Source organism: Musca domestica, unplaced genomic scaffold (genome assembly GCF_030504385.1).
Source record: "Musca domestica strain aabys unplaced genomic scaffold, Musca_domestica.polishedcontigs.V.1.1 5, whole genome shotgun sequence".
NCBI classification, from domain to species: domain Eukaryota; kingdom Metazoa; phylum Arthropoda; class Insecta; order Diptera; family Muscidae; genus Musca; species Musca domestica.
In genome coordinates this window covers 25,570,575-25,714,753 of record NW_026712346.1, presented here as the reverse complement: position 1 = coordinate 25,714,753, position 144,179 = coordinate 25,570,575, and the positions used below count along the sequence as shown (strand labels likewise).

The window sequence follows — 144,179 nt, the reverse complement described above, 5'->3', positions numbered from 1 at the left end:
CGTCACTCGTTGGAACGAGGGCGGTTTTCTCCGAGCTGGTTGTGTGGGTAGGGCAATCGCCGTAGGACAGCACGAAAATCCTGCGGTTTGGACAGAATATCCGATACCGACTTAAAAAATGCGGGAGAGGTTATTTTCGCGTTCTTGGCAGTTTTATTTAATCACTGTCTGAACCTGGGTTACTTTCCCAGGCCATGGAAGAAGCTATGTTGGTTCCAATATATAAGAGGGGCTCTCCCTCGGGACAATGTAGCAGCTTTAGGCCGATATCACTTTTATCGGCCTTCAGTAAACTCTTCGAGTCTTTAATGTTGAAAAGATTAAATAAACTCGTAGAGGATAAAATGGTGTTGAAGAACAACCAGTTCAGGTTTAGGGCAGGCCTATCCACTATCCATGCCTTAACTGCTCTCTCATCATATGTGGGTTCAGGTCTTAACAATAGGCATGGCACTATTGCAGATGTAATTGATTTTTCTAAGGCGTCAGTATGGCATCAAGGATTATTGTTTGAAATCGACGGTTTGGATTTGATCACCAAACTGTGAGATTAGTATGTAGTTTTCTCTCTGATAGGTATTTTAGAGTTAGAATAGTCGAGCGACTTTCTAATCGCAGACCTATACTGACAGGCGTGCCCCAGGGCTCCCTCCTAGAGACGATGTTGTTTAACATCTATGTAAGTGACATGCCTGCACCTCCACGTGGAGGGTTATCATTATCATATGCCGACGATGTGCTTGTGGCGTATACGGCCCCGCTGCCTCGTACAGCGGAAGCACGTCTGAACATTTATCTTGAGGTCTAATATAGGTTCTTCACCGTATGGGGCTTCAAGCTAAATGGAGACAAATGCTCGGCAAATATTTTTAACGGGAAAACACAATATATTCGTCCAATTTTTACAAGGTACCACCCGGTCGTGAAAGTTGGACCTTATATTGTGGAAATTAAGGACAAAATAAAATACCTTGGGGTCATTTTTTAAAAGAATTTTTACTTCAATGGATATATGGATTTTATTCTGGACGGAGCGAGGAAGGTCTTCTTTAGTTATCAAGGGCTGATGAAGATGCGGGGTGATTTAACTCCCAAAGTTAGGTTGCTGCTATATCGGAAAATAATGCGACCTATTGCTGCCTACGATTTTCCGGTCTGGTCTGGCATATCGTCCAGCCAGATGGAAAGGCTTAGGAAGTGGGAACACAGTGTCCTGGCTTCATGCTTAGGCATGAGAGGACCAACATTTAGTCAGGATGGAACTGTAATAAGGTCCTCTAATAGGGCCATATATGACAGGGCAGATTGAGAAAGTATTGACAGGGTCGTGGTCTCAGGAGCACTTGAATTCTTAGATAAGATGGACGGACTGAACAACAATATGGTGGAAAACGCTGCGGACTACGGACTGCAGGAAACCTACCCCTGGGTTCCTTAAAATGGCTGCTTGAGGAAGGGTTGTTGTACGTCGATGGTGAGCTATGTTTCTACCATCGACGTTACAAAACCGTTGATGTTGAGAATACTGTGTACACAGTAATTGTATATGTTGTATGTAGTAGTTAGTAGAAATAGTTTTAAAACTAAGATTTAAGTTATAATTTTAAGACATATAATTAGTTGATTTCGCCCATTTTTAATTTTTGGAGTTTTTTGGTGCATTTATGTAAATTTTGATTTAAATTTAATTTAAATAAGTAGTATGTAGCGAATAGCTATAGTTATGTTTAAGTCTTTAGCACAGTAAGTCACCACTGTTCGCATGTAAGATGATGTTCCAAATAAATGTGACCTTTGTCAAAATGAAATGAAAATGATAAATGTTGCTAAAACTAAGCAAAGAAAACGAAAAAAAGGAAAGTAGTAGCTCGGGCAATGGACTTGAATTGTTAAATTTAAATGCCTACACGTCAAACCCGAATAAAAGAACATAAAGATGAAATAATTAAAAATCAAGTTGGCATCTAATGCCAACAATTAATAATAAGAGTTCACCAAATAGTGACACAAAAGTCTGAAGTCCAGCTACTAAAGCAAGCAGTGGCTTCGGTACGGCGCTAGTCAAACCTATAAAGAAAGCCAAACACAATGTGACTGTGTGACTTAAAAATGACAATGAAGAAGAAGAAATGGAACCTGCAATATTGAAGAATCAACAAACCTATATAAGGAAAGAAAACTAAGATCAGCCCACCCCTTTTCTACATTTATAACGTAAAAATTAAAGAAATTAGCAACAAGATTATTCGACTCTTAGGCCACGACAATTTTACCATTGAAAAAACATGATGAAACTTAAAGTTATTAAAAACGAAGACCATGCTAAAGTAAATAATTTTCTGAAAGAGATAAATTATAAGTTATTCACTCAAAAGTGAAAAACTCATAACCTTAACAATCACAAAATTGTCTTCCACATATGATCAGGAAGGTACCCTCAATTTTTATAAAGAAAAGGACATGAAAATAAAAAAAATAAAATTATAAAACTGCATAATGATAGGTGGATATTTCAATAATCTAATGATTCAGACATCAAAGTTTTTAAATATATATTACGTAGCAGAGTCTGCATAGAAAACAACAAGAAAGAAGGGATGATAGGATGCTTAAATTGTCAGCGTCATGGGCATGCAGCAACAAATTGTAACACGCCCAAAAGATGTGTATAATGCAACAAATGACACAAATGGGGAAAATGTTCACCAAAAAAATAAAGAACATATTACAACTGACCCAATAATAGGCAAAGTTATTAAAACAATAGGCCTTCCTATACACTGCGTCAAATGTCGTACAGAGGATACGTTTAGATGAAAGAATAACACAAAAGAAACAAGTTAGATTTCAAGTCCCGTTGTTTTATACAGAAAACCCGATACCGCCTTAAAAAAATGCCCTAACTGCCCTCTCATCATATTTGGACTTGATCACCAAACTATGAGATTAGCAGGTAGTTTTCTCTCTGATGGGTATTTTAGAGTTAGAGTAGGTGAGCGACTATCTAGTCACAGACCTGTACTGACTGGCGTGCCCCAGGGCTCCCTACTAGGATCGATGTTGTTTAACATCTATGTCAGTGACATGCCTGCACCTCCACGTGGACGGTTAGCATTAGCGGAAGCACGTCTGAACATTTATTTTGAGGTCTTATATAGGTTCTTTTCCGTATGGGGCCTCAAGCTAAATGGTAAAAATAATTGCCGAGCATTTGTCCCCATTTAGCTTGAGGCCCCATACGGTAAAGAACCTATATAAGACCTCAAGCTAAATGGGGACAAATGCTCGGCAATTATTTTTACCGGGAAAACACAATATGTTCGTCCAATTTTGACAAGGTACCATCCGGTCGTGAAAGTTGGACATCATACTGTGGAAATAAAGGACAGGATAAAATACCTTGGGTTTATTTTTCAAAAGAATTTTGACTTCAATGGACATATAGATTTTATTCTGTACAGAGCGAGGAAGGTCTTCTTTAGTTATCAAGGGCTTATGAAGATGTGGGGTGGTCTAACTCCCGAAGTTAGGTTGGTGCTATATCGGCAAATAATGCGACCTATTGTTGGCTACGCTTTTCCTGTCTAGTCTGGCATATCGTCCAGCCAGATGGAAAGGCTTAGGAAGTGGGAACGCAGTGTCCTGGCTTCATACTTAGGCATGAGAGGACTAACATTTGGTCAGAATGGAACTGTCAGGAGGCCCTCTAATAGGGCTATACATGACAGGCAGGTGGGGAAAGAATTGACAGGGTCCTCGTTTCAGGAGCACTGAAATTCTTAGACAAGGCGGACGGACTGAACAACAGTATGGCGGAGAACGTTCTGCTATGCAGCCTGGACGTGGATGTACTACGGACTGCAAGGTACCTACCCCGGGTTCCTTAAAATGGCTGCTTGAGGAAGGGTTGTTGTACGTCGATGGTGAGCTACGTTTCTACCATCGACGTTATTACACCCTTGATGAGGAGAATACTGTGTAGTAGTACATAGTTTTAAGCCTTAGATTTAATTTTTAGTTTTAAAATATAAAACTAGTTTATTTCGACCATTTTAATTTTTGGATTTTTTTGGGGCATTTATGTAAATTGATAGTGTGTTGATGGCTTGGCCACAGCAATTGTTAGCTATAGTTATGATTAAGTCTCTAGCACAGTAAGTCACCACTGTTAGCATGTAAGATGAATATCCAAATAAACGTGACCTTTGTCAAAATGAAATGAAAATGATAAATGTTGCTAAAAATAAGCAAAGAAAGCGAAAACAAATAAAAAAGCTGTAAGTTCGGCAGGGCCGAACTTTGAATACCCTGCACCATTTGGAATGAATTTGACGGTTCTCAAAAACAATAAAATCCGTTAAAATCTTAGAAATACCGAATGTAGCCGTTATATTAGGGTCAATACGACGACATGGACCAGCATAGGTAATTTTTTCATAAGCCATTACAATATTCAAATGCGAAACTTAGAAAAAAATCGGTGAATAATGTCGCTAAAATCTGCAAAATACTGAATATCGGGAGGTATAGTTATATGGGGGCTATATGATAACGTGGACCTACATGGCCCATTTACGAACTTAACCTGCCTACTGTCAAAAAATACATGCATTTTATTTTAGCCTTCTATCGCAATTCGTTCGATAGATAGCGTGATTACAACAGACACACAGACGGATATGGCTAAATCGTCTTAGAATTTTACGCTGATCAAGAATATATATACTTTGTTTGGTCGGACATGAGTATTTCGAGGAGTTACAAACGGAATGACAAAATTAATATACCCTCCATAGTATGGTGGAGGGTATAAAAAGAAAATAGCCAAAGTAGTAGCTCGGACAATGAACTTGAAAATAATTAAAAATCAAATTGGCATCTAATGCCAATAACCAAAAATAAGTGTTCAGCAAATATTGACACAAATTCTGAATTTCAGCTACTGAAGCAAACAGGGGCTTCGGTACGGCGCTAGCCAAACTTATAAAGAAAGCGAAACGCAATGTGACTGTGCGACTTAAAAACGACAATGAAGAGAAGAAACAGAACTAACACGAACACCGGCAGTATTGAAGAATCAACAAACCTAAATGAGGAACAATTTGAAAATAAAACTAAGATCAGCCTACCCCCTTTCTATATTTATAACGTAAAAATTAAATAAATTAGCAACAAGATTATTCGACTCTTAGGCCACGACAATTTTACCATTGAAAAAACATGATGAAACTTAAAGTTATTAAATACGAAGACCATGCTAATGTAAATAATTTTCTCAAAGAGCTAAATTATAAGTTATTCACTCAAAAGTGAAAAACCCATAACTTTAACAATCACAAAATTGTCTTCCACATATGATCAGGAAGTTATCCTCAATTTTTATAAAGAAAAGGACATGAAAACAAAAAAAAAAATAAAATTATAAAACTGCATAATGATAGGTGGATATTTCAATAATCTAATGATTCAGACATCAAAGTTTTTAAATATATATTACGTAGCAGAGTCTGCATAGGAAACAACAAGAGAGAAGGGATGATAAGATGCCTGAATTGTCAGTATCATGGACCTGCAGCAAAAAAGTGTAACACGCCTAAAAGATGTGTATAATGCAAGGAATTACACAAATGAGGAAAATGTTCAATTCCACCAAAAAAAATATTCAATAATGTAAACTCAAAAGTTTCTCGCCAAAGAAAGCACTTAAATCTATTCATAAAAGTGCATAATACAGATGTGTTATTTATAATATAACACAAATTATAACACAGGAATAAATTAGAAATAAAAAAGTATATAACATATAGACAAGATAGGATGGGTGGTCGAGGTGGAGGAAAATTTAGGAGAAACAATGACATGGTCATCATGTCACCGTATAAAAGACCACAAGAAAATATGAAAGATTCTAATGTCACAAGTTTATATAATATAATAGATAATAGCGAGGCTGTCATAGGTGCAGATCTCAATGCCTAGCACCTACAATGGGGAGGAAATACTACAAATACGAGCGGAAGAGTATTAGGTGGGTGGCTAGACACCACACAAAATATTATTATAAGGCCTACAAATAAACCAACGAGATACTCCTTTAATAGCCAATCTTATAAAGACAAATTTATAACAACTTCAAATGTAAGTAGGTATAATGTCTTCTAACCCAAGAAGATGTGTTAAAACATTACATTATGACTCCGATCATAAGGCAATTATGATTGAAGTTGTAATAAATAGACTTGAACGCAGAATTTTCGAAAATATTTGATTTTAAAAGTCTTATTAAGGCGTTTAATAATTTTATTGATGAGCAGAAACACAGACTTACACTGCCAGTAAACGGAAATTCTTCTATTCAAGAAATTGATAAAGAAGTTGAAACGCTCAATCATATAATACATAATACCATGGAAAATAGCATGAAAAATTCAAAGCTTGAAATATTGTTGGGTTTGTCACTAGATATTATAAAAATAATAATAAGAAGAATGCGGCTTAGAATAACAAATTTAAATGACTATAACACTTCAGCATCCATTATCAAAATAGCTGATAAAATAATACAGGAAAAATTAGGATTTTCGAAGAAAACTATTATGAAAATAAACTAACAAAAATAAGACCGACCCAATAGTGATATGTACAAAGAAATAAAACATTTTGTGGTTCCGTGAATATAAAATAGTTGACCTTAAAAATGAACAAGGTAATTTTGTATCAAGCAATAATGAGAAAGCGGAATTGATTGCTGGAGTTTATTGGAAAATACAAGCCAATCTTTCAGGCTTAACATGTAGAATTGAAGTTTATGCATCAATTCACATTTTTTCAAACGAAACTCTAGCTGATGGAACAAGCAACATAAAAATTAAATAAAAAAAAGGAGTGGGGAGACGGTATATAGAACTTTATACTTAAGAAAATTGATAATAGCCATTGGAGATGTATAGCAATATTTCCAAACCAATGCCTTAATATTGAGTACTTACCAAAATATGGAAAATTGCCAAAAAAATATATCCGTCTTAAAACCAAGCAAAGACCCTACTGCGGCAATAAGTTATAGACCGATATCATTGGTTTCCAATCTAGGCAATCTTTTTAAAATATTTATTTTAGAAAAAAAAATACAAACATATTGAGAATAGCAAGATTTTAAAAGATTTTGAATGTATTTATAAATATTTATTTTTGGTATTCTGTGATAATGATAATGAATACCTTGAAATTCTTCACAATTATTCTACTGTCTGAAAACTTAAGCTCAATATAGACAAGTGTAAAGCCATAATTATAAGAGGAAAAAGGCTAAATTATACAAAAATTGTAGGATTTTAAGCCGAAAATTAGAATTGACAACAAAACTGAACCAGTCACTGAACTGAAATATCTTGGTATCCTATAACAAGACAACTTCTTCTTTTCTAGTCATATAGATTATGTTATTAGAAAATCCGGATTAAAAAAAAAAAATAATTCAAGTATTGATGAAAAAAGGGGATTGAGCACACATATTAAGATGTGTATTTATAAACAGTTACAGTTATGTATTTCCCATTTGGTATAACATAACTTCCCACCAAATGGAGAAAATTTATATATTTGAAAGAAAAATTTTAACATATTGCCTCAATATGACAGCTAAAAAGACAGAAGACTGTAGATATACATACATCACCATCTGGATCCCTTCTCCATAACAGAGCCAAAATCAAAAGAATTTACAACTTTGTGATAGACTCTGCGTTAAAACTATGGGTTCATGCAATGATCATGAAAATTCTATAATCCGAGATGGTATAATTATGGCCACTTATGATGTGCCTTTTACATCTAAATAACTATGGAATGTTGTTTGATGAAAATCACAAAATTTTATTCTACAATGAGAGATATGGTTCCTATAATTTAGATTACCTAGTTTACATTAGCGAGCAATATTAATTTTCAAAAATTTATATAGTGCAAATAGTAAATTGTAAGTTTAGTTTAGTTATAAGATTACAAAAAAATACAAAAGCGTTTTCTGTGATTTACCTTGTAAATTTTTAATTGATTAAAAAAAAGTTTCCCATCTAGGTTTTGTGTACATACAATGTATTTATGAATATTCATTTTGACAGTGAAAAGTTGGTATGATTATGAAAAAAAAAAACAGTAAAGAAAGTCCTAAAGTCGGGCGGCGCCGACTTTTTGATACCCTACACCACTTTGCTAATTTAGTAGAGCTCCACGTAACTATTAAAAGTTTTTATGAGAGAATTCAATCATACACGCTATGGTTATAATTATAATTTAAAGTTCAAAGGACTAAATATGCCGAAGCATTTGTATCTTTTAAATTCGGACTTGTTTTACCATTTGGTGCAAAATTAATTTGAAATCAGATAAAGATATATATAGGAGCTATAGCTATATCTGAACCGATCTTCACCAATTTTGACATACTAGGTTCTGGACTCAATTTGGTCGTAAGTGCCAAATTACATCGAATTTGGGCAAGTATTAGACGCTTGGTGCACAATAAAAGCTAAATCAGACGAAGTTATATATGGGAGCTATATCCAAATCTGAACCGATCTCGATAAAAATTAGCAAACGTATTTCTGAGCTGTATTTGATAGATTTCCCCAAATATTGTTGTTACAGAGTGCATATTACGGCAAAAATAACAAATCGGATGAACAATATATATGGGAGCTACAGCTATATCTAAACCGATTTCGATCAAATTTGGCATACTTATTTTCAGGCCTAATTTTATGTGCAAAATTCCATACTATTCGGGCTGATATTACACGTTTGGTGTACAATAAAAGGCAAATCGGATGAAGATATATATGGGAGCTATATCTAATTTTAACCGGTTATCTCCAATTTCAATAGGGTTTGTCCTTGGGCCAAACGAATGATTTGTGTAAAATTTCGTCTCAATCGGATAATAAATACGACCTGCATTTTGTTCACAAGAATACATGGACAGACGGACTGACATGCATAAATCAAAGTGATTCTATGCAGATCATCAAAAGGAACTATGGGTCTATCTCGCTTCCTTCTCCATATTACAAACAAATGCACAAAGATATAATACCCTTACCACTATGTGGCGTAGGGTATAATAAAATAAACACACGGATGCACGGGCTAACCTTCTTAGGCATACCCTGAAAAAATCTAGATAAAATAGAAAATGATAACTTTATCCGTGGTAGAGGAATATAGGTAGACGCATCGACACAGCTACTGAGGCAATGAACTGTCAACAAATTTTGAAATTGAAAACGTTGAATGAAAAATTATTTAAATTTTTAAAAGTTATTATAACCTCCGAGAGGCATCGTATCGGAAATCTACTTATATTTGAAAAAAACATTTCAATTTTTTGACATATCAATGTTTCCAAGCGTTGATGCATCTACCTGTATTTTTTTTACCATGTTTTCATCAAAACATAATAGCCTATTTAGACAGTCATTTTAAATCGAGTCAAATCAAATTTTCAAATTATACTTGTTTAGATTAGTTTAATGTTGCCTATTTTTACGTATGCACGCGCCCTTTTTTGTTTACTTACGAATTTGCCAAAATAGTTATTGGAAAATTTACAATTAAAAAAAAACAGTTCGGCCGGTCCGAACTTTTATAACCATCCAACATTTGAAAAGAACTTGAAAATTTTTAAAAAAACAAATCCATCGGAATGTACCGCTCATATAAAAACTGTTATTCATGGGCTAAAAATACTGCATATCGTGAGGTATCGTCATATGGGGTTTATACGAATACGTGGACTTACATATGCAATTATGTGTCATAGGTTGTAGTACCCATTACAAACTTTAAATACGAAATTTGAAATAATTCTGGTAATGTCGCCAAAATCATTATAATATATATTTGGAGGTACCGTTATATAGGGGCTATACATAAACGTGGACCGATATTTGAGTTAATTTAATTAACTTAATTTGTATTGTAAATTTTGAATGATAAGGAAATCAATATACTACCCTTAATCATCGCGGCTATAGTCTCAATGAGCTTTAAGGCTTGAACGAGTTGTTAACTCTGGCAGAAGATACAATCACTGAAGTTCAACTAGATGGCACAGAATGTTGACAATGGATTTTAAGGGGATCCCAGATCCCGTTGAAGCTAATGCCTTAGCTTATGTAATAGAGTATTCGATCGATTAATAGTTTTTCGATTAATCGGAGAATTTTTTCGAATAATTTTTTTGATCAAGGAAAATTAGTAAATTTCGAATAATGAATAATCGATTGGTTTAAACTAATTAATAGATCTAAGATATTTTAAAAAAATTCTTATTTTTTATATAAACGTAATACCGTGGCTGATCAGTCTGGTCTAGTCGATGGCGGCTTTTGTTTTCTTATAAGTTTATGGTTAACTTTCATAACGAATATTCATTTGAAGAAAATTGTTAAGGAAAACATCACATAAGTTTACAAATATGTATGTTCCTCCACTTCAACGCTTATTTATAATTTGGGTCAAATGAATAATACTACTATAGATGGAGAACCAATAACATCTGATAAAGTCACAACTGGTTCTATAACTAAATATAAAAATTGCATATTATTTTAAAAGATCTGATTAGAAACATTTTAAATAAAAACAAGTAAAAAAACATTAAGTTCGGCCGGGCCAAACTTTTAATACCCCCCACCTTAGGGTAAAGGAAACATTAGATGAAATGTGGCTAAAACCATTAAAATGGCGAATATTGGAAGGTACCGTTATATGGGGACTATACCAAAACGTGGACCTATACATACAATGTTTCGCCACACGAACTAGGACCCATTATACCTATTTTTAGACAAATCAGTGAAAAAATGTGGAAAAACCATCAAAATACCTAATATCGGGAGGTACCGTTATATGGGGCCTATACCAAATCGTGAACCCATACATGTAATGTTTCGCTACCGGAGCTGGAACCCATTATGACCAACAAATTCCAAGTTTTAGACAAATCCGTGAAAAAATTTGGAAAAAAAAATAAAATACCGAACATCGGTAGGTACATTTATATGGGGGCTAAACCAAAACGTGGACCTATACATGCAATGTTTTGCCACACGTACAGGGACCCGTTATGACCTACAAATACCAATTTTCAGACAAATCCGTGAAAAATGTGGCATAAATCATCAAATAACCGAATATCAGGAGGTACCGTTATATGCGGACTATACCAGAACGTGGACCGATATATCTCATTTTCAATACCAACCATCCTAGACATAATACAAATAGCTCTGCCAAATTTTGGCTCTACGTCAAATAATGTGGGCTGTATCGTGATTTCAACAGACAGACAGACGGATATCGTTATATATAACGATATCATTTTGTGTGTACCTAATTATTTGTATTAAACATTGTTGAATTCACATGAATTATTATTTTTTTTGTTTTTGGTTGCAATGTAATTTTGATGTTTTTTTGTAAATAAATTGTCACGCCAACATTAAACTTGTTATTTTTTCACCTATGGTATACAGCAATTATTCGACTTATTCAATAAATCGAATTATTCGAGCAATTTAATACTCTTAATCGGAAAAACTAAAAACCCCCAAAATCGATTAATATTTTAATCGAACAACACTCAAACCCGATTAATTTGATACTCTAGTATGTAATCACCTTCCGCCTGTGGCTTTATAAAAAAAAATTATTCTACCTTGTATTTTTATACCCATTCCGTCATTCCGTTTGTAACTCATTGAAATAATAATTTTAGACCTAATAATATACTAAGACGACTTAGTCATGTACGTTCGTCTGACCGTCTATTGTAATCAAGCTAGAGTCAAAACGAATTAAGATAGGAAGCTAAAATTTTTCACAGATCAATCTTTTGTCTGCATTTAAGTTCGAAGATGGGCTACATCGGTCCAATATATCGTATATCCCCATATAACGATACGTCCTAATATTAGGAATTTGATAATTTTAAAAACATTATTTACTCGAATTATTTCACATTTCATGTTTGAAGCGCGGAATGGGTACTACAAGGTATGACGGAAAATTGTGTATGTAGGTCCACGTCTTCATACAGCCCACATATAATGGTATTCCTTTGAGTGGTATTTTTCGACGGAATTTTTCGGAAATTTTTTAAGTTCCTTCAAAATATTGGAGGGTATTAGTAAATAAGTCAACATCAGAAGATGCAAAAGACAAACTAATTTTGTAATAATACAGAAAATAGTCTAAAACTATAGTTCCGTTCCAGAACCAGCAGGAATTTACTAATTTTGCAGTTTTTTCGATATCATAAATGGAAAATCGGCTATCGAAGTAAAAAATTTCACATTCTTATAGTTCTTGTGCTTTAGAATATTTTATTGAAAACGTTGAGACTTTGAAAGAGGTTTTGAAAAACGCACTGTGAATATTAAAACTTAACACAGAAGAGCAAGTCTATGAATTACTATCTGAACTATATTTACGCGGTTATTTGACATACGTCCTGAAGCGATATATGTAAAATTTCTAACAATGTGCGATTTATCAAATTTTTTGTACCCAGTATTGATAATTATGCAGAACTATAACTTTTCTATTACTGCATGACAACTTCTAATCTAAATCCATTTTTGTTGAAATATATACGCATACCATCATGTAGTCGAAAGTCGAATAAATTATGAATTTGAAACAGAAAGGACCAAAGTTATGTGAGTTAGAGCAAAATGTATGAAAAATATGAAAGAAATATGGGGACTATATCCAAACCTGAACATTATGCACAGATCAGCAGCTGTCACTGAAACTAAAATAATCTGGATATGAAAGGTGTTTGAGCAAACCGGCACGAGTCATAGCTTGCTGAAACTTTTCTAAATTTGGACAACATTTGCAATAATGGGAACATAAATCCTTCCATTTGTGAACCTGTTATGGATTTGAGAGAGGTTTTTCCAAAATTGTCCAATTTATAGCAAAATCAGTTATATACTTGTTTGAGCTTTCTGGATTTAGTATTCGAGCAAGTTTCAGTGTAGAGAATATGTCTAGGGCCATGAAAATATCCTATGGTAACGTCCACAATTAATACTACCTAATGGGTTCTTATTGAATAGAATACAATCGGTTTTGGATTGTCAGTGAGTTTGCCATTGTTCAGAGTATAAAAATAACTTATCGCGTTCAATCAAATTAAATGTAAATTCGATGAACTCGTTTCTACACGTGAATTCTTGATAATTCTGTAGTTTACATTTATGGAAAATGGACAATTCCTGAAAGCATTTTTGTAAACACCACTACTATAAAAGTGTGCGAGTTTTTTCAACTTACAGAACTCTTTGAATTCTTAGTAACAAATGTTCTGGTGGTTTTGCAATATTAGTTATTATAAGAAATACAAGAAATGAGTGTGATTCTCAGTACTTGAAAATGTTCGAGACTTAAAAGATGAAATTATGATATTGGTAGCAATCAGCCAATGTTACAAAGCTGTTAGTTTCATTTTGAAAAACATTACGCTTAGTAATAGAGAGTAAGATAAAGTTAAGTCAATAGGAGACTAAAGCAATCAAAAACTACTTAATATATATTTTAAGCGCTTTTATAAAAGTCTTATAGTAAGCATAATATACATTTTAAAGGAAAAATCAACTTATAATATTAAAAATTTAAAAAAAAAATAGAATAAATTCCTAGAATTTGTAGAATACATCGTCTGATTCTGCTTAAATTATTCCATTATCGAACAGTATGTTACAAAAATTCAGCAACTGCATAGACATATGTGCATTTGGTATCTATCTCTCTCTAAGTTAGGTTAAGTCATATTATTATAAGTAGTTCTAAAGAAATATTTTTATACGCTCCACCATACATAGTATGGAGGGTATATTAAGTTCGTCATTTCGTTTGTAACTCATCGAAATAATCATTTTAGACATAACAAAGTATATATATTCTTGATCAGCGTGATATTCTAAGACGATATAGCGTCCGTCCGTTTGTTGTAATCAGTGTGACCGCTGGAAAAAAGTATCAAAAAGTATCACAAAACGTATCATTTCTTGAAAAAAGTGGCACATATCATTTTAAATGGTGGCACAGAAAGTGGCACAATTTATTTCACATTTTATTTAAAAAAATAACAATTTAGAACAAAACAACAAATTCATCTATATTTAATACTATATAGTAATAATATAATAATATTCGGCCAAGCCGAACTTCGAATACCCTCCACCATATGGTACAAATTTGGCAATTTTCATAAAATTAAAATCCATTAAAAATTCTGTTAAAATCTTAAAAATACCGAATGTAGCCGTATATTAGGGTCTATACGACGACGTGGACCTGCATACGCAACTTTTGTCATAAGCCTGCGCAAGCAATTTTCTGGCATAGGATGTAGTATCCATTACGAACTTCAAATACAAAATTTGAAACTATTCCGGTGAATAATGTCGCTAAAATCATCAAAATACCTAATATGGGGAGGTACCGTTATATGGGGGCTATTCCAAAACGTGGACCTACATGGCCCATTTACTATACCAAAACTCCTGCAGACATAACAAACATTTGAGCAAAATTTTATCAATCTACTTCAATTCGTTTAGAGCTAGAGTGATTTCCACAGAAGGATAGTCGAACAGATGGACGGACATTGTTAAATCAACATAGAATTTTATGGTAATCAAGAACATATATATATATATATATATATATATATATATATATATATATATATATATATGTATATATATATATATATATATATATATATACATATATATATATATATATATATATATACATATATCAATTCTCGACAATATTTGATCACATACATATTGATAAAATTTAAGTAAATTGCCTTTAATTAGAGAAACATTTTCTTCTGTTATATTTTCAGAAGAAATTAATGTTTGAGCATCATAATCTATATATTTGGGTTACATCCTTGATGTGAAAACAATTTTTATAATCAATGGTCCAAATTTCAAGACGATTTATGAATTCCTTTTTTACAAAGTTTCTGAAAAGTTGAAGTAAAATGTCTTTTGTCATAGAACAAAGGTATATTATATGTGAAGAAGACTCGCTTTGAAAAGAGGTGTTTAGAGTGTTAATTATTTTAAGAACATAAACTAAAAAATTTTAATTAATCTTGTTTACTATTGATAACTCATTTTGAATGAATATATATATTTTTTCAATTTCTTTCCACATTTTGTCTTAAATTGTTCTCTTATAAAATAGTGTTGCAGTACCCGTCTGGAAACAGATTCGAAAGAATCTGATTGCCTCCTTGCACTTTTGAAGTAATTTAAAATGTCTCTTAACAGCTGTTCCATGTTCTTTCACAATAACAATAGAGTCTTCTAGAAATAAACAAACACAACAATGTTGACAACTTTGAGCATGCGAAAACCACTTAAAACACCTAATATAAAAGCGTTCGCTCTGAAATTTGCTATCGCTAATTGGAAATGGCAGCGTACGACGCTTTTCATTATTTCATTTCATTGTTTTAAATACACGCTGTATTTAGATTTAAATATATGTAGTTCAAAGAAACGTGGCACAATGTATAAAAAAGTGGCACAAAAATTCAAAAAATTGGCTCATTTAGAATCAAAATAAAAATGTGGCACAAAGGTATCATAGCCCAAAAAATGTGGCAAAATTGATACTTTAGTGGCACAACGGTCACACTGGTTGTAATCACGCTAGAGTCAAAAATAAAAATAGGAAGCTAACATTTTGCACAGATCAGTCTTTTGTCTGCTGGCAGGTCAAGTTCGAAAATCGGTCCACGATATCACCTGATATTCGGTATTTCGATAATTTTAGCCACATTTTCTAATGGAATTGTCCTAAAACCCACACAAGGAGTTCTTTTTGAGTAATTTACCCTCTGGAAGAGAATTATTTAAAAAGGTCCGCATTATCGAATAGCCCCCATACAACGGTAACCCCCGATATTCGGTATTTTGATGATTGTAGCCACACACAAGGAGTTCATTCTGAGTACATTATCCTCGGAAGAAAACATGTATGGGAAATATATCCTAATCTAAACGATTTCGAAAAATAAAATTTCGCCGAAGTAATTTCCAGCTGTATCTGAAATCTGGTGTCAAATATCATTGTTGTGGAGTGCATATTAAGGATATGATTTTCGCTTCTAGGCTGACTTTGATGGTATGTGTCAAAATCCATCCAATTCGGTGCACCATAAACGTGTATTCGATTAAAAATATGTATGGTTACTATAGGTATATATAAGCTATGTTTAATATCTCCTACCGAAAACCATAGTTATAAACTTCAAAAAATTATACTCAAGCATAAAATCGGATGAAATAAATTAATATAGACCCATAACAAAGACATAGAAGTAGATATAAGTGTAGAGATAGGACAAGACAGAGTCAAAATATGGCAACTCTGGGAAAATACCTATGATATTATGATATTATAACAACATATTTATTAATGTTATTTGATTTAAACCGCTAAGGCAGTATGCAAATTTTTGGAATCGTCTATGGAATAGAATTCAGATCTAGCACTTATACATATGTTCGCCCGATTTCAGGTTTACCCTGAAACAAAAGGCGTAATATTTGGCAAAATTTGATAAATTTTAGCACATAGGTCGAATTTGATTCAAATCGGTTCAGAAATAGCTATAGCTCCCATATAAGTTTCATTCTATTTCATAATTAGTCTTCCACATCCCTAATATACCCTCAATAACAATGGTATTGAGTACAAGATATCAAATATAGCCGAGAAATATCCTTGATAATTTTGGACGATATCAGATTTGGATATAGCTCCCATATACATCTTCATTCGATTTCAAGTATAACGTTCACCAAATGTGAAGTATTAGCCCAAATGGGCTTAATTTTGGCAGAAACTACTTAACCTACAATAAAGTATGTCATATTTGATGAAAATCGGATAAGGTCCCATATATATATAATTCATCCGATTTTATATCTCTGTCCCCCCAAATCCGTATTATACACTCCATTACAAGGATTTCCGGTATGATATTTTGGTACATTCTAAAAATACCTTTGCCAAGTTTTGCCGAAATCGTTTCAGATTTGGATATATCTCCCATATTACCCTCTAATTTGATGTAATGTAAATCAAAGACGCTGCATTTGTCCAAATAAGTTACTTTATTCCGATTTTATCCTTAGCGATGATATTTGGTTCGAGAGGTCACATACAAAAATAAAAATATCTCAGCCAAATTGAGTGGCTAGTTCATCCGATCAACAGGTAACTTTTCTAAATATTTATAGAGGTGTTGTTGGTCATAAAGTCGGGACCGCTCGATTTTTGCCAGTCCGCGTTGCCGGCCCGTAGTTTTAGTCTTTAATGCATAGTTTTTAAAGCATAATAATTCACAAATCTGGCTCACATAAGTGGCACAATTTTTTGTGTAAATGATGACTCGATTAAATAGAAATAAATACGACTTTCAATAAGAGGTTTTAGGTTTTAGTTTGAGAGTTAAAAACCTAAATAATATAACCTAAATAATAAATGTACTAGCTGGCCCGGTCCGCGTTGCCGGCCCGTAATTTTAGTCATTAATGCTTTGGAAAGGAGGGTATATTAACTTTTTCATTCCATTTATAACATCCATTAATGTTCGTCATAGACCCCATACAATATACATAGGTTAGGTTAAGTTAGGTTAGGTTGAAAAAGAGGGGCGAAACAATTTCGCCGCAAGCCCTGTTGGGCATGCACTTAAGCCAGTATAGGCCTGTTGTGCGCTCTAGTCAGAGGGGTTTTACCGAGGAAGACGTGCAGTTAACAGTCAGTTATAATTGAAATTCTGTTGCCTTTATGAAATTCTTTATCATTTACCATGATCCGACTAAGGTCTGGTATAATGTCACTCCCTAAGAATTGGGATCTGATATTAGCAAACGCTGGGCATATACAGAGAAAATGTTCCAAAGTTTCGTCGTCTTCCCTGCACGCCCTGCATATGCTGTTATCTGTGCAACCTATCTTGTATAGATGAGCTTGTAGGCCCAGGTGCCCCGTAAGGATACCTGTCACCTCACTGATCTCCTTCTTGCCTAGCAATAAAAGATTCTTCGTTTTTATCTCATTTGGGTCACCCCACAGGATTTTGGTGGTTTTCCCTACGCCCTCTTCGTTCCATAAGGATATATCAGCGTTTTTTGCCCATGTCTTTAACGCTTTTAGCGGCAGTGGATTGTCTATGTTTACTGCTGCTAATTCCCTGCCTGTTCTAGCGAGAGAATTTGATATCTCGTTACCTCTAACTCCGTTATGGCCTGGTACCCATATTATGTTGAGAGCAGTTGTTGATTGAGTTTATACATTTCAATACAGTTCTTGAAGTTACTGTTTTGGATGTTATAGCGTTAATGGCTATCTTACTGTCCGTTAGGACGTTTACGATAGCCGGTCTCGTGTTAGCATTTAACCAGTTCAGACACTCTGTAATCGCCCGGACCTCCGCTTGTAGGATCGTATTGTGATCGGTCAGGCGGAAAGAGATTTTGGTATTCGTTTCTTCGATAAAAAGACCCAGTCCTACTCTCTTCCCCAACACTGAACCATCTGTGTAACAACAGTTACCAGTCGGCATCTGTGATGGGAATCCATCGATCCTCGAGTGTCTGTTTGGGATTAATGTTTCACAAGAGGCAGCTACAATAGATTCAGATATCCGGTCCGATACAAAGTTTTCTGTTGATTCTCCCGTTGTTACCTGTAAGATTCTTTGATGCTATGTAGCGTGGCCTTTGATTAACCACTCGTCCGTCGCCCTAAACCTTAAGGCCGCGACGGTTGCTTCATACCGAATCTGAATGTCTATCGGATGAAGAAATAGTAATGTCTCTAGTGCCCTAGTTGGTGTTGTCCTCATTGCCCCGCAGATGCTCAAGAAGCACATTCGTTGGACTTTCTGTAGTATTTTAATATTACACTTTCTATCCATGGCTGTCCACAGGACTATTGACACGTAAGTTAGAACAGGTCTAATCACGCTTTTGTATAGCCAGTGTATCATGTTTGGATTGAAACTCCATCCTATAGCTCTTTTACACGTTGCCCAACATCTATGAGCTTTGTTTGCTCTTTCCTGGATGTGGTACCTCTAATTAAGTTTCCTATCTAGAATCACACCCAGATATTATATATAGATATATGATTGTCCTGTTCAGGAAAACCGGTTCCTCGAAAAGACCCAGTTTCCTTTTCCTGGTAAATAGACATATTTCAGTTTTTTTCCGGGTTGACGTTGAGACCTCTCGGTCTAGCCCAGTTGTAAGCAAGTTTCAGAGCCGACTCGGCCCTTCTGCACAGTAAGTTAGGGTTCTTTCCCCTCAGAAGTATTATAACATCGTCTGCATAGCAGACTGGTTCAAAACCTTCGTTGGTTAAAGTCCTTAGGAGACTATTTATGATAGTAACCCATTGGAGAAGTGATAATATCCCTCCCTGTGGAGTTCCTTGACCAACTTTGTCCCTTATGATGACGTCATATAGCCCACAATTTATCCATCTATTCCTTAGCATATGGTTTATCCAGTCCCTTAGGGTCCTGTTGACCTGAAAGCTATCTAAGGATTGGATTAGTGTATCCGTGCTGACGTTGTTGAAAACGCCTTCGATGTCAATGCATACTGCTAATGTGTACATCTTTTTATCGAAGGTGCTCTCGATGTGGTGTACCACCTCATGTGGAGCGGTTTCCACTGAACGCCCTTTAACGTATGCGTGTTGTTTATATTTAAGCATGTCGTTTGCAGTCCTGCTCTTGATCATGGTATCGATTATGCGTTCCAAGGTTTTGAGTAAGAACGATGTTAGACTTATCGGTCGATAAGACTTGGGTATTGCGTAGCTTGCCTTCCCAGGTGCGGGTATAAAAACTACCCTAGATTCCTGCCAGGCTTTTGGAGTGTACGCAAACTTTAGGCACGCGTTGAAAATTCCGGCTAAGTTGGACGAAATAACGTCCACTTCCTTTTGGAGCAGAGCCGGGAAGACCATATAGGGTCCCGCTGCCTTTAACGGTTTGAAACTTTTGATGGCTTTTTTACCATCGATTCGTCAATTTTTGGTGCTTCCTCCGTCACATTCCTTCTATCTTCCGATGTATCCACGTTTGTCGTGGCGCTCGGTGGGAAGTGTGTTTTCATCAGTAGCCCTAGGATTTCTTCTATTGTTTCCATCTTGTTACCCATATCATCCACCATTGTCTCGGCTTGTGTATTCACGTTTTCAACCTGTTCACAGAAAAGCTTCCAGGAATTTCGTTTAGCTGTTCTGACTACTTTGTTGTATTCTTTAAGTTTATTATGGTAGCTGTCCCAGAATACTGCCAAATTTTTACGTCGAGCTCTGTTGTAAAGCCTACGGACCTCCTTTCCTTTGTTACGAATATCCCCTGTCATCCAGGGTTTTTCATAGGCGGATTTCCTCGAAAGACTTTACTAGGGTCTCAGTTAAGCTATTAACATCTCTGTCTATGTCATCTATGCTTAGGCATTCATTGTTACTCTGCCCTAGCCTTTGTCTAACTAGTCTCCCATACTTCATCCAGTCAGTCTTGGATTTGTTCCGGAAGCGTATTGGGTTAGGCGGCGGTCGTGTTAGTTCAAATCTTATATACCTGTGATCCGAGAAAGAGTGCTCTTCCGAGACTATCCAATTCTGGATCTCGTTTATAAGATTCTCTGAACAAAAAGTGATGTCTAAAACCTCCTCCCTAATTTTGTTTACGAAGGTCGCTTCATTCCCAATGTTAAGAATTGTTAGGTCATTAGTATTTAGATAATTTAGTAGGGACTGGCCCCTTTTGTTAGTGTTAGTACCACCCCACGCAATGTGATGTGAGTTAGCATCGCTACCTACTAGTACTTCGTTACCTGTTTGTTTTGTTTTGCTCACCAGCCGCTGCAGTTCCGACGTGGGTGGTAATGTCGGCGCGTCGAACGGAAGGTATACCGACGCCAGGTATATGTTGCCATTCCCCTGTCTCAGTACCGTTACGTCCGATGATGACAACTCTGGGGAAAAAAGAAAGCATTCATTTTTGTGACATATTATACAAGTTCTCGGTCGAGACCCTGTGTTAGCATAAAACAGTTGATAGTTAATATGGTTTAGTCCAGAGACCTTGTTCTGAACTGTCCAGGGTTCCTGAATTAAACAAATGTGTATCTTACTTGTATTTATTAATTTCATCATAGCTATTGTTGCCGCCTCGCTCCGATGAAGTTTGATCTGGATGACCTCAATCATTCGTCCTCCAGTAGGCGGGCTTCCTGAGAGTCGGCGATTTTATCGTCAGCTCCCTGTGTTGTGTTGCTAGGGGGGTTTTCTTTCTCCTCCTCGCTGTCTCCCTTGGGTCCTTCGTCTCAGATGCTGACCTTGTTGTTTTTGAATCGGACCGCGTTCGAGATGAAGAAAGCTATGCCCTTGGTCTTTGTCAAACTAGCCATGGAGAGATCGTCAATCCCTATCACAAGGAGAGTGCCATCCTCCTTCTCCCTGTGAAAGACTTCCCATCTCTTCACGTCCAAAGTCTTATTTTGGTTACCAAAGATCTCGAGCATGCGTTCCGTCCCGAGTCTGCTGCCGTATTCCCTGACGTACACCGTCGTTTTAGTTAGGCAAGGGATCTCGCTCCACCTCACCAACTTAAGGCTGCCATTTTCCCAAGGGGGTTTTATCTTTTCGATAATCCCCTCTAAGGCGGCGGTGTTAGCAGCGAGATTAAAGAACATTTTATTGTTCTTAATCCCACTGCTCATGATAGGGATTGGATCTCCACCTTCCAAGATGTGATCCAGAATTTTGCTGTTGACCATTTCCTCTATCTCTTCTAAATGGTCTTTTGATAGGTTGCCTGAGCCTTTGTTGGTGTCGATTAATGCGTGTTGCATTTCGTCCCTGTTGTGTTTCCTGGCGACTTTTGCATACGAAGGCGGCTTCGTATTCGTTTCCCCAGCCCGTTTTCTTTTCTGATGAGCGAGGGATTTCTTTTCAGAAACCCCAGGCTTGGTTGCCGATTTCACGGTCGGGCTCACCTTTACAGTGCTGGGGCTGGCCTTGTCACCCTCGGGCAAAGGATTCCTGTTACAGTCTCCCTTGTGGGTTCCTTGCCTTGATTTACCCGACGCATCCGTAGGTGGGAAGCTCTTTTTCTTCTTCGCCGGCTTCGCAGTATTCTGTTCCTCAGGGGACCTGATCCTCTTCCCTTCTTCCAACGGAGTGGGGGGAGTATTTTTGGTTCCCTTCGGAGCGTCCTGCGTCTTTGCGTTTTTACTGTTCCGTTGCCGTTGCCCAGACAGCCTTTTCGCCTTAGGTGTGAGCTTCGCTAGGCTGTCGCTCACTTCTTCTATCGTTCCGTGCGCCTCCTCCTCATTAGGGATTCGCCGAACGGTAGTATTGTTGCTGCTGTTGTCGGACTCAGAGTCTGAGGCGCTATCTGTCGTTGAAGGTTGGGTCGAGCGTACGCTTCCCCTGAGTTCCTCAGCCTCTTCGTCTATCTTGTTGCCCGAGGGTTGTGTGCTTGTAGCAGTACCTTCGACCGTCGACGCCAAGGCAGCCACATCTACGGGAGAGTTTTGCTCACGATCTTTGGATGACGACAGGGTGTGACTCGTGGCTGGATCACAAACACCCGCCGGTACTGGGTTATTTAGACCCTGCACCGTAACTTTTTCTTCTTTTAAAACTTCCTCCATGTTTGTTTTTTGTTTAAGGGGAACATCCCCGTAGTCAGTGCTTTGTCCGCGGGAAAAAAAATTCCTGGGACGGGTGATCGCACTGCTCCGCTCCAAACCATTTCGCCATATAGGTTACGAGCAAAACAGTGCGATCATACACCCCCCCCCCCCCCTATCCGCCAATGGGGACGCGCCTGGTAGGTGAACTGACAAACACCCGCAGGAAAATATACATATATATATTCATAATCAGCATAAAATTCTAAGTCGATTTGTCCGTCTGTATGTCTGTTTGTTTAAATTACGATACAGTCTACATTACTAGACGTAGAGCATCAAAATTTAGCAGAACAATTTGTATTGTGTATAGGATGGTTGGTATTGAAAATGAAATCTATGGGTCCACGTTTTGGTATAGTCCACATATAACGGTATCTCTCGAAATTCGGTATTTTGATGATTTTTGCCACATTTCTCCTCGGATTTGTCTAACACATATACCGATACCTACCGATGTCGGGTATGTTGATAACCCTAGTCTCATTTAGGCACCCAATTGTTTCAAATTTGGTATTTTAGAAGGTTTGATAGATGACAATCCCTGAAGTATACTATTGTCCACAGAGGTTCCCGTTTTGGTATGGCCCCATATAACGGCCTCATTTACTTTATGGTTTTTTGATAAGTTAACTGCATTATCCAAACCGTCTTTCTGGTATATGAAGTTTAAAGTGAAACACGCTTGAATTCAGATACTTTTACATAAAAATGATTCCTTTACCCTAAGGTGGATGATAATAATAGTTCTGCCCGGCCGAACTTAATTTTTATACCCTACACCACATAGTGGTAAGGGTATTATGTCTTTGTGCATTTGTTTGTAACATGGAGAAGGAAACGAGATAGAGAACCTTCATAGAATCACTTTCTGAGTCGATTTATGCATGTCAGTCCGTCTGTCCGTCCGTCCGTCTGTCCATGTATTCTTGTGAACAAAATGCAGGACGCATTTATTATCCGATTGAGATGAAATTTTCCAAACAATATTTTTTTGGCCCAAGGACGAACCCTATTGAAATTGGTGAGAATCGGATCAAATTTAGATATAGTTCCCATATATATCTTCATCCGATTTCGGGTTAAATGTGCACCAAATGTCCACTATCAGTCCAAATTACCTGAATTTTGGCACACCCAACCGAGTTTGGCCTAGAAGCAAGTATATCAAATTTGGAGAAAATCGATTCAGATATAGCTATAGCTCCCATATATATCTTTCATCCGATTTGATCTTTAAGTCCCTCACATTCCTACTATGCACTCCACAACCGTGATATTTGGTACCAGGTATTAGATGGAGCACAGAAATAGCTGTTTTAAATTTTATCGAAATCGGTTCAGATTTGGATATAGCTCCCATATATATCTTCATCCGATTTCGGGTTAATTGACCACCAAATGGCCAATATAAGTCCAAATGGACTGAATTTTAGTACATCGGACCAAATTCAACCTAGAAGCAGGTATATCAAATTTAGTGAAAATCCGTTCAGATTTAGATATAGCAACCATATATATGTTTCATCCGATTTAGTGTTTTAGTCCCTTACATTCGTAATATACACTCCACAACCGTGATATTTGGTACCAGGTATTAGATGGAGCACAGGAATAGCTGTTTTAAATTTTATCGAAATCGGTTCAGATTTGGATATAGCTCCCATATATATCTTCATCCGATTTCGGGTGATTGACCACCAAATGGCCGTAATAGCATCAATTTTGGCAAATCCGACCGAAACCAGCTTAGAAGCAAGTACACCAATTTTAGTAAAAATCGGTTCAGATATAGCTATAGCTTCCATATATATCTTTCATCCGATTTGGTCTTTAAGTCACTCACATTCGTAATATGCACTCCACAGGAATGATATTTGGTACCAGATATCAGATAAAGCCCAAAAATAGTTGATTTTAATTTTATTAAAATCTGTTCCGATTTGGATATGCCTCCCATATATATCTTCATCCGATTTCGTGTTAATTGTGCATCAAATGGCCAATATCAGCCCAAATGGCATGAATTTTGGCAAATTCAACCGAAACCAGCCTATAAGCAAGTACACCAATTTTAGTAAAAATCGGTTCAGAGATTTGATTTTGTACCAAATATCTCATAGAGCTCTGAAATGCCCTGTATAAACCTTTTTATGAGAGCTCTACTACATATGCATAGTGGTGTAGGGTATCATATAGTCGGCCCCGCCCGACTTTTGAGCTTTCCTTACTGGTTTTACTTGATTTTAGAGTAATATGTAGTATTTGTCATTGAAATTGCGCTTTGGACACCCCATAATGTCCATATCTTTTATCATAGTATAATTCAAAGACGATTAAACAAATGTCCGGTTCCTTAAATCATATGATGGTTATACAAAACGTGATCAGCTTTTGCAAGGATGGTTTCTTCCCAAATTACCAACATTTGCCGAAATTAGTATGAAAATATGGTTAAAATGTAAGATATACTTGAAATCGGGTAATATCCTTATCCGGGAGTTATGACCCATATCATAAACTGCAAAAGCGATTTAAGGTATCGTGAAAGTTTAGGAAGAATTTCTGAAAGAATAGAAATCCTTTTCCTTCTTCTTTTTGCGCCCTCTATATTCGGTATTTCGTTGATTGAAGTCCCAATGAATTTTGCATTTTGAGTTCTCATTGGACGGATTATTGTCATGTAAAAGAAGTGGGTAAGTCCCCGTTTACGTAAGTCCCCGGATTTGCCGTTTTTTTTTTTTTTTTTTTTTTTTTTTTTTTTGTTTAAATGTGTTCGCATCTTCGAGCTGAAGCACGATGTAGATCCTGAAGTTGAAAGCTAACTGCCAATTTCAGACATGAAAGATCGCTATTTAACATCGTATTGCGTACTATTTTATTTTTGATATTATTCATTCAGAGATCAAAACAATAAAAAAAATGTACACTTCTATATAGTTTTTAAATTGAAAAAAATGCACGCCAAAAGGATTTTTTCTCTTATATTTTTATTGGCATATTTTACGCAATTTTTTCCCCCAAGACTCCATTCCGAAGTTGTATGAAAATCCGTCAAAACGATCTTGAGTTATAAGCATAGTAACTAATAAACAAATTGAAAAAAAATCTTCAACTTGTTCGCTTGTTTTTTACAGCGAATGTTTAAAGGTCCTTACGAACTTTGGTCCTTACTATTATTTTGAAATTTGATTCCATTGAAAAAATGTTCTCTATTTTTTTCCGATTTTAGAGATTTTGCAAGGCTCTTTTTTGATTTTTTAGCAGTTTTGAAAAAAGGAATTATCTTTTAACTTTGGTTTGACCACGTTAAATTATTTTGACATCATCTATTCAGGTCCGTAACTCCATAATTGTTGTCGCTTTATACTACCCAAAAAGACTACACATCATATTAGAATTCAATTCAAAAGAAAAGAAAACACTACAAATGTACATTTCAAAATAGTGAGTCAAAATTGAAAAAAATCATGCAAAATAAAACATTACTATTGTTCACCTCAACAGTCAAAATTAAAATTTTCAAATTTCACATTTTTACGCGATTTTTTTGGATTTTATTCTTTTCTGCCAAGAGGCAATTCCGAATTTGTCTAAATCGTTAAAATCAGACAGGCGGTCTTTATGTTATAAGAGTAGTAACTAACACAACTTTCTTTTACACATAGAGAGATAGATATACAAGTAGGCGCGTTCCTCAGCCCCTAAATAAGTACTTAGGGTTGGATGGAAAGCCAACAGCATCTCGTGTAATAATTCTCAAACCGATAACTTAACCATTTTGACAAATATAAAGATTTTAGATAAATCGTAATAGTGGGCGTAAAAGGAGGCGTGGTCAATATTTTTTTCTTTAAAAACCTAATTTGAGGTATGACGAACGTTTTTACAAAAAATTATGCAAATCGGTCCAGCCGTTTTAAACTGATTCCATTACCAACACACAACAATTGATTTTTGGATATATAGATATATACAAAATTTCTCGATTTTTTTCAATAATTTCAAGTTTTTACTTCCGCGCTTTTCTAGAGGCTTTTCTCAAAATTTTCATTCATGAAAACGTTTCCATAAGAAAATTTGAGACAATTCGGCCAATCAGTTCTCAACTGGTGTGTTTCAATATTTTTTAAATTGTATACATATAAATTTAATGAAGTATGTGTGGCCAGTTCCTCTGACCACAAAAATATACCTAGGGTTGAAGGGAGAGTCAAGAGTACGTACGTACGTACATATACTAACTATGGAACAAAAGTAGTCGTGGTCAGTTCCTCTGCCCAAAAAAAATACTTAGAGTTGGATGGAAAGTCAACAGTATCTTGTGTAAAAATGTTCAATCCGATACCTTCATTATTTTGGCAACAATAAGGATTTTAGATAAATTGAAATAGTGGGCGTAAAAGTAGGCGTGGTCAATATTTTTTCTTTAAAAACCTAACTCGGGTATGACGAACGTTGGTACAAAAAATAATGCAAATCGGTCCAGCCGTTCTCAACTGATTCCATTACCAACGAATAACAATTGATTTTTAATATAGAATAGATTTCGATATTTGGAGTTTAAGATATGTCCTTCCTGCGGTGGTGGAACATTTTCTAGGTAGATGGTCGTGTTTCTACGGCCCCCATATAACGGGTTTTTCAGATATTCAGTGTTACATATTTTTCATCGGAAGTGTTTAAATTAACAATAGATATCAAACACTGTAGCAGAAAATTGTCTACATAGGTCCATGATTTCCTATAGCCCCCGTACAACGTTAACCCCCGATGTTCGGTACTTTGATAATTTTAGCAACACTTTTGAAAGGCGATGTTTCAAATTTGGTATTTAAAACTCGTAATATATTTAACAGCTCTGTAGCAGCAAATTGTTAGTGTAGGTTCATGTTTGGTACAGACACCACTTAACCATACTTACACCACTTATGATATTTTGAAGATTTCTTCAATCGCATTCATAAACATTTGCAGTTTAAAATGGAATTAGTTCGAATATTGAATCCGAATAAAATAAGATATTTTGCTCTGCAAATTACTGTACTTTTTTACTCCTGGTAACCTGTATGACATTCGGTTTGTCTATAGCTAATATTCGGATGCTCTTTTGATTTTTGGAACAAGATAAAATTGCTCGTAGTTCTAACATAGGAAGCTGGTTTATGTCAAAATTGATGTATCATTTATACATTTTTTTTTCAACTGCAAATAACCCGCACATGTGAAATAAATTCAATACAAACTCAGATCTCATTCTCAACTATTTATAACTTAAGTGGAAATAAAACACATTTGCAGAAATGTTGTGCTGGTATTCTTGTTATTTAGAAGATGTTGTCACATTTAAACATGCCATACTTTATTTCGTACTTTACAATTTCAGTTTATTCTTTTGTTTTACTTACCGTACATAGTCTAATGTAAAATTAGTTTTTGTTTTAATAAAATTAAGAAATAGGAACTTAAAATGTATTATTTTTCTTCAAACGTAAACATATACATACACAGATTTTGTAAAAACAATACATACATATTTAATAGTAACATACTAATCTTTCGGGGACCTTGTTGCAATTAATTGTATCTGCTGATGGGGAAAACTTCTGAAGTCGCAACTGTTGGTAAACTGCATATATTTATTGTGTTATTTTTTTTTTTTTTTTTTTTTGAGATTGGTAAACACTTAAATACTAAAAAATAGTACATACATATGACGTAGTATTACATTTTGTCGATTTTGATTTTTAGTTTAGTTGTGTTTTGATTTGATTTGTTTTCAACAATATAGTTAATATTTAGTGATGTTTTAAAACGTTTGTGTAATTTTATTTTTATTTTTTCGAAGAGAAGAAGCATTAGTGGTTAAAGCATATGAAATGTTAACGTCTTAATTTTCTAAACAAAGATATTCCGTTAGTTGGCAATTTTGGAGCAACAGTTTAGCCTTTTTTCATGTTTTCAATTTTATCGTGATTTTTTGCGAATAAAACATTATTTAAAATTTATACTTGGCGATACGATTTTGGTTTTGGGGGTTTTTCATTTATATACACAATTTATACTAACTTACTAACCAAAACAACATATAGAAATAATACAAATAACTTTTAAATAAAGTATTGATTTGGACAGCATTCCAATTGTATTTGAATGATGCGTTGTGCTGGTTTATAATCCTTGTTTCGAACAAACATATTTTTGGCTTCGTTTAAGTCATAGTCCTGTGTTGGGGTAGAACGTTTTCGGGCTTGGTGTTGGACATGGTTTCGGGGCATTTTGTAGTTATTTAAACTTCGGTTTCCGAGCGGCGCCTTCTACCTGGACCGCCCGGGAAATTGGCAGCAGCTAGGCCCATGCGATGTTTTGCCTCTTGTGTACCAGAATAGCCACGAGCCAAACCAAAGTCCACAGTACGTTTGGAACTGCAAGCGTAAAATTTTATATTAAAGAATTAAATTTTAAATAATAAAACAATAATATTATTTTATAATACTTTTTTAGAAATTAAACCATTACGAGAAAATAAAGAATAATATGATAAGAGAGAAAAATAATAGCAATATTGTGTTTTGTTAAATTTCATGGGAAGTCAATCTCGCCGAGCTGAGTTGATCTGAGTCGAGACGGACAGATGGTCCGTCCGTCTGTCCGAATCAATTTGTAATCACGCCACCGCTCGCAATTATGGCAGGATTCACACGAAACTTTGCATGGAGAATAGAACATTATCGACTTGAGATGATCTCAAAATAAATATTTCTGAGTTTTAAGTTGCTCTATGGGTCATAATTATAGACCAATCGACTAATCGAAATTTTGCATGGGATGAGTGTTAAGGGCTGCACAGAGGCCTACCAGTTTCGATGGTTATGGAATAATATTAAGTGTATGAAATAAAACATAAGTTTCAAATGTTAAACAATTAAACCGCGAATATTTTTAGTTCGCAAGAAATCAAGTCAATTAAAAAAATTGGTATTAAAATTCGAATTCAAAAATAAAATATAAAAAACACTACAAATGTACATTAGAAAAAAGTAAGTCGAAATTGAAAAAAAAATCATGCAAAAAAAAAAAACATTACTATTGTACATTTGAAAAGTCAAAATTAAAATGTTAATATATCACATTTTTACGCGATTTTTTGGATATTATCCTTTTCGGAAGGAGAAAATTCCGAAATATATATATATATATATATATATATATATATATATATATATATATATATATATATATATATATATATATATATATATATATATATATATATATATATATATATATATATATATATATATATATATATATATATCTATATATATAAATGTAAGTTGTGTTAGTTACTACGCTTATAACTTAAGAACCGCTGGACTGATTTTAACGATTCACACAAATTCGGAGTTGTCTCCTCTCCGAAAAGGATAATATCCAAAAAATCGCGTAAAAATGTGATATATTAACATTTTCATTTTGACTTTTCAAATGTACAATAGTAATGTTTTATTTTGCATGATTTTTTTCTATTTTGACTGGCTTTTTTCTAATTTACATTTGTAGTGTTTTTTATATTTTATTTTTGAATTCAATAATAAAACCAATTTATTTAATTGACTTGATTTCTTGAGAACTGAAATTGATGGCGGGTTACATGGAAGTGTAATACCGAATTATATGGTGGCGAAACGGAATAGATGATATCGAAATGATTTAACGCGTCACACCAAAAGAAAGATAATTATTAATTAAAAGATAATTACTTTTTCAAATTCGCTAAAAAATCACGAAAAAGAGATCTCATTGCAAAAATTCTCAAATCGGGAAAAAATCGAAAAGATTTTCAGTGGAATCGAATTTTAAAATAATAGTAAGGGTCTTTAAACATTTGCTGTAATAAATCAGCGAACAAGTTGAAGATTTTTTCAATTTGTTATTCTTCTTTTGCATTTTTTTTTTAATTTGTATTATCATATTGAATTCAGTGGATTTTTTTTGTGAACAAAATAAAGAATAATTTTTCACTATATACAATTTTTCAACAAAAAACTGAAATAAGTGCGAAATACGATGTTAACTGACATCTACCTTTCAACTATAGGGCCGACATCGTGGTTCAGATGGAAGATGCGAACACATTTAAACAACCAAAAATGACAGAAAAAGCCTAATGGAGCTCATTTCAAAGCGTGGACCTACTTCTTTCATGTGGCAATAATCCGTCCAATGAGAGCTCAAAATGCAAAATTCTTTGGGAGTACAATCAGTAAAATACCAAATATAAAGGACGGAAAATAGTAGAGCGAATGAGACTCTTAGTAAGAAAAGGATTTCTATCCTTCCAGAAATTCTTCACAAACATTCAAGATACCTTAAATCACTTTTGCAGGTCATGATATCGATCATAACTCACGATAAGGGTACATCCCGATTTCATATTTATATAATCATCATATGATTTAAGCTATTTTTGGGGTCTTGGCCACTTTTTTCATTGCTTGGCCCTTATTTGGCATCTTTGTCTCTAAGGGGTTAGGGACAGAAAAGAAAATTTTGTATTCTATTGAATTTGTAACTCTCAAGAGCATATTGGTTGGAAACGTAGATTTGGGATATACATCTATATGATAATATGGAGAATAAAACTATTTTTACTCATTTAAATCACGCGAAATTTTTTTCAGTTTGACATGCTATGTTGTTCTGTTAAATTTTTGATTTGGTCTCTATTTAACTTTGGCTATTCTTAATTCATTCAGCGCTCAATTATGAGGTGTACAAAATACAGCAAATTCCTAATTACTGCTCATTTGACTGGAAAATTTTGCTACGATTTTTATCATACTAAAAATTAATTTGATCCTTTACATGGGGATAAGATTGATATATACTTTTTAATAGATTTGTATAGCACATCCACACCTTTGAAGCCCACGGCTTAAATATGGGTACAGGTATTTTAAAACACTTTTAATCGACCAGTACGGGAACACTTATATCAGTCATATCTGTGAATAATTATGCTTTGACAAATATGCATAATAGACAAAAACTACTGGCCGGCAACGCGGACCGGGCCAGCTAGTATATATATATATATATATATATATATATATATATATATATATATATATATATATATATATATATATATATATATACGAAGACGAGGGCCTTCATACGCAAATTTTTGCCATATCGAAAAAGGGAGTTACCGTTATATGTGGGGTGACGAGGACGTGGGCCTGTATAGATAATTTTCTGTCATCGGCTGAAGTATCTACTACGAACAATTCCGGTCTGTAATGTCCATAAAAATACCGAATATTGGGAGGTACCGTTATATAGGGACTGCATAATTATTTTTTTCTCATAGGTTACAGTACCCATTAGAATTTTCAAATACGAAATTTAAAACAATTCCGTTGACTAATGTCGCTAAAATCACCATATAACCGTTTTTATTTAAACGGTATTTTTGGAAGACATTTTCTTCGGTCGAACTTAGCTTAGATCTTATAAAAAATATGACAAAATCAACAAGTAAAAAAACACTTGTTGATTTTGTCATATTTTTTAACGCATCAAACTTTTTCAATTTGACTTTCAATATTGCAAATATTTTTCAAATTTAACGAGACATTTATGCATTTTCAATTCGGGCTTGTATTACCCATTTGGAGCAGAATTAACTCGAAATCGGATAAATATATATATGGGAGCTATATCCATATCTGAACCGATCTCGAAAAAATTTAGCAAAGGTATTTCTGAGCTGTATTTGATATAAAAAAAAAATCGAATGAACGATATATATGGGAGCTATAGCTATATCGGAACCGATTTCGATAAAATTTGACATACTCATTTTCAAGCCTAATCTGGTCGAATGTGCAAAATTTCATACTATTTGGGCTGATATTATACGTTTGGTGCACAATAAGAGCTATATCCAAATCGGAACTGATCTCGATAAAATAGAACAAAGGTATTTCTGAGTTTTATTTGATATATTTCCCCAAATACCGTTGTTACAAAGTGCATATTACGGCTGCGGAGGGCAAAAATAACAAATCGGATGAACAGTATATACCGGAGGTTTAGCTATATCTGAACCGATTTCGATCAAATTTGGCATACTTATTTTCAGGCCTAATCTGTATGTGCAAAATTACAAACAATTTGGATTGATATTACATTTGGTGCACAATAAAAGGAAAATATTGGTTCCAGATCTAGGATGACTATTTCAAAAAAAAAAAGCAATTAGTTTCAACATTTGCATTTATTATGTAGTAGATATAGGGATGTTTCTTACGGGAATATTCATTCTAGTCAAAGAGTTCAGATCTGCAGAAATTTTCAAATCAAACATTTTATTGTACACTTCTAATTATTTTTAAAATTTTACCGAATATGTTTTGTGATGTCCTGAAAAAGTTGGAAAAAGTAAAACGTTGAGTAAAATATTAATTAATAAAAATAACTGACCGAATGAGCTCGGTGGAAAGACTTATACACATAAAAGGCAATTTCAATAGGTCATAAATACAATAAATTAAACGATTTACTTTACCGAGCAAATCCCAATCTACATTTTTGTGTAATTTCTTTAACATTGTGTTCATTCTTTAAACTTCTATTACATTTTTTATAAGAAAACTTTAAATACCTAATCTCGTTTGCGGCCACACAAGCTGAAATGTTCAAATATTCATTACTTACTTTTCCAAATCATTGCGAGCTCTCATTATTGTTTGTCCAAAGCGTGCCATTAATTCCATTAGGATATCATCCGGTACTTCTTCGAGCTCATTATAATAGCCATTATTTTGGCTGTAAGAAAGAGAATAGAAAAACCAGAATGGGCAATGAGTGAAGTGTTGTGGAAAATTAATATTTTATTATTAATTGTTTTAATCCTTCTGCTATAAAATCCAATGAATAAATTGTTTGTATGTTTTAAAATCCCAAGACAAGAAGTTTCAACATTAAGTTGGCTGAAAAATTGTTTCCCAATAGATTAATAACTTTAAAGAACGTGTCTCAGCACAATGTGCCGCAACCAATGTATTCATTTTTTTCTAAAACAAAGGAATTTACAATTCAGGCTTCTTAAATCGTCATATTTTTGTGATTGTGTAAATTAACGAAAACATACTGGAAAATATGTCTTAATCAAAATTGATAATAACTGCTGCAAAACTTACTGCAAAGTTTAAATTGATAATAACTGCTGGCAAATAATTGAAATTTCATTAATGTAAATGTCTTGTTGTGTTTGTTAGGTAATCCCAACCGTTTTGTATAAATGCTGCCGTATTTCATTCTTGTATAGTCCAATTTCCCCTTTTAATGCTGGAGCCTTCGTGGGCTTATGTGACTTCATCGACGTGACTTCATCGACTTCAAAAACCCCAAAGAAAATAATCTAAAAGTGTTAAATAGCACTAATCTGGTCTTAAAAACGCGACCGAAAAATGGCCGATGTAGTAATTGAATCGTTTCTCTGGCTAGCACATGCCCTTCATTTTTTCAATTCTAGGTAGGTAAAAACTGGTTATCAGCTCACGATTGCCTTCTAGTTGATATACCCTTAACATACATTCTCTTGTCCTGTATTAAAAAACGAATTCGGTACTATGTTCTGTACTTAAGCAATTTTGTTGGGCAAAAGTTTAAAAAAGAAATATTTTCCTTTAATTATAATGGGGTCGTATGAGACATATAGCCATATCTGAACCGATTTTCACAAAATATGACAGGCTTACGCCCATCCATCCTAGTTTGGCTGATATTACACATTATAAACGTGATATTTATATATGGAAGCTGTATATAAATCTGGACGATTATCACCAATTTTGGTATGATCCGTCTTGCAGACCTAACACACCTCAGAATAACATTAAGCCCACTTCATTTCGTTCGGAATATAGAGTGATTTCCATAGACAGACGGATGGACGTTTCCAAATCGACTTACGATATATTTTGAAGTGATACATACGTAATGATTAAGAGCGAATGATTTCCACAATTAGTTCAAAATTGCATATATCGTGTAGTTTGAATCACGCTAATACAAGTGCCTTCCCATCTTTCTTTCTTGTACCTTCCCATCAAAATATATCTCAAAAATGTGAAAATATAGACTGATTTCTTTCAAACCACGGTCTTTTTAATATCTTGCTTATATTGCTATAATTGAACACCGTCAACTTCTAATGGTGCCTCCCCTTAAAAAATTCGTTACTTTTAAAACAATAATCTACCTTAAGGTAAGAAAAGATAAAATCTGACGTAGTAGTAGTATTATCTTATATTAAGCGCGGAGATATTATAGTAGCTATACGGCATAGAAAATATGTTAGCGGCTGAAGCTAAAATCTCGAAATTTTGCATGTTGGTCAGTATTGCCTTTTAAGAGTGGGATAAGGCTTGGTTTTTGGAAATTCGAACTATTAGAGTATTAAAATTGAATCTATTTTATTCGTCAATCGGATGGAACCAGAATTCTTAAATTTGGAACGATAGCCGCTTATGGGGTGTAGGATAATTCGAACAAGAAATGTTCTGAATGTATGTACTAAGAAGCATTAAATGGTACTAAATTTGGTACATTTTGGGCCTGGGTGAACGGTTGTAGATGGAATCTTGACATAATGTTGTGGTCACTGTTAGTGTGTTGGGTCGACATTAGGTGGTGATTTTGGAAATATGCACTTAAATATACGCAAAGTACCAAATGGTACAAAATTTGGTATATGAGAAAGGGAAAGAGTTGGAAATCTCAAATTTTGCATTAGGCTCACTTTTGTGAGATGGGGTTGTAATATGGAGGTGCTATTATTTATGATAGAGGAACCAAAGGTTTTTTTTTTTTTTTTTTTGAAAATTCGAACAATAAATGTATCAAAAGTACGAAACTGCATTAAATTTGGTACAATTTCGAATTATGTGAACAGATAGAGGTTAAATTATGAAATTTGGTCCGGTGTGGGAAGTAGGTTAGACAAAAGAGGTGAAATGCGTGTTTAGTATAAGAACTGTACTAATAATTTAGTACCATGATTTTATACAATTTAATTTTGGTTGAACGGATGGAGCTGGAATGTTGACATTGGGGTCACTGCTGGTTGGTAGGGTTAAAAAAGAGTAGGTTTGGGAAACACGTACTAAGAAAGTACGATTAGTACTAAATGACTATACATTTTATTTAATATACATTATATTTGGGGTAAACAAAGCTCACATAACTTCACTTTATATAAATACCTTTTTCCGTATACGAAGTAGCGGGTTTTAAAATAAAATTGTAATTAATATGGTATATTAACATAGAATGTATTCCCTATTGAACAAAGTTGAAAACTACCAAATTTAATTTTTAACAATTTTCACACAAATGCAAATAAGCTTTAAATGAAACCGTAATATAACCAATTCTGGATAGCAAATAATGCCCTGCTACTTTAAAATTGTGACTTTCACAAATGTAAACAAGAGAGCTTAACATGTTGCTCTTCCTCGGACTAAATAATTCTAAGAAATTGTAAGTTCATTACAACACTTTATTAGGTGTAGAATAACTGAATATATACACTTCAGAACACAGAATAATAATGATGTCAAACGGACTTAAAGACCACAAAGCTTCCTCCTTATAGGACAGAAGGTCTCGTTTCTAATGAGCATTACTCAATTCAGTTTACATTACCATTAGTCTCTCAATTTGAAAATGTTATGGTGTTGGTGCGCCAGGGCATCTTCGTAGGAAATAAAGTGTGAGTGGCTGTGGAATAAATTTTATCATCTGAAAATAGAACTGTATGTATGTACGCTTGAGTGTGTATACGTTTTAATTTTGTTCCTGTGTTCCTGAACTAATTATGAGGAAACAACCAAAACATGGCTAATAAAAATGTTAATCTTCCCCCAGTATCTCGGCTTGTCCAATGTCCTTGTTAAATATTCATTAGACTCCTGTTTACGACGTGGACATATATTGTCTTCAACAAATGGCCAAAGTGCTACGAAATTAAAATGTTTGTATTGTGTGACATACATATGCAGTTGCTTTTAGGAAAATAACAGATAGGATGAGGCATATTTTAAGCGAGCAATTATTATTTTGTAGTGAAAATGCAGAGTAAAAACAAGTTAAAGGGTATCAGTCGGTTTTGCCTATAGGTTCATATTCTCGGCCTTTATCCGTTTATTAAAATATGTTTTGACATGTTTTATTATTATTCAAAATGTTGACCCTCTATAGGGGAGATACCGATGGAGTAGAAAAATATTTTCCATTTCGCTTATAACCTTAGTTTGATATAATTATTGGAGGTGACAGGTTTGGATAATGTGTATATATTTTTTGAAAATTCTCAACTTTTTTGGGAAGTTACAAAAAAGAGTGGGTCAACATACCGATCTCTTGTTTGTAAAAATATTGTAATATACATGGTTTGATGAAAATCGTTGATATATTTCACATGTTATGAGAGTAATAATTATTCAAAAATTCGACCCTTTGTGCGGGAGGTACCAGAAAGACAAAAACCGATATATTATATCCCCATAGCAGATCTTGTGTAGAATTAGAATGTTTCATGTTGCCTCATGTTTGTTTATACAAAATATTGAATCTTTGTGGGGGAGGTATTAGAAGTAAAAGTTTATTCTATCCGCTCCTCATACCTGATCTTGTGTTTGTAAATATATTAGTATGTGCTAAATTTGAAGACAATGGGACTCTCTTCTCACATTTTAGAATAGTTATTATTATTATTCAAAATGTTTACACGTTGTGGGAGAGGTATTATATGGAATGGACCGATATATACCATCATAATCAAAATTTTGAAATGTTGTTGGTATATCCCATTATATAATATTGAGATTTGCTAAATTTAAAGAGAATCTAATGCATATTTCGCATTTTATGAGCATTATAGATAATCTAAATATTGAACCTATGTGGAAAGGTATTCAAAGGAGTCTGATCCTATATAACCCATCTTCACATCAGATCTTGCTTTGGTAGAAATTTTGGGATGTGAGAAGTTTAAAAATAATCGAATGTTTATTTCGCATTTTATGAGCGAACCAGAAGGAGTGGTCCGCTATACTCCATCTTCATACCAGATTCTGTAATGGAAAAATTATGGGTTTGTGCGAAATTTGAAGAGAATATGCAGTATATTTTACATTTTATGAGGGTATTATATATTCAAAATTTGGACCCTTTGTGAGGGAGGAGTAATCCGATCTTGTACATTCTCGCAACCTGTATTGCGGTAAAGCAAAATTTGAACAAAATCATATTATCCGTTCTCTTCTTGTGCGGTAAATTATGATTTATAAAAATTATGACCTTTTTGTGGGGGTGGTACGGGCATCACTAAATCGACTCCAAATGTCCTGAAACGGATTTGGTCCAAAGAGACCTATGGTCTAAAACCGGTTTTTTCGACCAGGCACGTTTTGGCCGTTTCAATAGATATAGACCCTCTCTAGTCATATGGCTGAGGGTATAATTAACATATTCCGTTTATTATGTAACTTGAATGCATAAAATAGTATTGTGTATCACTGATGAACTTGTCTCTTGGTAGAACATTTTTGTCCTACTAAATCAATTTGTGGCCATTTCTCTTTATCCATTATAAAATTACCATAATATACAATTTATTACAAATTTATTTATAAACATTCCACAAAAATATTACTCAGACACAAAGACAGGATATTAATATTGTCTTGTTTTCATTTCCTTGTTTTATTTCCCTGAGTAGAGCAACAATTTCTTTTTCGACTCCTTTAAATTGTGTCTGACGAATGTATGTGTGTGTGTACGTTTGGAATGTAAGTCATTTCTTATATTAATTTAGATTAACAAAATGTAATTTTAATGTAATGGGAATTTAATTAACCGCATATGCCACACATGCACATAATTTGTATTTAAATATTCATAAAAATACATTAAACGTATATTCTTTAAAAAATACCACTACCTTGGCATTGGAGCACCCTCAGCGAACGACACCATCCACATGCAGAGCAAAGCTGAAATGAAGATGCCAGCAAAAACTTTTCTTTGTGTCATCATTTTCTCAAGTTGAGGGAAGTGTTGAAATAGGCAGAAAACTGTAATTAGAATAGACAAGAGATAAGAGATTAATACATACAAACAAATTGTAATTGTAAATGAGAAAAAGGCAATTAAATGTAAAAGCCTTACCCTCCACCTTAGGGTAAAGGAAACAATCTATATATATAAAAGGAAGTTGTGTTAGTTACTACGCTTATAACTTAAGAACCGCTGGAGAGATTTTAACGTTTCAAACAAATTCGGAATTGTCTCTTTTCCGAAAAGGATAATATCCAAAAAAATCGCGTAAAAATGTGATATATTAACATTTTCATTTCGACTTTTGAATTGTACAATAGTAATGTTTTATTTTGCATGATTTTTTTTCCATTTTGACTTACTTTTTTCTAATGTACATTTGTAGTGTTTTGTATATTTTATTTTTGAATTCGAATATTAATACCAATTTATTTAATTGACTTGATTTCTTGAGAACTGAAATTGATGGCGGGTTACATGGAAGTGTAGTACCGAATTATGCGGTGGCGAAACGGAATAGAGGATATCGAAATAATTAAACGCGGTCACACCAAAGTTAAAAGATAATTACTTTTTCAAAATCGCTGAAAACTCACGAAAAAGAGATCTCATTGCACAAATTCTGAAATCGGGAAAAAATCGAAAAAAAAAAATTTCAATGGAATCGAATTTTAATATAATAGTACATTCTATTGACAAACTTTGTAAGGATCTTTAAACATTTGCTGTAAAAAATCAGGTAACAAGTTGAAGATTTTTACAATTTGTTATTCTTTTTTTGTAATTTTTTTTTCCATTTGTATTATCATATTGAATTCAGTCGATTTGTTGTGAACAAAATAAAGAATAATTTTTCACTATATACAATTTTTCACCAAAAAAATGAAATAAGTGCGAAATAGGATGTAAACTGACATCTACCTTTCAACTCCAGGGCCTATATCGTGATTCAGCTGGAAGATGCGAACACATTTAAATAATCAAAAATGACCGGAAAAGCCTAATGGGCCTCATCTCAAAGCGTGAACATACCTTTTTTATGTGACAATAATCCGTCCAATGAGAGCTCAAAATGCAAAATTCTTTGGGAGTACAATCAGGAAAATACCAAATATAAAAGGTGCAAAATAGTAGAGCGAATGGGACTTTTATTAAGAAAAGGATTTCTATCCTCCCAGAAATTCTTCCCAAACATTCAAGATACCTTAAATCGCTTTTGCAGGTCATGATGTAGATCATAACTCTCGGATAAGGGTACAACCCGATTTTATATTTATATAACCATCGTATGATGGTTTGGGGTCTTAGTCCCTATTTATTTTTTGGCCCTTATTAGGCATCTTTGTGTCTACGGGGGTACAGAACCTCTTCGCATAAAATTTGAAATTTTCAGAGTAGGGCCCATATTGGTCTTGAACACATTCATCAATTGATTTGGCTAAAAAATTTTGTTATGCTACCCTGGGGTAGCAGATAATTGCCACATAGGAATTATTTAAGTAAAGTCTCCACATTGGAGTATCCCCAAGTCCACTTTCACACCTAATGTGTGGTCAGAAAGGAAAATTTTGTATTCTATTGAATTTGTAACCCCCAAGAGAATATTGGTTGGGAACGTAGATTTGGAATGTACATCTATATGAAATAAATTGTGGAAACATGAACAAATTACAAATATAAGAAAGTAGTACGGGACCGAATATTTGTTGAATCGACATTGAATTATGCTACGATGAAAAATATGGATTTTATGGGGTCTCCAATTTACAATTTAAATGGAAAATAAAATAAATTCCCATCTTACGGTAATGGGTGTGAAATACCTATAATTTTGATTTGGCCTCTATTTGTCATATTGGATTTTAACGGGTAGAAGAAAGTTTTCAAAGTAGGTCGATGTTTCGGAGTAGTGCCCATATAAAGGTACCTCCTGATTTTACCATATTTCAAAGGATTTGGCTAAAAATGTGTATTCGGGGGGTGAAAATCTTACACAAAAATGTCAACATATTCACAAATTTTAGAATTTTCTCCATGCAATAGTATCCCCTCAAGTCCACCTTTTGGCGGACAAACAGACCGACTTGGTTAGGGGGACTTATGAGGACTCTAATGCACAATCTAAGGTGCTAATGGGTTTAAAAAAGTAATTTACTTTGCCCTATTCTTAAATCATTCAGCCCTCAATTATGAGGTGTACAAAATACAGTAAATTCCAAATTGCTTCTCATTTGACTGTAAAATTTTTCTACGATTTTTACCATACTAAAAATTAATTTGATCCCTTACATGAGGATAAGATTCATATACACTTTTTAATAGATTTGTATAGCACATCCACACATTTGAAGCACACGGTTTAAATATTGAAGTCCACGGCTTATAAATGGGTACAGATATTTTAAAACACTTTTAATCGACCAGTACGCGAACACTTATATCAGTCATATCTGTGAATAATTATGCTTTTAAAAATATGCATAATAAACAAAAACTACGGGCCGGCAACGCGGACCGGGCCAGCTAGTTTTATATAAAAGTATCTGAATTCAAGCGTGTTTCACTTTAAACTTCATATACCAGTAAGACCGTTTGCATAATGCAGTTAAATTTATCAAAAAACCACAAAGTGAGTGAGACCGTTATATGGGGCCATACCAAAACGGGAACCTCTATAAAAAATTTTAGACTTCAAAGATTGTCATCTATCAAAGCATCTAAAATACCAAATTTGAAACAATTATGTGGGTAAATGTAACGAGGATTATCAAAATACCGAATATCGGTGGGTATCGTTATATGTGCGCTTTAGGAAAATGTAGAACTAAATATTCATTGTTTTGCCACCGGGCTAGAACGCATTATGAACTGGAAATACCAAATTTTATCAAAATATTGAATATCGTGAGGTACCGTTAAATGGGGGCTATATCAAAACGTGAACCTATACATACAATGTTTCGCCATATGAGCTAGAAACCACTTTGACCAAGAAATACAAATTTTTAGGTAAATCCGCCAAAAAAAAATGTGGAAAAAATCTTCAAAATACTGAATATCGGGAGGTACCGTTAAATGGGGGCTATATCAAAACGTGGACTTATACATACAATGTTTCGCCATACGAGCTAGAACCCACTTTTACCAAGAAATACAAATTTTTAGGTAAATCCGCGAAAAAAAAATGTGGAAAAAATCTTCAAAATATTGAATGTCGGGAGGTACCGTTATATGGGATCTATAGCAAAACGTGGACCTATGTCTTCAATGTTTCGCCACACGAGCAAGAACCCATTATACCCTACAAAGATCAATTTTAAGACAAATCTGTGAAAAAATGTAAAGAAAATCATAAAAACGAAAATGTGAACCTATACATGCAATGTTCCGCCTGTGAAACTAGAACCCATTATCACCTACAAATACCAATTTTTAGACAAATCCGTGACAAAATATGGCGAAAATCATCAAAATACCAAATATTGAATATTTAGGGATGTTACAAACGGAATGACAAAGTTTGTATACCCTCCTTTTCAAGGTGGAGGGTATACAAATTGTGTGCTGACCTTAAAATAAGCTTGCCATTATTTCAATTATTTGCCTAAGTCTGGAGTATCCCCTCATAGGCTTAAATTTATATTACTCCCTATTACAGAGAATAATGTTTTTTCAAAATGAACCTCACGGCATTGATTCTGGCGAAGGGAAGGTCACTTGGCCTTTGTAGCTTATTGATATGACGATTTTGGTTAAAAGCAAGCTCTTTAGCGATGAGCAATCGCAAGTGAACGAGAATCACACTCAGTTCACTGGTATCATCTCAGAAATGTAATACCATCACACAGAGATATAACGCATAATAAATAGGGCGAATATGGAAACGTCACGGAACAACTCAGAAATTTATGTTATTGTGGAAACCAAAACCTTGTTGCACAGTATTATCTGTTTAGTGTAGTTACATTGGTAACAGTCCATCTGCGGCATTTTAGTTCGACAAACATAAATATACAGTAATCTTAAAAGTATAAATCACACAAATTCCCATTGCATTTAAAACAGTTCATTATTTACACAGTCTACGGCTTGCTAAGATGTTGCCGGCGATGTAGTTGTGCTTTTCAACGGCATTAGCAAATTATCCTTCACACCTGTGTTCTTCCACATCATAACAGGAATTGTAATTGATAAACTGTGAATGTCTCTGGTGAGAAAGCAGTCTAAACAGTTGCTGTCACTCTCTTCATTTTAATGATAGTCTTTCCGGAAGAATGATTTGCAAACTGTGCAGTCCATATCGCCTATGCAATACACATAGATGATAGAAAAGTTTTGTCGGGTGTCATATACGACGTTAACATCATCTAGATGTAAAAATGTTCCTTTCATTGTTTTACTAGCCTTTAAGGCATAGGCAAATAAAACCCCTTTCGTTTACATAATCTGATGAACAATTCACATAGTTTTAACTAAAACATTTTTGAATTGAATTAATAGAATGCAGAAAGAAGGAAAATAAGGATCTTAAAGGATTCTGCTCCAAGGGTTTTGAAAGTTTAAAAAATTGAAAATTGCGAAAAATAAGATATAACTCGATTAAAGAAATGAATATTAAAAATTTAAATTAAAAGACAAATACAAAATTGCTTAAGGAATTAAAATAAGTGCTATTTCCGAACAATTTATGTTAATGTTTACACGAAATTTGTAAAAGCTAAAGTTTGGCTAGAAATTCATTCTCTAGATATATCTTCAACAATCATATCAAAATATATCTTCAACAATATCAACGATCTTGTAAAACAAATGAAAAAGAATTAGTCTCCTGAGCTTTTGTCTGATAATAAAATATATTTTGATCTGATTATTCAAAAGGTTTGCCCTTTATTGGGATGACAATCAAGGAGCGGGTCAATAACTTCTATTTTACATATGGCCTAAGTCTGATATAATTGTGCGACGTGTCAGGTTTGGACATAGTTGTACATATTTTTTAGAAAATGTTGAACTATTGTGGAGGAGGTAGGAGAAAGAGTAGACCGACATATTCCATAATTATATTACATCTATAGCTTATAGAAATATTATTATTTTGATCTTTTTTGTGGAGGTTTCTGAAATAATCGGCTGATGACCATTGCAGATGAAGAAGTTAGAATAATGATTTTTAATTTCACGTTAAATCTCGAGTTTAGACAAACATTGAAATATACTTCGTTTAAAAAGAATCGGTGTCTTGTTTCGCATGTTAGTAGTCAAAATATCTAGCCTATCTTCCATATTTACACTAGATTTTATGTTGATATATATATTCATTTGCGCTGATATTAGCCATTATTTGCACAATAAACCTGAAATCGGATTAAGGATATTTAGGAGCTATATCCAAATCTTAGCCAATCTCGATAAAATTTGGCATAGGCATTTCTGTAAGATACCTGGTATCAAATATCAATGTTGTCGAATGTATATTACGAATTTGAGGGACTTAAACACCAAATCGGATGAAACATGTATAAGGGAGTACCAAAATTCGGTTGGATGTTCCAAGTAGATTGCAGTTCAATTGGTATTAAATTCAACAACTGAAAAGAATCAATGGAGTGCAAATACCTTGGCGGGATGGGGAAATATGGCACTACGTATTGTATGTACTACAGGGTGAGATGAAAAAACTGCAACCGACTTCAGACTGTCGTCATTTCTAAGCCACTCGTCCGACAGCTGACTACTAAAGTTATTCCAGTGAAAGCTCATTATATTGCTTACAAGCGTACAAAAGCATTTCGGTGAGAATTTTTAAGAAAAAAAGCTATTCGTGATGGAATTCAAGCGTGATAGTGGCTATAGTTAGAGCACTCCAGCATTTAAATTTGAATAAATATTTTGTGTATCGTACCATCGCTCGTTACCGTGATACTGGTAGCGTAGCCCGACGTCATGGAAGTAGACGAAAGAAAATAGAAAACATCAGCAGAAATAGTTCGAAAAGTGAGGAAGCGTCTTGATCGAAACCCGCGTCGCAGTGGCCGAAAAATAACTCGTGAGCTGAACATATCGCAATATTCCATTCGGCAAATATTGAAAAATGAACTCGGGGTAAAGCTATTGAAATTCCAAAAAGTGCAAGAACTTACAGCGGCACTGAAAGAAAAAAGACTCAAAAGAGCTAAAGAGTTGCTTCGCTTGGCCGAAAGTGGTGAACTGCCGAATTTGGTTTTCTCCGATAAGAAAACATTAGTTGGCCAGCAGTTTGTAAACAAACAAAATTATCGTGATTACTTGCCAAAGAGATCAGCTAAAAATGTGCACCTTCGGTTGGTGTGGGCCGCCATAAAAGCCAATAGTGGCTCTCCTCTCGTATTAATCGGCCATGACATCAGAATAATTGCCGAATATTGTCGCCAAAATATTCTGAAGGGTGTATTAAAGCCTTGGACACGCAAACATTTTGGCCGCAGACCTTGGACATTCCAACAGGACTCAGCATCATCGCACTTAGCACGCGCCTCCCAAGAAGGGTTACAAAATGAGGTTCCTCGCTTCATTTCCAGCGCAAAATCTCCGGATACCGATCCGTTGGACTATTGTGTAAAAATACCGAAGTGTCGATCACCTCAAGCAAGCGCTTCGCCGGGAATGGGCCAAAATACCGCAGAGCAACATTCGTGTGACGGTATCATTGGCCGTTTAAAGGCCATAATTCGTGCCAAAGGTGACCAATTCGAACAAATCTATACTTATTCTAAAATTTGATGCTATTTCCGAAATTTCTTGCTTGCATTTAAAAAAAATTAAAAATGTAAAAATTATGGCGTTTGACTTTGTTGCAATTTTTTTATCTGGCCCTGCATGGGGTAGACCTGGTAATGTACTAATCGGACTATTGGTCATGATATTGGAGTTAGACGTTCCTCATTTGACTGGCAGAAACGTCATAAAATAAATGCAGATATTAGTGCGTAACTTCTTATTTATTAGTTCTTTTATACATTTTTAGCATTTTATCTATTGACTGGAATCCGTGGTAAACGGTAAGTTCATTGCTATTTCTATATTTCAACTTTCCAAACTCAATAAATTATTCATTGCAATAAATACCATATCAATCTTATCATCTCGAAATATTTATTTGTCCTCATATTACTATGCCTGTCCGACTGTTTGTATAGTTAAGTGGCACATTTGTAATATTGTAATACACAAGTGGAAATTTGAATACAGATGTGAACTGTTTATCAGTAGTCACTTAGATATCCAATTAAATAATTACCACTCGAAATAAAAAGCCAAAAGATTAATTGTTATATTAATTTTCAATTATATTTACTTAGGTTGCGCACTAGTTACGCCCACCTATGTAATAAATTCATATGGTTATTAAATGCGGAAAGATACCATACATTTTATGACTATAACTGTGGGGTTATTAGCTTTACCAAATTAGTAAATTTCCCTAAAATTATTACAATCTCATACTGTTATCAGTAGTTGGCTAATTGAAATTTGGGTGATAAAGTAATGTAGCTGCTTACACTTACTTTTACAGGTTATATTATATATATATATATATATATATATATATATATATATATATATATATATATATATATATATATATATATATACATACATATATATATATATATATATATATATATATATATATATATATATATATATATATATATATATATATATATATATATATATATATATATATGTGGTTAGCTTGTAATATATACATTATTCAAATTGTTATATGTCGTTCATTTCATTTCGTTAAAAAAAAAAAGGTTAAAGTTTTGACCAGCAATTATTCCCAGTATTAGATGAAGTGTATAAATGGAATAATTCGGTCCTCTATATATGGTACCTCTCGCAAATTTAAAAGTTTTTCAAAAATGATCACATATGAGAAGGATATAGTCCAAGTCTGGCACTTTGTCATATTTATATTGGACATAGGACACATATGAAATGCACAATATTGGCCCGCTAACTCCCCCATAAAGAGTCAACAGTTTAAAGAATGGTAATGCAAGTCAAAATATATTTAAATGAACGGAGGGTACTTATCTGTCGCAAAACTTTTTATCTTGTTATACCCTCCACCTTGGAAATGAGGGTATATTAACTTTATCATTCCGTTTGTAACATCCTTAAATATTCGTCTTAGACCCCATAAAGTATATATATTCATAATCAACATAAACTTCTAAGTCGATTTAACGATGTCCGTCTGTCTGTCTGTCTGTCCGTCTGTCTGTCTGTTAAAATCACGATACAGCCCACATTATTTGACGTAGAGCGCCAAAATTTAGCAGAGCAATTTGCATTGTGTCTAGAATGGTTGGTATTGAAAATGAGATATATCGGTCCACGTTCTGGTATAGTCCCCATATAAAGGTACCTCCCTATATTCGGTATTTTAGTTTTTGTTGCCACATTTTTTCCCTGATTTGTCTAAAAATTGGTATTTGTGGGTCATAATGGGTCCTTGTTCGTGTGGCGAAACATTGTAATTATAGGTCCACGTTTTGGTGTAGCCCCCATATAACGGTACCTCCCGATATTCGGCATTTTAATGGGTTTTTGCCACATTTCTTCTAATGTTTCTTTTACCCTAAGGTGGAGGGTATTAAAAGTTTGGTACAAATAGGCGAATTTAAAATAACCTTTTTCTTGACAATAACTTTTATATTCGGGATCAGTTTGTAGGTTCTGATTTCTTGAAAAATTTTCGTTTGCAGAAGCCGATTCTGTCGGTAAATCTATGTGGGGGAGGCACTTGCAGAAGTGGGCCGATAAGTTCCCTTTTCACACTAGATTTAGTTGACATTTTTGCGGAGAGTTAAAAGGAACATAGGCTTATTACCAAATTAGTTAGTTTGAACTCTTGTGTGTGAGGTATTAGAAGCAGTGGTTCGGATATACGAAATTTAAGGAAAATTTGTTGTATTATTTCTCAACTATGGAAGGTCAAGGGTGATTAAAATATTAAGATGTGTAACGCTTGAACGAAATCAGATACCTCTCTTGGCTAATCTGGAAAATTATCCTACCCTCCACCTTGGATAAATTTTTCATTCCGTTTGTAACACCTCTAAATATTCGTCATAGACCCCATGATCAGCATAAAATGCGAAGTCAATTTAACGATGTATGTTGAAATCTGAAATCTGTTCTGTTAAAATCACGATACAGCCCACATTATTTGGCGTAGTTCTTAACAATTTGGCATAGTAGGTTGTTTTCATAGTAGGTCTAGGATAGTTGATATTGAAAATGTGATATATCGGTTCACGTTTTCGTATAGCCTCCATATAACGGTACCTCCCGATATTCGGTATTTTGATAGTTTTAGCCACATTGCAAATCGGATTTGTCTAAAAATTGGTATTTGTAGTTCACAAACGGTACCTCCGGACATTCGATATTTTTACGATTTAAGCCACATTTTTCAATAGATTTGTGTGAAATTTAGCATTTGTACTTCATAATGAGTTCTACAATCTGTGTCAAAACATTGACCATATTGGTCAAGGCACGTTTCGGTATTTATTATTTGATATATATACCGATATTCGGTATTTTGATAATCATAGTCACATTTTCCCATGAAATTATGTCAAATTTGGTATTTAGACTGGCAATAGATTACAATCTTTGTAAAAAAATGTTAAATTGGTTCGCGTTTTGGTATGGCCCCCATATAACGGTTCCAACCACTATATTGTCTTTGATAACTCTACCTGCATTCTCCTGCCGATATTACTGGATTTTGTAGTTTAAAGTGGAACGCGTTTGAATCTAGATACTATTTTCTTTTTCTAATATTTTTCAACAATCTGTTCTTGCAAAATTGTTAAATATTAATTCCATTGTTGTTGTTTGTTTTTAGAGAAATATGGCAACGTTGACCAGGGGTAAGGCAGGAAATAATGGGATTTAGCCTAAATATTTTGCAACTACGAAATACTACTGAATCCCTAACAAACATGTCAACACTTTTCTATTGATAGACAAGACAAGGTCGATGAAGGGGTTTTTGTTTTAACAGACAAAACCAACTATTTCGTTCAGGTAAACGAAGGCATAACAAGTGGAGAGAGTTTAAAATGTTTATTAGTGCGGTTACAAGATTTCGAAGAGTTTCCAATAGAATTTGAATTTACTTTAATTCTTTGATTCTATTGAGCTTACGATCTCGTCACTTAGGTAAAAAAGTTTTTTTGTCAACAATAGTGGGATATAGCCCAACTATTTTGCAACAACAAAATACTACAGTATCCCAAACAAACACGCCAACAGAAACTAATTCGAGAGAATTGAAAGAATATTTAATTAGAATGTGAAAAAATATTCTCGTTTAAATCCCTTTAAAAAGGTCGAAACAACCTCTTGGAGAAAAATTGTCATTTAATATGCTGCAAAAAGTTTTCGAACCCCGCAGCCAGGATGTTTTCGGAATATTTATTCAATTTGGGTGGAAAACTCTTTTTTTTCTTTTTCTTTCGTTTGCCACCCTCAACAGTGGCATATCGAAATCAACTTAAAATCCTTAACGTAATTATATAAATTTTTAATTTAAATTGACCTGCCTTGTTTGAGTTTGGCCACATATTTTGGCAAATCATATTTTTTGCTTTATGAATTTTTAATACCCCTTTTTCACTTTCCAATTACTTTTTCCATTCTGTTTCGTGTTTTCAGGAAGTTGTATTTCACCGTTTAAAAATCCCACAAGATTTTTCAACCTTGCCAAAGTTGTTTGTCGTGTTGAACAGCTATTTATGTACCATCACCCTCCTTCCAGGAAATAAGTTGAATACCATTGCCTCTTCACGTCTGACATACGTTTGCAGATTTTATTTTTCCTTGTTCATCAACAACAACTGTTGAACAGAGAAATGCGAAAACATCGAAAAGTGAAAAAGTCGCAACATTACTATTAAATTTGAAACCAGACATTGGAACTCTTGTGTGCCACACCATTTGACGACATAAAGCTGTGATGGAATACACGACACTTTGATTGCGACGCTAAGGGGATGAAAAAGTTTCATATGAAACGGGAGCATACATATATATTTCAATTGAATTTATGAAATGAAAAGAAAGAACTTCTTGAAGTGTAGCCATCCACTGTTACTGGCCAGCATGGAGCCCACCTGTTGTGAGCTTTGCATGGGAATAGCCCTTGTGGCCCAGCCAGCCATCAGCCCCATTTTTGTAAATGTATGGCGACAAGTAACATTGTAATCGATTCACTTCTTCAGTCGTCCTGTCACCTTTCGGTTCCATTGGAGAACAAACTCTTTTGTGTTCTAAACGGCATTGATTACATTTTGTCATAAATCTGTGCATAAGATTCTCTTTTCGAGATTACTTTAATTGAAGGTTTAAATGTTAAACGTATCGTTTGAATGGACTTTGTAACCATATTTAAAGCAATTCTATTTCTTTTGAAAAGACTGCGTGTGGGGGTAAATTGGATGGGAATGTTAAAGTATTAAGAAAATTATAGAAATACTAGCTAAACCCGGTGCGCTTCGCTACCCCTTTTGATTTTATATGCATTCAAAATTTTATTTACGAATATATGTTGGTTAAAAATTTAAAAAAAATTAAAAAAAATATATTGCACTACTTTAATGCGTAAATAACCAAAACCATTAGAAAAGCAGTAACATGACATACATACACGAAGGGTTTGTCCTTTGGATTTTTTTATTTCATAGCAAATTGCAAGCGTGCAGGAAACTGTAGTTTCTTGAAGATGAGTGGCATTTCTATTGCTATTAGTGAATTCGAGGTAGCAACATACTTCCCCGTAATAAGCGTATTTCAAATTAATTGTTGTGTTGTTCTTTAGTCTTAGCCTAAGGCGTTGTGGGTCAATGGTTCTTATTAAAATCATATCCCAATCTGATCCGATTTAAATATAATTTTAAAAAATTTACTTTTACACCAAATTCCGCCACCACTTTCATATTTCATTGAAATTGGTGCGTCAAATATGTGAAATCGGTCGAGAATATATATATGGGAGCTATATCCAAATCTTAACTAATTTCCAATTAATTTATCACATTTATTATTATAATCAAATTCCGCTTCACATTCTGAATTTCATTGGAATCGGTCACATAATATATATGAAATATATATGTTAGCTATACCCAAACCTGAACCGATTTCAATATTATTTGGCAATTTTTTTCTGGTGCCAGATTTCGTCTCTCGCTTTGGATGCATCAAATATGTGAAATCGGCCGAGAATATATATGGGAGCTATAATCAAATCTCAGCGTATTTGAATATAATTTGTCAAATTTATTTTTGTACCAAATTTAGCCACCCATGCCGAATTTCATTGGAATCGGAAATACGTATCGTGTTTTGTGCATCAAATACATGAAATCGGTCGAAAATATATATGTGAGCTATACCTAAATTTGAACCGATTTTAATATAATTTGACTAATTTATTTTCTAATCAAAATCCCGTAACACATTCCCAATTTCATTTAAATCGAACATACATCTCGTGTTTGGTACATCAAATAAACGAAATCGGTTGAAGATGTATATGGGAGCTATATCCAAATCTGACCCGATTTCGATATAATTTGACAAATGTATATTTGTTTTAATTTCCGCTACACATTCCAAATTTCATTGAAATTAGAGATACATAGCGTGCTTAGTGCATCAAATACATGAAATCGGTCGAGAATATATATGGGAGCTATATCCAAATCTGAACTGATTTCAATATAATTTGACAAATTAATTTTTGCTCCCAATTTCATTACTTATTTTAAATTTCATTAAAATTGGACATACATATCGTGTTTGGTGCACCAAATACATGAAATCGGTCGAAATATATATGGGAGCTATATCCAAATCTGAACCAATTTCAATATAATTTAATAAATTTATTTTCGGATCAAATCCCGTTAAACGTTCCAAATTTCATTGGAATCGAACATTCATATCGTGTTTGAGGCATCAAATGAACGAAATCGGTCGAAAATATATATGAAAGCTATATCCAAATCTTAACCGATTTCAATTAAATTTGGGAAATAACTTTTTTAGATAAAATCCATCACACGTTTCAAATTTCATTGAAATTTGGGATACATAGCGTATTTGGTGCATCAAATGCTTGAAATCGGCCGAAAATATATATGGAAGCTATATCCAAATCTGACCCGATTTCAATATAATTTGGCAAATTTATTGTTGTTCCAAATTCCGTTACGCATTCCAAATTTGGAGACTGTATCTGTAATCGATCAATAGATATGTGCATATAAAATCTAAATTTTTGGGAGGTACCTCCGATTCTGATGCTATATCTCCAGTTCCAAGTGGAAATTCTAAAATGTATATAGCCTATGTTACTTTCAGGCGATGTTGCAGTATATATGGAAAATTTCAGGAAAATCTATTCAGCGGTTTTTGAGTCCATAAATTACAAACAAACAAACAAACAAACAAACAAACAAACATACAAACATTTTCCTCTTTTATAGATATAGAAGGTTGAATGTATGTTTGTCATACATTGCTGTTGGTTGAACGTTTGACTAATACTTTGTTGACTTTAATGGAATATGCCAGAAGATTTGTGATGTATTTATTTCGACAAAGGGGAATAAATTGATATATTATAAGTAGATGGCCATACTCCGGTTCCGAGTCCATTTAAACCTATATGGTCATGCGGTATTAACAGTAACTTTAAAAAATACTAGAGGTCCAGTCTTCTTTTATTTTTGCTTTTGAATTTGCAATTTTATGTAGTTAGGTCTCTCGCCAACGACTGTTATGTAACAATCGGAAAACAATAAATAAATTTGTAAAAAAATAAATTACAGAAAATGTTTACTTCGTGGGGTGTTGCGATGGCAAAACTAGTTTTTATAAGGGTAGAAAAAAGGGAAAAGGGAAAAAAGTGTGCTATAACAGGCCTAGTTAATACCCGTTGTACCATTCCAATGTAATCACAAATCCCGCTATGGTAAAATGGTTTTTTAGGATTATTGTACCTAACTACGCAAGGCACATATCCTCAAAACAGCTCTACACGTATTTCAGTTACATTCATATGAATACATGTATTCAACTTTTGCGGTGAAAAATATCGATGGAATACGTCGGGTATTAGGAAAAGGTGTTATATGATGTAATATACGTCAAACAATTTTTTGGATAATTATACTAAAATGTTACAATATTACCAAACTACAGCGTCAGATAAAAAATGAAAAAATGTCGGAAATAACATCATATTTTGGAATAAGTTTAGATTTGTTCGAATTGGTCACCTTTAGTACGAATCATGGCCTTCAAACGGCCAATGAAACCGTCACACGCTGCCAGAATGCTGCTCTGCGATATTTGGCCCATTTCCGGCGAAGCGCTTGCTTGAAGTGATAAACACTTTGGTATTTTTTAGTGCCAACGGATTATTTGCTCGAAATGAAGCAAGGGACCTCATTTTGTAACCATTCTTTGGTGGCGCGTGCTGAGTGCGATGGTGCTGAGTCCTGTTGGAATGTCCAAGGCCTGCGGCCAAAATGTTTGCGTGCCCAAGGCTTCAATACACCCTCCAGAATATTTTCGCGATAATATTCGGCAATTATTCTGATGCCACGGTTGATTGATACGAGCGAAGAGCGACCATCGGCTGTTATGGCGGCCCACACCATCGCTATGGCCGGCACTTGAGTTCTGGTGCCCAAACGAAGGTGCACATTTTCAGCTGACCTCTTTGGCAAGTAAACACGATCATTTGTCTTTTTTTTGTTTACAAACTGCTGGACATCGAATGTTTTCTCAAGGGAGAAAACCAAATTCGACAGTTCACCGCTTTCGGTCAAGCGAAGCTCTCTCTTTAGCTCTTTTGAGTCTATTTTTTTTCTGTTGCGAATGGAATATTGCGATATGTTCAGCTCACGAGCCATTTTCAGCCACTGCGACGCGGGTTTCGATCAAGTCGCTTCTTTACTTTTCGAACCATTTCTGCTGATGTTGCTGTTTTCTTCCATCCACTTCCTTCCTTGGGCTACGCTACTAGTATCCTCGTTACCGTGATACTGATGCGATGTTAAGAGACACAAAAAATTTATTCACATTTAAATGCTGGAGTGCTCTAAGTTAACTAAGTTGAAAGTTAGTCATATAAAAAATGTCTGTAAAGGCCGAAATGCCAATATTCGTGGAGTATGCGTCACTTATATTTGCTTAAAATTTATTGTAATTTATTTATCAACGGCAAATATTACAATAACTTTAAAAAGCTAATATATAATATTTCCTTTAAAAAAAGGAACATTTAAAGAGTATGGATTGCTTAAGGCATAGTCTTCTAGTTAGTAAATTCATTTGATAAATATTTTGAATAAAAGGAAAGAACTATTTTCGGGATCGGCCGACCTTTCACCACCAAGCATGTTTGACAGTTCTACCTTTAACAAATATACCTTTGTACTAGCAAGTGGCCGCTACTTCATCCAGCTTAAAATTTTAAATTTATTCCAACTGTTCGTGTTAGGCCTTTTTGTTTTGATATACAAAATGCACAATTTTTGGACAAACATTTTTAATTAAAACTTCACATATCGTACTAAATTATTAAACTTTATATGTATTTCTTATTTTCATTTTTTCTGCAAGAATAACAATTTTTACCTTTTACACCAAAAGGATTTCAAAATATTACATTTTGAAGTTTACCGAGGAGGATATTAGTGAAACCATTGCCAATGGACCCACATCCAATTGTTCTCTCCAAAACTATTTCATATATAAACAGTGACATCTATTCCTCCACCCAATATCAAATTTAGTAACATTAGGACTTTTCTTATAACTGTAGTACTCATTTGCCAAACCATTCCACATCTCAACACTAGACACCATCAGTTATCGCAACATAAAATTTCACGGTTTCAGCTCCATCAGCTTAATTTAGTACTTTTCGAACAACTGTAGAACACATTCCCAAAACCAACTCCATATCTCAATTTCCAAAATTCAGATTTGAAGCATTATCTTTTGACCAAATACCAAGTTGTCCCAAATATAGCACTATTTTATAGTTTTCGTGCACTTGTAAAACTCCCTTTTTATCAAAAACCCAACTATTAACTGGGATCCAATACGGAGTTCTTTCCTTTATCATTTCACCATTAACCAAACTGTTCTACGATTAAGTACAGTTCACACATTTAGCACACATTTCCAAAGACATCTTCATATATAAAACTTAATTTCCAACCTTGATTCTCACACCAAATTTCATTTCAGTTTTTAGATCTGTTCGTTCATATAATGTCAAATAGTACCATGTCAGAATTTAAGTACCTTTTTGAACTTTCGTACCTTTAAAGTTCAAATTTCCAAAACTCCTTTTGGTGCATCTATCCTGCACTCCATCATCAGTGACTCTCATTCCAAATTTCAGCTCATTCTAGATTATTCCGTTCGTTCAATACGAAGTATTCCATTTATGTAATTTTTTTAGTACGAATTTCCGAAAACCCAGCTTTGCCACACACCTACACACCAAGATTTCAAGAGTCTAGCTATAGTCGTCTCGTCTGGGCAATAATTTTCAGACAGTTTGTCAGGCAGTTATTTCACTACTCTTTTATATACATAGGGACTTTTTTGTGTACATTAATTTTTATGAAGTAAATACATAGCGATTCGGAATGTTTATGAAGTTAATCATACCAACTATGATAATTATTGCGTGCGTACTACTCACTTAAAGATAGTTAGAGATTGAAATCGGCTAAAAGTAATATATGAGAGCTATACATTAATCTAGATCGATTTCCACTAAATTTGACAGGAGTATTCCTTCTTCTGGGTGTGACAAACATCATTGCTATAGATAGAGGATTCTTGCTATAAAAGCGACTTAAGCATATCCAAATTTTACTGAATTTAATCTAGTCGGAACTTGACCGTACGAACCAAAACTCAAAACTTAGAGGGAAATATATGTAAATATGAAAAAAAATTAGGCAATATTTGACAAATATATATTTTTATTATCTTATTTTATACGACTCTGAGACGGAATTGAAATCGAAAAATCCATCAAACTTTTCTGGGAAATTCTACCAATGACGATATTTGCCTCTTGTGTGTTTAATGAACTCAACAATTTCCTTTTATTCTCAATAGGAATGTTAAAATTTACTAAACATTGTAATATTCAAAGAGGAATCTATAGTCATCGCGGAGGCCTATAACATTTATAAGCATTGAATTAATTGTTATTATTACAAAACAACTTAATAAAATTTTAAAATTAATTCAATCCGATTCACCAGTTTATCTCTTTATGTATTTTTGTTACATATAGTTATATTTTTTTACATAGAATACTGAATATTATATTAACTGAACATATATATAAACACAAAATTCCCATAATACCCATATCATATTGTATTCAATTTCTATGAAATGGTATCTATGAATACTTGAGCGTATTTCGATATTGAATACAATCTCTCAATAAATCCTTTGGGGCCACAAACCCCAAATGTAAAAAAAAATGTAATCACCTCCAGGTAACAAAATAAAACGTTAAAAGTGCTCATGGGATTATTTTCAACAGGTGTTGTGCGATTACCTTTAATACACACACATACACTTTCCCCCTCGCCGAGGATTGCTTCTCAGAGAGTTAAACCAAAACACACACACACGCCAGCAATACGTTTACTAAAAATGTGCAAATTCATTGTTGGATCATATTGTCAAAGGAATTACAAAGAGTTTGTAACGTTTCTGCGGTTTACAAAACGGGTTTATGGTAGATTTTCGATTTGAAATTTAAATATGAATACAAGTGAAGCACATTTACCAAACTCGCCGAGTGCATTCGTTATGATAAGGTAGTTATATATGAAAATAAATGTTTTTCTATTTATGACTTGAATATTTATATAACAATGTTTGCTCGTGAAAGAAATACATATTCAAAAGATTTCCCTAGACCATTGAAATGTACGTCTGCAGATGCAGATCTGAATAAGGGCGAGTAAAATAAAAAATTGTAGTAGAATGGCAACATGGATTCCATGTAGTAGGGAGTAGCTTTACCTATACTAAAAAACGTTTTCCAGAACATTGTAAACATTGTAAATTTGACAGTTAAAATGCTGAAAATACAGTCTACCAGTTTAGAAATTTGGATTAGGGCTCCAAAGTGCTTCTAAATGAAGGGTAACTCCTTAAAGAAGTCTATCAGCCAGAAATGTAGAGATGATATATGTAGTCCTCCCATTTCTCCACCAATTTCTAATTTTTAATATTTCTAAGCGAGTGCATAGTTTCTTGGTAAAGTAAAAAGTTATTCTTATTAGTGACATTATGAGTTACAAAACTCTCAAAATAAACAACATCAACCAGTAAGGAAAGCTCAAAAGTCGGGCGGGGCCGACTATATGATACCCTACTCCACCATGCATATTTAGTAGAGCTCTCGTAAAAAGGTTTATACAGGGCATTTCAGAGCTCTATGAGATTTTTGGTACAAAATCAAATCTCATGTACGAAAATTCATGCCATTTGGGCTGATATTGGCCATTTGATGCACAGTTAACACGAAATCGGATGAAGATATATATGGGAGCTATAGCTATATCTGAACCGATTTTTACTAAAATTGGTGTACTTGCTTCTAAGCTGGTTTCGTTCGGATTTGCCAAAATTGATTCTATTACGGCCATTTGGTGGTCAATCACCCGAAATCGGATGAAGATATATATGAGAGCTATATCCAAATCTGAACCGATTTCGGTAAAATTTAAAACAGCTATTCCTGTGCTCCATCTAATACCTGGTACCAAACATCACGGTTGTGGAGTGAATATTACGAATGTAAGGGACTAAAACACTAAATCGGATGAAACATATATCTGAACCGATTTTCACTAAATTTGATATACTTGCTTCTAGGCTGAATTTGGTCCGATGTACTAAAATTCAGTCCATTTGGACTTATATCGGCCATTTGGTGCACAATTAACCCGAAATCGGATGAAGATATATATGGGAGCTATACCCAAATCTGAACCGATTTCGATAAAATTACAAACAGCTATTTCTGGGCTGTATCTTTTATCTGGTACCAAATATCATTCTTGTGGAGTGCATATTACGAATGTGAGAGGCTTTAACACCAAATCGGATAAAACATATATATGGGAGCTATAGCTGTTTCTGAACCGATTTTCTCCAAATTTGTTGTATTTGCTTTAAGGCTAATCTCGGTCACATGTGCCAAAATTCGGGCCATTTGGGCTGATATTGGCCATTTGGTGGCCAATGAACCCGAAATCGGATGAATATATATATGGAAGCTATATCCAAATCTGAACCGATTTCGATAAAATTTAAAACAGCTATTTCTGTGCTCCATCTAATACCTGGTACCAAATATCACGGTTGTGGAGTGCATAGTAGGAATGTGAGGGACTTAAAGATCAAATCGGATAAAAGATATATATGGGAGCTATAGCTATATCTGAACCGATTTTCTTCAAATTTGATATACTTGCTTCTAGGCCGAACTCGGTTGGGTGTGCCAAAATTCAGGTAATTTGGACTGATAGTGGACATTTGGTGCACATTTAACCCGAAATCGGATGAAGATATATATGGGAGCTATATCTAAATTTGATCCGATTCTCACCAATTTCAATAGGGTTCGTCCTTGGGCCAAAAAAATATTGTTTGGAAAATTTCATCTCAATCGGATAATAAATGCGACCTGCATTTTGTTCACAAGAATACATGGACAGACGGACGGACGGACGGACAGACGGACTGACATGCATAAATCGACTCAGAAAGTGATTCTATGAAGGTTCTCAAAAGTAACTATGGGTCTATCTCGTTTCCTTCTCCATGTTACAAACAAATCCACAAAGACATAATACCCTTACCACTATGTGGTGTAGGGTATAAAAATCAATTTGACAATTGGAACGCATTTTAAAAAAACTTATCATGGATTAATCTGCACTTGATGAATCCATCTTCAAAAGCTTATAAAATTGCCCAAGATTAATATATCACAAATAATGCTGCCAATGCAGAAGACAGCACAGGCTTTATTTCATATTCTGTAAAACTCTCGTGGAGATATAATAAAACTGTTTACTTAAGAAGTTATTACATAACTAAACATTAAATCCTGTTTTTTTTTTTTTTTTTTTTTTTTTTTTTTTTTTTTTTTTTTTTTTTAATAAATATTTAGAATAAGTGTTCCTTAAACTGTATGAAATAGATATTTTATGAATATTTTATGAATTATCATCAGTTTTAAATTTTCTAAAATGTATAAAATTATTACCGTTGGTAATGGGTGAAATTTAGTAGAAACAAGAACCTATATTAAACAACTAAAAAAGTAGCTAAGCTCGGCCAGTCCAAAATTGTAACACCCTCCACAAACTAGAATGAAATTTCAAAATGTTAAAAAAATCCGTTGCCGCTATAATTTTACAAATTGCGAATATTATGTGTTTTGGGAATATGGGCTATACGAAAACAGACACAATAGTCCAACGGATTGGTATCCGGAGATTTTGTTGGCCATTGTGAGATGGAAATGAAGCGAGGAACCTCATTTTGTAACCATTCATGGGTGGCGCGCGCTGAATGCGATGGTGCTGAGTCCAAGGCTTTAATACACCCTCCAAAATATTTTCGCGATAATATTCGGCATGCCACGGTCGATTAATACGAACGGAGAGCGACCATCGGCTGTTGTGGCGGCCCACACCATCACCATGGCTGGCGCTTGAGTTCTGGTGACCAACCGAAGGTCTACATTTTCAGCAGACCCCTTTGGCAAGTAAACACGAAAATGTTGTTTGTTTACAAACTGCTAGGCAAAGAATGTTTTCTCTTCGGAGAAAATCGAATTCGACAGGTTACCACTTTCGGCCAAGCGAAGCATCTCTTTAGCTCTTTTGAGTCTATTTTCTTTCTGTTGTCTGTCATCGGTGTAAGTTCTTGCACTTTTTGGAATTTCAATGACTATACACCGATTTCATTTTTCAATATTTGCGAATGGAATATTGCGATATGTTCAGGTCACGAGCCATTTTTCGGCAATAGAGGCGCGGGTTTCGATCAAGTCTCTTCTATACTTTTCGAAACATTTCTGCTAATGTTGCTGTGTCACGGTTGCTACGCTACCAGTGTCACGGTAACGAGTGATACAAAAGATTTATTCACATTCAAATGCTGGAGTGCTCTTACGATAGCCACTTGTGGTTTTCCAGCCAAATATAAAGAAATCACACTTTTACGCTTGAATTCACAAATAACTCTTTTTTTTTGAAAATTTCTCACCAAATTGCTTTTGTACGCTTGTAAACAATAATTTGAGCTGTCACTGGAATAATTTTAACAGCTGTCAAACGAGTGGCTCAGAAATGACAGCAGTCTAAAGTTGGTTACAGTTTTTTCATCTCACCCTGTATAAGAACCTAAACAAATAGCTTATTACACTTTTACACACGATCGCACATGATAGTATAAGCACATTTATTTTCGGATATATTAAATAATTCCTTTAGTCGGTGAACCTTGTGCAATAAGTGTAAAACAAATAAAAAATTAAAATTTTATGTTCAAACTTCATATTTCATTTTCCCCTCATGGTAATAAATTAAGTGTACTGTGAATACACAGTTAATATTCGTCCATTCGACATGTGAAACAATTACGGCTTTTTAACTGTTTCCCCAATACAACAACAACATAATTGATTCTATACAAAACTCTTTCCCCCCTGCGATGGCCAATGTAAAACGCATATTTATGTTAGGTTCCACTGTTCTTACATAAATAATTCATACCGTAAATAATAGTGCCGATCCTTTTTGGTAAGGTTTCGTGCGAGAATCTACAGGTCTCTGTGCTATATGTATGAATGTGTGTAATTCGAAATGTGACACCATATGAGTTTGTGGTTACATGAATTTTCCTGGTGTTTTTTTTATTAACCATTCATGGTGATCAGTCGACCAGAAATAAAAGTTTGATTGTTGTTCAGAGACAGCAGTCAACCAGTAGAAATTGTGAATCTTATGCTGTGTTTCTGTGGCATTGTTATAAGCTGTTGGCTAACAGTGGCATTCAATACACATGCCAATTGGGGGAGGATGCCAATAAGGATACTTGTGATGTTATCAAATCTAATAATAAAAAATGAATGGGGGAATAAACCAAGCAGTCATTGAGACAATTTACGCACACACATATATGTGAATATGGGATGTAAAAACAACAAGGATGACCTTATGTCCATTTTGTTGCTACTTCATAGGAGTGGTTAACTGTGCTCAAAAGGAAAATAAGAAATTAAATGTCCATATTTTATGTTTGTTTGTCTTCCTATAAATAAAGAAATCAACAACAAAAACACTTTCTGTCCGATGAGATAATTCCACTGGCCATGTGGTGGTTATACTTGACTTGCTTTTGGCAGTAGGAGCGCAATCTCGACAAAAACATCTTGGTCATGCTATGAATTGTATGTTCAACTTATTTGTTTCCATTGTTTAGACTACTCCCAAACTTCAAGGGATATAGAGCAATTATTCATACATCCAACAACTAATTTCAGCATTATCCTCATGAAAGTTGTTCGGTTTTTCCATGAAAATCTTCCATCCAAAAAATTATTACTATGTAACTTTTTTCTTGTAATGTTATTATAATTTTTTTCTTTTCTTTACAAAACAATATTTACAAAGAAATCAATTTATTTATTGCGTATCTCTTTTATTAAATGTAAATATTGAAGAAGATTTATTGCTTACAATGCGGCGGGCTACAGGAATTTTTTGATGACAGCGAAAATCTGAACTCAAATATAGTTTGGCAAAGTTTAATATTATGTTGATATTTGCGTGCGTGTGTGTGTGGAGGGAACACTGATAAATTATTCCCAAATAACTAATTTCATTACAACACAAAATAAAGCTACCTTATACCTTAATATTCAGATTTTAATGCATGCATTTACATTTAAATCACTTACGCATGATATTTTAATACACATGGGATTAAATGTTTAACTAAGTTATTGAAGAATAGAAAAACAATAGAACTATGTAATATTGTTCGTAAAAAAAATATAAAAGCACATGAAAATGATTAGCGTGATCTTAAACTTAAACGCTGGATTAGATGCAAATTGAATATTTTTAACAGCGTTATCAAAAATTCGAATTACTCAGTCGACGTTTTTCACCACACAAGATATTTAGTTTTTGTATGGACATATCTATTGATCGCTTATGGATACGGTATTCAAATGTGGAATGTGAGACGAAAGTTGGTACAAAAATGAATTTCCCAAGTTATATTGAAATCGGGTCAGTTTTGGATATAGTTCCTATATATTTCATGTATTTGATGGACCAAACCCGATACGTATCTCCAATTTCAATAACATTTGGAATGTGTAACGGAATTTTGTACAAAAATTTATTTGTCAATTTTTATTGAAATCGGTTCAGATTTGGTGCACAAAATACGCTATGTATCTCCAGTTTCAATGAAGTTTGGAGTTTATGACGGAATTTGGTGTAAAAATTATTTTAACAATTGATATGTTACTAGGCAAGCTGTTAAAGAAACTGCACAACAATTTAATTGAGGCTACGATTATTGCGGGGAAGTATGTAGGTTCATATGTTTGTCATTTCGAATCCCTTTAATATCAACAAACATGCCGTTAAACTTTAAACGATTGCAGTTTTTTGTACGCTTGGCATTTGCTATGACAATTAATAACAATCAAGGACAAACTCTTCGGGTATGCGGACTAAATTTGGGATGTTCCTACTTTTCTCATGCTGGTTACGAAAAGTTGTAACATGTAGTCAACAGCTAAAATTATACTATTTGGTATTATCTGAACACATAAATCTGAAAACTTGAAATTTGGTATGAGAATCAAGTTTAGAAGTTTGATATATTAAGGTAGTTCAGAAAATATGTACAAAGTGTGCGAACTGTAATAAGTTTAAACAGTTTGGTTAAGGGTGATCGAATGAAGCTGGAATTTTGAAATTTTGTATTGGAGTCCTTGTTGGTGGTAGAATTGTTTTGAAACTGCGTACTGCAAGTGCAAGAAAGGCACTAAATAGTACTATATTTGTACCATTTGTATTGGGTGAACAAATAATGCTTGAAATCTGAAATTTGGTATTATGTTCGCTGTTTATATGTTGCCTGGACATATGGAGGTGGTTTTGGAAATGTGTAGTATAATTTTACGAAAAATACTAAATAGTACTATATTTGGTCATGGGTAAAGGAATAAAGCTGAAATCCTCAATTTTTACATAGATGTCACTGTCAGTACTTGTTGTTATGATATGGAGGAGGTTTTGGAAATTCGTCCTTTATTTAGACGAAAAGAACTAAATAGTACTAACTTGTCATTGGGCGAAGAAATAGAGCTAAAATCGTGATACATATGTCATTTTCGGTGTTTGTGGTTATGATATTAAAGAGATCTTAGAAGTATTTCCTATATGTGTACGAAAAGTATATAATAGTACCAACTTTAGTACTGGGCGAAGAAATAGAGCTGAAATCTAAAAATTTCATATAGATGTCATTGTTGATGTCTGAGAGTAAAATATTGAGGTGACTTTGGAAATGTGTAATAAAATCGTACGAAAAGTACTAAATAGTACTATATTTGGTATTGGATAAGGGGATAAAGCTGGAATCCTCAAATTTGATATTAAGATCTCAGTTGGTAACTGAAATTGAAAAATGGAGGTGTAATTGTACGAAAAGTACTAAACAGTTCTAAATTTTGATCACTGTTGGTGTATATGCGTACTAAATATTACTGCATTCGGTAATACTGGTAAGGGACAAAACTGAAATTCTAAACCTTGATATTGACATCGCTGTTGGTTTCTAGAGTTTACATATGGAGGGTGCACTGATGTCATTCTCTGTAAACTTCAAAATAAAAGCTTTTAAATACGTTTTGGTGTAAAAGAAAAAAAAAAACTTGAAAAAGTACGATGCAGGAAGTTTTAATTAAAAAATTTGTCAAACTGAGCAAATTGTGAATTTTAAGTACCAAAAGGCATAACACGAACGGTTATCTAGTACTTTTCGTTAATATTTAGTTCAAATTTTTCTTCCCAATCACCTGTATCAAAATTCCAAAATTTAGAATTTTATATATGCATGCCCGTTCGCTCAACATATCACTTTTAGGAAAAAGGGACCGTATCTCAACCTACACACCGATATTGTACATTAATTGTACTCGTTCCTTGAATATCAAACCACAGCATTAAATGCCTTCGATTCGATTAGTTGTTGTATTAGTTGCACATACTTTGGGGATATATGTTAAAGATTTCACGTCCAGATATATATATATTTATACCATCAGTCATTTAAAAATCAAAAGTCCCATAATCGGTATTATGCCTATTTAAATAATTGTGTATTAAAATCCAACTTTTCTTAAGAAACAATTAATTACACCATGAAATCAAATAATAAATCCATTCTGTTGACATTTAAATACAAAGTAAAACTTAAAAGGACAACAACAAAGATATAAAACTACGCCGATGTACGACTTTTAAATCAGCTTCAAATCTCACACAGACATCTTTTAGTGTGTATGTGTATATGTTGGTGACTTTATGCGACTTTTGATGCCTTCTGCGGGGTTTCACCATTTGATATTGCTGATTGTTGTGATAACCAGAATCACACTTAAATCCACTTAAATTGAAATCCTTTCGATTATTAAACAGAACCCCAACAACAACAATAACAAAAATCCCAAACAAAAAGGCAACACACAATCACTGAACCACAAAAACCCCCACAATGGCGACATCAATAAACAACCAGTTTAACATTCCTATTTTTCTAACATTGCCATTTAATGTCCTCCCTCTCACCGCAAATAAAGTGCCAACACACGACATCTGTCAATATTCAGTTAACAGCATTTGCTCACTAACACCGTACCTCCTTATTGCGCTACTATGTTGAATAGCATCAAATACGATTTAATAAGTTTAGAAAGGAAGTGAGGGCGTTTTGAAATACGGTAAACTATGAACATGCTTCCTAAGTTTTTAGTTTGATTTGTAAATATGTGGTAAATAGTATCTGAAAATAGCTTTATAGAACCCCTTATTTATTAATCTGCAGAAAAAGCCTAATTTTGTATCTCTTGATCGGATTTGAACACCGATTTAATTGGGCTGAAATTGCTTTTTGTGAATTTCAATAATGACCACGTTAAATCTTCGCGGGCTCCTTACAATGGCTAATTGGGAGGAAGTGTGTCGGGAAAGTTCAATAAATACAAGTTAAAAAGCCGAACCTTTAATACTCCCCTTCATTTGAAAAGAACTTGCAAAATTAAAAAAAGTCCGTTGAAAAATTCAGAAAAATTCCAAATATTAGGTGTTATAGAAAAACAAGTAAGGAAAGACAAATCGAGGGCGGTACTTTATGATACCCAACACCACTATGACTATTTAGTATAGTCGGGTGTAGCAAATTAATGTCCATATTGGCAATTTAGGTGTTAATTGCGTATTAAAGCTTTAGAGCAGTTTAAATTTGAAAAAGGTTAAAATTAACCTATAAAAGCTATATCTTATTCGATTTTCACTCAACTTGACTAAGTTAAATTTTAAGGCCAGAGGTATGTTACCTTTCGAACCAAATATCGTTGCTATGGTGTGCATGTTATGACTTTCAAAATAGTTGAACATAAAATCGAATTAAGCCTCTTTATTTGATCAAAAGTAGTGTCCTTAATATATTATTAACACCTTAATATATTATTAAAACTTAGAAAAGTTATTTTCCGGATGCACCCAATATCTTGTACCGGAAATTCTTCTTATGAAGTGTATAATACGTATTTGAGTGATAGATATAAAACCAGATTAATAGTTATATCTGCATCGAAATTTAACACACTAGCTTCTAGGTTAACTTAGTAGTGTTTGCCACTCATCCCATTTGGGTTAATATTACACATTTCACGAACAGTATACTTGAAATCGAACGAAATATATATGGGAGCTATATCCAAATCAGAACTGATTTCGAAAAATTTTGGCAGATATATTTCTGAGCTGTATCTGATATCTGGCACCAAATATCACCGTAGAGTACATATAACGAATTTCGGGGACTTGAACCTCAAATCGGATGAAACTTATATATGGGAGATATAGCTATATCTGAACCGATTTCAACCAATTTTAAATACTTGCTTCTGGGCTAAATTCGATCGGTTGTGCCAAAATGAATTTCATTTGGACGAATATTACACATATGGCGCATAATAAAATAGAAATTTCCAAAATCGCCAGACATACTTCAGGACTGAATCTGACCGTGTGTGCTAAAATTCATTTCATTCGCATTTGGTGTATGATACTATTTCAAAAGTATTCAAAAGAGGACACTATATATGGGAGCTATATCCAAATTCGATCCGATTATCACCAATTTCAATAGACTTTGTCCATGGACCAGACAAATGATTTGTGTAAAATTTTATCTCAATCAGATAATAAATGCGACCTGCTCTTTGCTTTAATACATGGACAGACGAACGCACGTGCATAAATCGATTCAGAATGTGATTCTATGGAGATCATAAAAAGAAACTATTGTTCTATCTCGTTTCCTTCTGCATGTTACAAACAAATGCACAAAGACATTTGTACCACAATGTGGTGTCGGTCATAAAAATACATAGTCAGTTATCTGTCAGAGCCTATTACGAACTCCAAATACCAAGTTCGAGATAAACCGATTCACAAAATGTGGACTTATTTGGCCCATTTTCAATACCAACAAGTAAAAAAGCTGTAAGTTCGGCCGGACCGACATTTGAATATCCTCCACGATTTGGAACGAATAAAGAAATTCTCAAAAACTATAAAATCCATTAAAAATTCTGTTAAAATCTTAATAATACCGAATGAAGTCGAGGACATGGACCTGCACAGACAATCTCCTGTCATAGGCTGCAGCATCCAATAGGAACATCAAGTACCAAATTCGAAACAATTCCGGTCAATAATGTCGCTAAAATCAACAAAGTACCAAATATCGGGAGGTACCGTTATATGGGGGCTATACCAAAACGTGGACCTACATCAACCATTTTCAATACCAAAAGTCCTGCAGACATAATATACATTTGAGTATCTCATAGTGGAGGGTATAAAAAGTCATTAATTTTAAGATTATTTTTAATCAATAAAATTTGACAGATGCAGAAAAAAAGTAAATCCTGTAAAAGTGAATCCTGGGAAAATTATCTATGGTGCTAGCTACCATTTTCAATTAGTGATTTTTGTGAATGGTAACAGTTATCTAATGTCTAAACTGATTTGAAAACCCTATGTACCAATGGTACAATAAAAAGGTAAAATAAAGCTACCATGTGGTTATTTATTTTTATTTTTTTTTTTTGAGACATTTGGCATTGAATTGAAATATTGAACAGTTGGGATCATCTTTTGGAACAAAAACCCAGGCTTTCCATTAATTTAAAACTCATATCAAAATGATGAAAAATATCAAAGAAATGAGAATAACTCGTTGCATCTAACTTGAAATAATTTTGACAGAAAACTCAGGGATGTATATCAGTCGTTTTTTGATGTACATACAACAAGACACTTCTTTGTGCGTCCGTTAAAAATCCGTGCGCTTAAAAAAATTGGTTTCAACAAGACGGACCAATCTTGTGTTCTTAACCAATAAGAACCAGTAAAGAAAGTCCTAAAGTCGGGCGGGCCGACTTTGTGATACCTTACACCACTTTGCTCAGTTAGTACAGCTCCACATAACAATTAAAAGTTTTTATGGGAGAATTCAATCATACACGCTATGATTATAATTATAATTTAAAGTTCAAAGGACTAAATATGCCGAAGCATTTGTATCTTTTAAATTCGAACTTGTATTGCCCATTTGGTGCAAAATTAATTTGAAATCAGATAAAGATATATATGGGAGCTATATCCAAATCTGAACCGATCTCGATAAAATTTGGCAAAGATATTTCTGAGCTGTTTCCCTGAATATCGTTGTTAGGTAGTGCATATTACGGCTGTAACAAATACAACAAATCGGATGAACAATATATATGGGAGCTATAGCTTTATCTAATTTGGTTGTATGTGCAAAATTCCATACTATTCGGGCTGATATAACACGTTTGGTGCACAATAAAAGGCAAATCGGACAAAGGGTTCGTACTTGGGCCAAACAAATGTTGTTTGCAAAATTTCATCTCAATCGGATAATAAATGCGACCTGCATTTTGTTCACAAGAATAGATGGACAGACGGACGGACGGACTGACATGTATAAATCAACTCAGAAAGTGGTTCTATGGAGTTCCTCAAAAGTAACTATGGGTCCATCTCTGTCTCCTTTTGCCTGTTACAAACAAATGCACAAAGACATAATACCCTTTCCACCATGTGGTGTAGGGTACAAAAACAGTACGAAAGACACCTGCAAATATTCAAGTTGAAATACTGAAATGCTTTAATTTTCGACTGCAATCATAGCATCTTAAAATCAAGGCACCTTTTCTTTACATTCAATATGCACCACAGGGTCACGAGCAAAAAGGCTATAACTCACAATTTTAAATCACATCGAAATTGTCTTAATATGTGCCACCTCCCAAAAAATGTTTTAACAATGGACTACAATAAATAGACAGCAAGGATTTCTACATAATAAAATAGTTTATCTAATGTTAAAATATTTTTGTACGAAATAATATTTATTCAGACCACTACATAGAATTTTAAAAGTTTCCTTTGTGGGAGAAGGTATGAAGGCAAAGCTATTAACTCTAATTCATACCTTACAGAAGACACACGAATATAATATAATACAATTAATGGAAGGAAAAGGAACAGAAAAAGGAATAGTTTACATTTTACCATTGTATGACACTCACCAAACTTCATATTGTAGCCAGATTATGAAATTCACATATACTAATATAAACTGAATATCTGTATGTATGAACGTTTAACTCATAAATTCTAAGGCATTGAAAAAATTTAGGAAATATATATTTAAATGGAATTTTAGGATTATCTGTTTATATTGCCAAGAGACCGACCTTCCTTGGTACATTTTTGGTAACGATGGAATTGACAGGCAATCCAAGTTAGAAAGGGAAATGAAAACCAGTAAAGAAAGTCTTTGCATATTTAGTAGAACTTCACGTAACAAATAAAAGTTTTTATGGGGAGTTTGTGAGAATTAAATCATACCAACTATGATTATAGTTGTAATTTAAAGTCCAAAGGAACTAATATATGAGAGGCATTTGTGCTTTTTCAATTCGGGCTTGTATTACCCATTTGGTGCACAATTAACTTTAAATCGGATAAAGTTATATAGAGCTATATCCAAATCTGAACCCATCTCGATAAAATTTGCAAAGGTATTTCTGAACTGTATTTGATATATATCCCCAAATATCGTTGTTACGAAGTACATATTACGGCTACCAAATTTAACATGCTTGTTTCTACACTCTATTTGGTGGTTAGTGCAAAATTCCATTCCATTTGGACTAATATTACACATTTGGTGCACAATAAAAAGCAAATCAAACGAAGATATTTATGTCGGAGCTATACCCAAATCCGAACTGATCTCGAAAAAAATTAGAGAAGGTATTTCTGAGCTTTATTTAATATATATCACCAAATAACGTTGTTACAAAGTGCATATTACGGCTGCGGAGGACAAAAATAATATACCAGTTGAACAATATATATGGGGGCTATAGATATATATGAAACGATTTCGATTAAATTCTGACATGCTTGATTCTAGGCTCAATTTGGTATAAGGCAAAAGCAAATTTTGACCGATTATCCATTTTCAGTAGGGTTTGCCCTTGAGTCAAAAAAAACGATTTGTGCAAAATTTCATCTGAATGGGGCAATAAATGCCAGCTGTACTTTTGTTTACAAAAATACATGAACAGACGGGCGAACATGCATAAATCGACTCAGAATGTGATCCTATGATCGATCATAAAAAGGGACTATAAGTCTATCTCGTTTCCTTTTGCCTGTTACAAATAAATGCACAAAGACATAATACCCTCACAATCTTGTGGTTTAGGGCATAAACACTCCCGTATAAGAACGGTTTTAATAGGGGTTTTTAACTTAGCGGGAATTGAAAAGCAATATATATTAACAAGTAAGAAAACTGTAAGTTCGGCCGCGCCGAACCCTCCACTATTTGGAACGAATTTGGGAAATTTCAAAGAAAATAAAATCCGTTAAAAATTCTGTTAAAATCTTAAAAATACCAAATATAGCCGTCATAATAGGGTCTAAACGGCAACGTGGACCTGCTTAGGCAACTTTTGTCATAAGCCATTACAATATTCAAATACGAAACTTCAAAAAAATCGGTGAATAATTTAGCCAAAATCATAAATATAGGGAGTTATTATTATATGCCGGCTATATCAAAATCTGGACCTGCACAGACAATCTTCTGCCTTAGGCCGCAGTACACATTACGAACTTTAAATTCCAAATTTGAAACAATTCTGATGAATAATGTAGCTAACATAATGTACATTTGAGTAAAATTTTATCTTCCTACCTAATTTCGTTCGGAAGCTAGAGTGATTTCCACAGACGGATAGACGGACGGACATCACTAAATCGACATAGAATTTTATGCTGATCAAGAACATATATACTTTGTGGGGTCTAAAATGTATGTTTCGAGGTGTTACAAATATTAAAATATATTACTAAATTTTCCTTAGAATAATTTTTTATTATTATTCATTTATTAATTCATTTTTTGTTGTTTTGAAGCAATTTCGTATCATAAATATTTTTTATTTAAACAATTTCTTGCTCAATTTACTTAATATCTAGAAATAAACAATTATTTAATATTCACTCATATTCCCAAATCCTACGTAACATAAATTTTTCAATGAACATTGCTCTCGTCTTTCATACAATGCATGATAATACTCATATGTCTATTATCTAAATGTTTTTTTTCTAAATTTCTTCAACACGTTTACTTGGTCGTCAATTCAAGGACATACACACATACATATGCAAAGTGTTATATAACATCAGTATTATTGTTTACAATATGATTATATTCACATTTCAATGTTTTATTTAAAAGTTAATTTCAAAACTTGAATAAATTTTAAACAAACACGCAGTGCTGACGTTGATTGCCTTTATGAGAAGTTCGTTATAGAAAAAGTTTTCACTTTTTTTCAATAAATATGAGTATTTTCCGTTATATTCTGAAGAGACGTGCCCTTCTCTTGAACCAATGTTCAAGGCATCAACAAGAACTTTTTAGAATTCACATATCCATTGTTTTGCAATGAAGATAGAAACAGTTATTGCTATACAATACTTTGACATATCGTGTAGAAAATATTCTTGTGTGTAGAAAAATCCACACAAAATGTTAAATACGGCTTAGATATATTATCATGTTATGCTAACACAATTTCACAGGAGTTTTGTTTAAGGAACAAATCGTAATGGCCCACAAGACTACATGAGGGAATAAAGAATGTAAATTAAATTATTGTATATTGATTTTTTCAGTTTGTATTATATATATACATTGCATCAAGAATATTTCGAGGAGTTACAAACCGTATGACAAATTTAATATACCCTCCATAGTAAAGCGGAGGGTATTAAAATAAGTTGCACTCTGTAATTAATTGATGTTCCTTAGAATGCATGATTATTATGTTTGGGAATTAGGCTTAATATGAGTAGGTGGTTTTTGAAAGCCATACAGGGTGAGATAAAAAACGTCAAACGTCATAATTTTTATATATATTTTTGTTAATTTTTACTGAATGAAATAAAAAAATGTCGGAAATTGCATCAAATTTTAGAAGAAGTTTAGATTTGTTTGAATTGGTCACCTCTGGCACGAATTATGGCCTTCAAACGGCCAATGAAGCCGTCCCACGCTGCCCGAATGTTGCTCTGCGGTATTTCGGTCGATCTTGAGGTGATCGACACTTGGGTATTTTTTTAGTGTCAACCTAGCTTTCAAAATACACTAGACACAATAGTCCAACGGAAAATCGGAAATCCGGAAACCTCATTTTGTAACCATTCTTGGGTGGCGCGATTTTCGCGATTGTATTCGGCATTTATTCTGATGCCACGGTCGATTGATACGAGCGGAGAGCGACCATCGGCTGTTATGGCGGCCCACACCATCACCATGGCAGGCGATTGAGTTTTGGTAGCCAACCGTAGCTGCCCATTTTGAGCTGACCTCTTTGTAAACACGATTATTTTGTTTATTTACAAACTGCTGGTCAACGAATGTTTTCTCATCTGAGAAATCCAAATCCGGCATTTCACCACTTTCGCTCTTTGAGTCTCTTGAGCTCTTTTGAGTCTATTTTCTTCCACTTTTGGAATTTTATAGCTTTATTATCATTTTTTAATATTTTCCGAATGGAATATTACAGCTAACGAGCCATTTTTCTGCCACTGCGACGCGCGTTTGGATCAAGTCGCTCCTTTACTTTTCGAACCATTTCTGCTGATGTTGCTGTTTTTTTCCGTCCACTTCCTTGACATCGGGCTACGCTACAAGGATCACGGTAACGAGCGATGGTACGAGTCACAAAAGATTTATTCACATTTAAATGCAGGAGTGCTCTAACGATAGCTTCTTGTGGTTTTCCAGCTAAATATAAATAAATCACACTATGACGCTTGAATTCCATCACGAAAAACGTTTTTTTTTTTCTGGAAATTTCTCACCAAAATGCTTATGTACGCTTGTAAACTATATAATAAGCTGTCACTGGAAACATTTTAACAGCTGTAGGAGGAGTGGCTTAGAAATAAAGCAGTCTGAAGTTGGTTGCAGTTTTTTCATCTCACCTACTAAGTGTTAGAACTGTATTAAGTTTGGTGCAATTTGGGTTTAGGTAAATGGATGGAGCTCGAAACGGAGCCACGAGCCAGCAATTTTGAACCCGTTTAGTTAGTAAAATATAATTAATACCATCACGTTGCATCTATGGTCTTATTACAATCCAATCCAACCAGTTGCCTTCACTACAACCATTTGCCTACACTTTTTGCCTACCTGAGAAATTATTTGCATAATGGCTTTTGAAATATCTATTCAGGGTTTAATTACAAACAAATATATACCATTCATACCATAATTGTGGTCTGAAGCTCAATTTTTTTGCTATGAAAATAAGAACTTTTATAAAGAAAAGAAAAAAATCTATTGAAAAACAAAGGAGAAAAGATATATTAAAAAGAATCCAGCCTCCGGAGCTCAATCAAATTTTAAAATGTCCGATATATATTGGAATGCCAAAAAAATCTGTGAAAATCACAATAGTTTTCAAACAAAATGAAGTGGGTAGATAAAATATTACTCAGATGGCCCACGTGTTGGTATAGGCTCCATACAACTATACCGAGAGATATTCGGTATTTTGATAATTTGTTTGACAGTATTCATCAAAATTATTTCAAAATATGGAATTTGGAGTTCGCATTGGGTACTACATCTAATGACAGAAAATTTCCTGTACAGATCTATGACTTCGTAGAGCCCCCATATAACGGTACTTCCCAATACTTGGTTTTTAATGATTTTGGCTAAATTTTTTACAGAATTATTTCAAAGTTACTATTTGGAGTTCGTATTAGGTACCACCTTCTCTGGCAGATAATTTGCTGTAGAGGTTCACAGTTTCATATACGACCCATATAACTGAACATCGATAGTTTAATGATTTTTGTCACAGTTTTTACCAGAACTTTTTCAAATATTGTACTTGGAGTTTGGAATTTGTAATACTTCCCATGAGAGAAAATTGTCTATTCAGGTACACATTTTCATTTGACGATTTTCACCAAAATAATTTTAAATTCGGAATTTAGATTTCGCAGTGGGCACTGCTTTCCATAGCTCCCATATAAAGTTACCTCCGAATATTCGGTATATTGATGATTTTAGCAGCATTTACTGTTCAGTCTCCCCATTTATCAAATCTATAAAGCTGTAGACACTTGCATAACACTGGATTTAAACTTTTATTAGTTAAAACAAAACAAAATATGCGTATACTTCAACCGACTAGAAAATTGTTTAAATATTTCAAACACTCAAATAAAAAATGTGTCAAAATGAACATTTTTCGGATTTTTTTAATGTATTCCATGTCATGGTGCCTTTGCCATATACACGCATATTTAAGATTCATGAACATAAAATATTACTAAAATATATAAATATATTTTGATGAAATATGTGTTATTTCATCGTGGTTCACGTGTTTATATTGTGGAACAAATTATTTTAAAAATTGAAAATTAACATGGATCAAGATAATAACCTGTTGGGATGAAACGTTACAAACAAGTCGGCACATTGTTTGTAATGCTGTACGAACCGCTAATACTTATGGTAACTTCTTTACATTGCTCCTCTTGTAGGGAAAGGTAAGTGTCAAATTTGGGCAGGGGTCTATGACATCATTTCATAAACGGAATCTTCCAAAATGGATTTGGACATAAGGGGGCTTCCAACATATTATATTGTTTTAGTGGCATGGTCGGCCCCGTACAGCTGTTATATAATGGGAAAATACCACAATTTATCTGAACTAATATTTACTCAGCGATTTACTTTTTTTACTCAATCTTACAAGGCCGCCGGAATCGCTATAAGGCGTAGTTTGTGACATTGTCTGTAACAATCAAACTCGAAGTTAACATAGTTCCTTGGTATTCAAAACGATTCTTACTATATGAAAGTGGAATTCAAAGGTTGTTGGCATTACCAATAACTTGAAAGTTCGAATCACAAAGTTTGGCATTTGTATTATAACATAAATAACAATTGCAAAGGGAGTGGATGCTACCCCATTGTGAAGATAAAACTCGAGTTTACTCGCACAACAAGTGCCTTTGACTCCTTTGTCAAATGTATTATTACGTTCTCATGTTACAATCTTTTTTATCACAGCACTTAAGTACATAATTTTTTTTAAAGCCAATAAATATTCATAGATCTGTTGACACTTTTTAAATTTTCAATTATGATATGACAACATTGGTTTCACAAAAACCAAACAACACATGAAATTACATGAAAATATAAACAATATAATTTTCTCGCCATATTGCAGTGAATCATAATTTCTACACCGCCATCAGAGCGTGTTAGAAATATTCATTTTTGGATATTCTGTATACATATCGTATGTTAGACGGCATTTTACAGTACTTAAAGGTGAAAAAAAAAAACGCTTTTAACAAGGAGTGAAAATAAAGCATGATGGGAGGAACATGTTAACGAGAAATAAATACAATTTTCATTAGGCCTTCATTCACCTACAAAATGGCAGCTTACAGGGGATAAAGACAAGATTCAATGTGTGAGAACATAAATCGCAAAATAGACTAACAAAGCATGATTTGTTAATAATTTTTGAATTTTGTCTAACTTGCGAAATGGCCATAAAGGATATTTGGTAAGTTCGCGAAGCAGTGTATAAATTTTTTTTTTTTTAGAAAACTGCGACTTGTATTTTTTGCAGCTTATTTCTGAGCTACCGTAGCTGCAATAAGTGGTCTCTGTTTTTCCACATTTCTTTAAACACTGAACAAACACTTTTCGTCTCCCGGTATATATTGCTTATCAAGTACAAAATGCGGTTTCAAAGACTACATCATTAAAGTCATAAACTTTGGCGCAAAATCTAAAGTTGTCGTTTACTTTGTTAACATTCGAATCAAAGAATTCAAGCGTAAATGCTCAACATTCTTTTGATATGACATGCTTAGGTGTGTGTGTGTGTTTTTGTGTTGCTGCAGATTTAAGAAAATGTTAGACACAATATAAAATATCGAATTTTTTTTATAAAAGAATACCTTGCAGCTAAATAACCGAGACGGTACTGAAATTAAATAATGTAACGTCTTGTATCGCTGGGAAGGTGAAAAGAAAAATTCAACAAATTTAATTAGTACATTTCTATTTCAAGCTGTTATGAAAAGTTTAATTTGTAAAAATACCACTTGTGCGAAATCAAGGACTTTGTTTAATCTTTTACCACCAAAGTGAATACTTTATGAGAAAAGTGAATACTTTAATAGGTCTTAAAATGAAAGCTACATTAAATTGTATTATTAATACACATGTTGTTGTAGTTATAAGGATTTACCTACCGCAAATTGAAAATCACATTTCTTTCAGTTTTTATACCCTCCACCATTCTATGGAGGGTATATTAACTTTGTCATTCAGAAATATCTATAATAGACATTACAAAGCATACATAATCTGGATCAGCGTCTGTCCGTCCGCCTGTCTGTCGTAATCACGCTATCTTTCTAACGAATTGAGAAGGCTAACATTTTGCACACATGCATAGTTTACCAGTAGGCAGGTTAAGTTCGTAAATGGGTCATGTCGGTTCGTATAGTCTCCATATGATGGTACCTTCCGATACTCGGTATTTTTATGATTTGTGCGACATTATTCACCGGAATTTTAACTAATATCGTATTTAATGTTCGTAATGGGTATGACAAAAAAATTCGTATGTAGGTTCACATTTTCGTATATCTCTCATATAACGGTACATCCCGATGTTTGGTTTTTTTATGATTTTAGCGATATTATTCACCGGAATTGTTTCAAACATAGGCATTGTTTGCCATAAGCCATTACCATATTCAAATTCGAAACTTGAAATAAACGGTGAATAATGTAGCTAAGATCATCAAAATATCGTATATATGGAGGTACCGTTATATCGGAGTTGTGCAAAGACCTGGACCAGCATAGACAATTTTCTGTCGTAGGCTTTAGCATCCATTACGAACTTCAAATACGACGTCTCAATCAATTTCGGTGGGTATTGTACCTAAACTCGACAAAATACCGAATACAGGGAGGTACTGATATATGGGGCCTATACGAAGACCTGGACCTGCATACACAATTATCTGTCACAGACTGTAGTTCCCATTTCGAACTCTAACTACGTAATTTGAAAATACGCTAAAATCATCAAAATACCGAATATCAGGAGGTACCGTTATATGGGGGCTATAGGAAAACGTGGACCTACATGGCTCATTTAACTGAACTTAACCTGCCTACTGGCAAAATAAACATGTGTGCAAAATTTTAGCCTTCTATCTCAATTCGTTCGGAAGATAGCGTGATTACAAAAGACAGGCAGACGGGCAGACAGACAGACGGACAGACGGACGGACTTCGCTAAATCGATTTTGAATTTAACGCTGATCAAGAATATATATACTTTGTTGGGTCTGGCACGAGTATTTCGAGGAGTGACAAAGTAAATATACCCCCCATAGTATGGTGGAGGGTATAAAAAATCATAGATTTTCAAACAAAATTCCCTCAAAATATCTAAAAATTTATTATTTATTTTATTTAACCCTATTTCAATTCGAAGCCACCAATTATCAAGTATCATCAGCTCGATATACCCCATGATTGGAAATCGCCAAATTTAAGGCCGATGTGAAAAATTGTTAAAATTTCAGGCAATTTTTTTTATAGATGCTAAGCATACAACATTTTATTGTACTAGCAAATAAATATTTTTTACCATAAAAATATCAATTTTGATTGAATTTTGTTCTATAACGTATTACAATATTTTTACCTGAAAGAGAGAATTCTCTCGGTACAGGTACAGGTACTAAGTACTCTTTCCTGGAAAATTCATCCTTAACCCTAAATAGTAAGCCCTTGGGGACGACGGTGGGTCATAATGAAATTGGACTACTCGATTTGACCTACTGACGGGGATAAAAAGTTCGACGTGACCGAATTATGTCCTTACGAAACGCGAAACTTCTTCGAACTTATATACAATATTATAATTTTTCGTAATAAGCGTCTGTATTAAATCTTAAGGGTTTTTGGTGGATTTCTTAAAAAAATCTAAAAAATCGATACCATTTAATGTTTCTTATTATGTTTTGACAAATCAAGTAGAGAACACAAAATGTGTGAAAATCCAAAGTATCTACCGCTCACGTCTCTAATTAAGAATAATGTCACGAAGCAGACATTACGGAAAAGAAACTTTTTTTCATTGTCATACTGATGCTCATAGAAAGTCTGTACATTAGGTTGGGAACTAAGGAAGAGTAACAAAATTTAAATACAACTAATAAAATATGCTGTTTATGATTTATTTAATTCCCATGGGATTTTTTTTTAAGTAATTATGATAACAAAATTTTAAACTAATTATTGTGCTTTTTTGATAGAACTTTACAATTTTGTTCAAGAAATAAAGCTACACTGGTGGCCATAACTAAAGCAACTGAAATTACAAGGAGAATAAATGCCCTGTAACTTTTTCAAAAATGAAGAAAATGAGAAAGTTTTTCTTGTTTTAATCTAGGTACTTTATTCACTTTTTAAAAACCTAAAACATAAAACCAAAATTCATTTTTATATAAAAAATAATGTTTGGTAAAGTCAATTAACCCGATTTTGGCTTGGACAAAACAAAAGCAACTCTGTTGTACATTCATATAACCGATGCAATTTCAGTTGTTTTTACTGTGATATTTATCGCTTTTTGCTTCCTTCGACAATTACGCTTGTCATAAATTCTTTTTGAGAAGTTTTTTACAACAGTATGTGTTTTTCTTTTCGTTTTTTAAGTACTGCCAAAAAAAATTTTAAAAATGGCTAAAAGCAAATACAGTACCTGAATAAAACAGCAAATTATCAGTGACTATCAAAACAACATATCACAGAAAATGATTTCCAAGAAATATTTCATAAATATTTATGTGATTTCATAATTATTTCTGTATACTAAGTCAGTTTTTTGAAACTGGATCAGTAGTAACAGTCTATAACGGATGAAGGCCGTGAAAAACTTCAGCCCGTACTGATCCACAAATAGTGACAGAAATAAAAAACAACTATTTAAGAGTTCAACTGGATTGGTGAGAGAGCAATCATTGGATATAAGCTCGAGATCAGTGCGTAGACGAGTAGTGGCAGCTGGTCTGCATTCCCGTAAGACATCAAAAAACCATTTATATCTGAAAAAATCAAAAAGGCTTTCGGAAACGATAATATTAAGTGGAATCAAGTTCAATGGAAAAAACATTATTTCTGGGATGAGTCTACGTTTAATATTAAAGGCTCAGACGTGAAAATTTTACGGTGAGAAGGCCAAAAAATGAAGGACTCAAGCCGCAGTGTTGCAAAGGTACAGTGAAGGATGAGGGAGGGTCAAAAATGGCGTGGCGCTGTTTTTCTTTCTATGGACTTGGGCCTATCCATAAAATAAAGGAAGTTGTGGATCGGTTTGTTTACAAAGATGTGTTGGACATCACGTTGTTCCCTTACGCTGAGTAAACTATTCGGCTGATTTGGGTGTTTCAGCATGACAATGATCCCAAACTTGTATCAAAACTTGTCAAATATTGGTTGCGGGAGTCAAAAATTCATGTTTTGTTATGGCCGGCACAATCACCTGACCTAAATTCCTTAGAAAACCTTTGGAGTATCGTAGATAGGAAGATCAAGAGAGATTCGGAAATAAATAAGCACAACATTTTCCAAAGAATTCGGGGTGCCTGGGAAGACACACCCAAGGATCAAATTGAGCGTGTTATAGATTCAATGCCTCGTAGGTGTGAAGTTGCTATCAAAAATAATGGTTATGCTATCGACTACTAGCCAAAATTTAATTATTTTGAAATAAAAAATCAAAAGTTGCTTTAGTTTTGACCAAGCAAAAATTGGGTCATTTTAGTTTTCCACATATTATTTTTCGTTCAAAATTATTTTTGTATTTTTTATTTTTAGTTTCTTAACAGTGAATTAAACCCCTCATTCAAAACTGGAAAAATAATTACGATTTGTTTATTTTTGTAAAAGTTACAGGACATTTATTGTCTTTGCGATTTAAGTTGCTTTAGTTTTGGCCACCAGTGTATATCTATGTGATTTGGTGTTGGAAATCGGTAGATTTAATTCACAAATAATCCCACATCTATTTTAGAAGACTTTCTGGTTCTAAATCCCATAGGTAACGTACAGGGTGAGATGAAAAAGACTGCCACCAACTTCAGACAGCTATTATTTCTAAGTCACTCGTCCGACACCTGTTTAAACTATTCCAGTGACAACTCATTATATTGTTTACAATATAAAAGCGTTTTGGTGAGAATTTTCCAGAAAAAAGTTATTCGTGATGGAATTCAAGCGCGATAGTGTGATTTCTTTATATTTGGCTGGAAAACCACAAGTGGCTATAGTTAGAGCACTCCAGCATTCAAATGTAAATAAATCTTTTGTGTCTCGTACCATCGCTTGTTACATTGATACTGGTAGCGTAGCCCGACGTCAAGGAAGTGGACGGGAGAAAACAACAACATCAGTAGAAATGGTTCAAAAACCCGCGTCGCAGTGGCCGAAAAATGGCTCGTGAGCTGAACATATCGCAATATTCCATTCAGCAAATAGCTCGGGCTAAAGTCATTGAAATTTCAAAAAGTGCAAGAACTTACAAAAACAAAAAAAATTATGGTGTTTCGGTTGGCCACCAGAACTCAAGCGCCGGCCATGGTGATGGCGTGGGCCACCATAACAGCCGATGTACAGTGGTCGAGATCGTATGGGAACAGCGGCCAAAAATACTTTCAGTGCTGATATGAATATAAACCTTTGGCATAAAAATAAAAAATGTTACAAAATGGATATGGTCGGTGCATGTTTTGGCATGATCCCCTTACAACGTACCTCCCGAATAAGTGTTATTTGCCCAATTCTTGTCACACTTCAGATTGTTATGTTATTTGACATTTTACGTTCTAAAGAGTTAAAAAATAATATTGCTGAAGATTGTATGGAACGGGATAAGGATCGACTTGTTATGCGTATCATTAAATGATTTTTTATTACTGATGTGATATGTTCATTACACTAAACAACTAGCACCATAACTAGTAACATGACCCTAGTTGCCAACTTCCGCATGTTACATCCTTATGATGTATCTTTATTGCTAAGGAGACATTAACTTTATTACAGGATAATGGCAACTATTAACTGCAATTGACAAATTAACAGCACTTAACTACCCACTTATTAACATAAGGATTTGTCAAGGATTTGTGAATACGGATACGTGATTGCTGCGATAATAATCTTTTAAATACTCAATAATACGTTGACGACTGATGGCAAATAAAATCACCATGTGCCAAGTTTAATGTGTGCTGAATTTAATATGAGTAATATTTTGGCAGATTTTTATTATCCTCAAATCTTGATAAGAGGAAATTCTGATTTGTCAATATTAAATAGTCGGCAAAGGGAAACGTGGACATCAATCGATAAAAAAATGAAATCAATCAGTATTTCATTAAACAATATTCAACATCAAAAACAGTGGAACCAATTGTTCTAAAATAACAGGATTTATAAATTAGGTGAATAACACTGAAAGATACTTCTACAGTTTGCATCGTGAGGTTTTGTAACTATGCATCTTAAGATTGCCCTGACATAATTTATTTTATTATCTCCTAGGATATTAAAGAGTATTTTATTAAAAATTAATTATAAACCACAACCGGCTACTAATAAATACTCAAAAATGTATTTAATAGTCGGTGATATTTTTTTAATAATGGCATTCCATTATACAATAATCTCTTAATCTTAAACTATTTAATGTCAGAGAAAAGCATTGTCGTCTACATTATGGTATTAAAATAAGAATTGAAAGAAACAAAATTCAAAAACATACACAAATATTCTTAAACGTTTTAATGTATTTCTTTGATTAAACATTATTTTAACCTTTTGGTAAATAGAACAACAATTTCTACATCAATAGCACATATGAGTGTGCATATGATTTAATGGGATTATTATTAATTTATTTGTACCCGTATTTATTTCAAAAAAAAAGTATGTGTATGTTCTCATAGCCTTCAAATGGACAAGAAAACAAATAGCTCATAATTTATATTCTGCTCTGTATTTGCATTCGTATTATAACAAATCCTATAAATATCCAATCCAATCCAACCGCCAGCCAACCACCCTTCTTAAGTCCAATGTTCGTTGCTTCATACTTGCATCCAGTGGAATGGAGGTGTGTTTGAAGTGGACTGAACTTGTGTATTTTTGTATTGGCATAGATGTCACTAGTCGCAAGTTTTAATTAAATTTGCATATTCATTAAAGAATATCACTCGGCATGATGATTATTGTTAAATTAGAAAAAAAGCAACCTTAACGGCAGACATGTACAACTGGCCATTGACGGAACTAAATGGGAAAAACGTCAGATTATCACTGAAAAAATCTATGTTTATTAAATTAAGGAAAGGTGTCGTAGTCGCCAACTATGTCATAGAGGCCCTCGAGGTGAATGAAGTAAAAAAGGAAATTGTGTATTGTTAAATCAGAGCAGATTTGCATTAAAGAGTACACCTGCATATTGATTTCAGACAAAATATCTGGAAGATTGTAGAGCATATGGAATGTAAAAACTTTTATTTGCGAAACAGAGATTTTTTAAATTAATTGAAATATCAGAGAAAAAAGGTAAACATGCAGGATTTCAATGGAAATATTATCAACGGTATCGACATTTAAATTCGATTTAGTAAGGAAACACATATATGTGTTTTTATACCCTACACCTCATAGTGGTAAGGGTATTATGTCTTTGTGCATTTGTTTGTAACATGGAAAAGGAAAATAAAATCCGTTAAAAATTCTGTTAAAATCTTAAAAATACCGAATACAGCCGTTATAATCGGGTGTCTACGAAGTAAACCTACATAGCCATTACCATATTCAAATTCGAATCTTGAAGTAAAAGGTGAATAATGTAGCTAAAAGCATCAAAATACCGTATATAGGAAGGTATCGTTATATCGGAGCTATACGAAGACCTGGACCTGCATAGACAATTTTCTGTCACAGGCTGTATAATCCATTACGAACTTGTACCTAAAATCGTCAAAATAAGGAATATCGGGAGGTACCTTTATATAGGGGCTATAAGAAGACGTGGACCTGCATACACAGTTTTCTGTCACAGACAGTAGTTCCCATTACGATCTCTAAATACAAAATTTGATTCCGGTGAATAATGTCGCTAAAATCATCAAAATACTGAATATAGGGAGGCACCGTTATATGGGGGCTACACGAAGACGTGGACCCGCACAGAAAATTTTCTGTCTTAGGTGGTAGTATCCATTTTGAATTTCAAATACCAAATTTGAAACACTTCCGGTGAATAATGTCGCCAAAATCATCAAAATACCCAATATCCAGAGGTACCGTTATATGGGGGCTATATGAAAACGTGGACCTACATGGCTCATTTAACTGAACTTAACCTGCCTACTAGTAAAATAAACATGTGTGCAAAATTTTAGCCTTCTATCTCAATTCGTTCGAAAGATAGCGTGATTACAACAGGCAGACAGACAGTCGGACATCGCTAAATCGCTGATCAAGAATATATATACTTTGATGGGTCTGACATGAGTATTTCGAGGAGTTACAAACGGAATGACAAATTGACACTGGTGTAAACCACTTACGCACGTTTCGTGTTTTGTTTCACTGTCAAATAGAAAATAAGGGCAGGCGGCATCATTTGATCATACTTCTTCAAAAGTGCTGCGAATCGTAACATAACTTTGAATGGTGAACACTACCGTGAGATGATATCCAACATTTTTTTGCCTAAAATGCAAGACCTTGACTTGCCCCACGGCACACGTAACAATGGACGTATTGAGAAGTGATGCCGAACATAGCAGCTGTTTTTACTTGTTTTTACTGGATTAGTCTGAAAACACAACACATTTTTTTTAAAAATGGATGTCTGCTACATGTAAGAAAGGCTATAGCCGAACGGGTACGACCATGTGAGACCCTGCAACATAATAATATATATGATATATAATTGGTCTTAAAAAAATCATTGTAATTTTCGATTCGATGAATAGGATTTTGTCATTATCATATTCCACTGTCTAAATTTTTAACCACATATAAAATTCCACGTCGATCTTTTTTTTTAATTATTACCTCTAGAATATTTGGTCAAATTCAACCCCTAAATCAAACCCTGACCTATATATAAAATATGCAAAAATAAAGAAAATGCGTTTCTCAAAATAAATGGGCATAAATTTTGTATCATTTTTTGTGATTTCTTGAAAGAAAATAGTGATAATTAAACCCAAAATATTAAATTCGAATACAAATTGTGATTGCGTCAATTTTCACAACGATAATTTCGTGTGTACCGCTTGGCAACTCGAAAGCAACTGACTGAGGTGACCTGCAACATCCTGGATCCTCCCTCAGGCAAACTCCTCCTTATCTATGCCGATGATGTCCTATTAGCCTGCTCCAGTCGCCTTGCTAGGTGGGTCAATAAGCGCGCTAATGAGTACCTCGATGTCTCAATCGGTACTTCGTTAGATGGTGCCTGAAGTTGAATGTTGTTCTACAGCCTTCCTTTGTATATCCCAAATTAAAGAGGGTTCCAGCCGGTTTTGAAAATTTCAGGAGAGGTTCGACCGTGTTCATAGCTGAAGATAAGTCGGATTCATCGACGGTATTGATCAGATTTATCATCCTCTATGCCTTTCCCCTGGTTTGACTTTTCGTGTTACCAGATGGAAAGGCTAAGGTTGAGATAAAGGAAAATACTTTCCTCTTGTCTGGGCCTCCGCCCCTTCTGAAAGGCAAACGGTTGGTATAGAGCAAACTCCTTTAGGTCGATTTACGGTACAGCTCAAATGGATAGGATAGACGTCCTTATGACAAACACTGGACTGGCATTCGTAGAAAGATTATATTTAATAGATAATAGCATCGTTGAGGGTATGATAAGTTGCTTTGAGGATACGGACCACCAACGGGCATGGATTTGAGTAGCCTGGCGTACAGCTCATTTAAGTCAGGTTAAATAGTTTTAAGTGTATTACGAATATTTGCTTTTAGTTTAATATTTAGTTTGTAAGTTTTTCATGTTCCTCTTTTTTAATAAATCCAATTTTTTGGGGCATGATATAACTTGTAGTAGCCTTAAGGCATAATGTAGCCAGTTGTGTTCACAAATATGTTGAGACAAATTTCATGTTTAGTTAGGTTCAAGCCACTTAAGATATGTTAGTAATAAGATTTGAATTAATAAAGCGGCAACAGACTGGAACTAAAACTGAACTGCATTCTACGTTCTGATTCAAGTAATATTTATTACCGAAACCCATTTGAATAAAAAAATCCGTTTTTATTAAAGTTGTCGTCATTAGAGCTAATGCCAGAAAAATACGGTTGCAGAAACCCAAAATAAATATTTGTCGTGTTGACAACGAAAGAATCCTTGCGATTACCTTAAAGTCGTAACTTTTTTTTTAGTCTCTTTATTTGTAGCGCAAAAATTGTCTCATAATCGTAATATGAATATACCAACTGGGTGCTACAAACCCTTGAACTTATCCACATTGCGCTTTAAAGTAAAACAGAATTATGTTGAAAACTCCCTCTCACCTGTTGGATATTTTAAATGTTAAGAACACCACACAAACATACATATTCATTAAGTCCTTAAGAATCAGACATGATTTCGTAATGTAATTAATCACAAGTATTTTACAAACTACCAATGGCAATGTGCTTCAAGACAATGATTATATTTATATTATATAAACATACGAATGTATTTACAGATTGTTCCCAAAACCCTGTAGAAATTAATTCAGTTATTGAAATTGGGTTAATGTGGCTTTTGAGCAAATTAATTTGAAAAATGTTACACGACTAATTAAATGTAAATATTTGAAACTTCTTTGCAGGTATGTGCGTATGTATGTACACTTGATGTGAGTGTTCTTTTGTGGCAATTTATATGGGTGTCTTTCGAATTCCGAAAATCCAATTGTGTAGACATAAGCAAGATCCATTGAAAGTATAGCTTATATAATGGACAATAAAGTAACGTTTCATTCCATCAAAGGTCTGAGTTAAATTCCGGTGTGATATTTGTCATATTGATTAAGCTTGCTAATAAATTTGACCCTCAGCATTAGTCCGTTTATTTAAATATATTCTGACTTGCTTTCTGATTAATCGAAGTAGGGGGCCAATATTGTCAGCTTTTCCCAAATAAATGAAGCCTCCACTTTATATTAGATATGAGTAAAACTTTTAAAACATGTTGAACTTGTGTGGCGGTGGTACTGGTACGGTACTGATAAATTCCATACTCACACTTCATCTAGAACTTACAAAACTTAACTTGAGGAAACTTTTACATTTCTTTCAAAATTCATTTGAGAAATTGTAAATACAAATTTTGAGATTTAGTTGGATGGTACCGGAAGGAAAGGAGCGTCACATCCCATATTTGCATAGAATATGTGGTAGATATATTGAGATATATGAAATTTAATAGAAATCGATAATTTGTTCAGCCTGTTATCAGTATTTAAATTATTCAAAAATTTGACCACTTGTGGGGTAGATACCAAAAAAAAAAAATTCCGATAATCCCCGTATTTTCACTAGATCTAATATGGGTAATTATATATATTGAAAGTAAAAAGAAAAGTCGGTTAATTACTTTGCATTTATAAGCGTTATAAACATTCTATTACTGACACTTTATGGGGAAGTTACCAGAAGAAATGTACTAAAATATTTACCAATATTTACAAAAAATCTTTGGTTGGTAGAAATATTGAGATATATATATTTTGAAGGAAAATGCCGACGTCGGCCAAATTGTTGAATATGAAAAATATATTCAACTAGCTGACCCGGGCCGCGTTGCCGGCCCGTACATTTCGTCTTTAAAGCATAATAAATCACAGATCAGACTTTTTTCTGTTCTCATTTGACAATTTATTGTCAAATGAAAGAAGCAGGTCCACTTTTTGAAATGAACTCCATAACGCTTTTTCGGTAATTTTTGTTTGTTTAAATGTCGCTCGAATTCTAAAAAAACAGTGCAAATGTACATTCGAAAATAGTAAGTCAAAATGGAAAAAAATATGCAATATAAAACATTACTATTGTACATTTTAAAAGTCAAAATGAAAATGTTCAAATTTCACATTTTTACGCAATTTTTTTGGATTTTATTCTTTTCTGCCAAGAGACAATTCCGAATTTGTCTGAATCGTTAAAATCAGACCGGCGGTCTTTATGTTATAAGAGTAGTAACATACACAACTTTCTTTTACATATAGAGAGATATAGATTTAAAATTAGACGTGTTCCTCAGCCCCTAAATAAGTACTTAGGGTTAGATGGAAAGCCAACAGCATCTCGTGTAATAATTCTCAAATCGATATCTTCATTATTTTGGTAAATATAAGGATTTTAGATAAATCGAAATGGTGGGCGTAAAAGTAGTCGTGGTCAATATTTTTTCCTTTAAAAACCTAACTCGGGGCATGACGAATGACTGTACAAAAAATTATTCAAATCGGTCCACCCGTTCTCAACTGATTCTCTTACCAACGAACAACAATTGATTTTTATATATATAGATTTGGGCTGATATTACATGTATGGTGAGCAATAACCTTAAAAGCGGATAACGATTTATATCGAAGCTATATAAAAATCTAAACCGATCCCAATAAAATTTTGGAAGAGGTATTTTGAGCTGTCCGGTATCAAATATCATTGTTTTGGAGTGCATATTGCGCATGTGAGGGACATAGACCCCCAAATTGCATGAAAAATATATATGGTAGCTATATCCGAACCGATTTTCTCCAAATTTAATGTACTTGAATATACTAAATTCAGGTAATTTGGATTGATATTGGCCATTTGATGCACAATTAACCCGAAATCGCTTGAAGGCATATATGGGAGCTATATCTAAATTTGAACTTATTGTCACCAATTTCAATAGGGTTAGTCCTTGGGCCAAACAAATATTGTTTGCAAAATTTTAGCTCAATCGGATAATAAATGCGGCCTGCATTTTGTTCACAAAAATAAATGGACAGACAGACATGTTACAAACACATAATACTCTTACTTCTATGTGGTACAGGATATAAAAACTTGACCCTTTGTGGGGCAGGTACCAGAATGCGTTGGTAAGAATAAAGGGATATAAAAAGTAGTTCCAAAATGTTGACCCGTTGTAGGGAAGGTAAAACGGATTTTCTCATTCGCTAATGTATATTTCTTACTCTGATTTTAAACAGTGTAACACGTTTTATATGACAACCATTGTCTTAGCTTGGCTTTAAAAATGTCTTCAAGTATTTATCTATGCAAATGTAATAATGCTGCTGCTAATGTTTATTTGCTTCAATTCCACAACTTAATGAAATCACTTAAACAATGAAAACATGAACAACATAAACGCAGTCATTTAATTAAATTAAATTTGTCTGTCCATTTGTGTTTTATTAATTAAACCAACTACTTATGGGAATGACTTTGAAATTTCTAAACATGTTTACGCTTCATTGAGTTCGTTTAACAGTTGGCAAATACATTTTGAACATTCTAAATTTTTATATTTTTAATAATGAAGCCCCTAAAAAAATTTCAAATATTCAGTGAAAATGAAAAAATAAGAAGTTGTAGGGCACATTTTTATTTATTTGCTGTAATAGGTGTGTATTTATAAGATTTTATGCGATACATAAATCAGGGATGGACCTCAAACTCCAGAAAAATACAAAGTCTTTGTATTTGAACCATTAAGAGACTTGGCCGTTTTAAAAGACACAGAAACCAAGGCCAATAAAAATCAATATTTTCCTATTGGTAAAGATAGAAAAGTAAAAAAGCAGCTAATACCCTCCACCATTTCAAAGGAACTTGAAAAAAAAAACCCGAAAACTACCACTTAAATGAAAACCGTTATATTTGGGGACTATACGAAGACATTCATACGACATTTTTTGTTATAGGCTGTAGTGCTTATTACGAACTTCAAATACCAAATTCAATACAAAGACGTGGACCTGCATACGAATTTTTTTGCCATGAGTTGTAGTACCCACGAAGATACGAAATTTGAAACTATTCCGGTGAATAATGTTGCTGAAATCGTCAAAATACCAACTATCGGTAGGTACCACTATACGAAGACGTAGACTTTCATACAAAAATTTTTGTTATAGCCATTTTTTGTCATACCCATTACGAACTTCAAATACGAAATTTGAAATAATTCTGGGTAAAAGTTGTCGCTAAAATCATGAATATATCATATATGGGGGCTATACGAAAACGTGGAACGACATGGCCCATTTACGAACATAACCTGCCTACTGGTAAACTATGCATGTATCCAAAATTTTAACCTCCTATCTCAATTCGTTCAAAAGATAGCGTGATTACAACAGGCAGACAGACGGACATAGCTAGACCGTCTTAGAATTTTACGCTGATCCAGAATATACGTACTTTGTAGGGTCTATTATGAATATTTCGAGGAGTTACAAACGAAATGACAAAATTAATATACCCTCTATAGAATGGTGGAGGGTATAAAAATTTGGGGGTATGTTCAACGAACACAGATCTTTCTTGCAAGGAAACCGACATTTTGACATAAATGGCATTCTAGTGCCTACCACGTTTATATGGTTGCTACATCAAAACGTTGAGACATATGGAAAACGTTTTGTTGGACTGATTCGTACACGCTATGAACCCAAAATCGACTTTTATGAAAAAGTCTGCCGATGACTTATGACAGAAAAAAAATTTTTTAGGCATTCTCTCATTTCCATATATTCTTGTCGACCTACATAACTATCTAACCTATTACTTGTTATTAAAAAGTGTTTTAAGAATCCTTGGAATTCATAGGTTTTATTTTTATTATCACAAATGACAAATGTATGGTTTCTCCATAGATTAATTTAGTTAAGTTGTAGGTAATTGCTTAAATCAATTTCATAAAAAGTCACCTTTTCCAATGCAAACCCATGTCATGTTCTGTTTTTCTTTTATTGTGACATTTAAACCCAAACTGTTGATATTATTGTTTCATACTGATAGCGCTCAGTTTTGTATTTAAAGTGTGTTAGTAAAACGACAATAAAAATAAACTCAAGCAACATTCCTTAATACCATGAATTTTAATTACACTTTGAAATAAATCATTTTAATCCGCCATTATACCAAAACAGGGGGTTTTCAATGTAAAACTGTTGCACAACCCATCCTTCATAGAAATGGGATTATAAATAAAGCACAATTAATGACAGAAGTACTTTCTCAACTCCTTTATTATATTATTGGTCATCCCAATTTTGTCATCTCGAAACTCTGAAACCACAGATTTTTGATTAATTTTCATACGAGCCAAAAATATGCAACAACTAACTAGTTTTTAAACTCTCCACAATAGTATTAAGGGTATATTAAATTGGTCATTCCGTTAGTAACACCTCGAAATATACATTTTAGACCCCACAATATATATACATTTTGTTATAGCCCCCATATAATTATACCTCCCTATATTGATAATTTTAGTTACATTTTTCACCGATGTTTTGTTCAAGTATCGCATTTGAATATTGTAATGGCTTATAACAAAATTTACCTATGCAGGTGCACGTCGTCGTTTAGACTCTAATATGACGATAACTTTTGGTATTTTTAAGATTTTAACAGAATTTTGAACGGATTTCATTTTTTTGAAAATTACCAAATTCGTCCCAAATGGTGGAGAGTATTCAAAGTTCAACCCGGGCGAACTTCCATTTTTTTACTTCTCACTTGTTATTTTTGATTTTTATACACTACAACACTATGTGTTAGAGTTTAGAATAGGGCAGAAGCCTACGCTTTTGGATAGTCATGAATAATATGGACAACCGACGGAGCTAGAAAACGGCCCGTCAAAATCTTTGCTAATCCACATGTTTATATAAACAATAACATTGATCTTTTTTGGATTCGAATTTTGAACTGATTTTTCAACCAACTGCTTAATTCTGTTGAGCATTCAGTAAATTATTTTTTTTACTTCACTTTAATTAATTCGTGTATTTCTTTTAATAATCACCTTATTTTTGTATAAATGTCACTAAGAAGTAACCACCATACACTCTAAGAAGTCTTAAGAAAGTCTTAATTAAATAAAACACTTTAATTGTGCTTTACATTCCAAATGGACTCTCAGCTAAAACGTGAACGCGTCATTACAGTGAAATGGAAAATTGAAATCAACCAACTACACATACAACTAAAGCAATAGTACAACACGGAAAATTATTTAATACACATAAAAAATGTGGAATTGAAATACATAAGGGATAATACCTAATTGTTGGACCACCATTTATTGCAGATACGATTTATCATGGTTAGAATTATAAGGGTTAATTTGGCAAATTTTTCCATCCTAATAAGAACAATTAAGTGGAATCTGAAGCAAGATAATTTGTTTTTATTTCTATACCCTTAGCCATATTTTCACAGAAATTAATTTACCATATGTAACAAGCAATCCTAATATTTTTATTAATGTTAGATCAGGTACAAAAATGGGCAATATCGGCATCAAAGGACCACAATTGTAAAAAAAAAATGAAATAACAGTCCTATTCTCTTCAAATTTCACAAACACAATTTGCGAAACATGTCAGCGATTCTTTTCAAAACTTGGTATATATACATGTTTCACTCAGCCAAAAGTTAAAACTTCGATTAATTACAGGGTGAGATGAAAAAACTGCAACCAACTTCAGACTGCTGTCATTTCTAAGACACTCGTCCGACAGCTGTTCAAATTATTCCAGTGACAGCTCATTAAATTGTTTACAAGCGTACAAAAGCATTTTGGTGAGAATTTTCCAGAAAAAAGTTATTGGTGATGGAATTGAAGCGTGATTTCTTTATATTTGGCTGGAAAACTGTAAGTGGCTATCGTTAGAGTACTTCAGCATTTAAATGTGAATAAATCTTTTGTGTCTCGTACCATCGCTCGTTACCGTGGTACTGGTAGCGTAGCACGATGTCAAGGAAGTGGACGGAAAAAAACAGCAACATCAGCAGAAATGGTTCGAAAAGTAAAGGAGCGACTTGATCGAAACCCGCGTCGCAGTGGCCGAAAAATGGCTCGTGAGTTGAACATATCCCAATATTCCATTCGGCAAATGTTGAAAGTGCAAAAGAAAGTGCAAGAACTTACACCGCAACAGAGAGAAAATAGACTGAAAAGAGCTAAAGAGTTGCTTCGCTTGGCCGAAAATTGTGAACTGCCAAATTTGGTTTTCTCCGATGAGAAAACATTCGTTGTCCATCAGTTTGAAAACAAACAAAATGATCGTGTTTACTTGCCAAAAAATTAGCTGCACCGTTTGGCCGCAGACCTTGGACATTCCAACAGGACTCAGCACGAGCCACCCAAGAATGGTTACAAAATAAGGTTCCTCGTTTCATTTTCAGCGCACAATGGCCACCAAAAGCTCGGGATACCAATCCGTTGGACTATTGTGTCTGGAGTATTATGGAAAGCAAGGTTGGCACTAAAAAATACCAAAGTGTCGATCACCTCAAGCAAGCGCTTCGCCGGGAATGGGCCAAAATACCGCAGACAATACAATATTCGGGCAGCATGTGACGGTTTCATTGGTCGTTTGAAGGCCATAATTCGTGACAAAGGTGACCAATTCGAACAAATCTAAACTTATTCTAAAATTTGATGCTATTTCCGACATTTTCAATAACATTTAAAAAAAAATGGAAAAATTATGGCGTTTGACTTTGTTGCAGTTTTTTAATCACCTTGTATACATGTTTCACTCAGCCAAAGTTAAAACTTTGATTAATTATTCGAATAAAGTTAGAAATAATTTTTCGAATTTCTTTAAATTTTGCACATCCCAATATTTTTTTTTATTAATATTATTGAAGTGAAATACTTCGGAACTCTATCTCTCATACATTTCAACATTTTCAAAGAATTAACACATATATCGTATAAAGTGAAGAAAGTAGTCGATGTGGCCCGAATCTGGCACGTTTTAGTATTTATATCAGATGTTGGCTCAATCCTTTGGAACATGGGTCAACAGTTTGAATGATCATAACACAGGTCAAACGATTTTTAAATAAACGGATATTGACAAAAACGACTGATACTTTTTAACTTGTAACCATGGTACAACAAGGAGGTAGAACAGCTTCGTAAAAGTACAGAAATAAACCCCTGAGGCAATGCCCGCTTTCTGTCAGAATTCGTTTATTCCAATCATTGATTTCTAAAATATTTTGTTTTTATTTTTCAAAAAGTAAATACATACACAAAATTGGCAGAAGTCGGACACACTTAGAACACTATTTGCCTTCCAACACTATTTTCTAAGGTTATTTTAAGTTTGATTCACGAAAAAAGTTTTTTTTTAACACTTTATCTTATCTAGATGACCTAGCTTTATCTAGATATGCGGGTCCGTCCGTACGCTCATGTTAAATTGAACATGCCGTCAGGGTCAACATGGAAGTCTATAACTTTCGGAGATGATCACAAACTTTTTGGAGATTGAAATTATAGACCACTCTACGTAGAACTTTATGTGGCATTAGAGTTTACGGCAAAGTTTAGCCATTTTGAATTAAATTAAACTATAAAATTTTTACTTTATTGTAATGATTGTTTCTCAGTGACGATACTAAAGTGGATGCTAATGAAAAATACAAAATTTTTCCAAACATATCATCTAAATATATAAAAGAATATTGTGTTAGTTACTACGCTTATAACTCAAGAACCGCTGAACTGATTTTAATGATTTAAACAAATTCGGAATTGTCTCTTGGCGGAAAAAAATATATTCCAAAAAAATCGCGTAAAAATGTAAGATTTCAAATTTTTTATTTTGTACAATAGTACAATAGATGTACAATAGTAATGTTTTATTTTGCATAATATTTTTCCATTTTGACGAAAATTATATGGTAGCGAACCTGAATAGATGATGTCAAAATAATTTAACGCGGTCAAACCAAAACCAAATATCAAATTTCATAATAATAGAAAGGACCAAACTTCGTAAGGACCTTTAAAATTTTTCTGTAAAAAAACAGCGAAAAAGTACATTTTTTTTCTTTATCAATTTGTTTTTCTTTTCTATCAATATTATATAATGTACGATTTCTTTTCAATTTGAGTATTAAATTGAATCGTTTTTTGTGAACAAATTAAAGTATGATTTCCACCATATCAAAGAATGTTATATTAGTTAATATACTTATAACTCAAGAACGGCTTGACGGATTTTGACAATTCATACAATTTTGGAATGGTATCTTGGCAAAAAATGCGTAAAAAATATTTTTGGTGTAAAACTTTTTCAATTTAGCAAACTATATAGAAGTGTACATTTTTTATTGTTTTGAATTCTGAATGAATAATATCAAAAATGAAATAGTGCGCAATTCGGTGTTAAGTGGCGATCTTTCATGTCTAAAATTGGAATTTAGCTTGCAACGCCAGGACCTACATCGTGCTTCAGCTGAAAAATGCGAACACATTTAAACAAATGACCAAGCACTATTGGGCTCATTTCAAAACGTGGACCTTCTTCTTCCACATGACAATAATTCGTCCCATGAGAACTCAAAATGCAAAATTCATTGGGACTGCAATCAGTGAAATACCGAATATAAAGGGCGCAAAATAGAAGTAAGAAAAGGATTTCTATCCTTTCAGAAATTCTTCCTAAACTTTCAGATACCTTCAATCGCTTTGCAGGTCATGATATGGGTCATAACCCCCGGATAAAGGACCAACCCGATTTCAAGTATATTTTACATATTAACGATATTTTCATACTACTTTCAGCAAATGTTGGTAATTTGGGAAGAACCCATCCTTACAAAAACTGATCACGTTTTGTATAACCATCATATGATTTAAGATATTTTCGGGGTCTTTGCCACTTTTTTCATTTTTTTGGCCCTTATTTGGCATTTTTGTTTCTAAGGGGGTAGAAAACCTCTTCACATACAATTTTCAATTTTCGGACTAGGGCCCATCTTTAAATCTGGGCTTTATGGGGTCTCCAACGCACAATTTAAATTACAAATTTATTAATTCCATTCTTACGGTAATAGGTGTAAAAAAGTAGTTATCTTTGACTACTATGAAATCATTCTGCCCTAATTATGAGGTGGACAAAACTAAACGGGGAAATAAAAATTACAGCTAATTTGAATGGTTTGATTTCTTTTCCAGATATGTCAAAAATGCAGCTAAATAATGTGCACTACAATACATTTAAATGAAACTCAGGCAAAAGTTTGTGAACAAATATTTTTGGTCAGCAAAAGCCATGAATAATTCAGTTCAACAGAAATCAGGTATATTTTGAAAAATTTCGTAGAAAAATACGTTTTTTATATAAAAAGGTCTTACTTTGAAATAATTTTAGAGAACACAAACAAAACTTGCCCTTCTAAAGCCAAATAGATGTACCTTTTAGAAAAAATAACTAATGGCAAAAATTAAAATTTCTGCCCACACAATTCTTGCCCTGACATTCCTACTTTTTTGTCACTTGCCTTTATGAAATAATTAAAACCAATTTGTTTATTTTGTTATTAATTTTATAATGTTGTATTTTGTTTTGTTCCTGATACACGGGAAATCACTATTTTGACTGGTTTCAACAAATGTGGGAACGTTGATAGCTTTAAATATATTTTGGACTACGTCTATCAGCTTTTTTCATAACAACAAAAAGCTTGTTTAGCTTAATTTTTTTGTCCTTCTTCAGATATTTTCAAGACATTTTTTGGAGGTATTTATCTATTTCCCATTAATATTTTTTATTTGTATTAAAAAAATGAAGATACATTACAAAAATATTAATAAATACTTGCAATGAAATTCTCTTTAAGTACATCGAGAACCCAAAACATTTTGAGCAGTCCTGTCAAAACTAAATAAAAACCGAGAAACCCCTTTTAAACATTAAATGTAAAAGAAGTACATTTTTGGGATTATGAATTCTTTTCAAAATCGTAGTCACTTCTGTTATTATAAAATGGGTAAGTTAACCATTTAATGTGTTATCGCTTTATTGTCTTTATAAGTTTTTAATATAGACGATGTAAATTGGTTTAAAAAGTAATTTTTACTCACCTTTCTGAAATTTATTTCACTAATTGAATTTTAAAAAAACCGTATTTTTCACTTGAATATATCTCTAATATATCTTTTCTTATCTTCTCACAACTTTTTTTTATAAAATAATGGCCACAAAATTGTTAAAATTTCTTTCAGCTTTACTTTTTTCAATATTTCACAGAGTTTTGATTTCAACACAATTCTAATTCAAACTCCAACGGAAAAGGTGTACCAGTATGCGTGTGTAATCAGTTGTAGCTGATTCGAAGTGCAGCGCTTTAAATCTGAAGCAACAGTGATACTATTCGGCCGCAAGATGACAGATTTATATGCCACACTTGGAAGTTGGATGCTATGAATCTCCACCAACTAACCAAGTTAACCAACCACATGTTGTTTATCAGACACACGCACACATTGGCCAACGTTCTACCACATAATAACACGAACTGGCATTGTGATATATGCCAATCGTTTAGTGGTGAGTTTGTGCGGCCAAATTTTGCGTCAACGAAGGCAAATGGCAGTAGTGCACAGTGGCTGGATTGTTGAATAAATTGGAATATGTTTGTCAAGCAAAGACCTTTAGTTAGGATTTTTAGAGAGATTTAGAGAAGTTTTAAGATTTTAAGTATATTTTTAATAGAAATTGACTGAGATTTGACATCTAGTGTTCTTAATGAATACCCGATGTCCTACACAAAAATGTTAATATGTATCCACAATTTCATATAGCTCCCATAGGCCCTACTCCCGATTTTACTCTTTGGAGGATTTTTGCCATTTTTGAGATAGAGTAACAAATTGTTGAGCCAAAAATGTTAAATATTGAACATGCTTTTGATGTGGCTATATATTGATAGTGAACATGCTTTTGATATAGCTCCCATAGAACCCTACTCCCGATTTGAGGGATTTTCTAGATTTTGGCAAAAAGTACAACTTTATCTCTTTTAAGAGTATGCTGCGAAAAAATACTAAAAAAAGGGAGGAACTCTAATCGATCGAACAAAAAAAAATTAAGAAGAAGAATAAAAGATAATTCCGTCCTATTTGAAAAGATGAGAACTCGTACTCAGCCGACCTATAATCCAATACGTAGATTAATGAGGCACAAAATCATAGAGCAACTATATGAAAAAACATTAAAATGTAAAGTATAAATAAAGCAAATATTAAAAATTTATTAAGATAGAAAAAATATACCCAGAAGACCTGGAATTAACCTAATCTTTTAACTCGATGTTGAATATAAATTGCTCTAACATCTATAACGGCTGAAATTGTTTATGGGTAAGGAGATGATCGCAAAAATATTAGCCTATTGTTTTTGAAGATGTTCTTAATATGATTAGGGGTTGAAAGGGACCAAAAACTGAACATTTTTTTCCGTCTATCTGTCGGTCTGAAAGCACTCTGTCTTTCGAACTGGATAAAATGTTACTCAGATGGATGTTAGGTCTAAATAGGTCCACATTTTGGTATAGTCCCATATAACAGTAACGAAAAATTTATGTTTTTTTGGCAGCAGGTGTTCCCATTGTGTAGGAAACATCCTTGCATAGAACTAAGTCTAAGTTTTGGTATAGACCCCATATAACTGTACCTCCATATATTCGGTGTCACACATTTCTCGGGAAATGTTTCAAATTTGGAATTTTAAATTCCAAATGGGTACTACACCCTATGACATAAAATTGCTTATGCAGGTCCAAGTCTTCGTGTAGCGCGTACAATGGTACCTCTCTCAGTATTTTTATGATTTTAGCGACTTTATTCACCGGAAATTGTTTCTAGTTTCGTATTTGAATATCTTAATGGCATATAGCAAAAATTGCATAGACAGGTCCATGCCTTCGTATAGGCCCTAACACAACGCTAACTCCCTATATTCGGCATTTTAATAATTTTAGCAATATTTTTCAACGAATTTTTTTCCGAAAATTTGCAAATCCGTTTCAAATAGTAGAGGGTATAAAAAGTTTGGCCCTGCCGAACTTACTTCTTTTATACTTGTTTTTGTTTGAAATGACTAAATTGTAATTTTCCATTTTGAAAATTTGCAAATTCTCTTAAAATAATTGAGTATATTCAAATTTCGGTCCGGCCGAACTTACTGCTTTTATACTTGTTTTTGTTTGAAATGGCAAAAAGGCAATTTTACTAATTTTCCATTTGCAGGCAAAGGTCCCATAAAAAACCAAATAAAAAGAATGTCTCTAAAAGTTTTTGCTTTACAAATCATTCACTGTGCGAAACTGTAGGTTGTGGAGACTTATTACATTGTATATGCCATGGCGCTGCTATGTGGTAAAAATGCTTCATTTTGTTTTGTATGTAATTTCAGACTCGAAATGCACTCTTATATTAAACGTATTGAATGTTGTTCCTTTGAGAATAATTCTTTCAGATTATGACAGGTTTTTTGCGATTTATATTTAGTAAATTATAACCGTTACATTATTTTTGAATTCTCTATTCAACATTTCTTCAACGGAAGTGTAGACTTTAGACGCCAAATACGACGATTTGTAACGAAGCATAAACACGAAGTATCTCCATGGAGTTTGCGCTTTTGCAGTTTGCATGAAGTCAACAATTTGATTCTATACATGAGACAATACAAATACCGATTTGCTCTGACAACCGACTAGTCATTCGGCGGCGGCAGCTTCTGTTAGATGTTATCTTGAAAATATGCGTGGAATTTGCAACATTTCCCTGTGGATGTGTCACAATGAGTTGACTGTTAATTGATAATGAAACACTATCTTTGTTAATTTGATTAAAATAATATCAATTCATCATGATTATGATTATCGAAATACATATTCAGCAAATGTACGAATTAATTTCCAGGAAACGATAATTTAACGTTTGATAGAAATCAGTAAAAGCATGTCGATTTCCCGCAACATTGATCGAAAATATTTCAATATATTTCGCCCCACACATCATAAAGGTAGGTGGGCGATACAAATATACGGTTCAAGAGATCACAATGAAACTAAAATCACTCAAAGGGAACCTGTATTTTATGAAAAATAATTTGATATATTTAAGTACAGATTATAGACGTATACTTCATAAACTTAACCCAATAAATAGGGCTTTGACTTTACATTGATCAAAAAATATATACTATTAATGACAATTGATTTATCTTTGGAACATAGGCTAAAAATACTCCTTCAACCCTTATTATACAATTTGGAACATAGATTTGAGAATTTTGGCTATTCTGGCAAAATCCACCCCTATATGCTAAAATCATTAGGAAATAAATGAAGTTAACAATTAATGATGTACTATAACATCAATTCTTAAATTTTTAGCTAGAAAATTGTCTGTTTATATATAGTTCCGACATAACGGTACCTCCCTATATACGGAATTTGATGATTTTAGATACATTATTCACCGTTTGTTTCAAGTTTCGAATTTGAATATGGTAATGGCTAATGACAAACAATGCCCATGTAGGGCCACGTCGTACAGGCCCTAATATAACGGCTATATTCTATATTTTCAAGATGTTAACCGAATTTTTGGCGAATGTTATTTTTTCGAAAATTTCCAATTTTTTTCCAAATGGTGGAGGGTATTCATTTTTACTTGTTTCATTTTTACTTGTTTTTTGACTCAATGGGCAATAAAATAAGCAGCATTATCGATTTTGGAGTGAAGATAGAAATCTCTCTAGCTCCCGAACGATATGAAGTAGATTGATAAAATTGTACTCAGATGTTCTTAAGGTCTGCTGTACTTTTGGTATTGAAAATTTGCTATATTGGTCCACATACAATTATTTAACTTAGTTGGTACGATGATTCGCATAGAGGTTTTTATACCCTCCACCTTGGAAAGGAGGGTACATTAACTTTGTCATTCCATTTGCAATATCACTAAATATTCGTCGTAGACCTCTTATAGTATATATACTCATAATCAGCAAAAAACTCTGAGTCGATTTAACGATGTCCGTCTGTCAGTTGAAATCACGATACAGCCCACATTATCTGACGTAGAGCGTCAAAATTTAGCAGAACAATTTATATTGTATCTAGGATGGATGGTATTGAAAATGAGATATATCGGTCCACATTTTGGTATAGTCCCCATATAACGGTGCTACCGATGTTCGGTATTTTGATGATTTTTGCTACATTTCTTCGCGGATTTGTCTAAAAATTGGTATTTGTGTGTACTAATAGGTTCTAGCTCCGTTGTCGAAGCATTGTATGTATAGGTTCACGATATTCGATATTATGATGGTTTTTGGCCACACTTTCCCACGAATATGTCTAAAAATTATGATTTCAAATGTTTCCTTTACCCTAAAGTGTTCGGCCCGGCCGAACTTAATGTTTTTGACTTGTTACTTGTTTTTAAAGCTTTTCTATAGGTCTTAAAACTCCCCCTTTCTAATTTTCTAATATACTTCAGTTTAAATTGCCGACTACGATATGAAAGACTACGATAAGAAAAATAACATACAATTATTTTACTTAGTTGCCACGATGATTCGCGTAAAGGTTTTTTAGGTGCCGTGACATAACCCCCAGAGACATAACCCCCATTTTTTTTGGGGCTTAAGTCCGTTTCATAGCGCGTAGTTGGCGGACATAATCCCCAATGGGGGTTATGACCGATTTTATTTTTAACATTAAACGTTATAGAAAGGTAAGAGAATGTAAATAATTTTATTATTTTTCAACAAAAAATGAATATTTTAATGTAACAAAAACTAGATTTCATTAGATAATAAATTTATATATAATTTTGTTAAATATAGAACTCTTCCACATGACCAACTACTTGTTTACAAAATGGACATAATGTGAGTGTGTCGTTATTAAGATTTCTTTTATTAATTTCATCAAAACATGCCCGACAAATTTTTCCATGTTTGCATGGTTTAAGAATTATGTTCTTTTTATTTGTAAAGCAAACTTCACACAAAAGTCCATCTGCAATTTTTTCGTCCTCTTCTTCGGATTCTGATGCTTCCGAGTCCAAGTTAATGGAAATATTTTCGTTATCACGCATTATGTTGTTGCTTTTATTTGTCATACTTTGTAAAAAAATTTTAAGAGTAATTTCGCCCAAATCATACTTCGAAACTAATTCATTTATTAAATCATGTCGGTCCCTATTCCTCTTTTTTGGCCTTTCAAAAACTTCATAAAATCCATCCAGGGTTTGCGATAATTCATTAAACTGTCGACTCTCATCATGTTTCAAAACTTTGAAAAACTCCCAGAAGTTTCCATGTGTTGGAATTCGCGTCGATAAGTAGCTATTATACCCTTCTAATGCACTTGTCGTTCTGTTTATGGAATTATTTTATTTATTTTTTAATATACCTTTTTTAACCACTGTACCTCAAAATATTTAAAAAGAGGTTCAAATACATTTTCATTTGCTGTAGCAAACAAGGGGTTAGCATATGCTTCCATTTTACAAATATTAAAGGCTTCTTCAATTACAACATCTTTCAGAAGTGGCAAAACGAGATTTTTTTTAAAAATTCGCTTTGCCTCTGTTGATGTTTGCATAAATCTTGAGAGTTGTTTTATTTTAGAAGCCTTTCTTCTTACAGCTTGACAAAAATGAAACCAGCAGCCCTTAATTTTTGTATGTGGAAAAACAGAAAGGATGGCATTCCTCATAGATTTCTCGAAATCGGTAGTAAAGATTTTGGCATCAAATTTGAAAATATTTGAATCAATATATTGCAGCACGTGTTCATATGCTTTTTGCTTCTTATTTGACATAAGAACAAAAGCAAAAGGGAAAGTCTGTAAATATTTAAATAATAATACAATATATTTATACGTTCCAATTTCAAATTTATAATTGTTGCTATAAGTAAACAAAACGACGGCGCCGCATCGAAATTTTTTCATAGGAAAACTGTTAAAATTATTGTTATGAAAATTTTTTCATAACATATCTGCATTTGAAAATTGTAAACGAAGCGGCGCAGGCGAAAAATTTTTCATAAAAAATCGCGCGATTTTTTATGAATAATTTTTCATAGGAAAACTGTTAAAATTATTGTTATGAGAATTTTTCATAACATATCTACATTCTTAAATTGTAAAAATTATTCACTTAGCTTTTGTTTATACACTTTACTTACGTGTCTATCCTGGGCAATATGTATTATTAGTAGCTGTTTGTATCCGCATGCTGGAACTACCGCAAATGTTGCATCCATTAAGTAATGTCGATCATCGCAGTTAATATTATCATTTATCAATTTCGTCATAGGAATTGACAAAAAGAGCGTGTATGAAAAATCGTCTTCTGTCACAGTTGTTTGATAAAATTTTTCTTTATTATTACTCGCACACATTCCGAATTCATTAAGTATGGTAGGATTTTTAAATAATTTTATGAAGTCTTGTGGGCTTTGAGGTACCCTTGGCATTTTTTCACACTTAATCCTACGTAAGTGGCGCTGCATTTTACTAAAAACCAGCGATTTTGCAGTATCGTTGTTCTGGCATACATTATTGAATACCTCTCTAACTCTGTTAGCTTGCAAAGATGGTTGAGCAACTTCAGTTTTGATTTTATTTTTTAAAACAAGTTGTTTTTTATGTTCCTCCTGATCTCCGTGTTCCAGATGAACTTCTTTGCCAGTTCGCACAGTGCATTTTCCATTTACTTCAGAGATTAAGATTGAAGCTTTACACTTACTTTGATAGCATTCATATCTTTTAATATTTTCACTTGTCTTTTTATTAAAATACTTAGATTTGAACGCAAAAATCTGCTTTTCGTTTTTTAAATACACTAAAACGCTACCTTTACGCGCACCCGTAATGTATTCAAAGTCCATTTCTGTATTCATGTTATCTCGTCAACGACTAAATAATTGTGATAAAAAACGTAAATAATACTCGAAATCTAGTTCTTTCATGCAGAATTATAACGGTAAATTGTTAACTTATGAATAAACTAATATTTTGTGAAATATTGAAAAAAACAAATTTTGGGGGTTATGTCCGTTTTTCAGCGCGGACTTAACCCCCAAAATTATGGGGCTTATGTCCGTATATTTTTTGGGGATTAAGTCCGTCCCATACGTCGGACATATTCCCCAGTCAAATTGGGGATTATGTCCGCGCTATGAAACGGACTTAAGCCCCCAAAAAAAGGGGGGTTATGTCTCTGGGGGCTATGTCCGGGCACCGGGTTTTTATACCAACTTTTTGAAGATTTACAAATAAAACAAATATATATGAGATGACACATTTCTGCAAAAGATATATGATGGCTAATTATTATGCAAATATTGTAGATATAATAAAAAGTTATAGGTTTCTCATTAGTCAAAATCCTAAAAGTTTATGATATAATAAAACTGAATTTGCATTTGATAAACTAACAAAAATATGACAAAATTGAATAGACTTTTTTATTTTGGATTTCCTCCAATATCCTACGCAACTACATACAAACACTCAGAAAATATGTTTCTAATCTTATCTGCATTAATTTGAATTTAATAAAGGTTGGGAAAACGGTATATGGCAAACTCCCCTTCTTATTATTGGGCAGTTGTTTTGTACACAGTAGTCAATGTGCCCACTCATCAATTAGTGTCTGTCATTTGCTGTTGTCTACTAGCCTTTCAAAATAACGTTATAACGAGCATTTCTAATCATCATTACTCGCATAAATCAAATTGGCTGCTCTTGATAAGGCAATTTCTACACTAAAGTCGAGGAATACAGAGCGTCGGTAAGTCAATCGCATTATATATATAATTTTTTTTTTTTTTTTTTTTGATTTCGCGCAGGAAACTATGATGTTTTAATCACGACGTTGGCGCATTTAGCAGCATGTTCTTCGGAACTAATATATAAAATACCAGTCAGAAATTACACAAAACCATAAACATTCCTAAATCCATCCAATCTAAGTGTCTACTGCAAATAACGAATTCCGTATTAAAGTCATTTTTTAAAAGCTTTATATTAATGCCGCTGTCGAAACAACAAAGCAAACATTAGACTATTATTAGCAACAACACTAAATATCTGACACCACAAGATGAATCTTAAAGCCTTGCTGGAAACAAATATTAAATGCCATTCCTCAGTTAACTTTTACATGTATTACATTATGCTATTACGGCAGGATGTCATACAAAAGACTCCGTCTAATAGTCCATCAACTCGTGTTTGGTCTCTTTATGTTCGCATTTAAACGTGTGGAAGTTGGCAGGTTTTTACGGCCATTTCAGAAATTATTTCACAATATAAATGAAAAGAACGTTAAATATATTTTAACCCTTTAATGTGCAAATATATATATATATATATATATATATATATATATATATATATATATATATAATGAAAAAATATTTAGTTTTTTTTTTTTAATTAAAAAACTGAAAATAAAAGGAATCTATATATATAAAAGAAATTTGTGTTAGTTACTACGCATATAACTTAAGAGCCGCTGATGTCTCTTGGAGGAAAAGGATAAAATCCAAAAAAACGCGTAAAAATGTGAGATATGAGCATTTTCATTTCGGCTTTTGAAATGTACATTAGTTTTGTTTTATTTTGCCATTCCATTTCCATTTTGACTTACTATTTTTATTTATTTATTTTATTTTTTTGAATTTTATTATGATATTCTTATTAATGCATATTTTTTAAAGCATAAAAAATTATAGATCTGACTTAAGTAAGTGGCACAATTTTTATTATCAGTAATGACTACATAGTAATTTCCAAATAGAAATAAATATTCATGGCGCAAATTATAATAGATGTTGACCTATGTCGGTTTCAAATATTTTGAATAGCCTGATCCTATTTTTCATCCATATGCTTTAATTTGATTGTTAAAAACTATATTATATAGAACATCTATAATTGTCTCAGGTAAAAACCTAGCCCAATTTTTGGTTTTGTAAAGTGGCCTTTGGGATAAACTAATAATAAATAAATGCCTATGTGGATAATTATCTGTGAGATGGTTCTCTACCCCAGGGTAGCCTAAATACAAATTAGGCAAATCAATTGATGAATGTGGCCCAAAAAATGAAAATTTTATGCGAAGGGGGTAAAAAATAAGAAAGTGGTGAAGTAAAAATAGCTTAAATCATATAATGGTTATACCAAAACGTGATAATTTTTTGCAATGATGGTTTCTCTACAATTAGCGACATTTGCCGAATTTAGTATGTAAATATATGGTTAAAATGTAAAATATCCATGAATCGGATTTAAGGTGTATTGGAAATTTAGGAAGAATTTCTGGAAGGATATAAATATTTTCTTACTAAATGTCCAACTTGCTCTGCTATTTATATCCGGCATTTCACTGATAGCAGTCCCAATGAATTATGCATTTTGAGTTCGTACTGGACGGATTATTGTCAGATGAAAGAAGTAGGTCCACATTTTGAAATGAGCCCCGGTTTGTCGGTCATATTGGTTTGTTTAAATGTGTTCGAAAGCTAGATGCCCACTTTATACATGAAAGATCGCCATTTAATATCGTATTGCTTACTCGTTTCATTTTTAATATTATTCACTCAGAATCCAAAACCATAAAAAATGTACACTTCAATATAGTATGTCAAATCAAAAAAAAAAATCATTCTTATTTTTATTGGCATATTTTGAATCTATATTTTGCCAAGATGAAAAAACTTTGTAAGGGGCTTTAAACATTTGCTTTAAAAATCAGCGAAAAATTTGAAGATTTTTTTCTTTTTTCAATTTTTTCTTCCTTTTCTCTCAATTTATAACTCAAGAACGGCTTGACAGATTGTAACAGTTAATACAATGGTATCTTGGAAAAAAATAGATTCAAAATATGCCAGTAAAAATAAGAATGGAAAAATGTTTTTGGCGTGATTTTTTTTTTTTTTTTTTTTTTGATTTGACATACTACATTGAGTGTACATTTTTTATGGTTTTGGATTCTGAGTGAATAATATTAAAAATGAAATGAGTGAGCAATACGATGTTAAATGGCGATCTTTCATGTATAAAATGGGCATCTAGCTTTCGAACACATTTAAACAAACCAATATGACCGACAAACCGGGGCTCATTTCAAAACGTGGACCTACTTCTTTCATCTGACAATAATCCGTCCAGTAAGAACTCAAAATGCATAATTCATTGGGACTGCTATCAGTGACATACCGGATAAAAATAGCAGAGCAAATTGGACATTTAGTAAGAAAAGATTTATATCCTTCCAGAAATTCTTCCTAAATTTCCAATACACCTTAAATCGCTTTTGCAGGTTATGATATGGGTCATAAATCCCGTATAAGGGTACAACCCGATTTCATGGATATTTTACATTTTAACCATATTTTTCATACTAAATTCGGCAAATGTCGCTAATTGGAGAGAAACCATCATTGCAAAAAATTATCACGTTTTGGTAAAACCATTATATGATTTAAGCTATTTTTATTTAATTTTCAATTTTTTGGGCCATCATCAATTGATTTGCCTAATTTGTATTTAGGCTATCCTGGGGTAGAGAACCATCTCACAGATAATTATCCACATAGGCATTTATTTAAGTATAGTCCTATTAGTGTACCCCCAAGGCGACTTTCCCAACCAATGTGTGGTCAGAAAAGAACATTTTGTATTCTAATGAATTTCTAATCCCAAGAGAATATTGGTTGGGAGCGTAGATTTGAAATGTCAAAGTGTGGGACTCAGTCAGTTGGAAATTGTGGCAGAAACATGAAAAAAATTATGTACAATTTAAATGACAAAAAACATTAATTCCATTCTTACGGTAATGGGTGTAAAAAATTAGAGGTGGACAAAACTTAGTAACACGCAAAACGATATTTTAAACTTTGGAAATACAAATTCAAAATTACAGCTAATTTAAATGGAAAATGTAATTTAAATGTCTAAGCTCTTTACAAAACCAAAAATTGGGCTAGGTTTTTACCTGAGACAGTTATAGATGTTCTATATAATATAGTGTTTCAACAATCAAATTAAAGCATATGGATGAAAAATAGGATCAGGCTATTCAAAATATTTGAAACCGACATAGGTCAACATCTATTATAATTTGCGCCATGAATATTTATTTCTATTTGGAAATTACTATGTAGTCATTACTGATAATAAAAATTGTGACACTTACATAAGTCAGATCTATAATTTTTTATGCTTTAAAAAATATGCATTAAAGACTAAAAGTACGGGCCAGCAACGCGGAGCGGGCCAGCTATTTTAAATAAAAGTATCTCATATCATTCCTCTGCATGTATAGCTGTCAGCTGTAGGTACAAATCTTGCAACGATTCAAAAAATCGCTATAAATCAACATCCCTTTCAATTTGAAATCAAAATTGCACATTCATTGGGTATAATAGTATAATGCGAAAAGAGTTTCCACGTCAGAGTCAAATCTATTCGATTTTGTTGCTATCATATATTAATTGTGCCCATGGTACAATTAGGAGGTAAGCAGTTTCCTCCCGATATTCATTATTTTGATAATGTTAGCCACAGAATCAGAATCGGAGGTACCTCCTGAAAATTAAGGTTTTATATGCACATATCTATTGATCGATTAAAAATTTCGAGTGCATAACGGAATTGGGAAGAAAAATAAATTTGCCAAATTATATTGAAATCGGTTCTGATTGGGATATGATTTGAGTAAGAAGCATTGGCCTACAATGCCTTTGCAATGATATTAGGCTAACAGTAAAAAACTACACAACAATTTAATTGAAGATTCGATTATTACGTTAAAGTATGTTGATACATCGAATTCTCTAATAACAACAGAAATGACATTCAACATCAAAGGTTGCAGTTTCCTGCACATTTGGCATTTGCTATGAAATTAATAAATCCGAAGGACAAACCCCTTGTATATACGGACTAAATTTGGCATGTTCCTGCTTCTCTCATGGTCAACTGTTACTGTCATGTTCACGCGTTGGTAGACCGAGCCCTCATGTAAAGGTACCTCCCCATATTCGGTATTCGGCAGATCAATTTTTATATAGGTCTTCCTTTTTTTCTGTGGCCCACCTTAACTTTCTAAATGGTAGAGTGTATAAAAAGTTAACTACTTTTCTACTTGTTAAATTCTATCCAAAAATGTTTCTTTTAAACATTGATTTTGTCTAAATTCACATTTAATTAGTATGAAGGTTATATTATATTTGACATTCCGTTTGTAACACATCGAAATATACATTTTTGATCAGAATAAAATTCTGCGTCGATTTAGCGATGGCCGTCCGTTTGTCTGTGGTCTGTGGATTTTGGTATTGAAAATGCACTTCATAGGCCCTAACCCGTACTCCCGAATCTAAAGGTTTTTGCACGTTTATTTACAATTTCAAACCAAATTTGCTGTAAATTGGCAATTCTGTTCCCATTATGTAGGAAATAACCTTTTAGATAACTGTATATATAAAAACATAGATTTGTTTAGATTTGTTACTCATTCATCTTATATCAATGACTCGTTATATCCATTCCACAGCCAGAAAGAAAGGTGGACATCAAAGGCACAAGAAAAAATTTAATTCTGTACTTTTGTCAAATAGACTTTTTATATTATTTATTTTGCAAAATAGAAGAAAAATATTGTTTCGCAAAGGAACAACTACAATTGAAATAATTTCAAAATGTTTCCTACATTATTCAAAACAGTACACACTCACAAACAGAGTATACGTTTTGACAAAATTGGGGAATCAAAAGTACTAACCTTTATTTTAGGGGTAGCCTTGTTAAACTATGGTCCTATTGATCTTAATATTTTAACTTTACGGAAGGTTGTGCTAATGAAGTTATTGTGCGTAATGATCTTTATTAATCTGTTGTTCATTCGTTACTTTCTCAAAATATTATTAAGTGGGTAGTATCGTTATGTGAAATAACATGGTTGTTGTGCATTATATCTTTCAAATATCAAATTCAAAACAATTCCATTGTAAAAAGTTGAATCATCAAAATTCCATTGTTAAAATTCTGAAATTGGGTACCGTTATATGTGGTCTATATGACACTGATAATCTATATTTCAATATTCGACCACAGAAAACTATAATTACCAAATTTTACACAGAGTTACAAATGGACAATGCTCTGCCAGGGGAAATTGAACCCGCTTAAAACGTGCCTTACATTTTCAAAATCCAGAAGTTCCATTATATGGGAGTTATACAAAAAGTTTACCGATATAGCCTATTTACAAACTTATTGAAAAAATACACATATGTGCAAAATTAAAACCTCATTTCACAATTCCTTCGAAAGATAGTGAAATTACAACAGACGGACGCCGCAAATTCAACTTAGACTTTTTCGCTGATCAAGGATATATATATTTTGTAGGATTTCTCATGCTTATTTCGAGGAGTTACAACGAAATGATAACGTTCAAAGTTAAAGTTCAATTTGTACCGATAAATTCACATGACAATATTGGATGGTAGCTGTATACTGAAATATATTATCATGATTTTGAATTATGTTTATGATTATGGGTTTTACGAGTGCTGTTGCATAAAGGAGGAACAAAAGCAGCGACACACCAAGTGAAATATAAATGACATTTATATCAACAAGTAGATTAACGTTAAGCAGTCTATGTGACATCAAGAAAATTGCATTCGTTATTAAGGATTATGAAGTTTATACACAACATCAAGCCAATAACTATTTCGCATTTAAAGAATTGGTAACATATAAGGAAAATAACAATATCACATTTTAATGAATTTAAATAGGTTTGGAAATTCATATCTAATTATCCATACCTATATTAATCCAGAAAATCTGAACGGAGGAATGAAAGGGTTATTACTAAATATGGCCATTCGGATAAAATCCAAAACATATTTTTAAATAAAATCTTTATTGACTTTTCACAATTTCTTAGAAAATCGTTGTTGTTGAATTTGTTAGACCCACACATCTATTTTATAACAATAATGTGGTTATTGTAAATTTGTTAACTGTTATTCTAACATATTTCTTGGCTCAAACAAAGGAAATAAATTGTTCAATATTAATTTATTTGAGCGCTAAGATAGTTCTTACATTACATTAAACGTTTTTCTTTAAGAAATGTCAATTATCCGTCCTTTGCAATACTTCAGTTCCTGTACCGTCATATATATATCTATATATAAAAGAATATATATATATAACTTAAGAACCGTTAGACTGATTTTAACGATTCATACAAATTTGGAACTGTCTCTTGGGCGAAAAGGATAAAATCTCAAAAAACGCGTAAAAATGTGATATATTAATACTTTCACTTTGACTTTTGAAATTATCAATCGTAATGTTTTATTTTGCATGATTTTTTTCCATTTTGACTTACTTTTCGAATGTACATTTGTAGTATTTTTATATTTTATTTTTAAATTCGAATATTAATACCAATTTATTTAATTGACTTGATTTCTTGAGAACTGAAATTGAAGGCGAGTTACATTGAAGTGTAGTACCGAATTATGTGGTGGCGAAACAGAATATATGATATCGAAAAATTTTAACGCAGTCAAAGTTAAAAGATAATTACTTTTTCAAGCTCGCCAAAAATCACGAAAAAAATATCTCATTGCAAAAAATTGCAAATCGGCGAAAAATCGAAAAAAAAAATGTTAATGAAATGGAATTTTAAAATAATAGTACATTCTATTGACAAACTTCGTAAGGACCTTTAAACTTTTACTGTAAAAAATCAAACAAGTTGAAGATTTTTTCCTTTTTTCAATTTGTTTTTCTTTTTATTCAATTTTATATAATGTATGATTTTTTTCAATTTGACTTATCATATTGAATTCGATCGATTTTTCTAAACAAAATAAAGAATTATTAAGAAAGAAAGTTATGTTAGGTACTACGCTTATAACTAAAGAACGGCTTGACGGATATTGACAATTCATACAATTTTGCAATGGTATCCTGGCAAAAAAATCGCGGTAAAATATACCAATAAATGTGAAAGAAAAAAATCTTTTTGGTGTGATTTTTTTTTCAATTTGACATACAATATTGAAGTGAACATTTTTTATTATTTTGAATTTTAAATGAATAATCATGGTAGAATAATAAAGATAACAGCAAGTGTTGTTGTACAACAATCGTAACAACAACCACATACAAATTTTTTTTTTGTTTTTTTTTGTCCAAAAATGTAAACAAAATAATTAATTTTCAACAAATTATCTAATTTGAAAAATATACATTTTTGGAATTTAAATTATTTAATCGAAAATGCATGCGTCCAATGAGAACTCAAATTGCAATTCATTGGGACTGCAATCAGGGAAATACCGAATATAAGGGGTGCAAAATGGTAGAGCGAATTGGACATTTAGTAAAAAGAGGATTTATATCCTTCCAGAAATTCTTCATAAACTTTTAATATACCTTAAATCGCTATATGACACCCGGATAAGGGTACAACCCGATTTCAAATATAGTTTACATTCTAATCATATTTTGCATACTTATTTCAGCAAAAGTTGGTAATTTGAAAAGAAACCATCCTCGCAAAAATGATCACGTATTGGTATAACCATCATCGGGAATTTTTGTAACTTGTAATTTGAAGTTCCAAATGGATACCACATCATATGACAAAAAAATGTTTAAAACAGATCCACGTCTTCAAATTTCGATATTTTGATGATTTTAGCGACGTTACTCACAGGAATTGTTTCGAATTTCGTATTTGATTTCCCTTATGTATACTATTATTGTATGTGTAGATTCCTCCTATTCGGTATTTCGACGACTTTAACGACATTATCTACTTGAAATGTATGTAATACTTTTATTGTAAGTTCGTAATGGGTGTTACAGCCTGTCACTGAAAATTTGTTATGCGGGTCACCGCTTCGCATAGGTCCCATATAACGGTACCTCCCTATATGCGGTATTTTGTAGATTTTAGCGACGTTATTCACTGGAATTGTTTCAAATTTCGTATTCGAATTTCTAATGGATACTACAGCCTAAAATTGCATATGCAAGTACAGGAGAAAAATATTTGTGCGTTTGATTGTTTGTAATTATTAGAACCAAACACGATATATATGTCCGATTTCAATAAAACTCGTAATAAGTGACGGAATTTGGTACCTAAAGAAATTTGCCAAATTATATTGAAATCTGCACAGATTTGGGTATAGCTCCCATATATATTGTCGGCCGATTACACATATTTGACGCAGCAAGCACGATATACCAACTTCAGACTGCTGTCATTTCTAAGCCACTCGTCCGACAGCTGTTAAAATTATTCCAGTGACAACTGATTATATTGTTTACAAGCATACAAAAGCATTTTGGTGAGAATTTTTCGGGAATGGCCCAAAATACGGCAGAGCAACATTCGGGCAGCGTGTGACGTTTTCATTGGCCGTTTGAAGGCCATAATTCGTGCCAAAGTTGACCAAATCGAACAAATCTAAACTTATTTTAAAATTTGATGCTATTTCCCACATTTTTTGCTTTCATCCAATAAAATTAAAAAAAAATTAAAATTATAACGTTTGACTTTGTTGCTGTTTTTTTATCTCACCCTGTATGTCCGATTCCAAAAAAATTCGTAACAAGTGACGGAATTTGGTACCTAAATAAATTTCCCAAATAATATTTAAATCGGTTCAGATTTGGGTATAGCTCCCATATATATTTTCGGACGATTACACATATTTGACGCACCCAACACAATATTTATGTCCTATGTCAATGAAATTCGGAATGAGTGACGGAAATTGCCCCTGTTCGGCGTTCAGAGTTAAGATCTCCGAATAATATGTAAAAGTTATCCAAGTTATCTAAACGAAGAGTTTCTAAATTTTAATGCCATTCAGATTAAACGAAATCGTTATTATTACCAGCAGGAAAGTAAGCCGATATGATGTACAATGTTTTATTAGTGTGCATAGTTTGACTATACATGTTTCAATACATTTGAATGATTCTTAAGAGGTTTGTATTTAATATTGCTCGGTTCACATTTCATGTATTTGATGCACCAAACACGTAATATTTCTCTTCTAAATTCGGTCCGAAGTGCCAAAATTCACACCATTTGGACTGAATTACTAGGCTTTATCTGGTGCTAAATATCAGTATTGGGGAGTGCATATATCGAATGTAAGGGACTTAAACACCAAAATCTGAAGAAACATATATATGGGAGCTATAGCTATATCTCAACCAAATTTGATTTTGCATTTTGTTTACAAAAATACATATACAGACAGACAGACGGACATGCATAAATCGACTCAAAATGTACATCTATTCTGATCACCAAAAGGAACTATGGGTCTATCTCGTTTCCTTTTGCCTGTTACACACAAATGCACACAGACATAATACCCTTAGCACTATGTGGTGTAGGGCATAAAAACTACATAACAACATAATTGAGGCTACAATTATTGCGGAGCATATATGTGAGTTGATATATATTGCTACCTAGAATCCCTTCAATAGCTACAAAAATTCCCTTTTAAATTGGTTGGCATTTGTTTTTGGTGTTATCCTTTTAAAATGATGTTTCCTAGGAGTATTTTGCAAAAACTCACAGAGGATATGGCTCTAACTCTTTATATGATAATTTAATCGAATGTTAATGTTCTGCAACGTATATTATTTGTGATTATAATTTTAATACAGCATAAGAATAAAATAGAATAAAACTTACATTATTCAGCAGTCGCGAAATAATGACAATATTTTCATTTCATTAGGATGAGAGTCATCATCCTGCATTTCGCTTTCATTACATACATTTGTTTCAGCTAAACTTTTCAACATTGAAGTGTTTTTTCTTGTTATGCACATATGTTTATGGCACATTGGGCGTATGACCAAAAAAAAAAAACAGTAAATAAAGTCTTAATGTTGGGCGGGGCCGACTTTATGATACTTTACACCACTTTGCTAGTTTAGTTAATTTAGTAGAGCTCCACATAACAATTAAAAGTTTTTATGGGAGAATTCAATCATACACGCTATGATTACTATTATAATTTAATGTTCAAAAGACTAAATATGCCGAAGCATTTGTATCTTTTAAATTCGGACTTGTATTGCCCATTTGATATATATGGGAGCTATATCCAAATCTGAACTGATCTTGATAAAATTTGGAAAAGATATTTCTGAGCTGTATTTCATTTATTTTCCTGAATATCGTTGTTACGGAGTGCATATTATGGCTGTGGGTAACAAATATAAAAAATTTGATGAACAATATATATGGGAGCTATAGCTTTATCTGAACCGATCTTCACAAAATTTTAGACTCAATTCGGTCGTAAGTGCCAAATTTCATCCCATAACAGGTAAATCGGACGAAGTTATATATGGGAGCTATATCCAAATCTGAACTGATCTCTATAAAATTTAGCAAATGTATTTCTGAGCTGTATTTGATATATTTCCCTAAATATTGTTGTTACAGAGTGCATATTATGGCTGCGGAGGACAAAAATAACAAATCGGATGAACAATATATATGGGAGCTATAGCTATATCTGAAACGATTTCGATCAAATTTAGCATACTTATTTTCAGCCCTAATTTGGTTGTATGTGCAAAATTCCATACTATTCGGGCTGATATTACACGTTTGGTGTACAATAAAAGGCAAATCGAACGAAGATAAATATAGGAGCTATATCTAAATTTGATCGATTATCTCCAATTTCAATTGGGGTCCGTCCTTGGGCCAAACAAATGATTTGTGCAAAATTTAATCTGGATAGGGCCATAAATGCGAACTGTACTTTGTTTACAAAAATACATGGACAGACGGACAGACAGAATGTGATTCTATGCAGATCATCAAAAGAAACTATGGGTCTATCTCGTTTCCTTTTGCCTATTACAAACAAATGCACAAAGACATAATACACTCACCATCTTGTGGTGTAGGGTATAAAAAGTAAGACACACGAAGAGGGTGACTATTTGATACTCTATTCATATTTAACAGAGATACCCGTAAAAAATGTACGTCTATATTGGGAATTTATTCAGGTAGAACATATTTGTTACATAGCTACATCTTCTCCTAAGAAATACATTTTGAATATTTTTATTTAAAAAAAATTTGTAAGCCCCCCACTATCATAAACTTTGTCATTCCGTTTGTAACTCCTAGAAATACTCGTGTTAGACACTACAAAGTACATACTCTTGATCAACGTCAAATTCTGAGGCGACTTAGCGATGCCCGCCCGTCTGTTGGAATCACATCTTTCGAACACATTAAGATGGATGGCTATATCGGTCCACGTTCTCGTATAGCCCCCTGTATTTCTAATATTCGGTATTTTGACGAATTTGGTAAAATTTACTAACAGAATTGTTTAAAATACGGTACTTTGAGTTGAATCGAGTTGAATCCTTTGGCAGAACATTCGCTCAGTATTGCTACTTTTCCGTTCCCCTACTTTTTGACGAGGTAAGCTCTGATGTACCCAGGGTCTCCATAACCTTATGAAATAAGAAGATTAGATTTCTCCCTTTCCTGGGGGAAAAAATCAAGTGTTTTATTGAATTTTAATGCTAAATTACAACCTACCCGCTTCAAATACGATAAAATAAATGAAATAAAGGATGGCGGATGGACTTTGGGAATTCAAAGTAGTGTTTTTCAATTGCTGATCGGGAATTAGACGTTTACGATGTCTCGTAGGCTAGAATGTGAACGACTCGTGGGCAATCGGGAACTATGATGTCGGGTTGTTTACAATTATTATTACAATTACAATCACTAGCTACCCTTTGGCAAGCCCCTGCAATAGCAAGCCTGTCTCGTCGTAGCCCGAACCGATCACTTTATGTGACCGGGCCTACCAAGTCAATGAGAATGATTTGCCTTATTAACGAATTCTCGGATGGGTGGTTCATGATGTTATCCTCGCATGTCCTTATAGTCTTACTTTGTTGTTGTTGCTCTTAATAAATATGTTGTGTCTAATGTATGTGATAAAAAGATCACGCTACACATTCTAACACCATCACATTTGACATATCGGATCATCGCTTGATAATTTTCAAAAACCTCTAAAGAACTGACGTTTGTAACGAGTATAGGTTGCTAGTAGTGGACGTGAGCATTCGATTTCTGTTACTTAAAGCTGCTATCAGACGCCACCAAGTAACGGCCCAGCACATTTTATTATTTCTTAAAGAATTTAACTACATTATCCAACGGATTTCGCAGGTATTGGCAATTTAAAATGAAATCCATTTTAATATTGAATTCTGGCACTTTTATTTTTAAAGGCCCAAGGACGATCCCTATTGAAATTAATGAGAATCGGTTCAAATTTGGACATAGCTGTCATATATATCTTCAACCGATTTCGGGTTAATTGCGCAGCAAATGGCCAATATCAGTCCAAGTGACATGCATTTTGGCACATCCTACTAAATTCAGCCTAGAAGCAATTGCGACAAATTTGGTGAAAATCGGTTCAGATATAGCTATAGCTCCCATATATCTGTTTTGTCCGATTTGGTGTTTAAGTCCCTTACATTTATAATATGCACCCCACAAGAATGATATTTGGTACCAGATATCAGATACAGCTCAGAAATACCTCTATCAAATTTATCAAGATCGGTTTAGATTTGAATATAGCACCCATATACATCTACAACCGATTTCGAGTTAATTGTGCACCAAATGGCGTATAGCAGTCCAAATGACCCGAATTTTTGCACATCCGACTGAATTCAGTCTAGAAACAAGTACCTGGAAATTTGGAATTTAAAAATCGGTTTTGATATAGTTTTAGCTCCCATATATATGTTTCATCCGATTTGGTCATTAAGTTCCTCACATTCGTAATATACATTCAACAAGAATGATATTTGGTTCTTGATATTTTATAGTGGTCAGAAGTACCTTTGCCAATACGGGATTGATACGGGAGCTCTACTAAATATGCATAGTGGTATAAGGCACCATATAGTTCTCACCGCCCGATTTTTGACATTTCTTTATTGGATTTAACTTAATGCCTTTTTCATTCGTGAGGCAAATTAAATTTTAGCGGATGACTCTTTATGACATTTGCTTCTTTTACGCTCTATTTCAGTATCTGTAGGAATCCACAAATCTGACAAATTTTTGGATATCATAATGAAAAATGCATGGTACAATAAAGGTGATAGGAGGATAATTTTCCCTAGCAACAGAAAAAACTTTGTTATACTTTTCAAAATCCCAACAAAGATAGTACGGAAACTTTTTTACGCTAAAGAAGCAGCGACAACACATTGGGTAATGTAGTCGTATATGATATGCTTTCTAAAATTGGGAAATGTAGTGCACATTATGTATATTTTTGATTCGATTTGAAAGAGAAATTTTCTTTTCCACTATTTCCTAGCCATTCCATGAAGATTTGCAAGATTTGTACCCGTAAATGGCAACTATACATTGAGAGGAAGGATATGAAAACATTTATCTTAAGCATTCTAGGAATATTCGTTCTGCATTTTTAATTAATAAATCCAAATTCCAAACAAATCTGTATATGGTTGTTGTCATGGCACAATAAGGAGTTAGAATAGATTCATATATACTTCCAAAATGCAACCCTAAAGCTATGCTCACTTTCTATCAAAATAATTTAAAGTGACGATTTAGCGAAGCCCGTCTGTCTGTCTCTTGTAATCACGCTATCTTAGGAACGAACTGAGATAGAAGTCTAAAATTTGGTCAGTAGGCAGGTTAAGTTTGTAAATGGACCATGTCGGTTCACTTGTTATCATATTAGGGTTTTTTCGTTTTATCCTTATACCCTCCACTATACAAAGGGTATAGGGTATATTAAATTTGTCATTCCGTTTGCAACAGCTCGAAATATTCTTCGTAAACCCTAAAAAGTATATAAATCCTTAACCAATGTAAAATTTTAAATCGATTTAGCGATATCCGTCTGTCTGTTAAAATCACAATAGTCTACATTATTTAATCAATCCCACGGCAGCGGGTTCTACGATACCGGATTGACCCGAAACAACAAGATCCCAGTTTCGGCCAGCGGCTGCCAACCCAGTATGTACATGTTTGTGTTTGTTTATTTTTCTGCATTGGGAGCAGCATATCCCGGAATGCTTGCTCCGGATTTTATTGGTCCGTGCCGGGATTGAGGAAAACCTCGGACCTTGGTTCTGCTCGGTTTGTCAGAACGTCATCCACCACAGATCTGTTTCGGTGCGATGTAATGGATGCAGAGAATTGGTGCACTTCAAGAACTGTTCCGGACTAAGGCGTTTGCGAGGCTACAGCGAAAGGGATTATGTTGCGACTTGCTGCAGTAACGTAGTCCCCAGCGAGTCCACTTCTTCGTCGTCCTCATCTGAGACGTCGGCGGAGTATGGCACTCCACCGCAGTCTCCAGAACAGCAACCAACACCGCAGCACCTAACGCCACATGTTGCTCTTCCAACTCCGAATTGTGCAGTATTCTTGCAATTCAATTGCAACGGACTTCGAGGCAAAATAGATGAGATAGTGGAATTTATGAGTCGGAGGAATATTAAGATCGCAGCGGTGCAGGAAACCAAGCTGAATGAAAATTGCAGCCTACAACCAGAAGGGGAGGTGGGGGATTAGCGTTCCTGTTACACTATTCTGTTCAGTACAGACCTATCTCGCTTGAGCTAGTCTCTAGTGACCCATACATGGAATGTATGGGGGTAGCAGTCAAGTGTGGAACTGCCCTGGTAGAGGTGCCGATTAATAGCTGTGAACCGCGTTATTTGCCTGATATTAGCCCATTATTGGTAGGCAATAACCGCCTGGTACTAGGGGATTTTAATGTCCACCATGAGTTGTGGCATTCCGTCCTAGGTAATGACAAGAGGGGATCAGCGCTGGCAGAGCAGATTGACTGCTCCACATTCTGCACGGTTAACGAGGATTCCCCCACCCGAATAAGAGGAGAGTGTCACAGTTCGCCAGACTTAACCATAGTGTCACCCGGTCTGATAAATGACGTGACTTGGCAACCCGTCATTTCTCTTGGCTCAGACCATCTCCCGATAATCGTCTCCATAAGCAGGTCGCCCGATTTCATAACCTCTGAACGCCGCACTTTCCTTAACCATGGCTCAAAGCTCACTGGCCAGAGTTCAGAGAATTCACCAACCGCCGCTTCAGAGAACTGCCCAACCCTTCTGATGTTCGGGTAGCAGAAAGGATTTTCCGAAACATCATCAAAGCTGCAGCCGCTCGCTATATACCTGCTGGTCGAATACCCGAGATAAGACCAAACTTCCCAGCAGAGGCAGCGGGATTAGCAAACGAGCGTGATGATCTCCGTCGCATCATCCCTTCTGATCCTAGAATCAGTGATTTGACAGTGGAAGTCAACCGGTTGGTACAGGAGCATAAGAGGAAAAAGTGGCTAGACCATCTGAAGTGCTGCAACATTGGAACCGATATGAGTAAGCTGTGGGTAACGGTTAAGTCGCTCTCGAACCCTGGAAAAAGGGATGATAGGACCTCAGTCACTTTTAACGACGTAACGGTGACTGATCTGAAGAGGTGCGTGGAATATTTTAATCGACAATTTGTCGAGCACCCCGAGAGCGATAGGGCGAAGCGAAGAGTACTACGTCGTATCAGATCTCTTCCCGCCGAGGAGGAACCACCGCAGTTTACGATGGGTGATGTTGCAAATGTCATCCGTAACGCTAAGTCATCCAAAGCGTTGGGCCCAGACGGAATATCAATGGTAATGTTGAGGCAGCTGGATACGCCGGGAGTCGAGTACTTAACGAACGTTTTCAATTTGTCGCTAGCCACCCACATAGTGCCCGAAACCTGGAAAATGGGCCGGGTGGTCCCGCTACTGAAGCCAGGCAAGGATGCCAGTAAAGGCGAATCGTACAGGCCGATTTCGCTTTTGCCGCCAGTAGCAAAGACTCTTGAGGCTTTACTCCTCCCCAGCATTAGAGGAAGCTATACAGTTGCCAACCACCAGCACGGATTCCGTACACAACATAGTACTACAACAGCATTACACGCCATTTCCACACATATTAGTAGAGGACTGAACCAGAACAGGCCGTGTGACAGAACAGTGTTGGTAGCCCTTGACCTATCAAAGGCATTTGATACGGTCAATCATGCCACACTGTTCGAGGACGTGCAGAGAACTACCCTCCGGCCAAGCTTGAAACGTTGGATAATCAACTATATGTATGGACGCCAGTCGTACGTGGAATTCCGGAACAAGAAGTCCAAAGCCCGTAGAGTGAAACAGGGAGTTCCCCAAGGTGGGGTGATATCTCCGGAACTGTATAACCTCTACCTTTCCGGAATTCCACGCCCTCCAGACGGCACTGAGATCGTAACATATGCGGATGATTGTACGATCATCGTCGGGTCCAGTGGTCGATGACATATGCGAAAGGTTGAACCCCTATCTCACGGAGCTTGCCGCATACTTCCACGCGAGGAATATGAAAATATCCGCCACGAAATCAACGGCCACACTCTTCACCACATGGTCTACGGAGATGAGAACACAGCTGAATGTTCAGGTCGAGGGGGATCTAATACCGACCACGAACTACCCCAAGATTCTTGGGGTCACGTTCAGCATGTTCAAGTCGTCCACGCAAGCCACAGCTATCTGCGACAAGATGAAAAGTAGGAACAAGGTCCTTAAGGCGCTAGCCGGCAGCTCTTGGGGTGCGGACAAAATAACGTTGTTGACCTCTTATAACGCGATAGGTCGGTCTGTGGTCAGCTATGCGGCTCCAGTGTGGTCTGCGAATACTAGTGCTACGCAGTGGAAGCATATCCAGCCCTGCCAGAACGCTGCCCGATGCAGTCGCGGATGCTATTAGCAGTTTCAAAGTGAATGCCGTCCTCGGAGTCCACCCCCCATCCATTGCAGCTGAAGGGTAGTTTTGGGTAGTAGTAGTTTTGGCGCAATTACGTTCAGGATGGTGTAGTCGTCTCAATTCGTATTGGGCACGAATTGATGAAGATGTGCGTGACGCCTGCCCGGCGTGCGATACAGGCCCGCACAATACGCTACACCTCTTTAATTGCACAGCCAAACCTACCCAACTCACTCCCGAAGATCTCTGGCTGAAGCCCATTAAAGTAGCCGAATTTCTAAACCTGGAGCTGGAACCAGATTAGCAGAACGCAAACACATACATGTACTACTGCTACAACAACAACAACATTATTTAATCTAGAGCTTTGAAATTTGGCACAAAGGTTTATATGATATGTAGGCTGATTGGTATTGAAAATGGGCTATATGAGTCCACGATTAGTTATAGCCCCCACCACATAACGGTACCTTTAGATTTTCGGTATTTTTACTGTTTCTGCCACAATTTCCAACCAAATAACGTGAAACTTTACTTTTGGGGTTAGTAGTAGGTATAGCATCTTCCTAAAAAATATATTCACTACAGCTACACTAATTGGTATAGCCCACATATAACAATACCTCCTGATTTTCGGTCTTTTCAATGTTACTGCCACAATTTCCAGCCTCAAGAATAATGCAACTTTTATGGGTTGGATCCACAACGACATTGGAGTTAAGTAGGTTTGGCTGGTCAGCGAAATGAGTGCAGCGTGTCATGAGGGCCTGTGCCACAAGCTTGGCTGATGTTCTTTACATAGCTGTCAATTCGGACCCAAAAAAAAGGCTGCATCATCCGTATCTTAACTGTGCCAAAAATACTCGGGTTTGTCGTTCGTTATTCACTATCCTTTTTGAGATCGCGTCAGAGTCAGAGCTGATCTAGAGACTCTTTCTTATACGTCTGTACCTCTCTCTCTCTCTATTAAGAAGGTCTTTCATTACGTGTCTGGGCGGAGGTTGCCTATCCACCAGATGGTGATTGGGATGGCTCTATCTGTAAGAGGCAGGTATTGTGTTAACAGAATTTCTTAATGCTGTCATGAGGGGCACCCTGTCGAGAGTAGGCGCCCTTGGAATCCTAGTGTAATGAACCGAAAGTGTAAAACAGAGTTTATTATTTAGTATAACTGCAAAAGTGTGTAAATTGAATATCATTTAACAAATCTGTTGTTCGCTGTACGCATTTCACTGTAAAGAACTATTGGCAATATACATGTTTATATGTGCTATAAATTTTTTAAGTATTATCATAACCATAACGAAGCGGATGAATAAATTATTCCTTCATAGTGCTCATTGAGATGCAATTGTAATTGCTACATATTGAATCCATTGATACTATAATGGATATGAACTTTCCAAATGAATTGTTAATAAAGTGTATTATTCCATATGGAAATAAATGCACAGATATGATGTTTAGGATTGATTACACGTGTTTGTAATTTTTATCTGGAAGACCATTGCTGGTTTTTTGAATTGCGTAGGATGTTGGATTAGTATATGTAAATAGACGCAACTATACGGTCGGTTACTAAACAATGAGCATGTTTTCCCAATATAATTTTTTACGTATTCTATTCTAAAGAATTTTCTCGCTAGGTGGTCGTAGTTATAGCCGAATGAAAAATTATGAATGAACAATAAATAACAAGCAGAAATTTAGGAAGGATTTCACAAACGACACATGGGTTATTTTCAATGTCCTAATTCAAATATCACATAGACATGCTCAAGTTTTTATGGCGATAATTGTTTCATTGTGTCACGTGACTGTGTGGGGGTCCATTTTCCTTTGAGTATGACCTTTGGTTGTATCTACTGCATGTTTACATACATTCGTAACCCATTTCATAGAAGTGTGTACACATACAGACAGCAACTTTTATAGCGACGTTAACAAGTAAATGATGCTTTTTGCAACTTTTGACGTCACATTTATGCGTAAAATTAGTTGTTAAATGGGGTACCGGATACTAAAGGTCTCATACATAGAAGTTAAAGTCTGTTGATGTTCGTGAATGCCTCTATATCTCATGTCAACAGGCACGTAATGAAGATAATGAGCCCTATCATTATGCATTGCCGTGGGTTTTTTTTCACATTGCTAACATTATTTTTAGTTATTTTTTTATGTTATATATAAAATATACAAGTATTTAATTTTATTAGGCTTTCTTAAATTAACAAATAAAGAAACAACGTTATTATGACAATATAACTACAGCTTTAATTTTTTAGCTGATTGAGTTTTGGCATCCTGTTTCTTTTTGTTTGCTTTTGTGGATCCATTGTTGGCTGCCGACTGATCCTGCAGTTTAGAGAAGAATGCCTTTGAAGATTTCAAAGCCCCATGATCGTTGCTGGCGGTGACCTGAAATAAATTTATTTAAATTTTTAATTTATTTGTATTTAAAATTGCATTAGAGCCTTGCTGATAAGTACATTTACACAAAGCATCAATATTACTACTACTCGGAGGGCATTAAAACTAAATTTAAATTAAAAAATTAACAGGAAAAGGACAGTATATTGCATTTACCATTCACTTTGTATCACCTTCTAATATTCGTATGATACTGTATTAAAGCTGTTCGTTTGTCTGTAGAAATCAAAACACAACCCATATAATGTGACGTAGAGCATAATTTGCATACCAACCGTTATGGAAAATGAGGTTTATTGGTCTACGTTCTTCACTTCGTGAACACGAGAAGTGAACCTAGAACTAGATATATTCGTAAAAAGCGGATATATATACATAGAACTTAATCTAAAAATATAAAATGCATTTTCGATGCCCTTCACTTCTAGTCTCGAAGCCATGATATACTATTATTCTCCTTCTTCATTTCCTGAACACTACAGTAAAACTTGAAAGCTATGTATATAGAGAAAACACATTCTTCTATCATCGCAGATTCCAGAACTATAAATGGTGGATGTTGAATTTAAAACATATTTTATGGTGGTTATGCTTAGGAAAACCTACTTGAAAGACACGAATTCAAGTCCTTGGTAAATAACAATTTGATCGATTTTCTCTATAAAGAAGGAAGATGAATGTACGTAGCTGGTGCTTAGACAGGCAATGTAATCGTTCTATTTTGTCGTGGCTTCTTGCTACGTTGCCAGAATTAATGCAGTGTTTTAGCAGAACTATCAAGCTGCTATATTTAAATTATTTTGGATATTATAGGCTTTATAATATCCGTAACAGGGCCAGCACCATAATGATAACATATGCCAAAGAATTCTTACCTTTTCCACATTTCGTTGTTTTGTCAACTTCTTCATTAATTTTGCACTTTCCTCCTTCTTTGACAATGGTATGCCCATTTTTTGCTTTTGTAAATCTCTGGCTTCGAGGGCATGGTGAATGGCCTTCTGCTTAGATTTCTTCTTACGTAAAGCACGATTCTTATCAGTCTTACTACGCTCAGATTTGCCAACTAGTTCATGTTTGGGACCACGGAAAACTTCTTCAGGTGCCAATAGTTTGGCATCACTAACCGCCACTGGCGCGACTTCTTCCATAGCCACAGCGGGAGTATTGGTAATAATTTTCGGTTCTGGCGCAACAGGTTTTGGTGTGAAATGAAAATTGGAAAGGGCATCGAGTTTAACAAATAAATCTCTCATCATGTTACGAATTTCTTTGTGCTCCTTAGGTTCCTCCGATGTGTTATCTCCTTGACTGGGATTGAGTTTTTCCAGTTCTTGTTGATATTCTTTTTCATAAATATGAGCTAGTGATTCCTTAGATTTCTCTTGATCTAAAACTAATTGTTTCCGATACTCCTGTGGTGTATGTATTGGTTTAACAGTACGCTCGACATCATCCCAAGCTTTATCTTTGATTCGCTGTTTAATTATATCCTCCAGACGGCGAGTGGTTTCTTCAGTAATAATGGGAGCGGGTCTCACAGTCGATTCAAATTCTAAAACTTCTTCAAGCAAGGAATTCTGTGGACGATTTGTCGCTTGAACTTCGCCCTTTAATTGCCAAGGCTTTTCACCTAAAACTTCTTCCTCATAGTCGCGTATGCGTTGCTCCAGTCGCTCTTGCCTTACTTCAAATGAGGATTTTGGACCTTCTTCCTTCGTTTCTACGTCGGAATCAGAATCTCCCGTATCCGAATCGGCTGGCCCAAATGACAGTTTGTCTTGCTTGTTTATGTTTTCGTCATCAAATTCCTCGTGACTCTCATTAAAATCATTTTCATCACCACTTTCTTCTTCATCATTTTCATTCTCATCTAGTTCTAACTCATCTCCTTCTTCCAGATTTTCATCAAAGTGATCTTTTTCTTTTTTTCTATATTTAGGTGTCTCTTTTTCTTCATATTCTTCACCTTCATCGTCAAAGAAATCTTTGTAATTAGGATTGGATTCGTCATCAGAATCGTCCTCTGCTTCTTCTCCCAAGTCTTCGTCGAAGTAATCAATTCCGTCATCATCAGTTGCCAAAAACGTTCCCTTTTCCTTCCTGGCCTCTTTAGCCTCTTCGGCTTCAAGAAAAGCCTCCATTTCATCAAGTTTAAAAAACTTGTCATCAACAACGGAAGTACGTTCCAATTTCCTTGCATTATGCTTTTTAGATTTAAACAAATCTTCCTCTTCTTCGTCGTCTTCTTCTTCGTCACCATTTTCCTCTTCACTAGCACTCTCTTCTATATCTTGATCCATTTCATCATTATGCCCTTCCATTTCGTTTGGATCTTCATCCTCCTCTTCCTCTGCGTTCGATTCATCGTCCTCTTTTAGTCTTATTTCTAATTTCTGTTCCCGCAGCGCCATTAAGTTTGCTGTTGTATTTATCAACTCATTCAGAACAGCACTATTTCGCAGCTCCAACTGTTGCCATATTTGTTCTTCATCCATATCATCTACCACCAAATCAGGCAAAATTTCCGGGTTCCCGAGTTGCTTGATATCACTTTCTATCGTGATACCATACAACTGCTGCAACATTTTCCGTATGTCCTTGCATTTTTTAGGCTGCGCTCTGTTTTATTCGAAAAGAAATTGATATTAAAAACATTTTATTCGTTTCTGAAACACGTGCCTGTAAAACCAACAAATACTTGCATGAGATATAGGTCTGGTTCTGATGTTAATTTTAAGAGAGTTTGATTTATGTCTTGGAGTTTGTCCTCAATTTTTAGCTCCTGCTTTACCGCTGGCATATTTCTTGTATTTTTTGTAATGTTCATAAATATCTTAATCAATTCTTAGTTTGATATTTCAACCAAAAAACAAACACGCGTTACAAAGGTAAACAAACATTTGACATTTAATTTGTATGAACTTGGGATATATAGATCGACTTCTGACTTATCGATTAATCGGAGATATCGATTCTCAACCCAAGCATATTAAATGGTATGGCCGCATCAGGGGAAATGATTTTATCCCATAGAAATGATTCAATACCATTTTCTGTTCCAGAACTTGTAAAAATGTTAATGCAATAACCGATTTTCCCTTCATGATAAAATAGCAAAACAAACAAATTCATGTAGATTTGGGAACAGAGAACCTGTCGTTATTCAGTTAGAGAGCAAGAGTCTTAAAATGTTTATAATTCTTTTGTTCCAGATTCTAAAAGAATATACTAGAATTGGAGTCTTTTCCGATATCATAAAGGAAAAATTAGTTATCGTAGTAAATGTTGTACATTTTTGCAGTTCTGTATCATAAATTAACGTTTGGTCTGTTCAAGAAGAATGCAAAGTTTTAAGATTTGTGCTGTCTTACTGAATAACGACAGATGTCGCATTCTCTGTTGAATGCCTTGGATATATCCATGGTAGAAGAATATAGGTAGACGCATCGACACAGCTGCTGGGACAATGAACTGTCAAACCAATTTTGGAATTGAAAATTTTGAATGAAAATTAGTTAAATTTGCAAAAATTGTTGAAAAAAGCGGATTATAATAACCTCCGAATGACGTCGTATAAGAAAACATATAAAAATCGACTTATATTTGAAAAAAAAACATTTACAATTCATTGACATATCAATGCTCCCAAGCGTTGATGCATCTCCCTGTATTCTGCCATGGATATATCCAATGTTAGAAGATATACACTACTATCACCTCCACCAATCGTCTCTCTTACAGGCACTACTACTAATGTAGAATAAATCCGTGGAAAAAACTGATAAATAGTCCAATACAATCTAGTATTGATTTTTTTCGATATCATAAAGGGAAAATCGGTTATCGTAGTAAAAACTTTTACATTCTTGCAGTTCTGGAACAGACCAATACTTGCATTTTTACTAATAGTTTTTCATCGAAATTAATCAAATGATCTGTTCCAGGACCTGCAAGAATCTACAACTTTTGCAATTTACCCAGATATAATAAAGGGAAAACAGGTTATCGCAGTAACAACTTTTACGCTCTTAAGGTAAGGTCACATTGGGCAAACATTTGACGAAAAATGTGAAATATTTCTTTGTCACAATCTGACCACCAAATATTATTTGACGGCAAATACAAAAACAGCTGATTTTGGGAAAACAAAATTATTTGCTGGAAAACAAAAATTTGACCAATGTGTTCATAATGTGAACATATATGATCAATTATTTTCCTATTTTTTGGTCAAACATTTATTTGACGATGCAAATGTTTTGTAAGGTCAAACAAGGAAAAATATCAGTTTAAAACATTGGGCAGCATTTTGCTTTAAGAACAGGAGCATTTGTAGCATGATTTTTAATGAATAGAAAAACGAAGGAATGCAATAACTGGTTTTGTTTATTTGATATTTTTGAATTAACTGAATTTGAATGTTTAGTAAAATATGTTTATATTTGGTCTGTTCCAGAACTGCGAGAATGTAAATGTTTTTACTACGATAACCGATTCTCCCTTTATTTTATCGAAGAAAGTTGCGAAACTAGTAGATTCTTGCAGGTTCTGGAACAGGATATGGGTAGATGCATCAACGCTTGAAACAATGATAAGTCAAAAATTTTGAAATGTTTTGACAAAAATAAGTAGATTTTTATGTTGTCCTATAGAACGAAAAATCGGAGTTTGCAATGATATATATTTTTCAACAGTTTTTACAAATTTCAATAATATTTCATTCATTATTTTCAATTCCAAAATTGTTTTAACAGTTCATTGTCCCAGCAGCTATGTCGATGTGACTACCTGTATTCTTCTACCATGATACAAACAAAAATGCAAAAAAAATTGTTCTGACAAGGAATTTATTCCACAGCAGCTGTTCTTTTGCTTCCCTTCTCCAAATAAATGATACCCGAAACTACATTTTCTTTATGTCTCTCTTTCACTCTCTCTGTCTATTTCTCTCTGCCAAATAAACTTATGTTTCCTCACAGTTTGATCAAACAATCTCCGCTGTTTTTCCCAATTTTGCGGCGATTTCGGCATAACATATTTCTGTAATATTTAAAATGCATTATTTGCATGTCGTCGGCCATCTACTTCCTGATCGAGACATTAAACGGTAACATACATTTTGTCCAATTTTTTAGTTTTATTTCTTTACCACTGGGCTTACAAATCCGGTAAACAATAAACGAATTATAATCAAAAAAATTGAAACATTTTATTATAAATGTAAATATGGCGTTCAAAATTTTAAAATTTTATACAATACATATCAAAACAAAAATATGTTCACATTGCCCCCGAATCAAGTTACGGAATTAAATCACAAAACATCAAATTGAATTTGATACTAATATTACTACAGAGTCAAATCAGCTGGGATTTGCTGTTACCTGAAATTATTATACCATGATCTGGAACAGACCATACTAAAATTAAGAAGGTAAAGTAATTTCAAATAAGCATACCCATCTCTGCATTTTCTGTAATTTACCTTGTCAGATTTCACTGCAAAACAACTAGTTTTCTATTTCCGATTTCTGTATTTACGATGGATTTATAAATATATATTTTGACAATGAGAATAAAAAATGCATATCACTACAAATTCCGATTGACGTCGTATAAGAAAGCATACAAAAATTTACTTATTTAAAAATAGAAAACATTTTAAACTGTTAGACTAAGCGTTGAGACATCTACCTTTATTCTTTTTAACATGGTGGTATCGTATTTAATAGCATGTTTCCATTGAAAACCGAACAACGTTGTTTGCTCTCAGAATTAGGTACACGAATTAACCCGTTCATACGGCACGATTCGTAATTCATAGTAAAATAATTCCTTTTTTCAAAAATTTTGTTTGTTGATTTTAATGGGAATTTATACGAAAATACATGAAATTCTCACTAATATGAATAGAAGAAATGATTGTTTTTCTCCCAAAGATTTATTATATAATTAATTTTAAAATTTTCATTCACGTTTTCAACTTTTTGTGTAAATGTTGACATTTTGAACATATTTTTGTATTTTTCTATTTTTAAATTTTGCTGGAGAGTCACTTGTCAAACATTTTTTCTGCCGATACAAACTTTTTGAAAATATTGCCTCTTTTGTTTGCAGTTTTCTGTGGAAATTTCAACTCGTGGATAAAATGCGTACCTCGAATGAGAGAGAAAACAAAATGTACTTTCGTTTGAATGTACATACGCCATTCAACATTGTAGTTTTCATTCATAATTTTCAGTCTTCCCAAAAATTTTTAAAATTTCATTAAATTTTTCTATTTTTAATTTTTAAATGTCATAATTTATTTTTTCGATAAATGCTCTCATTTGTTAGGGATGGGACATATTTTTCGTTGTTCTGAGAGTGATTTGATTCGAACAACGTACAAATATGAGTGTTCGCTCAGGAAATTTTGTGTGAAGAATAATGTAGTTTTTTCATAGTTAATGTGGCGTTTCCACTGCACTTGATTCGCTCTCTATTCGTTGTTTGACCCTTAACTATGAAAAACCTACTTAATTCTTCACACAAAATTTCCTGAGCGAACACTCATATTTGTACATTGTTCAAATCAAATCACTCTCAGAACAACGAAAAAATGTGTCCCATCCCTAACAAATGAGAGCATTTATCGAAAAAATAAATTATGACATTTAAAAATTGAAAATAGAAAAATTTAATGAAATTTTGATAATTTTTGGGAAGACTCAAAATTATGAATGAAAACTACAATGTAGAATAGCGTATGTACACTCAAACGAAAGTAAATTTTGTTTTCTCTCTCATCCGAGGTACGCATTTTGTCCACGAGTTGAAATTTCCACAGGAAACTGGAAACAAAAGAGGCAATATTTTCAAAATGTTTGTATCGGCAGAAAAAATGTTTGACAAGTGTCTCTCCAGCAAAATTAAAAAACAGAAAAATACAAAAATATGTTAAAAATGTCAACATTTACACAAAAAGTTGAAAACGTGAATGAAAATTATAAAATTAATGATATAGTAAATCTTTGGGAGGAAAACAATCATTTCTTCTACTCATATTACTGAGAATTTAATGTATTTTAGTATAAATTCCCATTAAAATCAACAAACAAAATTTTTGAAAAAATGAATTATTTTACTATGAATTACGAATTGTGCCGTATGAACGGGTTAATCCGTGTACCTAATTCTGAGAGCGAACAACGTTGTTCGGTTTTCAATGGAAACATGCTATAAGGGTCAAACAACGAATAGAGAGCGAATCAAGTGCAGTGGAAACGCCACATAAAATATGCAAGAAAAATTTATGGTCTGTTCCAGTACCTGCAAGAATATACTAGTATTTACCTTGTCAAATTTCACTGCATAAAAACTAGATTTCCATCTCTGGAAATTTGATAATAAGTCCTCCATTCCAGAACCTGCAAGTATATACAAGTGTTGCAATCGTAGTAAAAACTTATTGTAACTCATGGTACAATAAAATCAAGGTAGGGCTATGATGCCATATGATTTTAATTTTTTATTTTCTTGGCTTAATATGTCAACTTTTTTTGTTTATGTACGTGTCCTCTTTTCAATAACAAAAAATTGTTTAGAATATATTTAAATTCGGGTGTTTTCAAAATGTTTATTTCAACGTATGCATCGATAAAATCGTAGTTTTCGTAGAAGTTTTTGTAGCGAAATAAACCTTTAGAGATATATAGAACATGATTTTGAAAATAAATATTGACCTTTCATTCAGTTTTCGCGGTTTTAAATTATTTATTCAAAGTAAATGCAACAAGTTGTTTGATTTTTTATTGTTTTGATACTAATTCTGACATCACAAGCCAAACAGGTAGACCTCTATACTTGCAATGTATTCAAAATTAGCATGCCTTCTCTTCATTGTACCATGTTGTAACTTAACTGTTGTTCCAAGGTGTATTCATAAGGTGTATGCATGAACTACAACAACTAACATTTTACAATAACAACATTATTGGTCTGTTCCAGAACTGCAAGAATATAAAAGTTTTTACTGTGATAGCCAATTTTATTTTTTTGATATCGAAGAAAATTGCAATAATAGTGGATTATTGGAGGATTCATAACAAAAGTTGTGTTCCAGAACCTACAAATTAGTACTTATTTGTACTAATTCTGCTACAACGCGTTCCCGTACTCCAAAAACTAGCCAAACTTGCAGCTCTCTCGAGAAAAATATGGCGCTGAGTGGTGCACATTTCCGCTTGTTTTAGCTACATGAATTTGTCCGAGCAGAAATGTGCATATTTTAAATTTTATATTAATCTGGCAGGGCTAACAAGGTTGAAAATGTATTGATACATTTCAATGTTCGCGCGTCACAACAAAAATGAAGAAAATGATCAACTTAAAAACTAAAGAAAAACCAATATTTGTCGTGCAAAAAAACCAAAAGAGAAAGTATGAAGCAACTGATGCATTCACTTTTGGATGATTCCAGCAGTGAAGAGGACTGGCTGAATGGGGAATCAGATTATTAATTATTATTATAGATTATTAATTTTAACTTATCGTTTTCAATAATCATTTTTTTAAATGTTGTCGTCCTTTTCAGTAAGGTTTCACCAGTCCGATTTAGAATGTTTGCTTTTGCAATTTTGACATTTTATCGCATTTCTGCTAATTTTCCATTTCCTTATTTTTTGAGCACACCTAAATGAGAATGACATTTCGAACTGTTCTATCTTCTGCTAGATTTACTGCTAAAAAAGTACTGGAACACAACTTATGGTATAAGACAAGCACCTTTGTTTTGTTGTTAGGCTGGGGTAAGAGTGTAATGTTATGTTTACATTAGATATTTTGCTGTGTTTATTGCCTTTATGAAGTGTTTTTTTATTTTAAGAACGCAGGTAGATGCATCAATGCTTTGGAACGTTGGTATGTCAATTTTTAAAATGTTGAGGTTGTTATGATATGAATTGTTCAACAATTTTTACAAATAGTTTTTTATTGAAATTCCTTACATTGTACCAGCAGCTGTGTCCATACGGCGACCTGTTTTATTTGAATTTTTATGAATCTGGCAAATTAAATCCACTAGCATAGAGATATAATAGATAAAGGTTCTTTGTAATTTTTTATACCCACATATTGTGTCATAGCATTATCAGGCATGTCACAGGAACGAAATCCGTACGAATGTGATTTAGCTTCTCCAGAAAACACAACATTTTTTTCAGTTTGAAACCACTTTTTTTGCAAGTGAAATTGTATTTTTTTAAGGAAAATTATAAATTTAAAGCACTCGGAAAACACTTCTAAGTAATTAAAATGAGAAATACACAATTAAATTTACAATTTTTATCTTTTTATTTAAAATAATTAGCAAATATTACTGGTTTCTCAATTGGCGAATCCAATTGTTAACAAAGTGTTGCCATATCATTTTTTTCTTGAAAGCCACTTTTTTCTGCAAACAAAGATTATTCCTCTGTGAAAAAATAACAATGTGGTATTACGCAATGTTTCTTTTTGCACAAAAAAATCTTTTTAACAGAATATTTTTCGCATTTTACACTTCTACAATGTTTTCTAATCATGTGTTTTGTTTTGATTCCTCATTCATTCCCCCTAATGTTACCATATTGAATATTTAATGTTGCCATATCTACACTGAATTCGTAGTTCAACAAATCGTACGAAATCTGAAGAGCCAAAACAAAAACGAACGATTTTGAATGACGGAATTCAAACGATTCCAATATGAGTTTGCCACATGCCCGTATGTTATAATTTAACAGAGCTGACACTTTTATAATATTTTCGCCGAAATTTGTCGGTTCAATGTGAAAGGAAATGCTCTGAAATATATTGTTGACACGATATCTATCATATATGATGCTTTTCGCCGACATTTTCTGTGATTTCGGTATAACATATTTCCTTAATATTTGAAATGCATTATTTTCATGTCGTCGGCCATTTATTAGCTGTTCCAGACATTTAACGGCAATATGCTTTTTGTCCAATCTTCATAGTTTTATGCCTTTGCCAAAGGGCTTATAAAATCCGGTTAACTGTAAACGAATTATAATCTAAAGAATTAACAATTTTATTAACGCGTTCTATGAATGTAAATATGTCTTCCAAAAGTCTAATATTAAATATATCCTTTACAACAAAATATCAATGGAACCATGGTACAATGAAGAGAAGGTAGGTCAACTTTGAAAAAATTGCAAGTATAGAGGTCTACCTGTTTGGCTTGTAATGTCAGAATTACTATCAAAACAATAAAAAAGCAAACAATTGTTGCATTGATTTTGAATAAATAATTTAAAACCGCGAAAACTGAATGAATGGTCAAAATTTCTTTTGAATATCATGTTCTATATATCTTTTAGTTTATTTCGCGACAAAAACTGTAAATTTTGTCGATGCATTCGTTGCAATAAGCATTTTGAAAACACCCGAATTTGAATATTTTCTGAACATTTTTTTATTATTGAAAAGAAAACACACACATAAGCAAATGAAGTTGACATATTAAGCCAGAAAAATAAAAAAATTTAAATCATATGGTAGTTCTGCCCTACCTTGAATTCATTGTACCATGAATGGAACTACAATTACTGTGGTGGTATATACGGTAGAAGAATACAGGTAGTCGCATTGACATAGCTACTGGATCATTGAAATCTTTGAATGAAAAGTTTTTGAAATTTCTAAAAATTTTTGCAAACTGCATATCACAACAACTCCCATTTGTGTCGTATAAGAAAACATTTATAAACACACTTTAAAATTTTCCAAGCGAAACAACGATGAATTCTTCTACCATGATTTGCAATAAACAAGACAATTGTAAACGACTAGACAGGCCTAATATGTAATCAGACGGTTTGTTGCGTTCAATTGCGACTCATATCGATAAAAGTTGAGCAATCGATATCAAATCAGCTGTCCATATCTTTGTAACTTTTGTTTATCCTGTGAAACGAAAAAAATCTAAAAAGAAAAATAAATAAAATATGGACAAACATATCATAAAATGGCTAATATTAGGAGCAGCCATACGTTTGTATTTATGCACCAGCGAATGGGTTCATATACTAGGAAATCGCGTTGAGATTGCTACGCCACTAAATTCATTCAAAAGAGGTGTGTATGCATGTTTCTACCGGGCGTTCAGATTAACCGTGTTTTTTATTTTTCAGTAAATGAAGGCGTTTATCTCCTCAAGCAAGGAGTCAATCCATACGATGGAGACATGGTTCATGAAATTCCTGTTGTACTTTGGTTTCTTACATTTGCTGCAGAATACTTGAAACATTGGCTGCCATTTTTATATGTTCTTATAGACATTTGTACTGCATGCGTTCTTTACAAAGCTAGTAAAGTGTTTGTACGCAGAAAACTTACGGTGCAATGTGCAGAATTAGTACATTATGCAAAAGATACTGAGGAGTTGCAGTATCATCAGAGCGATGAGAGTACCATACCATTTCTGGTATTAATGGCATACCTTTTTAATCCATTGTCCATTTTCAATTCTGCCGGCTTGACATCGACCGTTTTTAGTAATTTGTTACTTTCTTTGGCTTTATACGGTTTGATAGATCATCATCTGCTTATGTTTCTGTTTGCTGCTGTGATTGAGTCACACCGTAACTTGTATCCTGTGATATTGCTAGCACCAGCAGTTCTTGTCTTCAACAAGAATGGAAAATTAAAAACTATTTTGCATGTTATCGTACCTTTTATTGTCCTAAGCTTTGCGCTTTTTCGATTGAACTACTCATTGATGGGAGATGAAAGTTGGAATTTCATTGATGGAACGCTGGGATTTATGTAAGTAAACGAGGCATATTAAACTTAAAATCTATTAAATACTTTATTATCAGCTATCTGCAGGCGGTGATGGTAGAATAGAATTCATAAATAGATACCCAAAGAGAGATACCGAATTATTTGCTTTAGCATAAATATAAATATAGAATTCATAAATAGATACCCAAAGAGAGATACCGAATTATTTGCTTTAGCATAAATATAACATGTTGCCGATCCCCACTATTGTAAAATGTTTCGTGCGTCCATATTACCCAAATACGCCAGGTCCATGTCTTAAAATCTAACAACTATTAACGTTGTGAAAAATGTTAATATTCAGAATTTACCCAAATGTCATATGTGTCTATTATGAACACCCAAAGAATCTTCAATTCCCAATGTTGAAATTGTTGTATTGTATTTTCGCTAGAGAGAAACTTTTCAATCTATTTTTTGTCGATGCAAAATTTTTAAAAATAGTGCCTCTTTTTCAGCAGTCTATCAGTACACCAAATAGTGGGTCTAGGAATTGAAAAAAAAAAAAACGCCATCTACCCTCTCCATATATGTTCTTGATATAAACATGTATGTGAATATTACAAGAACATCAGATTGTTTTGTAAAATTTTAAACCAATTTTTTAGTTTTTTTATGCAATAGAAAACATATTCTTTCCGACATAATATAGTTGATCATGTAAGTATACTTTTAACATAATTGTCTTTTTCAGATTCTTCTATCGGGATTTACAACCAAATATTGGATTATTCTGGTATTTCTTTACTGAAATGTTTGAACATTTTCGCACAATGTTTTTAATAACATTCCAAATGAATGCAACAGTCTTGTATTTAGTACCTTTGTCTTTAAAACTACGCAAAGAGCCAATACTTTTGGCTACAATATTGATTGGACTAATGTCGATATTTAGAGCTTATCCTTGTGTTGGTGATGTTGCTTTCTATTTAGCACTATTGCCTCTATGGAAACGCTCATGGAAATGTAAATTATTCTGTTTTATTTATTTGATAGCAATGTTTATTAACCTAATTTTTTTACAGTTATGGTACACAATTTCATTGTATTTTGTTTCTTTGTGGTATCACTGTGCATGCTACCAGCTCTATGGCATCTGTGGATTTATTCAGGGTCTGCTAATGCTAATTTCTATTTTGGTGCAACCTTAGCATTTTCTACTGGACAGGTAAATTTTTCCTTTTTTAAATACAAGAGGAGAGTGCTAATATGTTATTTTATTTTGCAGATATTCCTAGTTACCGATTTATTGTTCGCATATGTAAAACGAGAGTTTTGTCTTTTTAATGGGCAAAAAATCATTGTACAGGGAAAAGAAGCCAAAATTGTCTTAGGTTAACTCAACTTATTTCCTCGCCTAGTTCTAATGCAAACTATCATTCTGCCCAATAATTGTACTTGTACAACATAAATTTAACTATTCCTGTTTTTATGTTGATCTAAAATTAAATATTTTTGTATTATAGTATTAATTACAAAATAAATAAAATGTCATGTCACAAATCGAAAACGTGTTAATTAATGTCATCGACGGTCTTATAGGGACAAGGCAAGGGAACACAACGAGATAAAGAAATGCAAAAAGAGAAAAACCATACAATTCTTATTATTTCACCAGATTTTAGTATATGCCGATGACACCGCCCATGGTAGAAATACCAGGTAGCAACATAGGCGAAAATTACAACAAAGCAACTTTTTTGGAAACTTGATATGTCAAAGTTGTAGTCAGGGCGAATTGATTTGAAGTACAAAATTTGGGGCAAATTATTTTTCCAATCAAAATATTAAATTAAAAATTTTCAAAATTGTTGTTTTTTCTATTACAAAAGCAAATATTCAAAACTTCCAACATCGATTGAAAGTAATGCTGAAGCCGCTGCATCTTGGTTTGATTATAGCACGTTCAATACAACATTTTTGAAAATCACATAGACTGGAAATGGAGTGATTGTAGTCTCTAGGGCGCCAACGAAGGACATTTGCGATAATAGATGTCCAATCGTTGTTATCTCTTCATCATCCTTACACAGCATGCAGTCTTGGTAACGTTGGCAACGTTGATTTCATATTCAACAGCGATAATGTTCTTTACAAGAAAATATCCGGAAAATTATTTTTGATGCTTTAAAATTAGGTTTTGTGGTGGTTCTGGGGTGTACCCTTTTTTCTTTTGCTACATCGTCAGCTTTCTCGCTGTAGTGACATGCTACCTAAAAGGTACTTTAGGGTATATTTACTCCTCAGGCTTACTTAAGATTTGGATCAAAGATTGCAGAAGATACAGGGGGGCTGAGTCTACTGTGAGTCCAGGCATATTATTTGCTCAGCTATGAAATGTATAGCAGACAGGAAGTCTTTTAAGCATAGATAACTTTAATACATTCGAACAATTTGAAATAAAAAATTATCTCAATATTTAATCACACCCCAAAAATTGCCAATATTTTGTTCCCCAAACCAATCCAATATGCTTTGGAATCATTCACCTTTCACTGTTGAAGCCCTATAGTGTATAACATAGTTGAAAATCCGTACAAATAAGATGATGAAATTCCATGTATCGGTTTATTTCCTAAATAAAATTGATTCCCTGTTTCACTTATTTCAAATATCCACGAATTTTAGATCTCCATATTACCTATGCCTACCATATGTTGAATATACACTTTTTCCCTCATACTCTATAAAAACGTAAAATCTCGATTTTCTATCAATAGCATTGTTAAAGTTTGAAATCATGCAACAATTTTCTTATGTGTAAATGAAGGCGAATTCAAATTACAACAATTTTTTGACATATCAAATTGATACCAGCTGGCCTGAAAGGGTTACCTTGTAATTCTACCATGACACCGCCTATTTAATATACATTTGTTCTGTTCCAGAACCTGCAAGAAACAACCGTTTTTGCATTTTTTTTCGATATCATAAATATGCGAAAATGCTCCTATGTTTCTATATTTTGGCATTTGCAATTTTTTGTACGTTTCAGAGCCCAATTATTGTCCTAAACACCGGTGAGATATGAGAAAATTGGAGTTTGTTCTATCAACTGATTTGGATTTCCCTTTATGATATCGAATAAAATGTGGAACAGAGCAAATATATGACAAAAGTATTTGTAATTTATAATTTTTATAAATTATTTTCAATTTACATTTTTGGACGTTTTATATGGCATTAAACAGTACTAGGTCATCTCAAACAGTAAATGAACGGCAACGTAAAAGAAAGTAGTAAAAACATTTTTCTGTTTAATGTTCTGTTGGAAAAGCAAGCTTTATTGTTATTTGGTCTGTTCTGTTCCAGAACTGCATGAGTTTTTACTACGATAACCGATGATATCGGATGAAATTGCAAAACTTGTAGATTACATTTATTTTTTTTTTGATTTTTTGGGCATTTTCATTCATAATTTTATAAATTGTCGCACAGATGAAAAAGTAATAATGTGAATTACGCTTCTCTGCGTTACCCTGTAGTTTTGGAAAAAAATCGATGTTATGGATAGTTAGCAACGTTGCTGACATAACGTAGGCTATCATTCTTATCTGAAGTAAATGAAATCGGTAGTTTCCCGTTTAAGACAAAATACAAAATAGCGCATTCAAGTTGAATAAGTAGAAGCTTCTATACAGTTTCATCTTTTGTAGCAAGTAGTCGCGTTTACCGAATCGCAAATCTTGTGTTCATATTTAAGTGCTCTTCGTAAACCTTCACTAATTGTTGGTATTTTCGTTTTATTTGAAACCAAGTTTGGAGTTTACACATTATACCTTAAGTGAGTTTGACTTAACTCTAGTTAAGTAAAAACTCTTCAATCTTTTCGAAATATTTTCCAGTGGTAGGCATTTTTGCCCGATCCCAAGAAATTATTTTTTTTTTTGGGGACGGGATCCCAGATTTTTGATCCAAAAGTTTGGGTTCAAGACCCCGACTAGACCCGGATTCAATTACCCGAAATAGACAATATAGGTATCGTTGGAAAGCTTATGAAAATAACTATCCAAGTTCGGAAGTTATAGTCAATTATCGATTTTTTGTTCCCGGATTGTTTATAAAACCCCCAAAGAGCCGAAAAGGGGCCTTTATGCAAGATTTTTGAAAAAAGTAATAGCTGATTACTCTCATATTAAAAAAAGATAAATAAATAAATACAAATAAATAATATCAATAAAAATAATAAATAAATTAATAATTGCTTCAAACGCCAATAACGGAAAACCTTAATTGCCCCGACACGGTCAAAATGCATGGAATCAAAATTTTGTACGTGTGTATGAAGCAGAGGGAGAACAGAATCAAACACAAACTGTCGGTCATATGTAACGTGCTTATTCGAGTTGCTCATGTGAAACGAAAAAATTGCAAGCGAACATGAGGCTTTGTGTTCGAAATCAAACAGCTCACATTTGTATACGAACTTATGTTGAGTTGTCATAACGTTCGATCATCTATGATGAGTCTGATCGGTTTCATTCATCCTAGTTAAGTGAGTGATTTGATTTGATTATAACACAAATGTTCGAATCTGAGCGAAATCATGACTGTAATTTTACTAAGGACTTATTTTTAAAAAACAAAATTAATATTTTTAATAAAGAAATACTTCAATGGTATTTAGTAAGCAAAAAATGTTTAAATATTTTTATTTATTTTACAATATCAGTTCGGCCTTTTCGTTTATCTACACAGTGTGTAGTTTCTACTTGCAACAATTTCGGTCGCACCATCACAATATTCTTCCATTTCAAATATTATAAAATTCAAAATAAACGGTCTCAACTTGATTGAATGGTTGAATAAACAATGATGCTGACCGAACTCCATTGAAACAAAAAATCCCACTTGTGATTGCTCACTTCAATTCAATGAACACATCAAACGCCCCCGAACACTAATGTTTGATTGTGATTAAAGTGATTCAAACTGAGCGCTCGAGTCGATTCGATTCGATCCGATACGAAAACGATTATTTCATTCAGATTAAACCAAAAGACTGCATCAATAAAAATCATGTAAGAAACCGAGTATGATTGAATTTTTTCATTCTCGTTGAAGCCCTCTGGTATGAAGCTTTCAGCGCACATGGTTAATGCATTCATTTTGCTTTTGATTTCGTACTGTACAGACAATATCGATAAAGGACGAATCAGTTTTGGCGGTTGCTATATTTTACATTTACATTACATTTTGCATCCCAAAGTGCTGGCAACGATCTGTAAACTTCCAATAACATTTTTTCCCCGTTGTATCCGACATTTCTTTACACCCATTCGCTTTGAAAAGACGACAAAAATGAGAATATGCATATACTTCATACACGAGAAGACGTAAAAAATCTAATTTTATTTCATGCATCGTGGATGTGACGCACATATAAACATTTTCCTAGCACCCCAAAATACATGTCATGTCATGCATTTTGACCGTATACGAGGCACTTAACAAAGTCTGGTCCAAGCGATAATGCTGGTGACATACACACACACAATGAGAGAAAATATGTGCAGCCGTTGACTATGATAGTTTTAAAACATTGGAAATTAAAAGAAAAAGAAAACATTGTTTCTACTGAAGAACAAATGGAAGAATTTAAAGAAAAAAATATGTATGCGCCTAAAAGAACTGTATGCAGTGAAAAAAAAAAATAAACAATGACTTTAAAGAGCGAAATCAAAAACGTTAATAGGAAATGCTATAGCTGAACAAAACAGAAGCGGAGCAATTATGATAAATATAATTATATGAGATATTTAAAAGAACAAAATATTTCATTTTATGCCTACACACCAACTGACATAAAATTTAACACTTCAATTATAACAGAGTATCATTCACATATGATGATGAAGATGTTAAGGAATTCATAAAAGAAATCAATATTCTGTTAAATATTTTACAATATAATATTAAAAGGAGACAATAAGCTTATGCACTTTTCCAATGACTCTGGCGCTAAAGGGGTTGGTTCACAAGCAGCTTGAAGTCTTCGCGTGGCATAGTTTGTGTCATATCATATAGGGATGCCAGAGCCGCACTCAAATCGGCTCCCCTTATGATTTTACATTAATATGCCTAGCCATAATGCCAAGTTGCTTATGTACCCTTATGTACTGGTACCAAATTAGCACCTTTTAGAACTCTTTGTACACTTAAAGCTCGAATTTCCTTGAAACACATCTGTGCTACAATGGGCCAATGACTTATTTTAGAATCGTAGCTCTATCCGTTCACTCAATACAAACGGTACCATATTTAATACTTTTCGTACCCTTCTAAAACGAATATCCCAACCACGCACCTGGGCCCCAATTTTAGACATTTGAATATCTTATTAAAATCAGTGTTGCAATTATAAGGTCTGTTTACATAGACGAAGATATGCTTTTACCATTTATCTTGGAATAAATGCCGAAAATCGTAATGTACCGTGTCATACAATTAGTGCCCTGAACCAAACATTTTTTGCAAGGAGAGAACCGAGAGCCCCAATTGCCAAGTTTTACCCGTTATATGGGGCCTGTACCCAAACGTGAACCCATATCGCACTTTTTCAATACCAATCAGCCTGCATATGATTGGTTTTAAATAATGCGGACCAGAAGTCTGCAATGAGTACCAATAATTCAATAAAACTAGGTTTCTTACATATTAATGCAGTGGTTCGGTTTGATCTGAGTGAAATGATATGTTTCCATATCAGTTTGAGTCTAACACTCAATTTAAATCACTTCACTCGTGTTTGAGACGGTTAGATTTCATCACCAACATGAGTTGATCGATCACGTAAATTGAAGTGAGCAATCACAACTGTGATTTGTTTCTTTCGACTTTGCTCAGCATCATTGTTTATTCAACAATTCAATCAAGTCGGGGCAGTTTATATTGACTTTTATAATATTTGCAAAAAGAAGAAAATTGAAAGAGTACAACCGATGGCGTTGCAAGTAGAAACGTCACCCTGTCAGATAAACGAATTTGTCGAAGTTTTGTTTAAAAAATCTTGATGGATGTTTTAAAATCAAAAATGCTCTGTAGGAAAACCGGCAATAACCTACAAGTTTTGTAATTTTTTTTTGTTATCATAAGAAGAAAACCGGTTATCATAGTAAAAAGTTTTACATTCAGTTTTGGAATATATCATAAATACCATGGATGTGTTTCTATAATAAAAATAATAATTTTTTTAGAAATAAATTACTGAAGGCTAATAAATGAAATAAATCACTGAAGTCTAAAATACCAAAAACCCAAATTAAAACTAAACATTTTCTGTTTATAAAAGACAATTTGTATCAATTTATTTAATTTGGACTGTGGTTAGTTATTAAACGCTTATTAAGATTACAATCATGATTTCGCTTAGATTCGATCTATATTCGAACTGTCATCGCCAGTCGTCTTCAGAGATATATTTTTGAGAAAAGCAACAGTCTTGTTTCGCCTTCTATGCTGAACTGCATAGAACAATGATTTTTTAATCCACCACAAACCAAAAATAAAGTTAATAAAAATTAAATTTTTTACTGTAAATTTTAAATTACATTTTAACAACGTTACCTAAAGTTTGACGTACTCAGTCGACGTTTTTTACCATCCAAGGAAAACACATGTATTTATATGGCAGCTACCAAAATACGTCGGGTGTACGAAATTTCAAAGTTGAACAATTTCAACATTGACACTTGAATAATTTCTTTTTGTGTGTGTTGAAATTATAAATTAATAATACAATCATGGTACAATAAAGAAGTAAAAAAGCTGTAAGTTCGGCCGGAGCGAACTTTGAATACCTCCACCTTTTGGTACATATTTGGCAATTTTCAAAAAAATTAAATCTGTTAAAAATTCTGTTAAAATCTTAAAAATACAGAATGTAGCCGTATATTAGGGTCTATACGACGACGTGGACCTGCATAGGCAACTTTTGTCATAAGCTATTACAATATTCAAACGTGAAACTTGAAAATAATCTGTCTGGGGGTTATAAAACGTGGACCTGCACAGACAATTTTCTGTCATAGGCTGTAGTATTCATTACGAACTTCAAATACCAAATTTGAAATAGTTCCGGTAAATAATGTCGCTAAAATCATCAAAATACCGCATATCGGGAGGTACCGTTATATGAGGGCTATACGAAGACGTGGACCTACATGGCCCATTTTCAATACCAAAAGTCCTGCAGACATAATACACATTTGAGTAAATTTTTATCAACTTACTTCATTTCGTTCAGAAGCTCCACAGACGGACGGACATTGCAAAATCGACTCAGAAGTTTATGCTGATCAAAAATATATATACTTTGTGGGGTCAAAATGTATATTTCGAGATGTTACAAACTTAATATATCCTCCATACTATGGTGGAGGGTATAAAAGCTAAGGCGCGGAAGACACGTAGATTGCGGTTCACGCATTAAAGCTATTAATCAGTTTAGCCATGAAATTGAAAGAACTTGTTGCATATAATTTTGAATGAGGCTGACAGAAAGCGGGCATAGCCTCAGGCTTGTATTTCTGTAGTTTTACGAAGCTGTTCTACCTCCTTTTTGTACCATGAATACAATAAATCTGAATTTAATAAAGCATCAGTTTTTAAGACTATCATTTCGTAGATTTTAAGATATGGACCTGACGTATTTGTGTAATACGGACGTACAAGTGGTGAAGTTAAATATTTGTGTACGCT

General features: G+C 33.7%; 3 protein-coding genes and 1 long non-coding RNA gene across 4 annotated transcripts in view; 2 read left to right on the top strand and 2 right to left on the bottom strand.

The window, feature by feature from the left end:
* Positions 1 to 28,130: 28,130 nt before the first annotated feature.
* On the bottom strand, positions 28,131 to 96,630 carry LOC101897624 (diuretic hormone class 2). The gene is made up of 4 exons (XM_005180665.4): positions 96,322 to 96,630; positions 38,842 to 38,977; positions 33,552 to 33,662; positions 28,131 to 29,251 (listed from the first exon to the last, which is right to left on the bottom strand). Exons 2-4 carry the CDS (start codon positions 38,937 to 38,939, stop codon positions 29,116 to 29,118), a joined length of 345 nt encoding a protein of 114 aa, XP_005180722.1. The 5' UTR covers positions 38,940 to 38,977; positions 96,322 to 96,630; the 3' UTR covers positions 28,131 to 29,115.
* A 26,687-nt stretch (positions 96,631 to 123,317) lies between these two features.
* LOC101897800 (U3 small nucleolar ribonucleoprotein protein MPP10) lies at positions 123,318 to 126,559 on the bottom strand. Its single transcript, XM_005180666.4, has 3 exons — positions 126,350 to 126,559; positions 124,520 to 126,266; positions 123,318 to 123,632 (listed from the first exon to the last, which is right to left on the bottom strand). Exons 1-3 carry the CDS (start codon positions 126,472 to 126,474, stop codon positions 123,480 to 123,482), a joined length of 2,025 nt encoding a protein of 674 aa, XP_005180723.1. The 5' UTR covers positions 126,475 to 126,559; the 3' UTR covers positions 123,318 to 123,479.
* A 7,988-nt stretch (positions 126,560 to 134,547) lies between these two features.
* LOC101898134 (phosphatidylinositol glycan anchor biosynthesis class U protein) lies at positions 134,548 to 136,989 on the top strand. The gene is made up of 5 exons (XM_011293035.3): positions 134,548 to 134,771; positions 134,828 to 135,461; positions 136,174 to 136,445; positions 136,505 to 136,647; positions 136,708 to 136,989. Exons 1-5 carry the CDS (start codon positions 134,642 to 134,644, stop codon positions 136,816 to 136,818), a joined length of 1,290 nt encoding a protein of 429 aa, XP_011291337.2. The 5' UTR covers positions 134,548 to 134,641; the 3' UTR covers positions 136,819 to 136,989.
* A 1,979-nt stretch (positions 136,990 to 138,968) lies between these two features.
* LOC131805045 (uncharacterized) overlaps positions 138,969 to 144,179 on the top strand; it is a 43,912-nt gene continuing 38,701 nt past the window's right edge. The window contains exon 1 of the long non-coding RNA XR_009343485.1: positions 138,969 to 139,263. This is a non-coding gene — a long non-coding RNA (uncharacterized LOC131805045). The remainder of the gene's footprint in view (positions 139,264 to 144,179) is intronic.

Coding starts and splice junctions, on each gene's coding strand:
- LOC101897624 (XM_005180665.4), bottom strand. CDS start 38,939: ATGATGACACAAAGAAAAGTTTTTGCTGGCATCTTCATTTCAGCTTTG. Junction 33,663..38,841: donor GGTGCTCCAATGCCAAGGTA/GTGGTATTTTTT, acceptor TCTTTCTTACAG/CCAAAATAATGGCTATTATA. Junction 29,252..33,551: donor GCTCGCAATGATTTGGAAAA/GTAAGTAATGAA, acceptor TTACGCTTGCAG/TTCCAAACGTACTGTGGACT.
- LOC101897800 (XM_005180666.4), bottom strand. CDS start 126,474: ATGAACATTACAAAAAATACAAGAAATATGCCAGCGGTAAAGCAGGAG. Junction 126,267..126,349: donor GAACCAGACCTATATCTCAT/GCAAGTATTTGT, acceptor CGAATAAAACAG/AGCGCAGCCTAAAAAATGCA. Junction 123,633..124,519: donor AACAACGAAATGTGGAAAAG/GTAAGAATTCTT, acceptor AATTTATTTCAG/GTCACCGCCAGCAACGATCA.
- LOC101898134 (XM_011293035.3), top strand. CDS start 134,642: ATGGACAAACATATCATAAAATGGCTAATATTAGGAGCAGCCATACGT. Junction 134,772..134,827: donor ACTAAATTCATTCAAAAGAG/GTGTGTATGCAT, acceptor TTTATTTTTCAG/TAAATGAAGGCGTTTATCTC. Junction 136,446..136,504: donor ATGGAAACGCTCATGGAAAT/GTAAATTATTCT, acceptor ATTTTTTTACAG/TTATGGTACACAATTTCATT.